The following is a 140,525-nucleotide window of genomic DNA, read 5'->3' as shown; positions in this document are numbered from 1 at the left end:
GATCATGACCTGAGCCGAAGGCAGAGGCTTTAACCCACTGAGCCACCCAGGGGCCCCCAGTCTTTGATTTTTTGAAAAATTTGTTTATTTGATAGAGAGAGAGAGACAGCGTGCACAGGAGCAGGGGGGAGGGGCAGAGAGAGGAAGAAGCAAACTCCCCGCTGATCTGAGGATGTGGGGATATGGGGCTCTATCCCAGGACCCTGGGATTATAACCAGATCTGAAGGCAGATGTTAACCCACAGAGCTGCCCCGGCACCCCCAGACTTTCATTTATATGCAAATTTGAATCAGAGTGCTGAGTACCAATGTAGCCGTTTCTAGGCCACCTATCAGCGGGGTGGGGTCCCCTCCTCCCCCCCCTGCCGCCAGCAGCCCTCACAGGGAGGAATCACAGGGCCCTTTGAGCCTCCATGATGCAAATTTCTTTAACCTCTTCTCACTCTCTTCACTTTCCATAATATGTCTTTAGTGTTGGGGTTTAGACCAGGGACTTTTAAACCTGTTTAGGCTGCAACCCACAGTAAGAAATATCTTTCATGTTTGAGACTTGAAGCAAACACACACTGAAACTATGAACGTGTCACAAAACAATACTTATTCTCACTATGGGTGTTGCCCTCTGGTATTTTCTGTTTTATTTCTTTGTCTTTTTTTAATGTGGGTTGCAATCCATGAATGGGCGGTGACCCAGGATTTGAAGAAAGGCTGAGTTGGTCGTCACTGCCATTTCCCCAGCATATCCCTCGGAGAAGGAAAGGGAAGGAACAGAGTATGCAAGGAGGGGTACCGATGGTGGGCATTAGTCAAGAAAGAGCTTCAAAGGAAGGACAAGACTCAGGGTTTCTCATGGAAAGGTGCTAACTTTTGGGTTTGGTTGGAGATGGGGGATGGAGCTCTAGGGATGCAGGTTTGGTGGGTCAGGAATGGAGAAGCCGAGAAGAGGCATAAAGATGGTCCGATTGGTGCAGGATCAGAAAGGTCCACACTCCGCCCCAGGCCAGGGAAAAGAATGGGGGTGGAGAAAGCAGCAAGAGATGGAAGCAGAGGTGGCTGCGGTGGGGGCAAGTGGAAGATGGGGGTCGGAGGTGGGAAGGAGCCTGGGGAGGACGAGCCCGGCTCAGGTAAGGGTGTTTGGATACTCCCAGAATGTTTGCACCCATGAAGCTAGGACAAGGAGTAGAATGTACATTAAGGATGTCCAGTGCCGGTGGGCAAGGCTCCCTAAAAAGACATTTCAGCTCTAGATGCACCCCAGCAACATACAAGTGGGATGTTGGGGGGCTACTGGCTGTGCCTTCTGCAATAGCCACTTTCTTCAGGTTGGAAGGAACAAGATATCTTCGGGTCGGGTTGGCCCCCTCCAAGGCCACTGAACTGCCCACTTAGTCATGAAGGCGGAAATCTCTTTCTTAGTGTCTGGACCCAAAGGACTTTGGTTCCTCGCAGGTACACTTTGCTGCAGAGACCAAAGGCTCTGGCTCCCACCTATGACAGGCCCCCCAGGTGCTTCCCAGTATCAGGACTTCCTGAGAGCAACCGGGTGCCTGGCTGTGCTCCCCAGGGTGGCTCCTGCCTCTGAGCCATTCGGCAGTTGGGGGACCAACCCCCAACTCCAGAGAGACAAAGCCTCACTCAGCCTTGCCTTTTTAGAACCACATAGAAAACTATTTCCTGACAAATAGCTCACAAGGAGATCAGGAAGACCCTGATCCAAGGTCACACAATCCTCTGGCTGAGGACATTCAAACAAACCAACCAACAAAAAAATAATCTTTACTCTCTTGGAAACTGCATTTTGAATAATGATAATAGCTTTGTTTTTCTTTGTTTCATTTTAAAGCCTTGAGTGAACAGTAAGGTCAAAAACAATGAAATGAATAAAAAATACATTCACTCAGTCAACAGAATTTATTTGTTTTGGAACACACTGTTTCTCAACGCTGCTGAGTGTTTTGAAAAATTAACTGTATTGTTTTCTCAACCCTGGATTGAACTTTTCCCTGAGCTTCCCCGGGTTCTTTGGGTTATATTGCTGGATTTCCAAGTGGGCATCTACAGGAGACACTCGTATTCCCTTTGCTTCTCTTGCCTGTGTTTGCAGACTCACAGGGAACTCGTTTTCTTCTGTCATGATAAAAGTCTCCAAGTGTTCTCAATCTTGCCTCAACCCGAGAAGTAGAGGGGTGGAGTGGAAAGTCATGGCCTGGCCACCAAGAGGCTTGGACCTGAGTCTCTGTCTCCCTCCAAAACTGGCTGTGCAACCTCAGATACCTCTGAGCCTCTCTGGGCCTCCGTCTGTGACATGAGAGAGCTGGACTAGAAGAGGTGTCACCGGCCACCTGGCCTGCTGATAACTGTGGTTTGGCCCACGCATGGTTGATCAAAGTCGTGGGTACTGGGGGTTAGGTGGAGAACACATTCTTCAGCCCACCCTTCTCTTGGCCATGACTTCCCACTGCCCTGCCTTGTGATTGGGGGGCTCTTGAAAGCCCTCTGATTCATTGTTTGGCCCATAGAGCAGCAGAAGGGTAACAGATTTCAGTCCCCAGTGTATCTCTCGCGCGCTCCCTCTCTCGCTCGCTCGCTCGCTCTCTCTCTGCGTGTGGGTGATAAGATCCTCCAACTTCATGAGTTTCAGTGGTAGGAAGGGTTTCCCGTATAGTCTTCCCTTGCATTGTGCATGGAACGGGGCCCAGCGGCAGCCAGCAGCCACTCAGACCACCTCCCAGCAGGGGCACCTCACCCCTGTCCCTTGGGAGCCACTGTCCAGTCAGCTCTCAATTTTCTCCGGGGCATTTCAGCCTCGAGATTTCACTTCCTCCTTTGGTTCCTGCCCAGGCTTGTGGCGGCTTTGAAGCAAGAACAGTATGGCCTGTTTTTCACCCAATAGGCTTGTTGAGTTCTACCTCCCAGGCAGAAAACTGTGGGCCTCGTGAGCACATGGAGCGTCCTCATTTGGACTGGATTCCCTTTTGTACACCAGCCTGGCCTCTCTCATGTGGTGAGGGAGAAGTGAGTTTACAGGGACGAGGCCAGCTGGAATGTTCCAGAAGAACCACCTGGCTGGGAGGCCCCAAGCACATGCAAAGCAGCCAGGTTTCGCTTGTAGCTATGTTTAGGTCAGGAAGTCACAAAAAAACCAAAATAAAACAACAAAAAAACCCTGCTAAATTCAAAAGCGTTCACAGAAGTGGGACCCAGGAAAGCCCAGTCACAGCTGTACTGGTAATTCCCCATTTGAAGTGAGGGATAATCTTGAGATTGAAAGCACAGGCATCATATAAGAGCCGCTTCTTGAAATGGAGCCAAAACAAATTCAGTTTCTAAAAATGCCATGTGGGTAGAGCCTTGCAAAGAACCACCTGGCTGAGAAGACAGACTGCAGAATGCCATACAGACGAAGGACAGAGTCAAGAGAGTGTTTTTCGTCCTAGCTTGTAAGAGAGTTACAGACAGAGGCTCCAAGGATGTGAAAAGGGGAGTAAATACATGAGATCTAGGGAACTAGGCTAGTCTCTCTAGAGAAAATGGCATTTAGAATAGGTGTGAATGATCGCTAGGATTCTACAGATAGAAAGGAGGGCTGGGGTTGGGTCCTCCCAGGAGGTAGGAGTAGTTTGAGCAAGGACCCAAACGAGGAGAGCCCTTGTTTGGACAACAAGCAATAAGCCAGTTTTCCTGGCATATGAGGGCTGTGGATGTGGGAAAATAAGATCAGGAAAGTCATAATGTGGAAGGCCCCCACTCTGAGGCTGAGGAGCTCATAACTGACCCAGAGGCACTAGGGAGCCACTGAAGGTGAAGGGCAGATCGGAGATTTAGGAAGTTTGGCTGGTCAAGAGATGGAGGAGCCTGGAAGAGGAAAGTCAGGGCACCCAGGGAGGAGGCTGTGCAGACTGCAAAGGCAAGTCATCAAGGCCCAGCACTCTAGGAGCGGCAGAGGGCACAGAAAAGAGAGAGGAGATGGAGGAGAGGATGAATAAATCGTACCTTCTAGAACTAGGAATTTCCCGGATGAATGTGTGGGTGGAAATAGGGCCCCAAAAGTTGAGCCTGGGCAGCTGCAAGATGGGGAAACCATGTACTGTGGAGGGCAAGGTAATAGAATTTCTGCTGGAGGAAGAAAGAGTAAGTGCATTTGGGGTACTTGATGGGTGAACACATCCCAGTGGGCAGAATTGTCCTAGAGCTCAGAGAGTTCAGGGTGTCCACTGATAGCTGAGTGCTCTTAGAGAACACAGACCATGCATAGATTCGGGTATCACACTCATGAACAAGAATATTGAATCCAAAGTTTGAGTGAGATCACCAAGAGTGAAAGTAGAGAGAGTGGAGAGGGTTGCAGGCTAGACCTTGGGATGGGCTATATTTAGGGGAGCAGGAAGAAGGAGGGGCAGCCAGCATAGCAGCCTACGGACCAGCATTGGTGGGGCAGGAGGAAAACCTGGATAACCACGCTCTCAGGAGACACCAGAGAAAGGGTTGAAGAAGCAGAGTGGACCCTCGGGACAGCTGTCCGCTAAGAATGCTATTGAATTTGGGGTACTGGCCATCACCGGGAGCTTTGCAGAGAATCATTTGGTAAAGTGGTGAGTCAGGGACCAGGGATTGAGGAATTTGTAGAGAGAAGAGGAAAGCAGCAAACAAGAATATAGACACCCTACACTGAGTAACGCAGCAATGGAGAGAAGATAAGGAAAATAAGGTGCAGAAAAATGAGTTGGAAACTTGAGGGAGAAGCAGATTCTGGGGAAGCTGTTTGGATTATTACTTTAGGGTGTATTATTACTTTAGGGTGCGTACCAGTCAGTACAATGCTAGGCTATGCTGCAGTAACAAATTATCCTCTAAATGTTCGTGGCTTGCATGGCAAAATCTGATTTCTCTCTTACAAATATCTCTGTGCTGGTTAGGCAACTCTTCGGGTCCCCTCTTCTCCATAGCAATGTCCAGCAATCAAAACTACTTTCATCTAGTGAGAACATCATCTCCGCCAGTAGCTTTCAATTCATCGAGGAAGGGAAAAGAGAGCTGGAACATCATGCACTGGCTTCCAAGGGCTTCAGTCCAGAAGTGACGTGTTACTTCCCCTTGAAATGTATTAGCCAGATCAGTCCATGGCTCCCAACTGCAAGAGTGCTGGAAAATTGGGGGGAATGTTTGAATAGTCATTGAGCAATAAATGTCTCCATTACAGGGTGGGGGTGAGTAATAGAGACCTGAGTGTATTTATACATCAGAGCAGAAAGATTTAGGATGCAAGGAAGAAATTAATTGACCAAGAGGTAGTAATGGGGGGCGCCTGGGTGGCTCAGTGGGTTAAAGCCTCTGCCTTTGGCTCAGGTCATGATCCCAGGGTCCTGGGATCGAGCCCCACATCGGGCTCTCTGCTCAGCAGGGAGCCTGCTTCCTCCTCTCTCTCTGCCTGCCTCTCTGCCAACTTGTGATCTTTGTCTGTCAAATAAATAAATAAAATCTTTAAAAAAAGAGGTGGTAATGGGGAATCGACAAAATGCAGGAAGATATTTTGCCCATTGGCAGGGAAGGCATCACTGACATCTGCCAGCCCAAGGGTGCAAAACTCTTGGGACACTTGCCTTTGTGAGTTTCCCTGGCAGGGCTCCTGAGCACCAGGGCAGAAAGCGAACCTGCAGAAGGCACGTGACACGTTCCCCAGCAATGGGGCTGGCCAAGCAAAGAATGGAAGAATGGAATGGAAAAAGAATGGAAGGCCAAGGCAGGAGAGAGTCAAAGAGAATGATGAAAGTACATGGAGATAGCTGACCATGAGCTCCCAGATGGTTAGAGAGGCCAGAAGCGAACTGCAAGCCCTGAGAAGACTTTGAGGGGCTGGTAGCATGAGGACAGAAAGAGTGCTCAGTGGGAGTGGGAGAGAAGGAGTCAGAGAAGAATACAGGGTAGTTTGTGTTCCGTATGTATGCCCTTCAAGGCATGAGATTCTGCAGGAGGTAATCATTTTGGAGCAAAATCTAGAGTGTCCACCATTTGACTATGAGATCTGTGAAGGTGATAACTGGGGTAGATATTTGGGTTATTGGATGGTAGTGAGATCTCGAAGGGAGGGGCTGGGGCCGCCGGGGAGGGGTGTACTCAGGGCAGTGGCTGTTAACTGACTGGCGTCAGTGTTTCAATATCTCAGCTTCTGAAGGAGCTGAATGAGCCAATGTCAACCATCATGGCCACCACGTCTGACTCATCTTGGCACCCCCGCACCTGGCACAGGGATTGGCATTAGAGTGTACCCTTCAGGGACATCTAGTGACTTCACATTGTGTGGCCGTCACCATCTAGCTCCAAAACATTTTCATCCTCTTGAAAAGGAAATCCGAGCCCCCTTAAACAATCCCTCCTCAGTAACCCTTGGCATTCACTAATCTGCTTTCTGTCTCTATGAACTTGACTCTTCTGGATATTCCGTATAAATAGAATCGTGTACTATGTGGCCTTCATGTCTGGCTTCTTTCACTTGGCACAATGTTTTCAAGGCTCATGCATATGGCAGGAGGTGTCAAGACTTCATGACTTTTTGTAGCAGAATAATATTCCATTCTGTTGATCCGTTCATCAGCTGATGGACATTTGCATTATTGCTGCCTTTTGGCTGCTGTGAGTAGTGCTGCTATGCAGTATTAATGGACAAGTTTTTGTTCAAACTCCTGTTTTCAGTTCTTTGGGATATACACTTAAGAGTGGGATTGCTGGGCCATATATGGTAATTCTGTTTAAGTTGTCCAGGAGATAAACCCTGGACACGCTTTTAAACCTCATAAGGGCCAAGTTTAGGATTGTACCCACCTTACACCCACCACCCAACTATCAGGCCCATTCTTGGCCCCAATTATCCAGCTTTACGGGTCATGCCTGGTGTCTCCTATTCAAGAGACATTTGGGGTTTTCAAAAACCAGCTCTGTTTTAATTTTCTTTAAATAAAAAGGTATTTAGGGGCATCTGGGTGGCTCAGTCATTCAGTGTCTGCCTTCGGCTCAGGTCATGATCCCAGGGACCTGGGATTGAGTCCCACATCAGGCTTTCTGCTCAGTGGGAAGCCTACTTCTCCCTCTCCCACTTCCTCTGCTGTGTTCCCTCTCTCGCTGTCTCTCTCTGTCAAATAAATAAATAAAATCTTTAAAAAAAATAAATAAATAGGGGCACCTGGGTGGCTCAGTGGGTTAAGCCTCTGCCTTCGGCTCAGGTCATGATCTCAGGGTCCTGGGATCGAGCCCCACATTGGGCTCTCTGCTTGGCAGGGAACTTGCTTCGCCCCCCACCCGCCTGCCTCTCTACCTATTTATGATCTCTCTCTCTCTCTGTCAAATAAATAAATAAATAAAATCTTTTTTTTTATGATCTCTCTCATCTCTGTCAAATAAATAAATAAAATCTTTTTTAAAATAATAAATAAATACATACATAAAAAGGTATGTAACAAGCACTTCTAAGAGATCAGCAGGATGGTCTGGAAATAACAGGAAGTGAGTATCACACTCCTCAAAGACTGCAAACCACAGTCTGAGAGAACTCTTTCCTTGATCTCGCAAAGACCCTTCCCTATCACTGGCCACATCATAAGGAAGGATTTGCCTCAAGGGCTACTTCTGGTGAAAAAAGAAAGCTGCTTCTGGCCAGGCTTAGCATGAGCACCAGAGCTGCTGTGGGGTGGATTTCATGAGAATGAAACAGGATGTCCATTTCCTGGGCCAAAGAAGATGACATGCATGTCTTCATGAAAGGCCTTCATGAAAGGCCATAAAAGGCAAGGTTTCTGGCTGGAGCTTAGGGGCATCTCTAAAATCCTAGTAAAATAAGAGTTCTTTTTTTTTTTTTTAAGATTTTTATTTATTTATTTGACAGACAGAGATCACAAATAGGCAGAGGAGATAAGAGATAGGAGAGAGAGGAGGAAGCAGGCTCCCTGCCGAGCAGAGAGGCCGATGCAGGGCTCAATCCCAGGACCCTGAGATCATGACCTGAGCCGAAGACAGAGGCTTTAACCCACTGAGCCACCCAGGCACCCCTAAAATAAGAGTTCTAAGAACAAAGTAGAGAGGTCCAGCAGGGCCTAAACACCAGATGGCCTAAAATAAACCATGTGCTCTGTCCGTGACCTTTTGCCTCTTCAGGATTTGCAAAGGCCCTTCCAGACCTTCACAACCCAACTGTCAAGAAAAACAGATCTTGACTCCTTCTTCCCTTTGCCCTTCTCAGAATTTAAAGATGAATTGGGTCTCCACAGAGATAGCACCACGAAACTGCTACAAGGATCCAGTTAAAAAAAATCTCCATAGTCCTTTCATTTCCAGATTTCCAGAAATCTCATTTAAGGATCTGAATGTCCCTTTAGCTCACTGTATTTCTTTTTCTGATCTGCTTGCACTTCTGTCTTTAAAAGACACAAAATCCGTATTGTATGAGTTCATTTCCATGGACTTTCCAGAACAGGCCTGGGACCAGGATTGTGGGGGAGGGTGAGTGGGTAGACTGGGAAGGGGCACTAGGGAACTTTATAGAGTGACAGGAACGTTCTAGATCTTGACAGGGGTGTGGGTTACACAAGAAAAGACACTTGCCAAAACTCTTTGAATGGGACACTTGAGACCTGTGTATTTTACTGTGTGTAAATTGTACCTCGGTACAGTTAATCACAAACTAATAATTGCAAAGAGTTACTAGCTCTGTGACCTTGAGCAAGTTCCTTAAACTCTTCATGCTTCAGTTTCTCCCGCTGTAAGATGGAAATATTGATAGCCTCCTGCTTCATAAGGTCGCTGTGAGGAGTAAATGGATGCCTCAGGGAAGGTTCTCGAAGCTGTGTGTGTGGCGTGTGGGAAGCACGTCATAGAGTTCACCGTTAGCTCCGCTCATGAACCTACCTTCGTTCCCCCCTGCTTTATTTCTGCGATGTCTTATTTTCCATTTTTCCCACATTTCCTTTTGGGGTCTATCCTAATGCTCATCTATGTTTCCCCTTGCATGAAGAGTTGGTCTTCTGGCCCCAGTGTCTCCCCCTCAGATGCAGCCTCTGTGATGACACGGACCCACAATGATGGTGATGTCCCACGCTGATGTCTCTTCTACTGCTCCAACACCTCCCACTGCCCACAAAAAAGGCTCCATCTCTCAAGGGTGACCGTATATAGTCTTTCTGGAGGTGGTCCCAAGAGTTCTTTGCAGCCTTACCTGTCACTGAGGTTATCATTGCTATTATTTTATTATTTTATTTTTAAAGATAGTATTTATTTATTTGACAGAGAGAGAGGGAGCGCACACAAGCAGGGGGGAGCAGCAGAGGGAAAGGGATAAGCAGACTCCCCACTGAGCTGCGAGCCTGATTTGGGGCTTGATCCCAAGACCCCTGAAATCATGACCTGACCTGAGCAGACAACCACACGAGCCACCCAGGCTCCCCTCATCACTGTTCTTTTTGTGTTTTTTGTTTTTGTTTTGTTTTGTTTTTTAATAAACCCTATAATTACTGTCAAACTTGACCAGTGGTTTCCAAACCTGGCCTTTGGACCAGTACCAGCTTGGCATCAGACCCCATTTAGTAGAACTAAAATGGGCCCCAGACAGCCATCCTGTATTTTTGTTTGTTTCTTCATTTCCATGTTTAGTTGAAGCATGAGGTGCACGCAGGGAAAGGCATAAATCCCAAATGAACAGCTTGATCTGTTTTGACAAATGTCTGTACCTGCATAACCCACACCCTATCAAGCTAGAACATTTCAACAGTCCAGAAGCTTTCTTCTTGTCCAGTGGTGTGTTGGTAAAAGTTTAACAACCGATTCCCTGGGGTAAAAAACGCTCTGCTTTGTAGTGTTTGCTGATCTCTGTGGTATAAACATTCCCAGCATGGCCAATTTCAAGCCATCGATATGACGCCACTGTAAGAGTTGTCACTGAAGAGGCTCACAGTTGGGCCTTGTGTCACCCTACCAGCTGACTCGGGCACACCACTGCTGTGTCCCTTCCAAGTCAGTCTCTGCCGGCCCCACCCCCAGGCCACCATGAGTCCACGTCCATATGAATGGACTCTTACAATTCGTACTCTTTTTGCCTGTTTCTTTCACTTGGCATGGATTTGACATTCATTCATGCTGCTGTATGTATCAGGAGTTGGTTCTTTTTTTAAATTACTGAGTAATATGCCATTGTAAGGGTGTTCTCTAGCTTTCTCATCCAGTCTCCTGGTGATGGACAACTGGCCATTCCCAGTGTTTGGTGCTATTATGAATAAAGCTGCCATGAACATTCTTGTGCAAGCCCTTCATTTCTTTGGGGTAAATCCCTGTGATAGTAATGGCTAGATTGTAGACAGGTGTGTGTTTAACTCTATGAGAAACTGCCAGACCGATCTCCAAAAAGGATGTACCATTTTTATACTCCTATCAGCCACGTAGGAGAGTTCCGGTTGCTCCATATCTTTGCCACTACTCGGTGTTGGTGTTGCAGGGATCTTTGCCTTTTTTTTTTTTTTCTTTTTTTAAGAGAGGGAGGAAGGGTGAGAGGAAGAGAGAGAGAATCTCAAACAGGTTCCATGCCCAGCACAGAGCCCAACATGGGGCTCAGTCTCACAACCCTGAGATCATGACCTGAGCCAAAATCAAGAGTCAGATGCTTAACCAACTGTGCCACCTGGGTACCCAAGGACCTTTACTTTAAAAAAGAGTGCCTTGGGTGACTTTGTTTCATAGTTAGGTTCAGGAACCACTGGACTGGACTGGTTTCAGTTTGCTAAATACTAATGGTTAACATTTATCAAGCACATGGCTAACATTTATGGAGCACATCCTATCTGGATCTGTCCCAAGACCTTCAGCAATGTTCTATCGTGTAACCCTCAGAACAACCCTATGAAATGTATACTGTTATTCTTCCTATTTTTCAGAAGAGGAAAATTAGGTACAGAGAAGTTAAGTAACTTGCTTAGGGTCACATAGCACTCAAGGGGCAAAAGCTAGGTTTGAAAATAGGCAGTCGGGCTCTGGGACCATGAGTTTAATCACTGACTTATACTTGTCCATACAAATTCTGTACACAGCCATCCTGTTGGACCTAATCAGTAATTGCTGACATTATTATTATTGTTATTTCAATCCCACACATCCTTCAAAGTTCAGCTCAGATTCCACCGTTTCCACCAACTTTTTTCTGACTACCCCCTCTTCTCCTGCTACTATGGAATCCCTCAGTGTAATCACAAGTCCTTCAGAAATGTGGGAGACTTCTGGGTTGTTCTTTATTTCTGTATTTTTGTATTGTCTTATCACCCCCCATTATCTTTGTGAGGTTACTGAGAATAGGGTCACTCCATGTTTACCTTTCTATTCCTGGCATGTTTGTGGACTTGAATTTAATGTTTTTTTCTAAATATGCTATAGGCAGAATCACCAGAGTCCTTTAAAAGGAGCTCTTACTGGGAGATAAAACGGACTCACAGAAATTAGATTGCCTCTTCCCTAAGGAAAAAAACACAACCCCTTTACTTTCTTACTGTTGGAAGTGGATGTGCTATCTTAAAGGGTCTTGATGCTTGTCACCATGAGCTAGAGGAAACCATGCCATGGGGCATACTTAATTTCCCAATAAAGCCATTATCTCCTGCCTGGCTGCCTCCTTTAAGGCTTCTGCTTGTTTTAAAAGGCATGGCCCCACTGGCCAGCTTCTAGCTAGTTCCAAGACTACCAGATCATAATCAGTCATTTTCTTCCATCTTATGTATGAAAGCAGGACCAGCTACCTAATTTGTGAGGACCAATGAAAACGCAAACCTTCTTTTTTAAAATTTATTAAGAATTACAGGTGGTAACAGCAGAGCATTAAACCAAGAGTGGAGTTCCATGTGACTGCACAGGTCCCACACCTGTGGAACCAGCCCCGATGAAAAGCAACAGAGGCCCCCTCAGCAGACAAAAACCAATCACTGAAAGCTGAGCATGGGGACAATTTCTGTCTAAAGCCCTCCACCCCACTTCTTAACATAAAGACTGCTGAAAAAGAAACCACCCTAGTTCTGTGTTACATTAAGGCTGTTATGGATTGAATGTGTAAAAAGATGTTGAAACCCTGACCCCCAGTACCTGTGAATGGGACTGTATTTGGAAATGTGGTCTTTGCACATGATCAGACTAAGATGAAGTCAGTAGGGTAGACCCTAACCCAGCATGACTTGGTGTCCTTATAAAAAGGGTGGGGTGGGGGTGCCCTGGTGGCTCAGTCAGTGGAGCATACCACTCTTGATTTTGGCTCAGATCATGATCTCAGGGACATGGGATTGAGCCCCCTACCCTGCTTAGGCTCTATACTGGGCAGGTGGAGTCGGCTTGAGATTCTCTCTCTCCCTCCCCTCGTGTGCCCCACCTTCTGCTTGTGCACTGTCTCTCCTAAATAAATAAAAATCCTTTTTTTTTTTTTAAGGTTTTGGGTGGGGGGGATTGGCACACAGAGATGGACATGCATGGAGGGAAAATGATGTGAAGGCACGCACACATCGTGATTGTGATGGTGAAGGCAGAGATGGGATGATGCAGCTATGCACCCCAGAACTCCAAAGATCAAAGCCAAGTACCAGAAGCTGAGAGAGTGGTATTGAACAGGTCTCTCTCAAAGCCCCCGGAAGGAACAAACCCTGCCCAACACTTTGATGTCAGACTTCTAGCCTCCAGAACTGAGATCATCCATTTCTGTCCTTCAAGCCACCCAGTTTGCAGTACTACACCCACTAACCAGAGCAGGCTCCTCCTGTTAGCCTCCTGCCCTTGCCCTTGCCAAGCTCCTGACACCTGGATAAACAAATGTCCCAGCAGGATTGGACCAAGGATGGGGCCTGCACAATGTCAGTTTTGTTTTTCATGATTTTTTTTTTTCTTTCCTACAGAGGGGAGGGAATAAGATTCTCTACATCAGAGACACCTTTTAGAGAACTGAGAATCTTCCCCTCCTGGTCTCAGCCCCAATTGAAAGGAAGTACGTGTTAGCATCCTATAAAGCAAGGCCCTTTGCGAGGGTCTCCCACCCCTAGCTGGACTGCGTGGTCCGTTTGCCAGTCATAAAGGTGATGCCCCACACTTGAGGGTGCAACGTTCACATCTGAGGCCACAAATGAAGGCAACAGCTGGTGGGAAGCCTCTGTCTTTGGCCCCAGGAGGAACCCGCCCCATTTCTAACTCGACCTGCTAAGGCCGACCTTCCGGGCGAATTCGCAAACGGAGTCCACCGAGCTGTTCTTTGGGCTGGGGTCGGTGCAGGCATGGGAGGCCACCACCCTAGGGCCGGCTGTGGGGCCTGACGTCCTGGGCCGCCCACCGGGAAGGGAAAGAAGTGGTGCAACCTGGCGCGTGGTGTCAAAAGGGGCGGGGAGAGCTGCTTTGTGAGGGCACAATTTGCAGAAGCCGCCAGGCCGGGGGTCTTCCGGCCTGACCCTCCTCGAGGTGCCTGGAGCAACCGGGCGCACCCCAGCTCTGTCAGGGCCTCAGCGACCCAACGGGCCGCAGCTCAACCAAACATGGCCGCGGAACCCGGGTTCCGGGGCCGCAGCCGGGACTCCGGGTGACGCAAGGGCGACGGGTTGCATCAGCCCGCGACCACGTGCTCGGCCCGCCCTCCGCCCACGGATCCGGGCGCCAATTGGGCCACGTTAGGGCCGTGACCTCCGCCTCAGCCAATGGGCGGCGGCCACAGAGTGTTCTCGCCGCAGAGCCCCGGCGCGAGGTGCCTATAAAAGGAGCCTGAGGCGGGGGCGCGCGCCCCAGAAACGCGAACTGTCGTTGCGGAGTTTGTGGGCGGCAGCGACGCCGCCTGCCTGGCATCTCGGAGCTCCTCGGAACCCACAGCGCAGCCGACATGGAGGTCGACCCCGAACCCGAGCCTGAGCCCGTCACGCTCCTGGTGAAGAGCCCCAACCAGCGCCACCGCGACTTGGAGCTGAGCGGCGACCGCAGCTGGAGCGTCGGCCGCCTGAAGGCCCACCTGAGCCGCGTCTACCCCGAGCGCCCGGTGAGAGGGGCCCCCGACTCCCGCGGCCACCGCCTCCCGCCCCGGCTGTCATCCCCTCGGCCCGCCTCGCGTCCGCCACCCCTTCCCTTACAGCTTCTCCCTTCGCCGTCCCTCCCCAGACGGGCTGGTCCTCACCAGGTCACTTCCCCAGGGCTGGGGTCTTGCCCTGCCCTGCCGGGGTAGGCGCCGCGCCGCCGGGCCCAGTGGCCGTCACCTCCACGTCCTAGGCCGCCATGGCTCCGCCTTCCCGACGGGCCGCCTTCCCCTGTCACCTCTCCGAGTCTCGTGGTCCCGGCCCTAAGACTGTCCCCCTCCAGCCCACCTCCCAGACCACTGCCCCGACCCCTGGGTCTGGCTTCCGGCCTTAGCCAAGCCGCTGAGACAGCAGTTTGACCTTGGGTGAGTCATTGCACCCACCCAGCCTCAGTTTCCCCGAAAGGACAGTGCGACTAGGCGTTCCGCATTAGGATTCCATCCACTGGATGAAGTGGATTTTCTGAATGCCGCGTCTCAGTGTGGAGCGGAGGAGGCAGGGGCCGGCCCCGGGCGGGTGGTTAGGGAAACAGGGTGAGGGCCCAGGGAGTGTGTGCTTAAGGTCCCACACCCAGGAGCGAGACGTGGCTTTTCCCCTCCCAGGCCACCTTCCGCCCTGGGCCCCTCCCTGCCGCGCCGGACTGCGTAGCCTTTGCTGAGTCCCGGGGAGGAGCCCGGCGCGCTTTCTGGTTAGAGTGTTCTGGAAGGGGAAGCAGGCAGAAAAGAACCTCCCTGAGCCTGGGTTTTAGGACTTTGGCCCCTCAATTACAGACTTCCTCGCTTTGTTTTGGTGGACACATCTGTCAACATCACCCTTAGCACCGCCCTCCGTCCCCACCACGTGATGGAGGCGGCTGCATCCTTCCTGTATTTACTTTCTACCCTGATATTATGTAAGTGTCAGCAGTGTGCCTTACTGCCCACAAGTGTAATTCTCCCTCAGGCAGGAGGAGACATTGGGCCGAAAAAGACTGTGGAATTGTTACTCCTTATCTGAAAAGTTGCTGTGTGTGGTAGCTTCGGGGTTAGGTTCTTTGTGTTCCTTCTCCTTCAGTACCAAAGGTAGAAGTATTTTCCTTCTGAGTTGTTCTTTTGAATTTTGCTTATTTACCTAATAAGCTTTCATTCCTTTAGCATACCACTTGGGACTGTTGGTAGTTTCACCGCAGCTGCTTCCGAGAAACTAGGTGGCCGTGTTGCTGTGAGAAGGGCTCTTAGGTACGTAGGTGTAGTCGCTAGTTGCATCATTTGGTAAAGGCAGTGTTCTAGAGGAGAGCGTCCCTTAAGGGCCCTCTTGGGTGACAAACATCACTCCTATTAGTAAGTCTGAAGACCCAAATAAAAGATCTCTCTGGTGTGTAAATTTGTGCTTAAAAATTATGGCAGGAGAGCACTCATCATTTGGTTTCTAAGCTGAGAAATCTTACTTTTATATAGTAGTTTGTATACTTTTATATATAGTTGTTATATACTTTTATATAGTTGTATACCATATTTAATTTTTTTCAAATCAGCCTTCTGGGTGAAGACATAGAATATCATTTCACGCCTTTAGAAGGAAAACCACAAGGGCGCCTGGGTGGCTCAGTGGGTTAAGCCTCTGCCTTCAGTTCATGTCATGATTTCAGGGTCCTGGAACGAGCCCCACATTAGGCTCTCTGCTCGGCAGGGAGCCTGCTTCCCCTCCCTCTGCCTGCCTCTCTGCCTACTTGTGATCTCTGTCAAATAAATAAACATTTAACAAAAATAAATTAATTAAAAAACCACAGGCAGCTATGGTTTTCAAACCTTTACTAGTGTGGAACTCTTTACTGTAATGGAGGACCCTGCCTCTGCGGTAACATTTTACAAAATTACGTGTGTAGCATTACCTGTAAAGTCAGAAGAGTGGTGAACACAATATCCAGTTAGGTTCTGTAGTTTGAGGTGCATAGTGTCAAAAAGTCCTGATTTTATACAGATAAGTAGATGCAGTTATTGTTTCAATTGCTTTAAGCAGTTTACTTTATAATCTCCAGCTACTTGGCAGGAGCAGCTTTATTCCAAATTTTGCATAGTTGTTTGTTCTGGCATTGGTTGATGATCTCCAGGGTACTGGCTTTGGTATATATCATTTGAGGCTGTTAGTTTTAAGTATGACTTTTAAAGGAATTAAAAATAGATTTTAAAAGTGAGATTTGTATGAAAAGTGTGGAGAGTCCCTGTGGTTTTGAAATCCCTGGGAAGGAGAAGAGGGGTTGGAATCTTGACTCTTCAGCAGTAGATGACCTTTGACAAGTCAGTTTCAGACTTTTCCTCCCTTCAAACAGGGCTACTAAATCTCACAGGGTTGTATGAAGTATTACCTACACACCATCTCCTCTGTACCTGCATTTGCAGGTAAAAGTCTCTTTGAGAACTTAGTTTAGAATTGCTTTATGTTATCTTAGGACAATACTAGGTGATTTTGGTGAAGGCTGACCTTGCTTGGGAGTACTTTGAGTTTTCTCTACAATTTGTGTTTTGTCTATAATCTGTGTTTTTAGTGGCAGAAAGGAATTTCCTTGGGAATTTATAAGTCAGATAGGTCACCATAGGTTTTGTGGACTGGAGATAATTTGTCATCCTAAATTTATTTGCAGGTTACAAATTCAAAGTTCACCACTTTCTAAAGAAGAGCTTTGTCTTTGAGACCTTTGAAAAAATGCTTTCCTGTGATTCTAGGGGAAAAAAGACCCATATTCAAGTTATTTGTATAAAAGTTTCTTCTGTGTTTGGGAACTTGTGGGAGCTAAATGCTGATCTGTGCTACTCTTTCTTTCCGTGACTAGCGTCCAGAGGACCAGAGGTTGATTTATTCTGGGAAGCTGTTGTTGGATCACCAGTGTCTCAAGGACTTGCTTCCAAAGGTACATCATTTACACCTTAACTTTTGAATGTTTTTTAAGTGCTTACCAGGCCGAATTCAAGTCCTAAAGTACCTCCTTATTATTTTTAGCAGGAAAAACGGCATGTTTTGCATTTGGTGTGCAGTGTGAAGGGTCCTTCAAAAATGTCAGAAACCAGTGCAAAGGTATGTCTGCTTTTTCAAGATTATGACAGTCTCTGTCAATTCAGGCCCTCATGGTAGAAATAAAGGGAGTTGGAGAAAACTTGAGATTTTATTGCCTGTTTATCAAGTAATAGTTTTTTCCTCCCCAGTAAGAATCAGGAATTAGAAACTTACCAGTACAAGTGCATGTTTGTTACTACAGTAGTAGACTATACCATTAGTGTTACAGTGGAAAGTAGACTTCTACGTTACACTATCTTCTGGGATATGATTTGACCTTCAGTAGCAGTGTATCCAACAAGGCACTCTAAAATGGGTTTTTACTGACTTTAGCACATAATAAGCTTCTTCTAAGGAATCACTAATTCCTAATGTCAAGTGATATCTAAAGACTTACTTACATTTGATGGCCAAAATCACTTATTTTTTATTTCACAGTGTTGATTGAATATATAGTAATGATATTCTAATGTAATGACACATTCTAAATTAGGATTATGACTCTATTTCCTGAAACATCTGAACATAGTATAGGAAATTTCTTTCCTTTAGGTTGCTGGCTAGGTTGTACTTACAAATCTTGTTGGTCAGGTTTTATTTCTTGATTTAGTAAATTTAGCACCGTAAGATTTGTAGAACATTATCAGAATTCTTTCTGACCAATGATAACTTTGTTGGAAGATTATAATGAAATTACAGCATAGTTACTCTAGGAAAAAATAAGGACTTTTAAAATATAGATTGAAATTGGATTGACACATTTCAGAATTTTTTTACGTAACACTGCATCTGTTTAATTTTGTTAAGTTAAGAGGTGGGGTGAGGGACAGAAGCCATTCACAGCAAAAGAATCCTTTTAGTTTGGTTGCAGACAGTTGCATCAGATCCTTTGTTCTAATATTGATCTTGCACTTCCTTAGGTCACTGAATCCACAGAGCAGCCTGCTGGTGTCCATCAGGGACAGTATCCTGGGGATTCCTCAGGTGATAGCTTAAGGCAAAGGGAGGTTCTTCGGAACCTTTCTCCCTCTGGATGGGAGAGTATGTCAAGGTGAGTGTTAGAATAGAGAACCAGGTTTATACGATATGGATGGGCATCATTTGCATCAATTTTAAGAATAAAGTATGCTTATAGTTAGAGTCAAGAACTTGAAAATGTACAAAATTTTGTTTTTTAAGGGCTTCGCTTTCATGTATAACTTTTCTTAATATATAGAGCCTTTTAAGAACATGTAAGTATATGGGGATCCACATGTTGAAATGTAGGTATTTCGCCTCCCACATGGGTGTGCTTTGCATTGTGCTGACCTCATGACTGGGACTTAGTGCTGCTTCAGAGAGAACAGCTGGTGTAAGCATCTCACAGCTGCTTTGCTGAGTGGCTCTGTGCTTTGTCATAACAACGAGTAACAAAAGATGAAAAGATTGTTTGAGAAATGCTGTGCCAAGGACTGAGTTGGCAGTACTGGAGGAAAAAGGTCTTTTCTTTAGACTTTTTTTTTTTCTTTTTGTTTTTAAGATTTTATTTATTTGTCAGAGTATAAGCAGGGGGAGCAGCAGGCGGAGGGAGAGGCAGGCTCTCTGCTGAGCAAGGAGCCGGATGTGGGACTTGATCCCAGGACCCTGGGATCATGACCTGAGCCGAAGGCAGCCACTTAACCAACTGAGCCACCCAGGCATCCCAAAAAGGTCTTTTCTTTAGAGCAAAAGTCAGGAGTGACTAAATGCTCTGATGTTTGGATTTCATAACTCTTGGGACCTCCTTTTACAAAAGTTCTTAGGAGGAAAAAAATTAATTACAAGTTATAATTGTATAGCCCCTCAATTCCCCTGGTTTCCTTTTCCTGGTAGTTTTTAATATTTCATTTTGACAGAGTCAGGTATTTGAGGAATGATGAGTTTTGTTTTGTTTTGTTTTTTTCCCTCCGTAAGGAAAATTTCAAATACAAAAGCAGAGGGAACGGTGTAGTGAGTCTTCACACAGCCATCACCTGAGCCCAGTAATAATGATCACAGTTTTGTAATGCTTGTTTTATCTATTCCTCCTTTGCTTTTTCCTTTCTGAAGTGTGTAAAAGTAATTCCTAGACATCATGTCAGTTCACCCCTACATACTTGCGTAAAACCTTAGTTATCTTGCCTATCTACAATGCATGTCCTCATCAGAGTTACAAAAGCACTTTGTTATCCTCTCATTTCCTTGAGCTGTAATATTTTTAAATGATCAAAAACGATATCATACCAAGACTTACTTGATTGGAATACCATTTTAAAAACACTCTGGGTAGGGAATTTGATTAAAAGATTGTCAGCATAAGGGCACGTAGGTGGGTCAGTCAGTTGAGCGTCTTAACTCTTGGTCTCAGCTCAGGTCTTGATCTCAGGGTCATGAGATCAAGCCCAAGTATTGGGCTCCACACTGGGCATGGAGCTGACTTAAAAAAAGACTGTCCACATATAGATTGGATAAGTGGATAGAAACACTTAAAATTGCTTCCCTTATTCAAGCTATACAACTTGAAATTTGTGGCCCATATGTATATGAATTTTACCTTGATAAAACTTGTCGATTTTAGGGATGCCTGGGGGGCTCAGTTGATCAGCCATCTGCCTTCGGCTCAGGTCATGATCCCAGGGTCCCGGGATGAGGTTCCACATTGGGCTCCCTGCTCAGGAGCGCCTGCTCCTCCTCCTGCCTGCTGCTCCCCCTTTTTGTGCTGTCTCTCTCTTTTGCTCTGTGACGAATAAATCTTAGAACAAAACGAGAAACAGCGATTTTATTCAACATATAACTTATTGAACAGCCAATACACATAACTTTAAGGTTGGAGGTAACCAGCAGAGCTGATCACATAACCAGTTCCCAATCTTTCCACAGTACTTTTGGTTTCAATTTTGTGAACTGCTGCCAAAGGAGTTCACTGTGTAAGGGACACAAAGCCAAAGATGACACCCATATGCTCTGCCCTAGGCTGTTTAAGAAACAGGATTTTGGTGTCAAACAGGTCTCAAACCCAGCCCTGCTATTTAGCTCAGTGACTTCGTGCAAATCCCTTGTCTTCCCTGAGCTGTATTTGAGCTCCCTTCTGTGAAATGGAGGGGAACGCTCCCTCCCCACAAGGTTGTTGGGGATCTGGTGAGCTAACAGCCCAGCCTGTACAGGGCACAGTGTCGGCAAGCACATGTGAGTGAGGCCACATATGTACAAAACTCTGACCCCCGTGTAGCTCAGATTTAGGGGTGGGGAGAAATGGGTGGCAGGAGAGGGGGGTAGTTTTCTTTAGGAAAGGCTTTGAGAGAGATGTGGCTTTTTAGAGCTGCTCTTTGAAGGATAAGCTGTGGGTTGAGAGCTGCAGTGACACTCAGCAAATGGAGACTGGGGGTGAGGATCCACCTAGCCTGAACGGGTCCAGCTGGTTTCTACGTCCTAGTAATGACGCAGTGTCCTTTGTGCCCCTGTGGGACCTGGGCCATGGTGGTAGGGCTCTGTCAGCACTTCTATGCTGGTATTACACAGGGCATCACAAAGTAATCTGCCCGCAACTATCATAAAGCCTCTCTCTTTGAAGTCCTAATTGTAATTTAGACCTTTCATTTATTCATACTAAACCAAGTCAAAATGAGTGTTTTAAAAAAAATCTTTCATAGACCTGAAGCTGCCCAGCCAGCGTTCCAAGGCCTGGGGCCTGGTATCTCGGGCTACACAACCTATGGTTGGCTGCAGCTCTCCTGGTTCCAGCAGATCTACGCCCGGCAGTACTACATGCAATAGTGAGTCCTTCCTGTCCTGCTGGGGGCGGCCACGCTGGGGATGGAGGGGGAGGGTATCCTCAGTGTCCGCAGAACCCTGCTCTGTCTGGTCCGGTGGGTGGAGAAGAGTATATACATCATAACTGCTACCTAATTTGTATATTAATTCGGGGGGGCTTGTGTCTGTGTGTAGTTTGATGACTTCACTTAGAATCAGTTACTTCCTTTTTAATACAAGGTATCTTTGGTTTTGTGAAAAGTTGAATTTGCTACTGTACCATACTTCTATGGTTTATACTTTTAACTCCAGATGAAATTTGCCATGTGGCTCTCTCAGGAGCAGACGAGGCATTTATAGATTGAACTGTTAGTAGAGAAATTCTTCACTAAGTTAAACGCAAGTTTTTCATGTACCTACTTCCCATTCTTAACAGTAAAAGACCCTTTGTAACTAAGACTATGAGAAGCACAGTCTTCACAGTGCTTTGCTCTCAACAGTATCTGCCTCTGTTGATTTTATTTTAGTTTAGCGGCCACTGCTGCATCAGGGGCTTTTGTCCCCTCACCAAGTGCACAAGAGATACCTGTAGTCTCTGCACCTGCTCCAGCCCCTATTCACAACCAGTTTCCAGCAGAGAACCAGCCAGCCAATCAGAACGCTGCTCCTCCAGTGGTGGTTAATCCTGGGGCCAATCCAAATTTGCGGATGAATGCACAAGGTGGCCCCATTGTGGAAGAAGATGATGAAATAAATCGAGATTGGTTGGATTGGACCTATTCAGCAGCCACATTTTCCGTTTTTCTCAGTATCCTCTACTTCTACTCCTCCCTGAGCAGGTTCCTCATGGTCATGGGGGCCACCATCGTTATGTACCTGTAAGCAGATGATTTCGCTTTCTTTTTTCCCCTTTATTACAAATTAACGCGGCATGGTGGCTCAAACCAAGTACAGATTTTTCTTTTTTAAGCAGTCGTAGTCATTATTTATGGGAGTGTTGTTTTAAGATTTTATTTAGTTACTAGAGAGTGAGAGCAGGAGGGACAGAGAGAGAGTCTTAAGCAGGCTCCATGCCTAGTGCAGAGCCCGATGCAGGGCTCAATCTCATAACCCTGAGATCATGACCCGAGACGAAATCAAGAGTTGAACGCTTAACCGACTGAGCCACCCAGGCGTCCCTGTGGAAGTGTATTTTAATAGCATATTATTCTGGCACCTTCAGTGCAAAGAACTGACAGCCTCATTGGGCACTGCTGAGAACACATTAATTGTATGTTAACGCAAGAAGAACGTTCTGTTTTCTTCTGGGTAAGGTCCCTGCCAGGCTCATGAACCGCAATAATATGGTCATTTTAAGACATGAAAGGGAAAATTGTATTTGTTTTGAAAGTTTATCAATCTGTAGTTGCTGCCTCCCAGGAATAAAGGTCAGGCACTGACAGCAGCACAGCTCTCAAGGGCCACGCAAAGCTCTGAACCTTTACAGACCCGACATTAGCTTTATCCTTGACTCAGAGTAGTGCTTCTCAATCAGGATGATTTTGTACTCCTAGGGTGTGACACTTTGGACTGTCAAAGCTGGAGGGGCAGTCCTGCTGGCATCTAGTAGGTAGAGGCCAGACCTGCTGCTAGACATCCTAGAAAGCACAGGACAGCCCCACAGTAAATACCCGGCCCCATAGATCAGTAGTGCCAAAGCCGAGAAACCCTCTCCTGGAGTCATATGTCTTCTTTGTGGTCACAACTGACAAATTTTTCCTATAGAGTGAAAATGGATTTTTATTTTAGTTTTAAAAATCTTAAGAGAATATTTGAATAATACAATAATTACTCTTATATCCAGAATTAATCATTGTTAATATTTTGTTACATTTGCTATAAGACTTACAGTTAATTGGATTTTCCAAATAAAATTTTAGCAACACTTTAAGTTTTTTAGTCTCTAGAATCATATTTGTGACCAAATTTAGGTCTTATTTTTATATAGGTTATTAGATATTACAATCCCAGCTCTGTGTGCATGTGTGTGTGTATCCCTCCCTCACCTCCTGCTCAGGGTTGCACGTGTAAAGTTTAGTTCGGGATCAGCAAGAGCACTTACTGTATTCAGGGTGCTGTTAATGTTGGGGGGCACGCAGTGCTAATAAAACAGTCCTCATAGTGACCCTGAAGAAGCTGATAGGCCGCTGAGGAAGTCTAGGAGATGGTGAGGTAGGAAGTTTCTGCAGATGGGCCTGTGAGCTTTTAATGAGAGCACTGCTGTGATTAGAGGAGGAGAGCAAGGGGGACCTTATCTAATCAAGAAGACCCTTAAATTCTTGTACAAATTTCACTGTGATTAGCTAAGATGAACTTTTATGTGCTTCCTTTGAAGGCATCACGTTGGGTGGTTTCCATTTAGACAGAGGCCAGTTCAGAACTTCCCAAATGATGGTCCTCATGAAGCTGTGAATCAGGACCCCAACAACAACTTACAGGTAAGGAGCTCCCGGGGGGCCCAGCAAGCTTCGTGTGAAATGCCAGACTCTCAAATCCTTAACGTTTATTTAGCCTCATGGTTTACCATTTCCTTAGGTTGAGGTTTCAAGATTTTTTCAAATTTGTTCTTAGAGCACTAGGTTTTTGGTTTTTGTTTTTTGTTTTTAATAGGATTTATTTATTTTGAGAGAGAACAAGAGCATGCATGCGTACAAGCAGGTAGGGGCGGGGAGAGAGAGAAGGGTAGAAAGAATCTCAAGCAGACTGCCTGCGCCGAGATCAGAGCCCAGCACGGGGCTCAGTCCCAGAACCCTGAGATCATGACCTGAGCAGAAACCACGAGTCAAACATTTAGCTGACTGAGCCACCCAGGCACCTCGAGCAGTAGCTATTTTTATAAAAAACATTGAGTATGCCATAAAATCCATCAGGTATTTTAGTCTTCTGGCAATTTGCATTTTGGTTAATGTAAAGAATGTTTTTTAAACTCACTATTTTGAGCATTCAGAGGCCTATAATGATGTGTTATACCATGGAAACTGCTAATGGATACTTAGGGGAATTAAACCTTAGGAAGATAAGCATGTCTCATAGAACAGATTTCCTGGAGGATTTCCCTAGATTTGTAGAATAGTTTAATCCATAATCCTAAAGGATATTCTTTTGTAATATAAATTGTCACCGTTGCATCTGTTTCCAGAACATTTTTAGTTTCTTAACTCAAAATACTGCCAAAATCGGAATACCCATATTTAATGAAGTGGTTAACTTAATTCATGAGTTTAATAATGAAGATGTAGTTACTTCATTTGTTCTAATACTTAACTGCCGGGGGTTTTCAAAACTGTGAGAAGGTCACCAGCAGTTGTGCTGTGAGGCCTGAGAACTCCATCCAGCCTTGGACACCATTCCCTCAGGTCCTGTCTGCCTGATTGCTTTGAGTATGAGACCAAGGATTAACTCTGCCCTTTCCTAACATTATTACGTTATTTGGCATTTGTCATGGTCCTAATGGCTTTATCACTGTGTTTCATTATAATGCTGTAGGAAGGCTCTGATGCTGAAATCGAAGACCCCAGCCACCTCCCTCCAGACAGAGACGTACTAGACGACGAGCGGACCAGCCCTTCATTTATGAGCACAGCCTGGCTTGTCTTCAAGACTTTTTTTGCTTCTCTTCTTCCAGAAGGCCCTCCAGCCATAGCAAACTGATGGTGCTTGCTTTCTGGCTGCTGGAGGCTTCGACAGGCATGGACTGGATCATCTGACTCCAGCTGGATTTCTTCACTTGGACATGGCAATGGCACAGAATTTAAGAATCAGCAAGGAGGAGGATATGCTTTTGTGATAAAGCAAAAGCAGAAACTAAGACGTGAAGCCAAGATACAAATTGATGAACAAAAAATGTCCAAGGCTTCTCATGTCTTTTTTCTCTGAAGAGCTTTAATATATACTGTATGTAGTTTCATAGGCATTGTAAGTAGAAGGCATTAGTGTTGCATGTTTATGCCTGAGGAACTTTTCAGATGTGTGTGTCTGCATGTGTGTTTGTACATAGATATCATAGATGCAGAAATGGTTCTGCTGGTACGATTTGATTCCTGTTGGAATGTTTAAATTACACTAAGTGTACTACTTTATATAATCAATGAAATTGCTAGACATGTTTTAGCAGGACTTTTCTAGGAAAGACTTATGTATAATTGCTTTTTAAAATGCAGTGCTTTACTTTAAACCAAGGGGAACTTTGCAGAGGTGAAAACCTTTGCTGAATTTTCTGCTCAATAAAGTTTTACTATGAATGACCCTGGCAGAGACTCCTGTCATTTTAGCAGTTTGCTCCATGTCCATGTCACGGGATGGTCGACAGTTGAGTTGCTAACTTGTAAGTCCCCTGCATGTTCTGCTGCTTTTTATAAAAGAACTTTGTACTAATAAAGAATGATAAAGTAAGGCCATGAAAGCTCTAATTTCCTAAGAATATACTTGTGTTTGTCCCCATTCCGTGATTCCCACAGTACTGGCTTAATGTGGTAACCCATCAAAGTTGAATTCCCCAGGTTTAAAGTTAGTGGCATTGAGGCACCCGGCTGGCTCAGTCGGTAGAGCGTGGGACTATCTCAGGGTCATGAGTTCAAGCCCCCCATTGGGTGTGGAGCCTACTTTGAAAAAGAAAAAAAGTCAAGTCACTAACTACCTTCCATTTGGCAATTCTGTGATAATTACACCTGCTCATCTAGCACTGGCTTTTTTGTAAGCTGAGCTTGCTTTAGTGATTTTAATCTTTTAAGTATTAATTTTGAGACTAATCTTAAAAACACAGTTGTGTGTATTTTTTCACCCACGAATAATGCTATAGGCAGAATGCTGAAAGCCTGGGCAGGGTGTTTTTGGCGCAGTAAATCACTTCTAGTATCATGGTTGTGATCATTTAAATTAATCATGACTGAAAACCTCTTTTACATCAAATAAACATTCATTGAACAGCTCATACTAAGGCCGTTTTCAAGTGTTGGGTAGAAAAGCCTATTTTTCAGGGGAGGGGGCATCACCATCTGACAAAGTGCCTAGAGCCCCAGACAGATGGCGGTGTCCGTCTCATGTTTCTGAAGGACTGGGGCCACTCGCTGTGAGGTCAGCCTGTGATGGTGAAACTCCAGATTCCATGGCCCAAAATAGTTCCAGGAAGATGCTCCTGAGGACAGCTGACAAGGGTTCACATTGGCCCAAGCTACACCAGGACAAAGGGGGTGATCTTCAAACAACAGAGAAGGCTTTAAGACAGCTGATGGGTGGGGGATGTGGCAGAAATGTCAATGCTTCCACAACAGTTATTAAATGTGGTATAATAATGTACTACCTACCACCATTCATACTAGAAAATGACTGGTTTGGATCTTCATGACAAAGTAGCAGTTAAATATCTAAAACCAAAATTTCCTTATTTCAGCTTAAACCATAGCAGCTTTTTAAGTTTGCATTTTCCCAGGTATGTTTTCTTAAATCCTGGTTGCACAGGAGAAACATTGCAAAAAATGAGCTCATGGTCAAGTAAATTTGAAAACTGCAGTTTGATCCTACTGTGGACTTCTGGGATCTTCAGAAATGCTAATGGGCCTAAAGGGAGGGCATGTGGTCTGCAGCCTCTTCCTTCTAGGAAGGTGCCTAGGACCAAACCAGGTGGTACATTTAGGTGGCGATACTCCACAGGGCTGGGCCAGGTTTCTCCAGAAGGCTATATATGCTCTAATCAATGTTGCCTTATGGTGCTATTTCTCCCAGAGCCACGATTCACAGGTCCAGAGAGCAGGGGGCAGAAATGGGAGTGGTACCACTCACTATGACCCTACTGATCCATTAGAATAAAACTTTCTCTTTTCCACAATCTTCTGCTCTGCTCTAGAGGTCTTATTTCCTAAGGGAGTGTATTCATTTCTTAGAACTACCTTAAGAAAATCTACAAACTGGCTTAAAACAATAGAAATTTCTCTCAATTCCAGTAGCTAGAAGTCTGAAATCAAGGTATTGGCAGATGACTTCCCCCTTCCGTGGTCCCTGGAGGAAAATCTGTTCCATGCCTTTCTCCTGGTTTCTTGTGGTTGCCAGCAGTTTCCTGATGCTCCTTGACTTATAGCTGTGTCCGTTTCTGTCTTCACCTTCATATGGCTTTCTTCCCTCTGTGTCTCTTCTGTCTTTATATGACCTTCTTATAAGGACACCAGTCATCGTATTTACATCTGCAGAGACCTCCTTTCACATTCCAAGGTTCTGAATGGACATGACCTTGGGGGGACACAGTTCAACCCCCAAGAGGAAGTAATGCTTCCACTAGGAAACAGAATCCATTAAACTGGAAACTAAGACCGCCCGTGGCCACTCTGGGGTCCTCCTACTTTTGAATCAACTGGCAAAGAAGGGAGTTGTTCTGCTGGCTGGGTGGATCCAACCTGATTATCAAGAGGAAATTGGGCGGCACTATACAATGAAGATAAGATTTCTGGAATACGGGAGATCCACTGGGGTGTCTCTTTGTATCATGCGCTATGATTAAAGTCAATAGAAAGTTACCACCCAATTTAGGTAGGACTCCTAATGGCTGTGACTCTTCAGGAATGAAGTTTTGGGTCACCCCACCATGTAGAGAACTATAACCATCTGCAGGGCTTACTGAAGACATGGAATGGGTAGTGGAAGGTGGGAGTTACAAATACCCAATTACAGCCATGTGACCAGTTGTAGAAATGAGGACTGTCATTGTCACGAATATTCCTCATTTTGTTGTGCCTATGTTTGTATATTCACATGCACACTTGCATTACATGTTTTCTTCCCTTGTCTCCTTATTGTCTAACATAAGATGATGTAATCATACCTAACATTACATCACAGGCTTTTAATTACAGGCTATCAAGGGGAAGAATGACCATCACCCAGGGACTTGGCATCCTCTCCTGGGGAAAGGGTCAGCACGTTTTTCGTGAAAACTGCAAGATAGTGGCATCACAATAAGTGGAAGCATGACTTTGTTACTGTCTTTATCTGGAGATGAAGTGTGGTTTCAGAACACGAGTGCGAGCACAGAACTGACAAAGGGTGACCTTGACTACGGTTACTTTGATGTATCAGCGGTGGCGAGGCCCAGCTATGCGATCAGTCATTAACTAGTGCTGACCCAGAGGTTATTTTGCAGATGTGATCAGTATCTACAATCAGTAGATTCTAAGTAAAGGCAATTATCCCCTCTAATCAGAGTGGACCTCTTCCAATTCACAAAAGGGTCTGAAGATCAAAACGGAGGTTTCCCTGAGGAAGAAGCAGTCCAGCCCATAGCCCACAAAGATGTTTTTGCAGTCTGCAGCCTGTCGGCCTGCCCTACAACTTGACACTTGCCTGGCCAGCCTCTTCAATCATGTTAAGTCCACCCCATGGAGTAAACAAACAATGAGCTCATCTTCTACAGGTTCTGTTTCTCTGGTAGAACCCTGACAGATACGGGGTCCTTGCCTGAAGATGACGGGTCCAGAGCCTCATCCTGGGGTGCCTTGGCCAATGGGAACCTGCTTCTGGGACGGCTGTGTCACTCACTCAGAAGAGGGTGCCCCTCTGGCTGTGCTTCAGATCAAATGCCTTTGGGAGAGGCTCCAGGGAAGGCTTTGCTCTGTGTCTTATAAAGGACTCCCGTTCCGGAGAGGGGGCCAGGTAGGCTTGCAGGAAGGAAGCTGGGAGGCTGGTAAGTGGCCGGATATCACTGGCTTGAAGACCTGGGGAGTGGGTCAGGGGAGGCTGTCTCTGATTCGGTGACATCCAAGAGTAGGTTTGCTCATTGCAGTCCCAATGGCCTAGGCACGGGGGCAAATTCTCTGATGCACATTGAATGTGTCCATGCCTGAGTGTGAATGAAGGACAAGGGTAAAGGAGGAGCTCCACTGAAAGTCGGCTGAGAAATGGCAAATCCAGAGTCAGAGCAAGAGGGTGGAGCAAAGCTGGCGGGGGGGATGGTGGAGATTGCTGATGACAGGGCAGGATTAGGGGAAGACAGAAGATAGGGTTTCTGACTGTAGTTCTTGAATGATCAAGGTTCAGGAAACACTCAACACCAAACATTTTGCGAACGTAGGGCCCATGGAAATGTTTTTTCAAAAAGACACAAGGAGCGGCGCATTTCTTTGCATTCTGGGGGCTCCCGTGGGGGGTGCGTGGACAAGTGTGGGCAGGTGGGTCTTAGAGGTAGATGCAGCTGGGGTTGCCACGTAGGCGGCTCGTGTGTGCACGCGGGTGGGCGTGTCTGCACGTGCGTTGCTTTATCAGGTGCGTGGGTATGGGGGCCTCAGGTGTGCGTTGTGAAGTGACACGCCCCCCTCCTCAGCCCTCCGCTCTACCCAGTGGGACTGGTTGGGCGGGAAGCCTGCGGCTGGGTCGACACCAGCCACCAGGGGGCAGCAGAGGGCCGGGCAGGGGCCTTCTCTGGCTTCCTCCCCAACTCACAGCCTCTGGATCCTCGCGGCCTCTTAGCTGCAGGCTGCGTCCACTCTGAGCCTGGCCCTGGAGGCCATTTGAAGCCTCTCTCTGCCCCTCTCCACCTCCCCCCGACCTCCCCCAGGCCTCTGCCCGTTGCCCTGGCTGAGGGTTTCCGGAAGGCCTAGGACTCAGTAAGTGGAATGCTGGTTGCAGGGTGGGTTGGAACTTGCCGGCAAACTTGGATGGTTTCATGGGGACCTGGGAGAAGGGACCCAACTGGCCCGGAGCCCTGGGGTTCTGGCATCTGGCCCTCTGGTTCTTCCGCAGCTTGGGCTCTGTCTCTCTGTCTCTGGGTCTCTCTCAGGGGTGCTCAGTAGGTGTCCGTCTCCCCTCTTCTCAGTACTAAGTCTGGTCAGAATACTGCTGAACCCCTTGGCCCCTCTGAGGCTCCGAGGTGGGCCTCAGAGGGGCAGCCAGAGCCCATGGCCTTCCCATTCAGATGTCCCCATGTCCAGGGCTACCACCTGCACTACCCCCAAACCAGCCTGGAGACAGCAGCACTATTGAACAAGAAACCCTTCCTTTTCTTCAGAGACCCCCAGACACGGCAGCCTGCTCTCTGCCTGATGTGTGCTCTACGTGTGACCGAACACGAGGAGCCAGGCAGTCCCCTGCATCGTGGGGGGTGATATTACTTCCCCATTCTTGCCCAGGCCCCAACCTGGTTACAAATATCCCGTCCAGACCATGCTCTGGGGCCGTGGTCCTTACCTGCTTCGTGGAAGAGGGAGCCTATGATAGGCTTCTCTCTCCCAGTGACACTGGTCAGCCGGGTGATGCCCGCACACCCCCCAGATAGGCCTGTCCTGATCCCTCGAACCTGTGAATGTGATTGTATAAGGCAAAAACTTTTTTTCTTTTTTTGCAGATGTGATTAAGCTCATGACTTGAGACGAGGAGATTATCCTGGATTAGCCAGTGGCTCCTACATGTCATCTGGGAGAAGCAGAGGGAGGTTTGGCACACGGACAGGAGAGGAGACAGCCATGTGGACAGGGAGGCAGAGATCGGAGAGGCGTGGCCACAAGCCAGGGAGTTCTGGCAGCCACCAGAAGCTGGAAGAGGCGAGGAGCAGGATGACCCTGCAACCTGGGTAGGGAGAGCAGCCCCACGCACACCGGGCTGCTGATTTCGGACCGCTGACCTCCAGACGGTGAGCAGATACATTCTTGTTGTTTTAAGCCATCAAGTTAGTGCTAATTTGTTATTTAGGAAGCTAATCCAGACCCCAGATGTTAGCAAACCATCACCATAATCACCATCATAAGGATCATAAGAAGATCATTTTTGAGCAGCAGGATACAGAGTAGAGTGTAATAGGAACCTGTTTTGGTAAAAAGAAATGTGTGTGTGTGTGTGTGTGTGTGTGTGTGTATCCATGCAGCCACAGAAAAATAGTGAGGGGGAATGAGAAGACAGATGTGATCATTACCCAGCAAGATTTCCTTCCAGCAATTTAAACCCAGGACAGAACATAATTCAGGCCGTACGTGAAGATTAGCTGACACAATACAGTCCAGTGTGTAATTAATCATACTACAGCTGCTAAGTAGAGCACTACTTACTACAAAAAAAAAAATCTTTTTTTTTTTTTTTTTTTGAGACAGAGAGAAATAGAGGGTGCATGCTTGAGCAAGGGATGGGGAGCAGAAGGAGAAAGAGAATCTCAGGCAGATTCCCTGATGAGCATGGAGGCCGACTCGGGGCTCAGACCCATGACCCTGAGATTATAACCTGAGCAGAAATCAAGAGTCAGAAGCTCAACCCACTGAGCCTCCCAGGTGCCCTGAACACTGTGCAAATTTTTAAACAAAGATCTTGTATAATTGTACTTATTTTTATAGAGACTTTTAAAAAAGATTTTATTTATTTATTTGACATAGATCACAAGCAGGCAGAGAGGCAGGCAGAGAGAGAGGAAGGGAAGCAGGCTCCCTGCTGAGCAGAGAGCCTGATGCGGGGCTCGATTCCAGGACCCCGGGATCATGACCTGAGCCGAAGGCAGAGGCTTTAACCCACTGAGCCCCCCAGGCGCCCTATTTTTATAGAGATCAAAAAGAGGCTGTAAGTAAGATGGCAAGTAAAAAAGGCAGTTATAAAAGAAGTTATATAATATGATCTCATTTAAAAATAAATAATAATCACCTAGATATAAGGTAAAGTGTTTGAAGGGACACAGACCGAGGTGTAAACAGCAGTTGTCACTGGAGAGGTAGATGGGATCATGGATACTGTCGAGTTTTCCTTTACTTGTCTGAATTATTTCCTGTAATGAGCATGACTTATAATAAAGAAAACGATATAAGCAAAGAAAAAAGTTTGTAGGGAGGGGAAAAAGAGCCAGGCTGAAATACTATGTGAGGACAGAAGAGGTGGGAAAGAATTTAGGGAGTTCAGGCTAAGAAATCAGGGGAGGCTTCCTGGAAGAGGTGTCACTGGACCTGGGAAGGGAGGCATGATAGAAGTGGATGAAGCCATGGGCTCGGTGGTAGAGCCAGTTGACTAGATTTCAGGTTCCTAGTCAGTGGTGGGTTGGCAGAAGCCAAAGAATCAGTTTTGCGGGGGGGTTGCAGAACAGAAAGCCTGGTATGTAGCCTTTGCCGGTTTCTGTGGTATAAGTACTCCCACCACTGACAATTTCAAGGTCCCACCATGATGTCACCGAATGCCAAGTTGGCAAGAGAGGCACAGTAGCCCAGTGTTATGTAGTGATTTCAGCTCTACACATACTGGATGTCAGTAACCCCAAGGACATCCTCAGTAGTAAAAGAATTTGGAAGTGATATTTTGAATTAAATTTGTTTTTAATATCATTTATAGCATTTAATTTCTAATAGTTGCTGTGTTTAATAACTGGCTTGCAAAATTCCTAAAAATTTAACAGTTGACTCCCACGAGTTGATCGGGGTCCCTGTCCACTCCGTGAAGCTGCCTCTGGGAGCGTGAGGTGCTCCGAGCCTGAGACCCCCCCCCTGGAGTTGAGTTGTGACAGTGGCCAGGGCTGTGTCCTCAAGCATGCATTGACCGGCAGCAAGAATGCCAGCCCCTCCCTTGGTCCTTGGTTGCTAATCGGAGGCCACGGGCTCCTCATGTCCTTCTAGTGAAGGGGAAGGTCCCTCCTTGCAGCCGAGGTAAGGCCTTCCTGCCCCAGCTCGCTGACCCTTTTGAACCTAGAGACCACCAGCTCTCTCCCTGGGAGGGGCCATTCCAACCATCCCCTATCTCCCAGGCTGGGACTCTTTGCATGAGAGTGAAGGGGCTGGGCCACAGCTGCTTCCAATCCATGCTGGGGTACAGGTCCTGCCACCCCAAATCCTCAGTCACAGAGTCCCCCACACTGGGGCAAATGATGAAGTCAGTCCTTGCTCTTGCCTCAGCACCACCAGCTTAATGCCTACATACGCCTTCCCCTCTTCATGGTCAACACTGACTCTTGAAGGGAATTTGTTTGCAAGTTCTTATTATCATGTAGTTGACTAATAGGCAAAGTCAGTGGGAAAGCCCTATAAGAATGGGAAGTTAGTGTTTCATGGGGACAGAGTTTCAGTTCCAGTTAGTTATACTGGAATTTAAAAAATGATTTAATATTTTTAAAACCTACCGTGTGGATGGCAGTGTGTCAGAGGGACACAGATGCCAACTGAAAGAGATCCCCGTGGCCAAAGACGGAGCCATTTTAGCAACAACAACCAAAAATAAACTAGTGTTGGATTACAACCCAAAGTATGAAATAAGTACCCATGAGTCCACACAGATGTAAATAAATGATTGACTAAATTAGTGAATGAGGGAGAAGAGCGAACTCTTCCCATGTGGAAGAATTCCAAATAAATTAAGCAGATGCTCTGCCCTAAAGGAGGGGAGCTGCTTTAGTGACTTTCTTCACCTTGTACAGTATAGAAAGTATGAGAGTCACTTTATGGTAGAGAAATGCACTTTTCACGTGTACTAGAAAGCGCCTTGGCCAGGTGGTCATGGTCAAGGTCAGCAGCCACGGGCACAAGTCCTGTCCATCATACACACCCCTCAAAGTGATGAAAGAACGCCCTACCTGGTGATGTCTTGACAACCCCTTCCTCATGAGGAGACCAGCAGAGAGGTCCCAGCAGACGGGCATCCTGCCATATACCTGGCCAGTGTTCCCCCACACTGTCACGATCTTCAAAAGGAGTGTCCGAGGAACTGTAACTGTCCACAGGTGCCTAACAAGATATGACAGGCAAATGCCATGTGATATTCGGGATGGGACCCTGGAACAGGAAAAGGACACGAGCTGAAAGCTAAGGACACCTGGACAGCTATGGCTTTAGTTCATAATTCATTGTATCATTAATTGTAACAAAGTTATCTTACTAATAACGCAAGGTGATAATATGAGGGGCAAGCAGGTGCCATAGGGGAACACTCTATACTGTTGCTTAATTTTGCATAAATCTAAAACTGTTCTGTAACAGTAAAGTCTAGGGGTGCCTGGGGGTCCTTAGTTGGTTGAGCATCTGCCTTTGGCTCAGGTCATGATCCCGGGGTCCTGGGATCAAGTCCCACTCGGGTTCCCTGCTCAGCAGAGAGTCTGCTTGTCCCTCTGGCTCTCCCCCTGGCTTGGGTTCTTTCTTGCTCACTCACTCTCTCTCAAATAAATAAATAAAATCTTTATAAAAAATTAAAAAGTAAAGTCTGTTAAAAAAAAAATCAACACAGGCTTTGCATTCCCCTCCATGGGGAGACCTGGTTCTGCAGGTTAGCATGACAAAGTGGAAAGGACAGGCCAGGTGACCCCGGGCCCCTCCCCACCCTGGGGTGCCCCTTCCCCAGGAGCCACACCAGGGTGAGGGGCACGGGAGCTGCCATCCTCCGAGTGTCCTTGGCCTCTGCATGTTTCTCAGATTCTGGGCATCAAGGAACAAAGGGACAGCGTGGCTCACTGGCTGGCCTACCAGCCCCAGAGCCCAACTCTGAGTTCGAATCCTGACTTTATATCCCCATGTGCCCTGGAGCACGTTAACTTCTCTCTGCTTCATTTTGTAACCGGTGAAGCAGGAGTGATTGAGGACCTTGGTGGGGTGGGTTTGCAGAGCGAACGAGATAGGAAATGAGCCAAGAGTCCATGAAGGATGAGAGCCAAACACAACATGGTCTAGCCGTACGGTGGGGTGCCGTCCCACCACATAATGGAAGCAGGCCCAGGATGCCTGCTATGACAGGGACCAAGAAAGCATCATGCGACCTGGGAAAAGCTAGGCACAAAAGTCATTGTATTATAGGATTCCATTTATACAGAATGTCCAGAGTAGACAAATCCATAGAAAGAGAAAGCAGATCTGTGGTTGCAGGGTCGGTGGGGGTGGGAGGGCGGAAGGAGGTTTGCCTCATGGGTATGATGCAAATGTTCTGGAATGTGAGGATTGTCCCACGTTGCCAATGAATGTTGCTGAATAGAACACTTTAAAATAATAAATCTTATGGTATGGGTATTTTACCGCAACCAAAAAAAGGAAGAAAAAGGGTCAAATGAGATCATGCAAAAAGCCTATGGCCCAAAAATATAGCTGACGTGATGATGTTGGTTATGGTGGTGACAATGACATTTTAAAAGTCTAAGATGCAGGGAGAGGCATTTCTGGGTTTCGTTTGGTTTTATTTGTTTGGTTTTGCTTTTTAATCTCGACCCCATGACCTCTCCCGCTCCTGGGCCAGGCCCCCGGCACCCGCTCCATGGGCGGAGGGACAGAGCTCCCTCTCCTTGGCAGGCACAGCCACTGACCACCAGTACCGCGGCCAGGGGCACCCGCAGTCACTGCCCTGCGAGGCCTCAGGAACAGAAACTGCAGCCACAAGGACCACAGCCTGCCCAGGAGCCCTCACCCCTGCCCTCACCAATTCTTGGGAAATGGAGCCCATTAATAAGGCTCCCCCAGCCAGATGGGGATATCGAGAGGTGTGGCAAAACCAGTGCCCTCCAACCCCTGCCCCAGCGAGGCGAGTGGGCACACACCAGGTCAGCTGAGGGGAGCCTCGGCAATGGCTGGGTATGAACCCCGGAGGACTGCGTGCTTGGGGCGGGGTGGGGAGGGAATGGGCCAAGTGGACTGTGCCTTGGGAATCAATGAGGTCCACCCCGCTCTGTGAACAGGAGCACGGCATGGGACCTCCCCAAGAGGTTCTGCCTCTGGGGTCAGCATCGTGCCACCTCTTTACAGCCCTGGCTTCCTGCGCAGGAGCTCTGAGGAAGAGGAACCGACCATTTGGTCTTTGGCCAAGAGGAATTCTTGACTCCAGCTGTGGGTAAAATTATGTTGTAATGTTTTCTTTTTTTACAGATTTTATTTATTTATTTATTTGACAGAGATCACAAGTAGACAGGCAGGCAGAGAGAGAAGGAGAAGCAGGCCCCCCCGCTGAGCAGAGAGCCTGATGCGGGGCTTGATCCCCGGACCCTGGGTTCATGACCCGAGGCGAAGTCAGAGGCTTTAACCCAATGGGCCACCCAGGCACCCCTGTATATTGTAATGTTTTTAAAAATAACACATTCATGTGACTCAAGTTCAAAAGCCACAGGAGTCACCTATCCTTTCTCCCAAACGACTGACTCCGCCCAGAGGCAGCCCATCCAGCCAGCAACTCAGGTACTGCCCCAGAGGTACTGAGAGCAAATCAAGCAAAAGCCTGTGTCTAGGACTCTATGGGGTCCACCCCCTTAATCTCCTTGAATGCAAAGGACAGCAATCGACACTTTCCCATTTTACAGATGAGAGAACTGAGACTCAGAGAGAGCCAGTGACCAATCTGTGGTGACACAGTGAGCAAGTTAGGGGCCGGCTAGGTCCCCTCCCTGACTCCCAGTGCTTGCTCTCTCTGTCCCAGACATGGGTCTGGGCCTTGTGTGTAAGTCCTGGCTTTAAAGGCCATCAGCTGTGTCATCTAGAAAAGCTCACTACACCTCTCTGAGCTCAGAGTCCTTCCTGGGGGTTGGAGACAACAGATGGTGACTGCTTACAGAGTGACTGTGAGGACAGAACAAGGCATGTGAAGAGCTCGGCAGAGCACCTGCTGTTTCCTGCTCCATTCAGTGAGCATTTGTGGGCCTACTGTGTGCCACACACATACTGTGTGTGGACGGGCTGGCTGATCCTGGCTCAAGGAGCTCACTGTCTAGCAGGCCCATAAGAGAGCTAGGGAACAGCAGCTACTATTACTCCGCAAATAGTCACATGGCCTTCTGGCTCTGGCCATGGTGACGAGACCATACCAGCAGAAGCCTGAGATAGCACCTGCATCTCCCACTAGAACACAGGACCGTGAGAGGAAGAGCCAGCAGCTGTCTTGTTCTCCCACCTCTGCGTCCCTGCCCTTGACCGTTTATTGTGTAGATGCTCAGTAAATACTCGTTGAGTAAATGGGGGTATGTGTCTGGTGACAGGCACAGTGAGGATCCGTCGGGGAGGGAAGGGCAAGGACAGGTGTTCAAGGAAGGAGTCCTATAGCAGGCAGAGCGGCAACCAGCCATAAAGGCCAAGACCTTGGCACAGGGAGCCAAGGTCATCGGCCTGATTCCCTTTACTAGCTTGGGATGTGAGGCATGTCTGCCCTCCACTCTCTCTGTGTCCCCCAGGCCTCCTGTCCCCTGGACTCAGGCTCCCCAGACCTCCCAACACACACCAGTGAGGTGAAGGTGGGTGCTGGCTTCTCCTGTCCTGTGTTCACTGGTCTGTAGGGCTCCTGGGGGCCACTGTGATGGTCTGCATACAGCATACAGCATGGGCATGGCAGGCACTCCCTCAGACTTGCTCCCCTGCCATCTGGAAGCCAAGGACAGAGGAGCCCAGGTGTAGGAGTGGTCCAGACACCCAGAAAATTCTGATTTTGGGTAGCTGTCACAGGAAGGAAAACTTGAAGGGTGCCAGCCAGGGGACCTGAAGTTGTGTTCCCGGAGAGCACCTTGTTTTATCCTGCCTCCTGAAACAGGCTGCTGGTGCATGGACAGGGTTTGGGAACCTCCAAGGAGGGCAGAAGTGCTGGGGAGAGGGAGGGTCAATGTCCCAAGACCTGAACGGCCAGGTTGGGGGTGACAGGCAAGCCTGGCTGGGGAGGCCCTTTCAGCCAGCCATTCTTCCCTCTCTAGGCCTCAGCCTCTTGCTCAATATGATAAGGGCATAGGGGGCTAAATGCAATGACCTCTGATTGAGGATACCAGGGGTCAAGATCCAGGACTGTAGATTCTGTTCATATTTTGGGGGGAGGAGGTATCCCAGGAGGGGCTGGTGAGGCTGGGCTTAGCATGACCTGGTTCCATTTGACGGGGTCACGGGACTCCTGTAGGTCAGGATCAAGAAGCTAGCTTCGGACCGGGATCTCTGGCCAGGGTCAGGGATCACTCTCTCTGTGTCCCCCGCACATAGCCATCTGACTTACACCAGCGTGCAGCCCAGTCCCACCTCTCAACTTGAAGAAGCTGAGCTATGGTCCAAGGTGGGGATGGCTGTAGGGGCCTAGGCCTGAACCTGTAGCCCCTCACTGCTGCCCTCCATCCTAGTGAACCAGGAGACCATCCAGGTGGCCCATACAGCCCTCCAGTGAGCTGGCTATGCAGATATCAAGGGTGAGAGGCCGTGATGATCTTGACCAAGTCAAATGTGGTCTGTTCAAGTAAGTCGGGCCTGGGGTGTGAACAGGCTGGACACTGGGGTCGTGGGGAGTAGCCTGATACTTGCCCCAGCCCAAAGAGAGAACGCAGGCCTTCCCTCTTGACTTGGTTCCTGGGGCCAGAAGCCTGATACCCCTTTACAGATCATGTCTCAGTTTATCTCTGTCACATCCCACTACTTGCCCTGCTCACCAAAAAAGGAGGAAGCAACTCAAAGAAGTCAGGTAGTTTGGAGGTCACTCGGACACAGACAGCAGCTGGCTCAGGCTGGGTCCATGTCTGCGTGTTTGTCTGAGACACTGTTCAGAAACATTATCTCTGTCCTAAAACTGACCTCCTCGTTTTCCTCCACCTCCCTGCAGTTAAGCTCACCCCAAGAGGATCCTGCTTTACCCAGATAATCTGATGTTGGAGTCGGTGTAAACGTCTTGCAGCCAGTAGGGGGTGCTGGTGATGCTGGAATGCAGCTTTACCTTTCTCAAGAAAGGCACCAGCCCGGTGGGGCTTGGAGTGAGGGTATCTTAAATCCAGCCCCTCATTCCCTGTGGGACCTTGGTCGTCAGTTTCCCCTTCTGTAAAATGAGGATAAAGCCATCCTAGACCTGTGTCACAAGAGGTCACAGGTGGCAAATGTACCTATAGAAGTTCAAAGAAATATTATCCTTAATGAATCATCAACTCAATAAAGCCAGGTTGCCATAGAATAAATTTCATTAATATATAACTTATCCAAAACAGACATGGGTAGAGTAGAGTTAATATATGTTTGGCTGTGATTGACATTAGGTGGGGCTGGATAATGGGGACAATGAGAATTCTTTGTATCACTCTCTCAAGAAGGAACAGAAAAGAAGACAGGGAAGACAGCAAGTATGTCTGGACCCGGGCTTCTGGGCACAGCGTAGCGCAGTGGCTTAAAATGCAGGATTTAGGGGTCGCCTGCGTGGCTCAGTTGGTCAAGTGTCTGCCTTTGGCTCTGGTCATGATCCTGGGATCCTGGGATTGAGTCCCACATCGGGCTCCCTGCTCAGTAGGGAGTCTGCTTCTCCCCCTCCCTCTGCCTGTCACTCCCCCTGCTTTTGCTCTCTCTGTGTGTCAAATAATAAATAAAATCTTAAAAAAAAAATTACAGGATGGGGGCGCCTGTGTGGCTCAGTGGGTTAAGCCTCTGTCTTCGGCTCAGGTCATGATCTCAGGGTCCTGGGATCGAGCCCCACATCGGGCTCTCTGCTCGGCAAGGAACCTGCTCCCCTCTCTCTCTCTCTGCCTGCCTCTCTGCCTACGTGTGATCTCTCTGTCAAATAAATAAATAAAATATTAAAAAAAAATACAGGATGGGGCTGGGACAGACTCAGGATCAAATCCCAGTTCTAAGGAGGCCACATAAGCTCTTTGAGCCATTTCCATCTGTGTTTCAGTGGGTACAACAGTAATAGGCAGGCACCTCGTGGGGTGGTGAAGATCAGAGAGGGAAATGCATCCAGATCCGCAGCCCAGTGCCTGGAACCCAGCAGATGCCTGGTGCTCGAGAGCTAATTCCTTGTGTTGTGTTCTATGGGCTGAAGTCAGGCCAGTGTTGCAGGCCCGGGGGCGTCAAGAAGTGCAGGAGTCTGAATGTGTCCTGGTGGCCTCCTGCCTCCCTGCCTCCAGTCTCTGCCATCTGGTCTTTGCTTCCCAGGGGACCTCTCTGAGACTCCATCAGGCTCCTCGTGCCCACCCCGGAGACCCAGGGCCTGACCCCTCAGCTGCATGGGTTTTATCTCCTGCACTCCCAATCCTGCTCTTTTCTCAGAAGCCCCCATAGCCAACAGCAGTGACAACCGTTATAACAGCTACCACTGAGTCCTTCTGGGTGGGAGGCCCTGAGCTGGATACTATATGCGTTGCTCCATTCAGTGCTCCTAACAATCCTATGGACAAAACATTTTTATGTTTATCATTTACAGGCCCGGAAACTGTTAGTAAGTTCCAGAGCTGGGTCTGAGCCCAGCCATGATATCCCCAAAGACAGTGCCCCATGTCTGGATGGGCATTACCTGGGCCATAAGGCCTGGGGGAAGAGAGGGGCTGAAACTCCCCCCAGGCTTAGAGGGCCCCCAGCAAGAGGATGTGACTTTCAGTTACTCCTAGTTCCAAAGTTGACCTTTGGTCAACTCCCTGAAGGTCATAGGCTCTTTGGAGGTCATGAGCCCTGCCTGCTCTGCCAGGGCCAGTGGTGTCCATACTCCACTTCCCAATGTGAGATTCCACTAAGAATTCATGAACCCCCACTTTCAACAGAACTTTGCCCTTTCTGCATAAGCCCTGCCTCCCTCAGCTTTCTGGTCAACCTACTTCCCTACCTACAACAATGACGTCTTTGGTCCTTCTCTACCATCCTGAAAGTTCCAGCTGCCCCCTCCTGTCTATCTCCCAGCTCTTTCCCCACAGACAGCCTTGCCCCTTCTTCCCAGATTGCTGGGCAGTGTGGCCAACAGACTCTCTCCCTCATCTTCCTGTTCCCATACCACTGGCTCACCCATTTCCTGCTGTTCTTCTATTCTAACAGAGGATGGTTCTTCCCTTCTGAACCGTAGACTGCCCCCTTCCAGCCTGTGAATTCAGCTTGGGCACGTCTCTCTTCTTCCAGGTGTGCAGCTCAGAATCCTAGGCTTGCCCTTGACCTGCTCTTCTCCCTCAGGCCCATCACTGAGTCCTGTCCCTCTGTCTCCATCTCCACCCTAGGCCAGGCTTCCATGCTCTTTTATGGAGACTGGATCTACAGCTTCCTGCACCCTGAAATCCCCTGCAATCTCTCACCCACAAGAGTAGAGCAGCCTCAAGAAGCAAAACTGACCACTCATTTGCCTGCCAAAAACTCATCAAGGATAAAGAGAGTCTCAGGACACAGGAAAAATCATCTGACATGGGCTCCAGGTTCCTGCGTTATCTGACCTCAGTCTACCTCTCAACCTAGTTGTTTTGGACCTAGCATAATTGTTCAGTTCTGGATTGTGTTCCATTCACTCTGGAAAATTCTCAGTCACTGTCTTTCCCATTACTGCCACTCCCCTGTCTTATCCACTCTTTTTTTTTTTTTTTTAGATTTTATGTATTTATTTGACAGAGAGAGATCACAAGTAGGCAGGCAGGGGTGGGGAGCAGGCTCCCCGCTGAGCAGAGAGCCCGATGTGGGGCTCGATCCTAGGACCCTGAGATCGTGACCTGAGCCGAAGGCAGAGGCTCAACCCACTGAGCCACCCAGGTGCCCCTGTCTTATCCCTTCTTAACTTCCTTAATTTCCATTAGACTTATGTTGGACCCTTTCACTCCACCCTACATGTCTTAACTGCTCGGCATATGTTAGTTGCTTTCCATAGTGTTATGAGCTCTATACTAAGTTCTGGATCATTTCCGTAGGTACCTCTTTCTTTCTTTCTTTCTTTTTTTTTTTTTTTTAAGATTTTATTTATTTATTTGACAGAGATCACAGGTAGGCAGAGAAGCAGGCGAGTTGGGGGGGGTGGGAAGCAGGCTCCCCACTGAGCAGAGAGCCCAGATGCGGGGTTTTATCCCAGGACCTTGGGACCATGACCCGAGCTGAAGGCAGAGGTTTTAACCCAGTGAGCCACCCAGGCGCCCCATGTAGCTACCTCTTTCAATGCTCCCATTCTTTTTATACCTATGTCTAATTCATTTACTTATTCATGGAGCTTTTCATTTTAATATCAATAATTTTTTATTTCTAGAAATTCTATTGAGTTCATTTTCCAAGCTAACTCTTCTTCTCTCTCTCTCTCTCTCTTTTTTTTTAAACCCCTGGAGTCCTGTGGTTTCATTATGGCTCTATTTCCCTAATCAGTGAAAAATTAGTTCCTTTGTGCTTTCTTCCAGGTGGTTCTATCCCGTCAGATCCTTGGGGGAGCTCATCCTCTAATTGGGTGTGTTTTGCCAGCTCTCTCTTGTGGTAGATGGTTTCCTTGTATGGCTTTTGAGTTTCAGTTTCAGTTTCAGTTTCCTTACAAGCTCAACTTTCCTGGAATTTGGTTGTCCCGTGGACAGACTGCTTTCTGAATTGCCTACATTTCCTTAGAGGAGGGTTTTGTGCTGACTCCCGCCAGGAACCCCGGAGTTTACATTATTCATTAGTCTGGATGTTTTTCTGGGCTCCTTCCTCAGCTCAGGAAGTCCCCCAGCATGCTGGCTATATAAATACATTCTTTATCACTTCATGTACATGAGCTAGAGTTTTCCATTTATATCCACACCCAGCCCCACCCCAATGTTCCCCATGGCTGCCTCATTCACTTTCCTTTTCACAGATAGGAGACGTCTTCATCCCACCTTCTCATCTTCTGTCTTTCCCTCTGAAGGTGTTAAAACCCCAGGCCGGTGTGGTTTGAACCCACATCCTCATCCTTATCTCTCTGGGATACTTTATGTATGGTTTTAGCTCTCAGTTCTCTGCATCTCCAGTCCCTGGGACTATCCCTTTCTTTCTTCTGAGCTCAGCTATGTATTAAATAAAACCTTTTGTTGTAAGGTAGCCATTGGTTCGATTGATTTTTGAGGAGCGGTGTCCTGGAGCCCAGCCCAGCAGTCCAAAAACTGCAGGTCCTGGGGCCCTGCCCAGGCCACCTCAGGTCTCACTCCCAGCCCCATCGCCCGCATTAGCCATGCTCCCTCCACAGGGCCTTTGCACTTGCTGTTGCCTCTGCCCTGAATGCTTTCTATCTCCCTTCCCCCCATCTGATCCCTCCTCATCCTCAGGGAACGCCCCTACCACAGACACACAGTAGGTCAGATCCCCTCTTGAGGGTCCTCAAACCACAGCCTGTTGCATTTCTCCAATAAAATACTGCTCAGTTGCCATTTTCTATTTAGTTCTGGGGTTATCTGATGAATGTTGGGCTTCCTGAAGGTAGAGACCATGTCCATTTGGCTCTCTGCTGCAGCCCACCTTCTCACCCAGGGCTGAAGCTGAGTCCATGTTTCAGGAATATTCTTGACTAAAAGCAACAGACTCTCTTGGAAGGTCCCCAGGCAGCAGGTCCTGTTCTGAGCTCTATATGTGGATTATCTCATTTTCCCTCGCAACAACCCTGTGAGTTAGCTACTATTATTATCCGTATTTTCCAGAAGATGAGGCACGGAAGGCTAAGCAAAGGCATCCTTCTCACACCCTGAGAGGCAGGCAGGGAAAAGGATTGCTTCACTACCACCAACGGGAAAGCCAAGGGCCAAAGAGGGCAAAGGTCATCACTGGCAAATTAGTGACGGAGTGGGGCCTCGATTCAAGCCATGGGGCCCTAGCTCCCGCCTTAGGGAGGAGCACAAGTGACCAGAGCTGTCAGTTTCATTCTTCCCATCTCCAGGGGAAGTACCACAGCTAGTCTCACGGGGCCCTGTCCTGGCCATGGAACCTTTTATGTCTCCCACAGCTTTTCCTTGGTTTCCCCACCAACCAGCCCCAAGTCACTGTCCACTCCTGCTGTAGGACGCCCAAGGTTGCTTGTCAGGACTAGGTATGGGAGTTCTTCCGTGATGGTATAATTCCTCCCCCCACACCCAAGCAGGTGACTCTTGGTGTCTTACTTTTGAAGAGGTGAGGTGGGTATGGGGGGAGGTGGGGAAATAGGGGCCCCGGCCCACAGAGGCGTCTCTGAAACTTCCAAACTCTTTTCCCCAATTCTTCTCACCACCCCTGCTGTGATTGGCTGTTTCTCCAACATCTTCCTAATAATCGAAATCACGAGTTATAAAGGGGTACATAGGGAGGTGTGGACAATTTTTAGTAATATTTCATTCTTAGGCTCAGTGGTAGGACAGGGGATTTGGTACACAGAGCCACACCCCTGTCCCTATCCATGAGGGCCATGTGAATTTCCACATTCAGAATTTTGCAGATTTTGGAAAGGTGGGACAGCACGCGCGTGCACTGGGGATATTGCTGGATGCCCCTGTGGGATGGGGGGGTAGCACCCCAATAGTCAAGCACTCTGATAGTTCTCCACATGTGAATATTCGCAGGAAGCGAGGTAAATACCGTAAATGGCCTCCTGTCCAAATGGCTGTGTTGACTGACGAGCTTAAGGAGAATAGTTTTCAGAGGTTGTTTGCTTCTGTTGTTGTGGATAAGGAATCGTGGGTAAGGAGTATGTGTGTTCTCAGTATTTCTTAAAGCACGAAAGCTAAAGACAAAGGGAACGCAGGCCCATCGTGGAAAATAAAGTATTTTTCAAAAGACCCCACAGTCATTCCTAGCCATTGTCACTTTGTCATAATGGAAAGATTAATGCTGGTACATTGCTAGGAACCAGACTCCAGACTTTTCCCACTGATACTGCCTTTCTGTCCCAGGATCTGATCCTGGCTAGCACACTGCAAGTTGCCTTTCAAAAATCTTTTAAAATTTTGTATTATTTTATTCATCTCTTTGGTTGTTTGGGAATCCGAAAAGTTCAGAGTCCTCAAACACCTGTCAACTCTCTGTCCCAGCACGTCCTGCTTAAACCATAGGCCACCAATTTTTCTAGGTGTCCTCTCCTGTTTCTGGCTCCCAAAGACTTCCCTTCCTGCTTTTGAGTCTGACTGTGACATAAAAGCTTTTTAGCAATCTGTGAACCAAGACTTTTACAGGCGGGAATGCTTCCAGAAGGCAGATTTAACAGGATCTCGAGGGGCAGGGAGAGAGCTGTTGGAAACTGTCCTGGCTGGGGGTGGGGGTGGGGAGAGACAGATGGGACAACAGTGATGGTACCTGAGGGGGCAGGGAAGGGAGCGGGACTCCCACTGTGGCTGAGGGGAGAGGTCATTTTGGGGTGTAAAGGGGTTGAGACTCAGGTGAGGAGGTAGATTGAGATCATCCCTTAGAGTCTTAAAAGGCCAAGAGGAAGCAGCAGAAATCACAAAGGCTTGGGGTTGGTGGGGAGGAGATGACATGAGGGAGCTGGTATGGGATGTCTGGCCTAAGGAGGCATGACACCAAGTCCCTGCTAAAATGCCAGAGAGCAGGAGCAGCCCTCCAGGATCAGCCGGGCTCACCCCTTCACTGTACAGAAGGAGCTCCAGAGGCTGGAACCGGAAGGACACTAGTTCAAGGTCATATGTCACATTCATCCCAGAGTCAAGAGTTTCTGCATCCCCAGTACTTGTATGTATGTATGTATGTACGTCTGTATGTATTTTCTTTTTTTTTGTTAAGAATTCATTTATTTATTTGACAGATGCAGGGGGAGTAGGAGAGGGAGAAGTAGGCCTCCCACTGAGCAGGGAGCTGGATGCAGGTCTCCACCCTAGGACCCTGGGATCATGACCTGAGCCAAAGGCAGATGCTTAATGACTGAGCCAGCGAGGGGAACCCTGTATGTATTTTCAACAATATCTATTGAATTCTCACTCTGGGCCAGGCCCATAGGAAGTTCCTGACTTTATGAAACTTACAGTCTAATAGGTAGAGATGCCAATAACTAACCAGCCAAACAAAAGACTGTCTAACCACCAACTGTGCCCCAAGTTATGAAGGAAATAAACGGTAGTTGGGGAAGGTGCTAATAGAACTCATGACTCCCACTCAGGAGGTTATTTGAAAGTTATCTGTGGGTCACACATGGGTATATATCAAAATCACCTGCAGGGGTGGCCAAAACAGATTCTTGGTCCTTCTACCCCCAAACTTCAGATTCAGTGGGGAGGGGCCTGGGAATCTGCATTTCTAACAAGTTCCCTCTCTGCTCTGATGCTGCCAGCTAAGGGTCTACACTTGGAGTAGCGCCCAGCTAGTGGTCTCCAGAGAGTAAAAATGCAGGTAAATCCCCCCACCAGCAGACGAAGGCTCACCTTGCTTTGATGCTGGTTTCATCTGGGAGGCATGAGCCCATTGTCATGGGGCAAGGTCCTGGGGCACATTGTTTTCTGACCACCAGGAAGAAGCTGCTAGGAGGGAGGAAAAGTGAGAATCTGGGACGGGAAGGGCCCATGTGACCTCAAAAGCACAGAAGCTGGGAAACCACTAACTTGATCTTTCAGCAGAGTGAGGTCTGACCCCACGATTCCCGGGGTCCGCTGTTGCCCACACTCTCCAGCCACTCAATACAGAGAGTCCAGGGTCCCGAGAGGACCCCCGTGAATTGGCTCACTTCCCCCCAGGATGCCATCACTACCAGCCAGGCCCTCTATTCCAAAAGGAAGCTCTTTCTAAGCCTCTGGGATTCCCAGTATGTGCTGCTGAGAGAGGAGTGGGTGGTGGACCCCTCAGATCTCTCCCTGGTCCCTCTGGTGTCAGACACCAACATTGGTGGGGAAATAGTGTTCCTTCCTTCCAGGACTTATGGCCTGATTGCTGGGGAGACAAGACCCTTACCTAGACTTTTTTTTTTTTTTTTTTTTTTTTAAGTAAGCTCTACAGCCAACGTGGGACTTGCACTCAGGGCCCTGAGTCACATGCTCTACAGACTAAGCCAGCCAGGCAACCCGTCCTATAGAGACACTTCTAAATAGGAGGAAGAATCAGCATGAAGGGCACCGGGAGGGCGTGGCAGGAGGAAGGGACTGTCTGAGCAAGGGCAGCTGGGATGGTAGATGTCCAGAGAGGGGTCAAGAGGGCTCTTTTGAAGGGTCATAAATATTAGACAGAGGCACTTAGAATTATGCCTAGAGTTTATTTTCTCGGGGAGAAGGGCAACAGAGGGCCACATTCTCCTTTCTTTTTGATTTCGCAATTAAACTGAAGACTATTTCTAACTTTTTTTTTTTAAGATTTTATTTATTTGACAGAGAGATCACAAGTAGGCAGAGAGGTAGGCAGAGAGAGGGGAAGCAGGCTCCCTGCTGAGCAGAGAGCCCGATGCGGGGCTCGATCTCAGGACTCTGAGATCATGACCTGGGCTGAAGACAGAGGCTTAACCCACTGAGTCACCCAGGCACCCTATTTCTAACCTGAGGTAGGAAATGGTCTTGGGTGGATGGGGAGAGACAAGCTCTCTAGTTCCTTCTGCCTTACAGAGCAGACAGGAGGCCCTCCAGGAAATCAGGCAACAGGACAGAAGGCAGTAAGACTGAACAGCCCTTCCCTCATCTCTTCCTGTGACCCATCCCTCTCCCTGTGTGTCTGCCGGGAGGCCCTTAGGTTGCAGGTGGTATGGATGAAGGGGGTTGAGAGATGCAAGAAAGCAATGGATGACTGGCCCCTCCCCAGGCCTTGATTTCTCTTCTGTGGAATGGGATGAGAGTCGGAGCCCACTCCAGGGCCTAGGAGGGACCACTTGGGAGAGGTTCCCCCTGATGTGGGGAGCAGGACAAGAGGTGCAGGATGGGATGTACTTTATCATGGGCATAGAGATGAGTGCTGGCCGGACTGTAGGGCCCTCTGCCCCGTGGGTCACTTGTGTGCCCAGGGAGCACTCTGCTGGGCACAGCAGCTCCGAGTCCATCCAGAGCTTCCTGTGGCCAGTGATCACCACAGGGGTCATCCCTGAGGTCAGGTGTGGGCCGGAGGAGTGTTGGGGGACATGAGGCTGCAGGGGAGGCACTCATTCAGCTTTTAGCTCTCCTCAGGCAGAGCTACAAAGGCCTCTGACCCTCCAGCCATGGAGAATCCTGGGTCCCCTTCCTTCGAGGCCGCTGTCCCTACTAGTGGCATTGCACGCCGGTACCACGGTCAGCGCGTGGATCCCTGTTTCCGGGTTGACCCAGAGAATACCATGTCTGCCACCACACAGGATGGCTCAACCCACTTTAAGGGCACAGGTCCCCTGCTGGCAACCTGATGTGGCAGAAAGGGCCGAGAGCTGGAAGGCTGGGACCCGGTGTAAGCCCAGCCCCGAGCCTCAGTTCCCCTTCCTATAAAATGAGAGTGTTGGATTGGATGATCTCCGAATTCTCTGTTGACCCCAGCACTGTAGGATTTTCATCTATATGCGGTGAAACTAATGGGGGAATCTTAGACAGCCTTACTGGTGTGTGCAGGAGGTACTTTGGAAGGCCCCGTCCAGAGCTTTCTGCTTTCTTCCTCACAGGGTACAAGTTGGCCTTGCCTTTCTTTTGCATATCTGCTTGCCTGTGTGGCTTTGGGAGAGGAAATGATAGAAGCAGAAATGGCCTGGCTGGGTTTCCTTGTTTTCCCCTTGGTCAACAGAGAGTGTCTCTCAGACCCTCTCTCCCTTCCCCCACAGCATTGGCTCCTTTCAGCCCCTTTGCCCACCCCAACCTGGGCATCATAGGGGCCATCTCCTCTTCTGACCAGCTTCCTGCATGAGTTGTCACTTATCCTCTGTTACATGTGCTTCCAGTGTAGGACAGGAAATATGGGGGCACCAGGGAGCTTCAGATCCCGAGGATAGCGGGGATAGCAAGGGGCCCTCACAGAGGTCTGCTTTCTGGTAGAAGAGGAGGAGGGAGCCCCTAAAAGGCCAATCGGGCTTTAACATGGAAGAGACATTTCTCATAAGCAGATTTTTGGCCAAACCGCCTGCTCAGAGCAGGTCTTCTTCCTACCCTCAGGCCATAATACAAAAGATTTCTATCTCCCAGCCTTGGGAGACACCAGGCTCCACAAAGGATGTGTGGAGAAAACCCCTATTACCACACTGGCCGAATGGGATGGGGAAAGAGGAAGACCCAAACATGTGCAAAGTCCCTGGGGCAGAAGGACACAATCATGACAGATTCAAGAAACAATGGAGGGAGACACCTGGGTGGCTCAGTCAGTGGAGCATCTGACTCTTTATTTCGGCTTGGGTCATGGGATCGAGCCCTGTGTTGCACTCCACACTGGGGGTGAGGCCTGCTTGTTCTCTTTCTCCCTCATTTCTTTCTCTGCCCTTCCCCTCCCAAAAAAGAAAAGAAGAAAAAGGAACTGAATGGAGGCTGCTGTAGCACCGAGAACAAAGAGGAGGGGGAGAGAGAAAAGATCAGGGCCCATATCAGGAATGTGCCCAAAGGGCCTAGCCTGGATTTTGCTGGTTCGGAGGCAAGAGAGCTGCCCCCTCACCTTTGGGACCATTTCATGGGAAACCACCAATTTCTGAGCCCTGCTCTAGCCCCTCCAAGTGCTCTCTTGGGCTTGTTTTTTGTTTTTTAAAAGATTTTGTTTATTTATTTATTTTGATGGAAAAGTGCGGCAGAAGGAGAAGCAGAACCTCTCTGAGCAGGGAGCCCGTTGGCAGGGGTTGGGGGGGCTTCAATCCCCGGATCCTGGGTTCATGACCTGAGCCAAAGGTGGATGCTTAACTGACTGAGCCACCCAGGTGCCCCTCTCTAGGGCTTGTTTCTCTTTATCTCTTGGGACCCAAAGCAAGGGTGGGACACTCACTAAGCTGACCAGGACCTCCTCTGGGAACTGGCAGGCAGGGCCTCTAGCAGGGTCAAGGTGGCCCGAGTAAAGGCGGTGGGCCAGTAGCTGGAGAGCAGGACTTCAGTCCAGGGCTGTCTGACACTGATGTGACCTCTATCCTGCAGTACCTTCGTACTCACATGGGATGGAAGTGAGCGGAGAGTGCAAACCAGCCCAGGGAGGTGAGTGGAGGACCTTCCTAACAGGCTGACTTGTCCCCAGGATGGATGTGTCCCCAGCAGAAGGAGGGGAGCTCCCTGTCCCAGGAGGGGTGCAGAAAAGCCAGAAGCTTATAGTGGAGCTTTGGGAGGGTAGTTGGACCAGTCCTTGCTCAGGAGGGCTGCAGAGCCCCTCCCCGGGGAGCCTCATCTTCCTTCTGACCCACCAGCACTCTTGGTTCCTCTCTTCCTCATCTCTGCCTGTGCGACTGGGGCAAATTCGTTCGCCTGGCTAAGCCTCAGTTTGCTCATCTGTAAAGTGGAGTCATGCTTGCGTCTGCATTTTAGGGTTATTCTGAGGATTAGATACTTTCCTAGATAGTGTCCAGCACCGGGTCAGAGAACCAAAGGCTTCCTGTTAGTTAGCAACCAATTATTGCTGTTACCCCCTTCACCCCTCCTTTCAGTCTGGAGAGCACCGCGGGACAGGAGCCGGGCCCCTGGGTTCTGTCTCCTTCTGCACAGCGACCATCTCTTCTTTCTCACCCTGTCCCCGCCTCCTTAGTGTCCCCACAGGCCGGGAGAGGGGAGCTCAGCCCGGGGTCCTCCTGGGGCACCCTGATCTCCTCCACGCGCGCTCTCCTGCCTCCGTGTCGCCTCCGGGGGCAGTGCCTGGGTTGGGGCGAACCGCGCTCAGAGCGCGGGAACCGCGGTGCGGCACCGCCCGGCCCGCGCCCCCGCCGGCGGCGGCACTTGGAATCCACGTGATTTCTCGGCAGCGGCCGCCGGCTCCCAGCACCAGCCCGGGTGCTCTCCGCCCGCTTTCAGTTTCGTACGCAGCGCGGCGGGGCAGGAGCGTGGCGGAGCCGGAGCGCGCCGGGTGAGTGGAGAGCGAGCCCCGGAACTGCGGGCCAGCGGCGTGGGGAGCACCGGGCCGGGGGTGCCCGAGGGCGCTGGGCCGGGGGGCTCCGCCGGCCGCCGGCTGGCTGACCCGGTGGCAGGGTGCAGGGACTGACCGACCGGTGGACAGATTGGGCGCCCGCTGCCCGGCGGAGTTTGGGGGTGGAGGTGCGAGCCGCAGAGGGAGGCAAGTCGGGGTTACCCGAGCTGAGGGGCGGGGTACCCGGCTGCGCTTCCCTTTCTCCCCAGCCTCCCAAAGCTCCTGGAACTTTAACTTTTAATTGCTTTTTAAAGAATTATAGCAGCGGGAGGCGGGGGGACGGGTAGGGGCGAGATAGGTAAAAGGGACCAAGAGGTACAAACTTTGTGGGCTACATAGGTCATTCCTAGAGATCTGTACAGCATCGAGCCTAGAGTTAACATGCACAAATAATAGAGGGTGGGAGAAACTTTTGGAGGTGATGGACGGGCTTATGGCATAGATCGTGGTGCTGATTTCACAGGTGCATGCTCACCGCCAATCTCAAAAGGTTGTATACATTAAACACGCACGGCTTTTTGCATGTCCATCATGTGCTTTACAGAAAAGAGGTGCAGACTTTCAGTTATGAAATAAATAAGTCAGAGAGATGAATGTACAGTAGAAGGAATCTAGGCAAGGGTATTATAGTAGAGGATAGCTGCACGTGTGTGGAGTTGTGGCCTTGCTGTTTTACACCTGAAACTAATATAACATTGTAGGCAACTCTACCTCGATAATAATTAAAAAAAATAAAAGGCATTTTGAAAGTCTCGCGACTCATTCTGCACAATTCACGCTTTTAAGCGTAAGCATGCTTTATTATTATTACTATTATTATCATTATTATTATTATTATTATTGACAATGAGGATAAAAGGAATGGAGTTAGTGAGGTTGAGCCTGCCAGCTTGCTGGTTTGGATGTAAGGAAGCGCCATGTAACCATCACTCAACCCCTGCATTTCGTTCCTCAGCCCACTTTCATATCTGCCACACCTCATTTTGAAACAAATGGCAAACAGACATCATAGCATTTAACTGAAATATCTCCGAATGTACTAAAAGATAAGGAATCTTTAAAGAAACAAAACAAAACAAAAATAAAACACGGCACCATCTGAAGACTGGAAGCATTTGAACAGTAATTTCTTCATGTCAAGTCCCCCCAGACTATATCCGATGAATGTTTTAACCTCATAATCGGGTGAAAACATGGGCGTCATTTTGTTACTTGCTTTTGGCATTTTATCCATTTTATCTTGAGCCACCCAGGCACATGCTTTTGGCATTTTATGTGGTTTTCAGCCATTTTTCTCACTTGGGGGTTCAGGACCTGGGGTTTGCTGAACCAGCCATTTAGGGACGTCTGAGCGAGGTCCTTTGCCTTCAGCCTGGTTTGCATCCGTTTTATAAGTTGGGGGTTCTTCCGTTTCCTTTTTAAAAGGTTGGGGGTTTGCAGACTTTAAAAACAGTTGGAAAACCAGAACTTCCTAGCTTCCCAGACCTGGGAGTGTCCGGAGGTGGGCTGTACTCACAGGCCAGTGCCTAGAGCCTCCTCCCTCCAAATTGCTTTTCCTTCTAAGAAGCATTAAGTCCAGAAAAGCATTCGGCTTGGTCTCCCACTGCCAAGGTGCTGATCGTGCCCACCTGCCTTATCCCCGAAGCCCGGCACATGGCTTGCCTGGTGCCTGCTGTGGGAAGCAGAGGGATCATGGCCCTCAGCACCTGGTGTTTGCTGGGTGACCATGTCGATTTCCTCAGAAGGTCAGTTTCTCATCTGTGAGCTGGGGGTGATTATATGTCCTTCAGAGCGTGCCTCAGGGTTGGACGAGATACGCCCCAGTGCCTGGTCCACCTCAGTGCGTGGAGAGCAGTGGGTCCTCCGTGAGTGCAGACCAGCAGAAGGGAAAGTGCTCTGGAAGAGTTTTCGCTAGCTTTGCGCCTCCGACTGGACTTTTGCAGGGCTGGAGGAAAATTCCGCAAAACTTCTTGGGGTGTCTTTTCCCAGCTGTGAGGAATTGAGTTGTGTCCTGGAGAAAGATATGTTGAAGTCCTTACCCTCCGTATCTCTGAGTTGTGACTTTATTTGGAAATAGGGTAGTAGCAGATGTCATTAGTTAAGCTGAAGTCATATCAGAGTTAACTGGGTCCTTAATTCAGTGTGACTGGTGTCCTTATAAGAGAGGAAGTCAGTTTATGAAGATGCACACACGCCGTGAAATGACAGCCAGGTGACAACAGAGACAGAGACCAGAATTGATGCGTCTATAAGGCAGGACACCCCAAGAATTGCCAGCAACCAGCAGAAATCAGAAAAGCCAAGGAAGGCTCCTCCCCCCCCCCCAGGGTGCTTTGTTACAACTGTAACCAAGCTAGGAAGCTAATTCACCAGCCCAGAACCTAGCTTCTGCTTTCCAGAGCTGCATTAAGGCTCAAGCAAATTAACACAAGTGCCAATACTTTGTAAAAACTTTTTGTTGGTGTTCTGAGGACATAAACTACTGGGGTCCTTTGCCAAATCTATTTTTTGAGCATTGGCTAGTAGCCCCAAGTCTACCTTGGCTGAAACCCATTCTGCAAGGAAAACACCTAGAGGATTTGCAAAGAAAAAAAAAAAAAAAGAAAAATGATCAGTCTGGCTGTTGGTGTAGGCTGTGCAGAGAAGGGAAAGTTTTTGATCCCTCTGGCCACCCTGGAGAACATGTGTCTCCCACACACTCTACTTAAAACCAGAAGGGATGGGGCAGGCAAGCACTCGGTCATATGTGGGACTTGTTGCCTGTAAACTGGGCATGATTATATTACCCATATGCTATCTGAAGGCTCTTGGGTCCTTGAGGACTGAGTAAAGTTGGCATGAACCCCTATTCTGTTCCTTTGGGAAGCCCCATGTGTCCTTCAGCCCTCTGTGAATCTGGAGGGTAGAGGTGGGGGTGAGCTTGGTTCCTCTGGCCATCTCTGATCCCAGACTCTTCTTCTGTTCTGTGGTCATCCTTTCTCCCTGATTGAGCAGGGCATGAAAACAGTCATTTTCCTGGGATGGAGAGATGAGAGTCATGGGGAAACGTGAGTTCACTCATTTATCTTGCTTGTTTCAAGCCTGACTCTCTGTGATGGGACTCCTGCTCCAACCTGTGTGTCACTCCAAAGTCTTCCGATAAATTCTCTAGACACAGGAGTCTTCCCCAGAAAGGTTTTTAGCAGACCTTCTACCTGAGTTGCCTCTGAGAACTCTTAAGAACATATAGCAAAGGAGAACTTCAGAGAGCCTGAGGGAACATTGACTTGACCTTGGATGACCTCTGCTTCTACTTTGGTTTATTTCCAGTCTTTTTTCTATGTGTGTATATTCATATTTTTCTGTGGACTCATACATAAAAACCAAAATGGAATTATACTTTTTAAACTGAATAAAATGGAATTACATATTAGAGGGAAAGTACATCCTATATCATTTTTTAAAATTATTTCATTTTTAATAGCTAATATATTCATATAGTAAAATGATATAAAATATACAAAGAGGTTATGATGCAGAGTAAGTGTCCGCCTTCCCCTGTCTCCCAGCCACCTGATTACCCTCCCTGAAGGCACCAGTGTTACCAGGTTCTCATGTGTCCTTACAAAGATCATTCAGGTGGGCCTTTACAAACATGGATATGGATAGATGGATAGATAGATACAGATATAAATATGGGTATAGATATCCCCCTTCTTACAAATGGTGATATACTCTATAGTTTTTTTTATCTTTTTTCAAAATGTAATACAATTTGGAAATCTTTCCACATCAAAACCAAAAACAATCTGCCTTTTTCTTTTTTTTTTTTCTCTCTTTTTAAAGATTTTATCTATTTGACAGAGAGAGACACAGGAAAGAGGGAACACAAGTAGGGGGAGTGGGAGAGGGAGAAGCAGGCTTCCCACCAAGCAGGAAGCCTGATGCGGGGCTAGATCCCAGGACCCTGAGATCATGACCTGAGCCGAAGGCAGATGCTTTAACCCAGTGAGCCACCCAGGCACCCCTGCTTTTTCCTTTTTAACAGCTACAGAGTATTTCATTATATGGTTGTGTCATCATTAATTTAACTACTGTTAAATTGGGCATTTAAGTTGTTCCCTGAATGTTTCTCTTGCTATCCCAAACAGTGTTGTAATGAATATCTTTGTTTAAGTATCATGTTTGCATCTGTGAGAGTAAGCCTTTAAGAAAAACATTCAGGAGGACAGAGAAAAACTGGAGAAAAACATTTAGTTAAGCACCTGCCTTCGGCTCAGGTCCTGATCTCAGGGTGCTGGGATCGAGCCCCTCATAGGGCTTCCTCCTCGACGGGGAGTCTGCTTCTCCCTCTGCCCCTCCCCGCGCCTTGCACACCTGCACGCGCGCTCTCTCACTCTCTCTCATAAATAAATAAAAGCTAGAAAGAAAGAACGAACAAACGAACAGATCCAGGAGTGGATTTGCCAGGTCAAAAAGAAATACGCAGTTTGAACTTTGATAAATATGGCAAATTACCGTCCTTATGTGTTGGACTAAATCGCACTCCCAGCAGCTACCTGTGAGGGGGCCTGCTTCCCACACCCGCCCCAGCACATTATTAGACTTTTCCCTATTTGCAGATCTGGGAGATGAATGATGATATCTACCCCCCCATTTCTCTTATCTTTTCAAATATTTAAGGGTCATTTGTAGTTCATTTTCCATAGACTGTCTATTCATATCCTTTTCCCACTTTTCTGTTGGGTTGTTAGTCTTTCTCCTATTTAGTTGTAAAAACACTGTGCATATTAAGGAAATTCACTCTTTATAACATGAGTATATTGGCATTTTAAGTGGCTGCATAGTTGTCCATAGAATGGTGGACCCATATTTGCCTTTTTAAGCATTTATATTGGGTCTTGTTTTCTTCTACTATGCATGGACTGTTTCCTCTGTTTTATTTATAGATAGATAGATAGATACAGATATATATAAAATGTGGGAAGAATTTTAAAACATATATGTATTAGTGTGTATATATATATATATATACATATATATATATGAAGGTGACATTTATTTCTTTCCACATTTCCCACCAGATTGCTCTCAAGAAGGGAAGTACTTTTGGGAAAGTACCTTGATTAGGATCGGGGTTGGTGGGGGCCATATGCAAAGTGGTCAGCAGGGACCAGGACAGGGTGGAAGCAGGGCAGGCTCTGTGTGGAGCCTGTGAGTGGGTTGGGGTGCTGGGGGTCGGTGCTGTATTTGCTCCCAAGAGAAGGGAGGAGAGAGAGAAGGTGGAGAGTGGCTAGGCCACGCAGGGAGGAGACACTCCTCCCCCCCCACCCACACACAGAGAAACTTCTTGGAGGTAGGATGCCCAGTACTGACTACACGGATTCCCGCCTGGCTCCGCCCAGCAATCATTAACCCTCTCCGCAAAGAGTTTCCAGAACATGTCAGGTCCTGCGCTGGGCACTGGGTTAGAGCTGAGAACATGACAGGTCTCGCTGATGTGCCAACAGAAACACAACAAACAAGTACACGACGTGTGACTGCAGTGAAGAAAGACAAGTTAGGCGAGGGGGTAAGTGCACGGCGGGTGCAAGGATGGTTGTGTTCGGGGAGGCACAGAACTTCCCACAAGGGGCACTGGGACAGTTGAGGGGGGCCAGGCAGGGGGCCATGGACCATGATGATGTCTGGAGGAAGAGGGAACCAGGCAGAGACAATGGCAAGAAAAAGGAGGAGGAGGAAACTTTGTTTCCGGTCTTCTGTGCTCAAAATGCTTATTGCAAGTTCATTTTTTTTTTTTTTTCCATGTAATTGAGCAAAAGGCTGGGCTTGCCGCAGGAGCCCTCCACCGGAGGAGACCTCTCTCTACAGCCTCCCCTCCGGTCCCCTGGGCGGAGGGTGGGGGCCGGGGGATGCTAACCTTCCCGAGGCCCTGGTACTTTCGGGTGGCTTGGTGCCTGAGCCAGTTTATCTGTGTCAGGAAAGATCGGGCACGGACATCCTGCTAGCTAGAGCTTTGCTCACATTCTGGAATGTTTCCTTAGGCTAGGTTCTCTTCTCAACGTGGACTTCTAAAGGAATATATAGACTCTATTTGTTCGAAGTTAAAAAGGCACATAGTACAAAACTTACTATCTTAACCATTTTAACCACTTAAAATATTCAGGAGTGATAGGCACCTTCACACTGCTGTGCAGCTGTCACCACTATCCACCCCCGGGACTCTTCTCATTCTGTACAACCGAACCTCTATGCCCACTGTCCAGTAACACCCATGCCCCAGCCCCTGGCCACCACCATTCTACCTTCTGTCTCTGTGGATAGGATACTCTGTGTGCCTCATGTAAGTGCAAGCATGTCACCTTTGTCTTTTTGGGACTGGCTCATTTCTTCTAGTGTAACACCCTCAAGGGTTAGCCATGTTGTATGTTGTAAGATTTCCTTCCTGCTTAAGGCTAAATAATATTCCATTGCAAGAATATACCACATCCCGCTTCTCTGTTTCTCCACTGAGGGGTACTCGGGTTATCTCCGTGTTTTAGCGATTGCAAATAAGGGTGCTGTGAACCTGGGAGACTGCTTTCTGTTCTTTTGAGTAGATGCTCAGAAGTGGAACTGCTGGGTCGTATGATAATTCCATTTTTAATTGTTTTGTGGAATCACCATCCTGTTTTCCACAGCAGCTGTACCATTTTTCCATGCCCACCAGTGGCACACAGGGGTTCTGATTTCTCCACATCTTCGCCAGTATTTATTGTTTTCTGTTTTGTTTTGTTTTGTTTTGGTAGTAGCCATCCTAATGGGAGTGAGGTGGTATCAGTCTCATTCTAGTCGGTTTTTTAAAAAGATTTTATTTATTTATTTGAGAGAGAGAGAGCACATGTGTGCAGAGTAAAGGAAGGGGCAGAGGGAGAGGGAGAAACAGACACTCTGCTGACCTGGGAGCCTGATGTGGGGCTTGATCCCAGGACCCTGGGATCATGACCTGAGCTGAAGTCAGCTGCTTAACAGACTGAGCCACCCAGGGGCCCCTCACTGTGGTCTTGATTGCATTTCCCTAAGGATTGGTGATGCTTTGCGTCTTTCATGTGCTGATTGGCCATTGTTACATCTTCTTTGGAGAAATGTCTCTTCAAGTCCTTTGCCCACTTTTGAATTGAGTTGTTGGTCTCGTTGTTGTTCAGATCCACACATTTAGTTTTGTTACTGAATTCTAGGCATTCTCTATGTATTCCGATGATAAATTCCTTGTCAAATACATGTTTTGCAAATAACTTCTCCCATTCTGTGGGTTGCCTTTTTACTCTGTGGATAGTGTCTTTTGATGCTCAGAGTTTTAAAGATTTTCATGAAGTCCAATTTGTATGTGTGTATGTGTATATATACGTGATTACCTGTGCCTTTGGGTAGGAGGCAATCATTGCCAAATCATTGTGGTTCAGCTTTTGTCCTGTGTTTTCTCCTCAGAGTCTTATTGTTTTGGGTCTTATATTTAGGCGCTTGATCCTTTTTTTTTTTTTAAGATTTTATTTATTTGACAGAGCGAGACACAGTGAGAGAGAGGACACAAGCAAGGGAAGTGGGAGAGGGAGAAGCAGGCATCCGGCCGAGCGGGGAGCCCAGTGAGGGGCTCTATCCCAGGACCCTGGGATCATGACCTGAGCTGAAGGCAGATGCTTAATGACTGAGCCACCCAGGCGCCATCCCTCTTGATCCATTTTGAATGGATTTTAAATGGAGTGTAAAGTAAGGGTCTGAATTCATTCTTTTGCATGTAGATATCCCGTTTGCCCAGCATCATTTATTAGAAGGCTGTAAAAAACTGTCCTTTCCCCCACGGAATGGTCCTGGTACCTTTGTCAAAAATCATTTGGTCATCTATGCAAGAGTTTATTTCTGGGCTTTCTATTCTATTGGTCTATACCATATACCATTGACCCTGGAACAATGTGGGGGTTAGGAGTGCTGACCCCTAGTCAAAATCTATGTATAACTTTTGACTCTTCAAATACATACTTACTGAGAGCAGACAGTTGACCAGAAGCCCTACCAATAATAGAAACCGTCATTTAACTCATGCTTTCTATGTTATATGTATTATATGCTATAGTCTTACAATAAAGGAAGCTTGGGAAAAATGTTATTAAGAAAATCATAAGGAGGGGCACCTGGGTAGCTCAGTGGGTTAAAGCCTCTGCCTTCGGCTCAAGTCATGATCTCAGGGTCCTGGGATAGAGCCCCACATCGGGCTCTCCACTCAGCAGGGAGCCTGCTTCCTCCTCTCTCTCTGCCTACTTGTGATCTCTCTCTGTCAAATAAATAAAATCTTAAAAAAAATCATAAGAGAAAATACACTAATACATTTATAGTACTGTATTTCTTGGAAAAATTCATGTATAAATGGGCTCACGCAGTTCAAACCCATCTTGTTCAAGAGTCGTCTCTACGTCTGTTTTTATGCCCATTCTACACTGTTTTGGTTTAGTTGGTAGTAAGTTTCAAAATCGGGAATTACAGGTTTTACAGTTTTGTTCTCCTTTTTCAGGATTCTTTTGGCTAATTGGGGATCTCTGGAGGTTCCATATGAATTTTAGGATGGGTTTTTCTGTTTCTGCAAAAAAAATCGTGGGGATTTTGGTAGGGATTAGGTTTAATCTGTAGATGGCTAATATTGACATTTTAACAGTATTAAATCTTCCAATCCATGAACCTGTAATGTGTTTCCGTTTATTTATGCCTTTAATTTCTTTTGACAATGTTTTATAGTTTTCAGTGTACATGTTTTTCACCTCCTTGGTTAATTTCTAAGTATTTTATCCTTTTTTTAAAAAAAAGATTTTATTTATTTCACAGAGAGAGAGATCACAAGTAGGCAGAGAGGCAGACAGAGAGAGAGGGGGAAGCAGGCTCCCCGCTGAGAGCCCAATACGGGGCTCAATTCCAGGACCCTGAGATCATGACCTGAGCTGAAGGCAGAGGCTTTAACCCACTGAGCCAGCCGGGTGCCCCTATTTTATCCTTTTTGATGCTATAGTGTGTGGAATTATTTCTGTAATTGCCCTTCCAGATTCGGCATCCTTTGTGTAGAGAAACACAACTGATTTTTGTGTGTGGGCTTTGGACACTGCAACTTTGCCAGATTCTTGTATTAGTTTTAGCAGTTTTTCTACATATAAGAATATTGTAGGGGCACCTGGGTGGCTGGTCCTGGGATGGAGCCCCGGGCATCAGGCTCTCTGCTCAGCAGGGAACCTGCTTCCTCCTCTCTCTCTGCCTGCCTCTCTGCCTACTTGTGATCTCTGTCTGTCAAAAAATAAATAAAATCTTTAAAAAAATATATTGTAGGGCGCCTGGGTGGCTCAGTGGGTTAAGCTGCTGCCTTTGGCTCAGGTCATGATCTCAGGGTCCTGGGATCGAGCCCCACATCGGACTCTGTGCTCAGCAGGGAGCCTGCTTCCCTCTCTCTCTCTGCCTGCCTCTCTGTCTACTTGTGATCTCTCTGTCAAATAAATAAATAAAATCTTTAAAAATATATATATATATTGTATATCATCTGCAAACAGATAATTTTACTTCTTCCTTCCTGATTTAGATGCATTTTATTTCTTTTTCTTACCTAATTGCTCTAGCTAAAAATTTCACTACTGTATTGAATTGGGGAAAGCAGACCCCTGGCGTTGTTCCTTATTTTGGAGAAAAAGCTTTTGGTCTTCCACCATTGGGTATATTATTTGCTGTGAGTCTACATACTTGGCTTTCTAAATGGAGATCGTTTCCTTGTATTCCTATTTGGTTGAGGGTTTTTTTGTTGTTGTTTTTTAAGATATGAAAGGATGTTGAATTTTGCCAAATGTGTTTTCTGCATCAATCAAGATGATCACGTGTGTTTTCTCTTCCTTTTTTTGGTGTGGTGTGTTCCACTGATCAAGTTACATGCAGTAAACCATCCTTACATTCCAGGAATGAGTCCCGCTTGGTTATGGTGTATAATCCTCTTTTTTTAAAAAAATTATTTACATATGTATGTATTTATTTATTTGAGAGAGAGAATGCACACAGGTATAAGCATCGAGGAGGGACAGAGGGAGAAGGAGAGCAACTCTCAAACAGACTCCCTGCTGACAGCAGAGCCCAGTGCGGGGCTTGATCTCACGACCCACGAGATCATGACCTGAGCCATAATCAAGAGTCAGACGCTTAACTGACTAAGCCACCCAGGCACCCCAGTGTATGATCCTTTTAATAGGCTTTGTATTCAATTTACTAGAATTTTGAGGATTTTCACATTAATGTTCATAAGGGATATTAGTCTGTGGTTTTCTTAAAGTGTCTTTGTCTGGCTTTGGTATCAGGGTTATGTTGGCCTAATAGAGTAAGTTAGGAAGTGTTTCCTCCTCTCTCATTTTTGGGAAAGTTTGGGAAGAACTGGTATTTAAATGTGTGATCGAGGGTCGCCTGGGTGGCTCAGTGGGTTAAGCCTCTGCCTTCAGCTCAGGTCATGATCTCAGAGTCCTGGGATTGAGCCCCGCATCGGACTCTCTGCTCAGTGGGGAGCCTGCTTCCCTTGCTCTCTCTCTGCCTGCCTCTCTGCCTACTTGTGATCTCTGTCTGTCAAATAAATAAATAAAATCTTTTTAAAAAAATAAATGTGTGATCGAATTCACCAGTGAAGCCATCAGGTCCAGGGAATTTCTTCATTGGGAGAGTTTGGATTACTGATCTAATCTCCTTATTAGCTACAGCTCTGTTTCAATTTTCTATTATTTTTTAGTTAGTCTTGGTAGGTTGTGTGTTTCTAGAAATTTCTCCATTTTATCTAGTTTGTTGGCATACAGTTGTTCATTGTACTCTCATAATCCTTATTATTTCTATAGAACTGGTACACTTTCAGTTTTGATTTTACTAAGTTCTCTTTTTTTGTTAGTCTGTCTAACTAAAAGTTTGTTGATTTTGTTGATCGTTTTTAGAACCAATTTTGGTTTCATTGATTTTTCTCTATTGTTTTTCTGTTCTCTGTTTATTTCTGCTCTAATACTTATCATTTCCTTTTTTTCCCGATGGTCTTGGTTTTAGTTTGTTCCACCTTTTCTAGTTCCTAAAATTGTAAGGTTAACCTGTTGGTTTGAGACCTTCCTTGTTTTTTAATATAAGCATTTGCAACAATAAATTTTCCCCTTATAATCGCTTTTGCTGTGCCCCATAAGTTTTGGTGTGTTTTTTTTGGTGTTATTTCATTTATCTCTGAATATTTTCTAACTCCCTTGTGATTTCTTTTTTGCTCTGTTGGTTGTTTAAAAGTCCGTGGTTTGGGACGCCTGGGTGGCTCAGGGGGTTGAGCCTCTGCCTTGGGCTCAGGTAGTGATCTCAGGGTCCTGGGGTCGAGCCCTGCATCAGGCTCTCTGCTCAGTGAGGAGCCTGCTTCCCCCCCCCCCTCTGCCTGCCTCTCTCCTTACTTGTGATCTCTGTCTGTCAAATACATAAATAAAATCTTAAAATAAAATAAAATAAAAGTATGTGGTTTATGGGATGCTTGGGTGGCTTAGTCGGTTAAGTGTCTGCCTTCTGTTCAGGTTGGGGTCTAGCCCTGCAGCCAGCTCCCTGCTGAGCCAGGATCCTGCTACCACCTTTCCCTCTGCCCCTCCCCCACCCTGCTCATGCTCTCTGGCTCTGCTCTTGTTCTTTCTCAAATAAATAAAATATTTTTAAAAAAATAAATTCAGGGCGCCTGGGTGGCTCAGTGGGTTAAGCCTCTGCCTTCGGCTCAGGTCATGATCTTAGGGTCCTGGGATCAAGGCCAGCATCGGGCTCTCTGCTCAGCAAGGAGCCTGCTTCCCTTCCTCTCTCTCTCTCTGCCTGCCTCTCTGCCTACTTGTGGTATGTCTGTCAAATAAATAAAATCTTTAAAAAAATAATAAATTCAATTTAGTTAACATGTAATGTATTATTAGTTTCAGGGGTAGAATTTAGTGATTCATCGGTTGCATAGAACACCCAGTGCTCATTCCATCACCTAATGCCCAATGCCCAGTTACCCCATCACACCCCCAACCCCCTTCCAGCAACCCTCCTTGAGTTTTGTTTGTTTCCTAGAGTTAAAAGTCTCTTATGGTTTGCCTTCCTCTCTGTTTTGCTTTTTTTTTCAATCTTTCTCTTTTTGTTTGTCTGCATCAGTAACGTCCATTGTCCTATCTTGAAGTTCACGGATTCTTCTGCCTACCCGCATCTGCTTTTGAATCCCTGTGGTGAATTTTCCATCTCAGTGATTGTACTCATCAGCTTCAGAATTTCTTTGTGATTTCTCTTTAAGTTTTCTCTCTATTAATATTTTTATTTTGTTCACACACCGTGTTCTTGACTTTCTCTTTCTTTAGTTCTTGGAGCATTTAAAACAGTTATTTTTTAATTTTTTAAATATTTTTTTAAATTTTTTTTTTATTTGACAGATCACAAGTAGGCAGAGAGGCGGGCAGAGAGAGAGAGAGGAGGAAGCAGGCTCCCTGCTGAGCAGAGAGCCCGATGTGGGGCTCCATCCCAGGACCCTGGGATCACGACCCGAGCCGAAGGCAGAGGCTTTAATCCACTGAGCCACCCAGGCACCCCTAAAACAGTTTTTTAAAAAGAGATTTTATTTTTGGGCGCCTGGGTGGCTTGGTCATTAAGTATCTGCCTTCGGCTCAGGTTATGATCCCAGGGTCCTGAGATAGAGCCCCATATCAGGCTCCCTCAGGCTCCCTGCTCAGCAGGAAGCCCGCTTCTCCCTCTCCCACCCCCTCTCCCACTTGTGTTCCCTCTCTCGCTATCTCTCTCTCTCTCTCTCTGTGTCAAATAAATAAATAAAATCTTAAAAAGAAAAAAAAGATTTTATTTTTAAGCAGTCTCCACACCCATTGTGAGCCTCAAACCCACAGCCCTGAGATCAAGAGTTTCGTGCTTGGCTAAGTGACCCAGGCGGGTGCCTCTTTGAGACCGTTGTTTTAAAATCATTATCTGCCATTAAGTCTCTCTCAGGGACAGATTCTGTTGATTTTTTTTTTCTTCGAATGAGTCATACTTTCCTGTCTCTTCATATGCTTTGTGATTTTGTTGTTGTTGTTGTTGAATCCTGGATATTTGAGTATAATAATGTGATAATTCTGGAAATCAGAATCTCTCTTTTCCCCACAGTTTGCTGGGGTTTTATTATTGTTTCTGTTTCTTGTGTTGGTTTTTGCATTGCTGTGGGATGTCTCTGTGCCAAGGATCATCAGTCTGAGGGTAAGCCTAACATCTTCTGGTATCTTTTCTGAGTTTTCCTTGGGCATATGTGGTCATTTTCTAATTTTCTCCTTATATTGTAGTCATTTTTGAATGTCCCAGTCTTTAGTATCTAGCTCCAGAAAGGGGAAAAAGGAAGAATCATGATGGGAACAAAGGGATGTGGCCCTCTCAGTCTCCAGAGAGTTTAACCGGAGGGAGAGGGTCTTGCAGCAATGAGGGGAGACACGACAACAATGACTGCTTGCCTTTTCTTTCTCCACTTCGGTGATGAGAAGCAATAACCAGCAAGCAGAGCACAAATCTCCAGTATTTGGAGGACAGGGTCCTTTTCACTCACCCTGATTCTTATACGCTGTGTGCAGGCTGCCCCAGGAACATGGGCGCATCTGTCCACCATGTGGCTGGGTCTGGGGTATGGAAAGCTGCTCCGGCTTAGAGCTGGAATTGACCGAAATTAACCCCAGTTTACCGCCCACGAGTTTCCCTGGAAGTGGCAAGCATTCAAAGTCTCCAGAGTTTCCGAATAGTTCTATCAGATAGATCGTTGTGCCCATGCCAGTTCTGGTCTCGGTAGGGAGACAGAGTCCTGGTGCTTCCTGCCATCTTTCCAGCACCATCTCCCCGACCTTTATTTCTCAAGTATCTGAGACCACATTTCTACATTTCTCTCCCAAAATACTGTGCAGAGGTAGAAGCGGCAGGCCCCTGGGAAGTTGCATTATGCCCCCAGCACCCATCTCCTTGGTGGAGGGGTGGCATCCGTACAGTCACCAGACCCTCAGACCCACCCCCCCAGCCTCGTGCCTTGATGGGTCTTTCTGCCCCTCATGGGAAAGGGAGGGAGCATTCAAGCCCTGGGCAGCTGTGACTCTGAGACACTCAGATCTTGTCGTGGCGTCTGGTTGTAGAGAGAAGTCGTCAGAAACAGCTTGCTGACTTATGTGTCTTTGTGACAGCCTTTTTTTCTGCAGTCTGGAAGGTGTCCTGTGCATCTCTGGGCCTCGGTACCCAGTTCTTGAAATGGATGGGTCCGGACAGAGACTTATCCAGTAGGAGTCAATGGGATGATTTTAGGAGGCGTGCAGTCAAGGCATTCATGTAAATTGAGTCATAAAGGGAGAATGTTATCTTCTTTTCAGTTCTCTTATATCCTTCCAGATAAGTCAAGGAGAAAGTCTCAGCTGAGGCTGACCTCATGCTTCTCATATCCCTGGTCTCCTTTTCAGCAGCGGGAGGCCAGGTCCCAGGCCAGAGCTGTGCCCAGACAGTGACTCTGGTTCCGTTTCAACAGTGTCATTTGGTTTTGTTTTACTTTGTTTGTTTGTCTTTCTCTTTTTTGAGGGTTATCTTCTGTTCGTGGTGAACACCAGTTTAGGAAACGAAGCTCAATGCGAGATGCTTCTTAGAAAAATTTTAAGGAAATGGTTTTCTGAGTCTCAGATCAGGCAGACGTGGCCTCAGATGTGCATAGAACGACTTAGAAATTGGGTACCTCTCCCTAAAGGGTGAGATCGTGAGCTATAAACTTCAAGTTATATATTTCTGCGATGTTCAGAACTTTTCAAATGACTGATTCTATTTTATGAGCAAAAAATCATCAAGAGCTGTGGAAATGGTAACTTTGGAAAGAATTATTTATGAAGGTGGTATGGTGCTTCAGTTAAGAAAAAACCTCTGGGGTCAGCATAGGTCTTATTTTATATATTTATTTAAAAATTGTTTCATTTGGGGGATGCCTGGGTGGCTCAGGCAGTTAAGCGTCCAATTCTTGATTTCGGCTCAGGTCACGATCTCAGGGTCATGAGATGGAGCATTGGGCTTGGCGCTGGGCATGGAGTCTGCCTGAGATTCTTTCTCCTTCTGCCCCACCACTCTCTCAAAAAAAAATTTTTTTTTTCATTTTTCCCTGCGGTGTAATTCACACATGACGTCGTATCAGTTTCAGGTGTGTAACATCATGATTTGATATTTACACACATCGCAAAATGATCTCTGCAAGAGGTGTAATGAACATCTGTCGCCACACAGTTACAAAAAACTTTTTTTTCTGGTGTTGAAGACTCTTAAGAAGTATCTCTTAACAACTTCCAAAAACGCAAGAGAGTATTGTTTTTTACCTTTTTTAAGATTTTTTTTTTTAATTTTTAAGTAATCACTACACCTAGCGCAGGGCTCATAACTCGGAGATCGAGAGTCACATGCTCTATGGACTGAGCCCGCCAGGTGCCCCTGCAATAGAGTATTACTGACTCTCGTCACTCAGCTATGTATTACATCCCCATGATATATTTACTTTATAATTGGAAGTTTGTACCTTTGGGACCCCTCGCCCATTTTGCCCACCCTACTACACCCAGCACTCCTTGGCGATTCTCTGTGTCCTTTTTTTTTTAGGTTGGTTGGTTTGGTTTGGTTTTTAGACTCCACATGTAAGTGAGATTATATGGTATTTGCCCTTCTCTGTCTGACTCTGGGCCCCAGAACTCCAAAACCATATTTCTCTGGGATCTTCAGCAATGGCATGGTTGGAGATAAAGAGGGGATTTCCAGACCTCAGCTTTGTTTCCATTTGGGTGTAGCTGTGCTGAGGCAGGGCCTGTGTGACAGCCATTGGCAGAGTCACAGCGCTGGAGCGCAAGGTGCCAAGGAACAGGGCAGAGGCGGAAGTGTTAGTCATTGGGAGACACCCACAGGGTTTCATCTAAATAAGGCCATCTTGGTGGCTTTCCTGTCCCCAGCCTTTCAGAGGGCAAGAAGCCCTTGGCTCTGGTTTGCTGGAGAGGCAGGGCGCCAAATGCAAGGGAACACAAAACCATTCTCCCCCGATTGGGAATGGAGAGCCGGGTGTCCTCGAACCCAGCCTGGAACATTCATTCCCAAGCTTGTCAGCACGTGAGAGAGTTCAGAAAGATGCCTGTGTTCCACCTGGAGAGATGATGCTATGACTGGTCCAGGGTGAGGCCCGTTGGAATTTCTGGAAGCCCCCCCAGGATGATTCTAAAGTGCAGATGAGTTTGGCAGCCCCAGACCTGGGCCTGGAAGATCCTGGGAACATGTTGGGTGAAAGTCTTCTCATGGGAGGCTCACTAGCCACTTTGTGTGGGTGCCCGGCCCAAACTGCCGGGGCTAAGCAGGAGAGGCAAGGCCACTACTTGGTCACCTGCTGGCTCTAGGGCATGCTGGTCCCAGAGGAGGGTGCATCTGGAAACCCTCGGGGGTCCTCTGGTGGAAGGACCAAGCCTTTTGTGCAGGAAGGCAGCGGGGGTGACAGAGGTGACTTAAACCAGTGGTATGGGCCGAGACCCAGATTCCCCAGTCTGCAGTGATGAGAAGAGAGAGACCTCCTTGGATGCGGGACAGGGACAGCCTGGGCCCAAGGCCCAGAGTGCGGATGCGGGCTGCTCCGCCCTCTCCGGGTCCCTCCCCGCCCCCTTCCCCACACCCCAGCTGCTCACTCCATCCCCCCAGAGGGCTCCAGGGCCTGGAGATGTTTGGTCAACTGCCGGTTCTCTGGCTCTCTAGCCGTGACCTGGCCAGTCTCCTCGCCGCTGGGAACCTCAGCATCAATCAAGCAATGTGACCGAGCATGAGTCCTGGGGACCCTAACGTTGTGAGGACAATGAAGATGATGGTTTTCAAAGGCACAGTCAGCCCACATCCTCCCGCTGTGGAAATGTGCTGCATCCAGGCCCCTGTTGCCTGTCCCACCAGCTTTTGTGGGTGAGGGCGGAAATGGCTGCTGACATCTCTGCAGCTGTGTGCTCTGGGGCACCCCCCCCATGAGACGGGGGCCACTCCTGGGGTGGGGCTGCATCAGCCTCCTGGAAAGAGCCCACCTGGTCATCCGGTCAGGCCAGCTGTGCCTGTGCTGCCTAGTAGCCGTGAGGACCACTCATTCTCCCTGTCTGTAAAATGGGCCGGGCACGGACTCACAGCCAGGCCTCTTCCAGCTCCGTTTCCCTTTGCCCCGAGGCTCAGGCATCCTCTGAAGCCTTGGATTGTAGCCAGCCACCCCTGGGGGAGGGCGGGGGCCCGGCCGCTGCCATCACCCCTGGCAGGGGTTGGCATGGGGCATTCTGGGAGGACGTGAGGGCCCCTGTGGGTCTGATTCACCCCAGGGTGGCCAAGCCTTTCATAGGGCCCCACCGAGCATGGCCTTTCTGGTGCTGACATTGGACATGAGCCCTTATTACCTCTGTCCCTCTCTCCCCATTGGCCATCCTCAGCTGCCCCTTCTGTCCTCGCTTCTCCCACCCTGGCCCTGGAGCCAGGGGCAGAACCAGGCCTGCCAGTGCTGTGAGGACGGGGCTTCTGTCGACTTGACCCTTCCCACCGGCCCTTAGGCACAGGAAAGGCAGGTGGGGTCCCCCCGGGAGAGACGAGGAGATGGGTCCCAACAAGCCACTTGACAAGTAGACAGGTTGGCCCAGCCTCCTGGGGGCTCCCCGATAATCCAAGCCTGGGGAGTCAGGATGAGCAAAGAAACCAAAGGAACAGCAATCAGAAGTCTGTGACCCGAGCCGTGTCCTCTCTGCCATCCCTCCCTTCCTTCCTTGTACCCTGGTCTGGGCTTACAGCGGAAATAACAGCAGTGCCATTTGTAATGAGAGTCAGCATGTCTGAGCCTTTCTCGAGCGGGCCAGATGCCTGCTTCATCTCCCATTGACCTTGCCTGGTAGATGATCGTACGTCCACAGCAGACTCTGATGGTGATCTCTCTTACTCACCTGCTCCCCGCTCAGTCAGCCAGCGTTCCCATCCCCCATCCACTGTGGGCCTAAGCCGCCAGCATCAGCACCCTTATGGAAGGCTTACTGTTGGCTAATAGCAATGATCTCCTAAAGTGCCTCCCTCCCCATCCGTTGGGCATGACCCGCAGGCAACAACTGACCGATATGGGAGTGTAACAGCCCCGCCCTCCCTGCCCCTTGACAGGATAGGACAGACTCTGTGGCGTTGTTCACACTCCAGAGCTACCCCCGTCCCAGCCCCCACTGTGTATCAGGCTGAGACAAGACTTCCCTTACCCTCTCAATAAATAACGTTTGCAGGGATCCCTGTCTCAGGCTCCGCTTCTAAAAGCCTGATCTAGAAAAATCCCCATTCTACAGATGGGAAAACTGAGGTGCTAAGAGACAGTAATCCGACTAATGCCACACAGCTGGCAACTAGCAGAGTTTCAAATCTAGGACCCTGGTGCAAGGCATTTGCTCTGATCCAGAATCGGGCCCTGCCCTGGCCCCCAAGCTATTGCTGGCGTGCAGAGGGGAGCCGGTGGGCCGAGAGGAAATGGCAATGCGGGGCGGGATGACCTGCATGGAGGAGAAAGAACAGAACACTAAGGAGTGAAGGGCAGCGGTGGCAGGGTGTGGCGTGGCTTGGTCTGGGAAGGCAGCCTAGAGGACTTCCTGGAGTTGAGCTGGGTGCAGAGGAGTAGTTTGCCCGGTCAGGGGAAAGGGGGAGGGCATTGGAGGCAGAGGGTGCACCAAGCGGGTGGGATGGGGAGGTGGAGCCTTGTGTCCTATCCCATGGGCAGGGCAGCAGGTACGTGAGAGGGCTGGGAGGTGGCCAGCAACCCCATGGCAAAAGACCATTTGTCTATTCATCCTTTGAACCTTTCTTGGCCCCCTCATGTGGAGGTGGCACCTTCTTTGTGGCGGATGTATTAACGTGGTTTTTTTTTTATCTAAGAGGTGGTGGGAAGCTGATAGGCAGTTCCAACAGAAACGAGACCAGGACAGACAGCGGCTGAGCGTTAGAAATAACTGTGGCCCGAGGACTATGCCCGCGTGTTACAAATGCCATTCCGTGTCATCCCACATCGCTCAGCCTTGTCCTTTTTGATGCCTGCATGGAATTCCACCATTCAGGGACATTTAGAGGTTTTGCAGTCTTTCACTGCTATAAGCAAGCCAACGCTAAGTGTTCCTGAACATCTGTTATTTTGCACGTGACAAATAGATGCATCAGCGTGGAATTGCTGGTTGTGGTTCCGTGGCATTTGCGATCTTCGTAGATCAAGTTGTGTCGGTGTACACTCCCATTAGCAAGGCGTCCAAACGCTTGCTAATTCGCAACCTTGCCAGCTATACAATTCCCTTGACAATCTAAGACCTGGGAAACTGTATGTCTCTTTTAGTTTTTCACATGTGTTTCTTTCACTTCCTGTGAAGTTGAACATCTTTTCGTATACGTTTCAGAACATTCATGTTTCCTTTTCTGTAAACAGTTCAGGTTCTTTGCCAACGGTCCTATCAGGTTATTGGTCTTTTTCTTATTGATTTGTACTCACTCTTGATATATTAAAAGCAGTCATATCTTTGTGATGCAGCGTGTAGACTTCTTCCCGCTTTGCCATTTGTCTTCTTGCTTTATTTGCTGTGTTCTTTGACAATACGGAAGTTTCAATTTCATTCCCTTTTTTTCTTTTATGATTTCTGAGTTTTGTGTAATGCCCAGCTATACCCTGTCTATTTTGAAATTATTTTTTTAAAACTTTTCCCCATGTTTTTTTTCTAGCACTTAAAAAAAAATTTTAACGGCTTTGTGGTGAAATTGTAATGTAGAAAAAAATCAGAAAATTCAACGTACAGCTTCATGAGTTGTTGTAAATTGAAGAGCTGTAATCTAGTACTTTTATCATTTAACTTTTCACATTTAAATATTAGCCCCATCCAGACTTTATTTCGGCATAACTTGGGGGCTCAAAATGCGTATTTATTGAAGAAGAGTAACTTTACAAATGTCATGGAATATTTTAAAATTTGTCATATGCCAAGCAAAAAAGGAAAATCTCAACATACTTCCCTGAAGCAGAAATTGCATAGGAGTCATTCCTTGTACAGCCTAATAAAACAAAAGATTAATGGCAAGGGTTTAAAGAATAACTTAGCCTCCATTAAATGACTCACCTCAAAATTATAATTACTGGGGTGCCTGGGTGGCTCAGTCATTAAGCGTCTGTCTTGGGCTCAGGTCGTGATCCCAGGGTCCTGGTATCAAGCCCTGCATCGGGAGGGAGCCTGCTTCTCCCTCTCCCACTCCCCCTGCTTGTGTTACCTCTCACTGTCTCTGTCAAATAAATAAAATCTTTTAAAAAATTATAATTATAATTTACTTATAATGTAAATTTGATATAAACTTGACAGAAATTCATGGAAATTGGCCAAAAGTGGTTTCTCTTATTATTTTTTAAAATGGAAAGACTAGAAATTATTTAAGCGAGAAACTCACTCATAAACTTAATGAATAACAGTCTCAGTAAATCAGGGAAGAGAAGTCAGGAGATAAAAAAAATTATAAAACTAAAAAAGAGAAATTTCCGCAGAACTGATAAATGGAAATGAAAGTTTTGTTTTGTCTCTTTAAACATGAGAGACGGCAGCTGCTGGCCAATCTAATAAGGAGAAAAAAAAGCCAAAGCAAAATAAACTAAATTAAATGTGAAGAGACGAGATTTCTAAGTCCAGGAAAAGATCATATGCAACTGTGTGCTCTACTGTTGGAACTTTTTTTTTTTTTTTTGAGAGCGAGAGGAAAGAGAGAGAGTGGGTGCGCATGCATGCTGGGGGAGGGGCCGAGAGAGAAAATCTCAGCAGATCCCCTGACACCGAGATCATGACCTGAGCCAAAACCAAGAGAAGGACACTCAACCGACTGAGCCACCCAGGCGCCCCTCACGTTTGAGCATTCTTGACAAAATGAACAGTTTTCTCTACTGTGAACGTAAAGCACCAAACATAAGATGCCAAAAGTTAATTTTTTTTAAAAAAGGCAACAAATAAAGTCTTTATAAAAAAGGGGGAGGCGCCTGGGTGGCTCAGTGGGTTAAAGCCTCTGCCTTCGGCTCAGGTCATGATCTCAGGGTCCTGGGATCAAGCCCCGCATCGGGCTCTCTGGTCGGCAGGGAGCCTGCCTCCCCCCTCTCTCTCTGCCTGCCTCTCTGCCTACCTGTGATCTCTCTCTCTCTGTCAAATAAATAAATAAAATCTTAAAAAAAAAAAAAAAACAAATGAAATTTTAAAGTTGTCATGTTTGGGAGCGCCTGGGTGGCTCAGTCCATTAAACATCCGCCTTCCGCTCAGGTCGTGATCCCAGGGTGCTGGGATGGAGCCTTGTGTTGGGCTCCCTGCTCAGTGGGAAGCCTGCTTCTCCCTCTCCTCCCCACTTGTGCTTTCTGTCGCTATCTCTGTCTCTGTCTATGTCTCTCTCAAATAAATAAACTCTTAATAAAAAATAAAGTTTTCATGTTTGTTGTTTTAAAAAACTGTTCAAACAATCAGGTAACGTTGGAAAGGACTCTGGCTCTCACTTAGGGTGGGGGAGGGTCCTCTGCGTGATGGAGGCACCTGCCGTGGGCCACAGCCTGACCGGGACACTCTGAGCCTCCATGGAGGATGTTGGGGCCGGCAGAAGGGGTACCAGGTCTCCTGGTCCAAAGGACCCAGTGAGAAATGGTGGCACCGCGTTCAGGCAGCAGCTGCGGAGGAAGTGAGAGTCTGCAGTACATATGGAAAAAGTTAGCCCTCCTTGGCCGGAGCTCCAGGAAGCAGGAGGCCAACCTTCAGGGACGTGGGAAGGGTGGTGGTGGAAGCAGGCAGTTCATTTGGGAAGAGGAAGGTCGGGGTTGCCGTTTGGGACTTTGACACTTTAAAGTGCATACGGGGATGGGGCACCTGGGTGGCTCAGTGGGTTAAAGCCTCTGCCTTTGGCTCAGGTCATGATCTCAGGGTCCAGGGATCGAGCCTCACATCGGACTCTCTGCTTAGTGGGGAACCTGCTTCCCCTCTCTCTCTGCCTGCCTCTCTGCCTACTTGTGATCTCTCTCTGTCAAATAAATAAAATCTTTAAAAATAAATAAATAAATAAAATAAAATAAAATAAAATAAGATGCTCACGGGGCATCCGAGAGTTAGAGTTGTGAGAGCTGAAGTCGTGGAGGCCAAGAGGCCCTGGCCCGGCATCTAGCCCGTATTCTTTATGCTTGTCTGTTCACCTCCTTCGGCTCCTTTTCCAGTGCAAATGTCATTCTGTCCCCATAACAAACACACCAACGTCCAACTGAAACGTAGAATAAAATATGTCCTTAATAGGTATGAATTACTTCTTGATTTGAATTTTTAGGCTCTCTCTGTCATACTTGACATATGTGTTTATTCTTATTGATTGCCTTCTAGTTCTATTTTAGTTTTTTTTTTTTTTTTAAGATTTTATTTATTTATTTGACAGACAGAGATCACAAGTAGGCAGAGAGGCAGGCAGCGAGAGAGGAAGGGAAGCAGGCTCCCTGCTGAGCAGAGAGCCCGATGCGGGGCCCGATCCCAGGACCCTGGGACCATGACCTGAGCCGAAGGCAGAGGCTTTAACCCACTGAGCCACCCAGGTGCCCCTCTATTTTAGTTTTATTATGTAACCTAACGGAGGAACTTCCATTTCTGTGAGCCGTCACTGATCATTTCTTGGGGTTACTTATCACGACAGATTTATCTTCTTTACACAATGAGGCAACATTTACTCAGTTTTTTTAAAGATTTTATTTATTTATTTTAGAGAAAGAAAGCAAGAGGGGGGAGGGGCAGAAGGAGAGGAAGAGAGAGAGAGAATATCCCAGGCAGACTCTACGCTGAGCACAGAGCCTGACACGGGGCTCGATGCCACAAACCTGAGATCGTGATCTGAGCTGAAATCAAGAGTCCTGTGCTTAACCGACTGAGCCACCCAGGAGCCCCTTCTGGTTTTAATGTGAATGTCTTTATATTTGTTTGTTTGTTTTTTAAAGATTTATTTATTTGACAGACAGAGGTCACAAGTAGGCAGAGAGGCAGGCAGAGAGAGAGGGAGGAGGAAGCAGGCTCCCTGCCGAGCAGAGAACCCGATGCAGGGCTCGATCCCAGAACCCTGGGACCATGACCTGAGCTGAAGGCAGAGGCTTAACCCACTGAGCCACCCAGGCGCCCCTATTTTTTTTTGTTTTTTTGTCTTTTTTTAAGATTTTATTTATTTCCTTGACAGACAGATAGGCAGAGAGGCAGGCAGAGAGAGAGAGAGGAAGGGAAGCAGGCTCCCCGCTGAGCAGAGCCCGATGCGGAGCTTGATCCCAGGATGCTGGGATCATGACCTGAGCTGAAGGCAGAGGCTTTAACCCACTGAGCCACCCAGGCGCCCCTGTTTTTTGTTTTTTTTTTAATAAAAATTTGCCTATTAAAATGTTTGCATGTAAAACGGGTCCGAAAGAGTACAGCGTAGAGGATTCTCCTTTGTCTGGGTACCCCAACCCCCCCTCCCCGGGCAAAGTCCTATCCCTGGTCTGTGTGTAGCCCTAGAGTTGGTCTCTGTGTATGCAAACACAGACACACACAGACACACACACACACACACACACACACACACACAAACATTTATTCAGTGATATACTTGGGAGCTTTTTTGCTTGGCCTAACATTCTTATGGTTCGTCCTTGCTCTAGTATCTGTACTTTGCTCCTTTTTATGGCTGAATAATATCCCACCGTAGAGATAGACTGGACTTTACTTCTCCATCCGTGAGCTTCTGGACATTTGCATTGCTTTCACTGTTGGGCTGTTGTGAATAATGACCATTCGTGTACAGATTTTTGCACGAATGTCCGTTTTTGTTACTCTTGGAGAGAAATCTGAGGGTAGAATGGCTGGGTTCTGCAGTTGCTCTGTGGATAGCATTTTAAGGACCTCCACACTGTTTTCCGAGGAGGCTGCTTTGTTTTCTGTCCCCCGCCCCCAGCAGGATATGAAGTTCCCATTTCTCCTCATCTGCACCAATGCTTGTATTGTCTTTTTCTTCATTATGGCCCTTCAGTGGGAGTGGGAGATGCCTCCTGCTTCCCAGACAGAACATTTTCATTCCATTCCTTAATTAAACAGTAATTCCTTAAATTTAAAACACTTGTATTACCATGTCTGTTAATACGATGTGTTTTTCCATATGTCTTGTCTTAATACCGTTGATTAATGGGTGTGTTTTAGGTGCGTGTGAAGCTACTTTGATTCCGTTCCTTTGGCCATTTTTTTTTTCAATTTTTAATAGTTTTACTGACATGTGTTTTAATAAGATGCCCTGTGATGTTTGAAAGCCTCTCCACTACCTCCTGCCTCTCCCAACAAATAGTGCTGGCTAGAATTGTCTTCCCTTTTCTCATTCAAACTTAAACTGTTTGTTATGAAATATTTGAGGTATATAAACACTTGTCATATCTGCCCTTTTCTGTCTAAATGACTATTGTTATAATTGCATCACGTCCTCCCAAGTATCCTGCTCTAGTGTGAGCGGCATTGCCTTAAATCCACATGTTAACTCAGAGAGGGTTTTCTTCTTCTACTTTCTGTGGTCACAGGGAAGTTCATCTTAGTCATTTCGGGCTGCCGTAACAGAACCACTCCAGGCTGAGTGGCTTACACGACACACATTTGCTCCTTGCAGTTCTGGAGGCTGGGAAGCCCCAAGCTCAGGGAGCCCACAGATCTGGTGTCCAGCAAGGTCTTTCTTCCTTGGTAGATGGCCACCCTCTCCATATATGGTGGCGAGGCGGGGGCCAGAGAGGAAGCAGGCTGTCCCCTGCCTCTATCTTGTAAGCTCCCTGAGCCCTCCCGAGGGCTCCATCCTCCTGGCCCCGGGGGCCAAAGACCCCACCTCCAAATACAGTCACACTGGTGATGCAGGCTTCAGCACACAAATGGGGGGGGGGCACAAACCCGTCTTGTCTTTTTTCTAACAACAGTGGTTAAGGGGCACCTGGGTGGTTCATTGGGTTAAAACCTCTGCCTTCGGCTCAGGTCATGATCTCAGGGTCCTGGGATCGAGCCCCACATCGGGCTCTCTGCTCAACAGGGATCCTGCTTCCCCCTCTCTCTCTGCCTGCCTCTCTGCCTACTTGTGATCTGTCAAATAAATAAAATCTTTAAAACAAACCCAAAAACAACAGTGGTTAACCTCTCTCTTGTTTAGAAGGCTCGGTATTTATGTGGATTTATCTAAAGCGCCAGAACTTCGTGGTTCCCTCCTTCCCTTTGTAGATACCAAGGCCGTGCACACCTGCTCTTCTGCCTGCCTGCCTTCCCTCTACTTTCCAGCCACCGTTCTTCTCGTCCATTCTGTATTGTTAGACAACATCTCTCTCGGGCCTGTGAGCCAGGGTGTCATTTCATTGTGCTCTTGGTGAGGCAGTGATCAGTGCCTCTGGGTTTTCTTGTAAAGAAGAATGTTTATTCTTGGGGCGCCTGGGGGGGCTCAATTGGTTGAGCATCTGCCTTCTGCTCAGGTCACGATCTTGGGGATCAAGTCCCGCATGGGCTCCCTGCTCAGCGGGGAGCCTGCTTCTCCCTCTCCCTCTGCCCTCCCCCATCCCCCCCCCCGCTCATGCTCACTCTCTCTCACACTCTCTGTCTCTCTCTCAAATAAATAAAATCTTTAAAAAAAAAAAAAAGAATGTTTATTCTCAACTGCCTCAAAAATTCTTCAGTTATAGTAAGAAACAAGATTGCAAATCTTACCCTGTGGGGAGTTTACTGGGAAAGGAAGTTGGCATTGGTGGTGAGGATTACTCCGTTTTCATCCAGATGAATTAGCTGTCGAAAGTCTGCTAGATTTCAAGGGCCTACTCTGATGCCACAAGTCACTGGAAGGCAAATGTCCGAGTTGGAGGAGGAAGAAGGCCCCCTTGGGACCACATGTGGCAGGAGGTGACACCAGCGAGGGTTGGGCTGTGCACAGTCCAGGGACAAAAGGAGATGTGGCTGGGGAAGGATTAGATCTGTGCTCGAGGGTAGAGGTCTCTTATGGGTCGAATGCCTCTGAGGTGTCTCCAGAGGATTTGGGATTTGGAATACTGAGGAAAGTGCCCTGTCTCCTCTCTTTAGGACCCTACCCAAAGAAGCAACGTGCAAATCCAGCTCAGAGCATAGGACTTGGCTCAGGAACTCATGAGACCGTCTCTGCGGACACCCTAGAACATCTATGATGAACCAGGAGGCCAAGTAGGTGACCTTGACCCTTTACCTCCTCTCTTTGCCTCCCATCCACTCCCTCACTCCCTTCCTAGTCCCTACCAAGACTGCTCCCTACCCAGATTTAGCTCCGTGGGCTGCTCCTCATACAACAAACCTCCCCTTAGCCACCATTCAGCTTGAGAGTGAAGGTCATCAGACACAGAAGATCAGGGAGGGCCTTGAGACAGAATCCAATCTACCCATTTTATAGGTGTGACTGAAGCCCAGCTCTAGAATAGACTTGCTCAAGGCCAGGCCATAAGTGAATCAGCTAGGATAGGCTAGTTTATGGTCCCATAACACCCAATGTCCTAGTAGCTTGGGACAATAAGAGCTTATTTCTGCTCCTGCTTCTTGACACTTGTCAACCAACTAGGACCTCTCTTCCACATTATCCCCTTGCCCAGGCAAAAGGAGTAGCCAAGATCTGGAATAGTGCTGGTCCCCAGGGTAGAGGAAAAGAAAGAACTTCGCAAATTGCATGTTGGAAAACTTCTGCGCAGACATGACACGAGTCATTCTTTAGTATATTTCATTGACCAAAGCAAGTTTCGTGGCCATGGCTGACTTCAAGGGGGCAGGGGGGTGCCATCCAACCACTGGTCTAGGAGGAGGAGAAGGAGAATATATGTGACCAGTCCTAATACCTACCACAGAGAATTACAGGTACAGAGCTGGGTCAGAACACTAGTCTTCCTACTCTGGGGCTGAGGATCTTTCTACCGTAGTCCTCTGTCTCCAAGGTTCTTTTCCATAGAAGCCTCAATGACCGATAATAATGTAATAGGCTTTTTCTCTCATGGGTAGTTTTCCTGAAAGGGCGTGATGCCTTACCCCAAGGGGACCGAGGCTTAATGGCAGAAGCAAAGGCATTGTGTCATACTGGCAGGGTGGACACATTTGGGGGTTAAGGATTCCCCCAGAATTATACCACCTAGACACTCTTCACTTCCACCTGACACCTGGCTGTCCTGGCTCATTTCTTTATGGGCATTGTGGACTTGGAACACCACAGCCCAAAAAAGAAGCTGTGTCCTCAGCCATAACCACACCCTCTGACAAAGATCACACCAAGTCCAAGGACTTAGTCCTTGTCTGCTGCCATCTAGGGCTCCAAGGCCTCCGAAATTTACTGACCCGACAGACAGCAAATCTCAGTTCTGAGCCTGGCTCTGCCATGGACCTGCATGATGACCTTGGGCACATCCTTGGCCTTCGTCTTTCCATCTGTTCAGTGGGGATGGTGATCCCTGCCTACCGCATGGATGTGAGCATGTTTCATGAATTCTAAAGCTCTGTGGCTGAGCAAGGAGCTATTAATAGCTACCAGTCCAGGTGCCAAGGGATGGCCAGAGGGGGCTGGGGACACATGCCCTTGCTGGGAGTCAAGGGGAACAGATGCAGTCTGAACCCTGGGACATAGAGTCCTGCACCCCAGCCCCTGAGAGTTGGTAAGGCTGCTCCTCCTGGGTGAGCCTCCCACTCTTTTCAGATTTGGAAGTGGGGTCTCTGCAGTCATGAGGATTATATGAGATACATAAAGCACTTAGAACTGTGCCTCGCCCATAGTCTGTGCTTTCTAAGTGTTCGCTACTGTTCTTAAGGAAATAGTACCAGAAAGTAGATTTGGAGATGTGACAGCATTTTCCACCATATGAGGGACCACCAGTTAGTTAAATCCCCAGGTTTTGGACATTTAAGTTGTTTCCAGTTTTTATCTATTACAAATAGCCTTGCAGTGAAACAGCTTTGTAATTAAAATTTTTATGTACACTCATAATTATTTCCTAAGGCTAGAGTGCTAGAAACAGAATTGCCACATCATTTTTTAAGAATTTTTTAAAGCTTTGCTATGTAAGTGCCCCTTGCCTTTTATTAGTACTCCTACCAACAGCTTGTTTGAGTGACAGTTTAGAAGGGGAAAATCTGCTGAGAGAGAAGGAGATGGTTTGTATTAGCTAGCACTCAGTTTCACTGTAAGTAGCAAAATCCCTAAACAATAGTGCTTTAAACAAAAATGTATCTCCTTGTCATGTCAGAGAAGTTCAGCCTTACCCTCTGCCTTACCCTCCACCGCCTGCGGAACTGGATTCCACCTCATGGTCCTCTGTGGCTGCCCAAGGTGCAGCCATCACTTTGACATCCCAACTAACAGGAGGAAGCAAAGAAGGATATACAACACTTCTACCTTTATCCCAGTGGCCAAAACTTAATAAGATGGCCTATTCTAACTGCAAGGGAGGCTGGGAAATAGAGCGTATTCCAGATGAGCGGGAAATATTCAGGAGTTCTAATACTAATGAAGCAGGGGAGAACAGATTGGGCATGTGGGGACAATGAGTTGTCTCTGCCATGAGCCGAGCTCAGAGAGCAGCACAAATAGGTCCATGGAAACGGGGAAAAATAAAGCCTCCTCCGGGAACCATCCACAGGGGATGAACTGGACCCTTCCAGAGCCAGGACACAGCACAGATAGGCGGTGGGTAAGGAGTACGAAAGAAGCCGGCTGTTCTCTGGGACCGATCCCTGGGCACAGGCAAGGAGACTCCACCAAGAAGCCATTTATCTGCCTGCCCACGGCCCCCCAGATGCGGACGTGGTTCTTGACTACGCCTTTGGCTTCCTACCAGCTGACTTGTCCCCCTGTTCGCCTGCCCTCCAGCTCACCTCCCTCCCCTGTCCCTGCAGGGCTGGCTCCTCATGGACCCGGATAGCCTCCAGCTGGGCACCGAGCACCTGTGGAACTGGCTTGTGAGGCTGCTCAGCAAAGACTCAGGATGGCTGAATGCCAAGGTGAAGTTCTTCCTCCCCAAGATGGACGTGTGCTCCGGGGACAAGGCCCAGGATGCCACACAGGGGGTCATTCTTCAGCTGAGAAGACTGCATGCTCAAGGCCGGGCCACGTGGCAGGCATTCATCCACTGCGTGTGCATGGAGCTGGATGTGCCACTGGACCTCGAGGTGCCGCTGCTCAGTACCTGGGGCCACGGAGTCGGTAAGGGCAGGCGGGAGGGGCGCCAAGCAGCCAGCTGGCCCCTGTCACAGGGAGCCTGGGAGGCCCAGGGAGGGCCAGGATCCGCCTGAGTCACACGGGGGTGACGTGGTCAAGACAGGAGCAAAATTCTGTGTTTCTGAGCACTTCTCGAGTAAACTCCTGAGTTTCACCAAATCGGCTGGAGACCCAGAAGGCCCCTTCTTCCACCTTGCCTCACCCCAGGTGCCCAGAAAGGCTGGATACAAGGACAGAAAGGGCCAGTGTCCCATTCCAGCCAAGAAATTCCAGATGGCCCATCATTCTTTTTTTTAAGATTTTTTATTTTTTTATTTGACAGACAAAGATCACAAGTAGGCAGAGAGGCAGGCAGAGAGAGGGAAGCAGGCTCCCTGCTGAGCAGAGAGCCCGATTCGGGGCTCAATCCCAGGACCCTGGGATCATGACCTGAGCCGAAGGCAGAGGCTTAACCCACTGAGCCACCCAGGTGCCCCTGGCCCATCATTCTTAACGTGGTCAGGAGCAGCCATGGGCAGAGCCCTCTGCCCCCTGCTGACGGGCACCCTTGTTCGGTTCTGGGCATGTTTCTTGGCAACTTCTACTTACACAGCATCGTGGGGAAACAGCACTGAGGGGCAGTGGTGTTCCTGGCGAGGAAGTGAGAACCCACTTCGGGGCTCTAGCACGAGGCAGAGTGTAGGGAATGCAGGGGGGTTCACAGTGCATGCATGTGTGTATAATCACACACGTGTGCACCAGCACACACGTGTATATGCCTAAACACATGTATATGCCCAAACACATGTGCACATGTAGACATGCACACATGTACCTGTCCGTGTACAGACCTGCATGTACGTGCACATTTCTGCCCACAGCTGCCTTCCCTGGTCGGGCTGAGTGTCGACCTCACTTCTCTCCTGCTGGGGACCCGCCCTGACAGATGAGCCCTGAGCCAGACACCAGGCCACAGCCGGTCCTGGAGCTGGTCCCAGAGCATCCCCCCACATCCCCACAGTGTCTTCCATTTCCCCCTCTCTTTCAGCGTGTCCCAGCCAGCTGGAGGCCGGTGAAGAAAGCCAGCCTGCCTCTCAGCTCCAGCACGGTGAGGCCCCCGGGGTGCAGAGTAAGAGGGGGGCAGTGAGGACGCTGAGGCCCTACCTCACGCCCTGAGGAGGCAGACGGTGGCTGGGGACAGACATTTCCCTTAAACCAGCCTCCTCATTCCTCAGCGCATCTGCACGTATCCCCTCCCTGCCAACATGGATCCTGGGCACCCGCGCCTCCCCCCCGCCCATCTCTCCCTCTGCAGCCCTGAAGTCTTTGGCCTGTCCTGGTACCTGTTCCCAGAGGTCTAAGCTGGAGTGTCCTGAGCGAGCAGGAAGGTGTCAGCCCTTGGGCAGTGCCGAGATCCCAGCCACTCTCACTAGGGGAGGCATGTTCTCACCTTGTCCCCTAGCCTCGGGCTTCATCCTCCAAACCCACAGACTCAGGCCCCGCATCACTGAGATGCCCTGGGGCCTGATACTTACCCACAGACCACTGTCCACACCTTGGCAACCTCGGACTGATTTTCGGGTAGAACACAGGTCAGCGATCAAATGGTGACCACCTCAGGATTCATGGGCCAACTTCTTTTTTTTTTTTTTTATAGTGGCAAAATATACATATCCATTTTTAAAGATTTTATGTATTTGAAACAGAGAGCGAGCTCAAGCAGTGGGGAGGGGCAGAGGGAGAGGAAGAAGCAAATTCCCCACTGAGCAGGGAGCCTGACCTGGGGCTCGATCCCAGGACGCTGAGATCATGACCTGAGCCGAAGGCAGACGCTTAACTGACTGAGCTACCCAGGCGCCCCTATCTTAACCATTCTTAAGTGCACAGTTCAGTGGTATTAAATTCACTCTTGTGTGACCATCACCACCATCTATTTCCAGAACCCTTTTCATCTTGGAAAACTGAAACTCTGTCCCCACTGAACCATAGCTCTCCAGTCTCCTCTCCCCCAGCCCTGGGGAACCACCGTTTTACTTTCTGTCTTTATGATTTGACCACTCTCAGTAGCTTTTATAAGTGGAACCATCTTGTGACCGGCTCATTTCACTCAACATCTTGTACCTTGTCCATGTTGTAGCCGGTGTCAGGATTTCCTTCCTTTGTGAGGCTGATGAGCGTTCTGTGGTCTGTGTACACCACCCTTGGCTTATCCATCCATCCACTGCTAAACTCTTGGATTGCTTCCACAGTTTAGCTCTTGTGAATAATGCTGCTGTGAACATGGGTGAACAAATGTTTCTTCAAAATACTGCTTTCAGTTCTTTTTGAGTATATCTCCAAAATCCAGGGTCATATGGCAATTCTATTTTTAAATTTTTTGAGGCACTTCCGTACTGTTTTCTCATCCTCAGCGCCATTTTGCCTTCCCACCAGCAGCACACACGGGTTGTGAATACATCCTCGCCAGCCCTTGTTTTCTGATTTTTAAAAATATAGTAGCTATCGTGATGGGTGTGAGGTGGTATTGATCTCATTGTAATTTTGATTTGTATTTCCCTAATGATTGGTGGTGCTGAGTGTCTTTCATGTGCTTATTGCCCATTCTTATGTCTTCTTGGGAGCTGTGTCTCTTCAAGTTCTCTGTCCATTTTTTTTAACCACTTTGTTTGTTTTGCTGTTGTTGAGGTTAGGGGTTCTTTATATATTCTGGATACTAATCCCTTTTCAGATCTATGTTTTGCAGACCTCTCTCATTCTATAGGTTCTTTTTTTATATCGTGGATAGTGTCTTCTGATGCACAAAATGTTTTTCACTTTCATCAAGCCCGTTTTTTTTTTTTCTTGTGTTCCCTGGGCCTTGATGCCATATCCAAGAAATCATTACCAAATCCAATGTTGTGAAGCTTTTGCCCCATGTTTTCTTCTAAGAGTTTTATTGCTAGGGGTCTTATATCTAGGTTCTTGATCCATTTTGAGTTAATTTTTGTATATGATGTTAAGAAAGGGTCCATCTTCATTCTTTTGGGTGTGGACACCCACTTTTCTCAGCACCATTTTTTGAAAAGATTGTCCATTCCACATTAAAAGGATTTGACACCCTTGTCAAAAATTATTTGATCATATATGTGGAGATTTCTTTTGGGGCTCTCTATTCTATTCCATTGGTCTATATATCTGTCTTTATGCCAGTTGCCACCCTATTTTGCTTACTGTAGCTCTGTAGTAAGCTTTGAAATCAGGAAGTATGAGTCTTCTAACTTTGCTCTTCTTTTTTCAAGAGTCTGTGGCTGTTTGGGGTCCCTTGGGATTCCAGATGAATTTTAGGATCCATCTTCCTATATCTGCAGAAAAGGTCATTGGAATTTGACAGAAATTGTGTTGAATCTGTAGACTGTTTGGGGTAAGATTATTTTTTTTTTTAAGATTTTATTTATTTATTTGACAGAGAAAGAGAGATCAGAGGTAGGTAGAGAGACAGGCTTAGCAGGGAGCCTGATGTGGGGCTTGATTCCAGGATCCTGAGATCATGACCTGAGCCGAAGGCAGAGGCTTAACCCACTGAGCCACGCAGGCGTCCCAGTGTTTTGTAGTTTTCATCATGCACGTTTTCCACTTTCTTGGTTAATGTTTAAACATTTTATTCTTTTGATGCTTTCGTATAGGGAATTATTTTTGTAATTTCCCTTTTAGGTTGTTCATCTGTGCAGAAATGCAGCTCATTTTTATATGTCAACTTTGTATCCTGCTACTTTGCTGAATTCATTTATTAGTTCCGAAAGATCCTTTTGTGGAGTTTTTAAGGTTCTCTACATATTTGACCCTATCCTCTGCAAACAGGTTTTACTTCTTCTTTTCCAATTTAGATGTCTTTTATGACTTTTTCTTGCCTAATTACTCTGGTTAGGACTTCCAGTACTATGTTGAATAGAGGTGGTGAAAGCCGTTACCCTTGCCTTGTTCCCAATCTTAAAGGGAAAGCTTTCCATCTTGCACCATTGTGTCTCAGGATGGCTGTGCACTCAGAACCTTTATTTCTATGGAAGAATGGGCTTTTTACCATAGCTGTGCATGGCAGTAACATCAACAGGCTTTAATAGAAAACATCCACCCCATAATCCCAGCTCCCCAGCAGATCAAAACCATTCAGTCCTGGTCCCTTCTGGCCTGTACCATTGAGCTGGTGTAATTATCACATAGTTGTGGCCAGACCTAAATGATGCTTAGCCAGTGGGTCCTTTATTAAGAGAGGACTTGGGGAATATTAAAATACCCTCAAACTGGTTCCAGTCCCTCTCAGGGGTCCCCAAATCTCCCTGCAGCCCAGCACTTTAACAGCCAACACCTGTCAGGGCGAGGGTCCTGCCCGGGGGCTGCTCTGACTGGTCACTGATGCCCAGCTGGGGGAATATCCCACTTTACTTCTTCACATTTTTCCCTAAATCCTCTTTCCTCTCTTCTTCCCCTCTGTTCTCTCTCCTCTTCCTTCTTATTTTCCTTCTTCCTCTTCTCCTTTCCCAGCCTCTTCGGAAAGGCATTAAAGTATCTCTTATGAATCCACAAAACATAAGAATCTGAGAAACCAGTAAGGGAAGTGAGGAAACATGAGAGATGTGAAGTAAGGGTGATGAAACACACTGACCCCAGGGGGAGGGCACAGACCTGGCCTAGCCCATTGAAAACCCCACTTTTCTAACCAGCAGTGGCCTCGACAGACCTCCATCTTTCCCAAGCCATTCAATGGCTAAGGCTGAGTGTTTCTGAGGCTGCTGGCTGTGGGCCCAGCTCCCCGTATCCTGGACTGGGAGACCCACCATTCCAGAGCCTCCGAGTCTGTCACCCAGGCCTGGGACCCCCTTCTGCCAACAGAAGCTGGTGTTGATGATTCAACCTCTGCCTGCGGCCTGCCTTTGCCTTTGCCCAGGCCTGCCTTTGCCACTGCCTTTGCAGTGACACTTGTCTGTTTGTGACCTGGAGCTCACCAAGGGTGCTTGGTGACCCCTCAGCCCAGGCCCCCAGACTTCACCCCTTTTTCTTCTCTCATTCTTTCCAGGCCTCAAGCGGCCTCATCAGAGCTGTGGGTCCTCACCCCGCCCGAAGCAGTGCAAGAAGCAGCATCTAGGTGGGTACCAAGGTGGGGAAGGACCCAGACATCAGGACCTGCTCTGGGGCCAGGACACAGATCCTGGACTCTGTGCCCCGCTGATAAGCTCCCAGGAGCCCAACAACTCTGGTCTTCCTTCTAACAGAGATAGACTGGACGTCCTGGGTGGGCAGGGGAGAGGTGACCAGTATGACCTCAGACTTGGGGCCTTATTGGCCAGTTTAGAGATGGGTAGAATACCAGGTAGATCTCGCCCCACCACAAGGCATGGGGGCTGCTGAGGACCAGCCAGGCCAGAGGGAGTAGAGTAGACAGAACTTCTCTCACTCTCCACCCATTGTCCAGAAGAATCCTTGTTCTCAACCAGCTGTCCCCAGCATCCCCTGACAGTGGCCCTAGTTCTTCCCCTGGACCACCCATGCTTTCCCAGGAATCCAACAATTAAAAAGTCAATGCCCGGCATAGTAAGGACCCAGCTTCCAGTGCCTAGGCCTATAGGTGGCTAGCCCTCACCCCTGGGGAATCGCAAAACTGAAATATTGGGTGGGGAAGAGGCTACTCAGATACAGAAGATGTTGCAATGGGAGCCCCCCTCTTCCCTTCCCCCATCTCACCAACAACTTTACACCATCTATATTGTTACAAAACAAACAGAGCCATGATCTGCGCTCCCCCAGCTGGACTCCTCCATTTGAATGGCCCCCAGAATCAAAGCTTCTGTGGAACTAGGAACCAGGAACTGGGGATCCAGTTCCTTCTAGGAATTGTGTGCTCTTGCCAATCCCCTTGCCCTTGCACACACAGCTGAGGCTACGGGCTCCCAACAGCCAGTGCTGGGGTGAGGGGATCTGGGGGTCGGAGGCCCCCTGCACTCATGCCTTGCCCTGCCCCCTGCAGAGTTGGCCCAGAGGTACCTGCAGCTACTGAAGACTTCCACCCAGCAACGCTATGGCAGTAAGATCCCCGGGCCAGGCCAACCCCTAGCCTTCCACCAGGCCTACATCCCCCCGATCCTGCAGTGGAGCTGGACCCCGGCACCCTTCCGCACCCAGGAGGGGATGGTGCCGGGGGACCCCAAGGCAGAAGATGGCACGGACGTGAGCATCCGGGACCTCTTCAGCACCAGGGCCAACAAGGGCCCGAGGGTGACCGTGCTCCTGGGGAAGGCAGGCATGGGCAAGACCACCCTGGCCCACCGGCTCTGCCAGAGGTGGGCTGACGGCAAGCTGGACCGCTTCCAGGCCCTGTTTCTTTTTGAGTTCCGCCAGCTCAACCTGATCACATGTCTCCTGACGCTGCCCCAGCTCCTTTTCGACCTGTACCTGAGCCCCGAGGCGGGCTCCGACTTGGTCTTCCAGTACCTGGAGGAGAATGCTAATGGAGTCCTGCTCATCTTTGATGGGCTGGACCAGGCCCTGCATCCCCGCTCCAGCAGAGGGCAGGCAGGTCCTGAGGACCCAAGTCCGGCCCTTGCCCTCTTCTCCCGCCTCTGCCGGGGGACCCTGCTGCCCGGCTGCTGGGTATTGGCCACCTCCCGCCCAGGGAAGCTGCCCGACTGCCTGCCTGCAGAGGCAGCCACAGTCCACATGTGGGGCTTTGACAGGCCGCGGGTGGAGGAGTACGTGGGCCGCTTCTTCCCGGACCAGCCGGGGCAGGAGGCAGCCCTGGCAGAGCTGCGGGGCAGCAGACACCTCCAGAGCTTGTGCACCGTGCCCGCGCTCTGCCAGGTCACCTGCCTCTGCCTCCTCCGTCTGCTCCCGGGCAGCCCGCCAGGCCAGTCTGCGGCCCTCCTGCCCACCGTGACTCAGAACTATGTGCAGATGCTGTCCACCCTCGGCCCCCGTGGGTACCTGCCTCCTGAGGCCCTCCTGGAGCTCAGTGAGGTGGCCCTGGGCGGCCTGCAGACCGGGAAGGTCATCTTCTCTGTAGGAGACATCCGCCCGCCCACAATGGCCTTTGCGGCTGCCCTCAGTTTGCTGACCTCCTTCTGCATCTGCACGGGCCCGGGGCACCGGGACACAGGCTACGCCTTCACCCACCTCAGCCTACAGGAGTTTTTTGCTGCCTTGTACCTGATGGCCAGCCCCAAGGTGGACAGAAATGCACTTGCCAGCCACGTCACCCTCAGTTCTCGCTGGGTGCTGCGGACCAAAGCTAGGCTGAGCCTCCTAGACCACCTCCCCACCTTCCTGGCGGGGCTAGCGTCCCGCGCCTGCCGACCCTTCCTCAGCCTCGTGGCCCAGCGGGACGAGATGTGGGTGAGTGCCAGGCAAGCCGTGGTGATGCAAGTCTTGAGGAAGTTGGCCGCCCGCAGGCTCACGGGGCCGAAGATTGTGGCGCTCTGTCACTGCGTGGGTGAGACCCAGGAGCCTGAGCTGGCCAGTCTCGTGGCCCAGAGTCTCCCCTGTCACCTGTCCTTCCACAATTTCCCACTGACCTACGCTGACCTGGCTGCCCTGACCAGCATCTTGGGGCACAGGAATGCCCCCATCCACCTGGATTTTGAGGGCTGCCCTCTGGAGCCCCACTGCCCTGAGGCCCTGGTGGACTGTGAGCAGGTCGAAAATCTCAGGTGAGAGTAGGATCAGGGGAGGACAGGGGAAGCCCTGGGAGGGACCTGGGCTTCGGGAAGGTGGAGTCGGTCAGACCCTTGCCAAGGGAGGTTGGGTACAGATCTCGAACGTGAGGACAGAGTCCAAACTGCCCCTCGACCTGAGAGCCGGTGCAGAAGCTCCCTTCCTCCTGAGACCTTAGGGTCCAGGTGTCCTTGCGGTTGCTGGGAATCTGCCAACTCTCCCTGTCCCTCTCAGCCGTGGACTGGAGCCTCTGACTCCAGAGGTGGCCTGACTTTGGGCAGGTTACTTAACCTCGAAGCCTGAGTTTCTTTGTCCCTAAAATGAATCAGTAATAATACCAACTCCATGAGGTTATTGTGAGAGCCTGGTAAGAGGATGCCGGGAAAACCCTCCTTAGCAGGTGCCTAGTGCACAGTAAAGGCTCAGTATGTGTAGCAGGAGTGAGAGAAAAGGTGAAGCTCAGAGAACCCATCCCCCACTCCCCAGTACAGTGAGTGAAGTAATGTTGAATTTTGTTTGCATGTCATGGAATGCTCAGAGGTAAGCGGTCCAGGTCTCTGAGCTGGCTGAGCTCCATGTGGTCATGCAGAGACCCAGGCCCCTCCCCCTGATGCTCCATCATCCCCTTGGGCATCTGGATCTGAATGGTCAAACCCGGATCATGGGCATCTCTGCTCCGGCTTTGGGGAAGGGAAGGGAGAGTGCATTAGATGAACCCAGTGTGTTAAAGCCCGCATACTTGGAGATGGGACACATCCTTTCGTCTCACCTGACAGTGGCAAAAACATATCTGCATAGCCACTCTGAGCTGCACGGGAGGCTGGAAATGTGAGTGGGAAACTGTTCCCAGTTAGAGCTGCATCCCTGAAGAATGGGTTTCTGTGGGCAGTTAGCAGTCTTTGCCATACTACGTGTTTCTTATTTCTACAAACAACAGCTCCTGCTACTACTATTAACGTCACCATTCAGTTCCATCTGGCAGAGGAAGGGGTGTGATGGCTTCTAAGCCCTGCCCAGCACTGAGGCTCTGCCATCTTGCCTCTTCCTGTGGCAGCTTTAAGAGCAGGAAGTGTGGGGATGCTTTTGCCGAAGCCCTCTCCAGGAGCCTGCCGACAATGGGGAGCCTGAAGAAGCTGGGGTGAGCCAAGGCTTGGGTCTTAGAGGGATCCTCATCTGGAAATGCCTGGAACTCTCCCCTCTCCCTTTGACCCTGCACAAGGCAGATTCCTGGCCTACCCCCTTTCCCACCCCCATTCTTGCCCACCACGTTTGCTTACCCTGTAGGTTAGTAGGAAGTACGATCACTGCCCGAGGCATCAGCCACCTGGTGCAGGCTCTGCGCCTCTGTCCACAGCTGGAAGAGGTCAGGTGAGTGATCTCCAGGTAGACCAGCTGGCTAGGGGGACAAGTTATTTCCCAGGTCCCTGGGCTCCCCACCCCCACCCCAGAGCCTGTAATGAGTCCTGCATTTTCCATCAGGAGTTGGCCTGTTTTTCAGTGAGACCCAGAGAGGGGAGGCTTTGGTCCAAAAAGGGGGTGGGGCTAGATCCAGACACAAGGCTCCCCAAAACCCTGGAGCACTTCTTCCTTCATCTAATAGTTGGGGCTGTCTCAAAGGACCTTGAGTTTTAAGGCCCTCCTTCTCTTTCTGTGACCTTGAGAGAAGGGATGGCTGTGTGTAGGCAGGTGTCAGGCACAATGGGTCCACACAAGTGCATGAAACACACACATACCTTCACACTTGTGCACATATGTGTTCACACATGCACTCACCTGCTCACTTAAATACATTCCCCTCACATGCACATTCATAGCTGTGTGCACACTTGTGCATACTTAGAGCCACATACCCATTTAGTTGCAACTTACATGCTAACTGATCACATCTGTGCAGATATAGACCTGCCCTGTGTTTGTGATGAGTAGCCCAGGAGGGGTAGGGCTGGGGAGCATTCTCAAGAGCTCATGGGCAGAACCACCACGAGCTTGTATGGCACCTTTAGGAGATTTAGAAGGGCACCCTTTTATCCAGACCCATGCAACCTGGCACTAAGTCATCCCACTTACTGAGTGGAGTGTTAGCCGGACTACAGCTCCTGTCCCCTCAGCTGGGTGCCTTTCTGTGGGATCATCGGCTTGCAGGAGAAAAGACAAAGTTCACTGTTAATAATCAGGAGGTAAAAAAGTGTCAACAGGTTCACATTCCTAAACCTTTGCACTAACCGGAGCAATCATGCACAAAAGGACCCTCGCACTTCAGTCCCTTTGGCTAGGAACTCAGGCAAGGCTGGATTGGAGACTCCATTTGACAGATGGGGAATGTGAGGTCAGAAAGAAAGTGCTTGGCCTAAGGTTCTGGGTGAGTCACAGCCAGAGCTGGGGCTGGAAGCAGAATCTCCTGTATCCCAGTCTTGACTCCACTTATCACCCAAGAGCCCGAAGGCCCTGATAAACTCTGGCCTCAGGCACATCCCAGACGTAGCCCTAAGAGCAGTGTTCTGGGTGTCCTCATCCCACCTCATGAGGCCTTCACAGCCCGTTATCCAGATCTCTTGGGCCATTAGGCAGGAAGTCCCCCTTGGGGCTGAATAGGGACAGACGTGAGGACAGCAGAGGGCCTCTCCTAGCTGGGCCTACTGGGTACTGTGGAGCAGGTCACCAACATATTGTGGGCCTATGATGGGGCAGCCATGTCACCTGCCAACTGGGGCCCCCAAGTCCCCCAGCTCCATGGCTGAGGGGCTGGGGCTCTCAGCTTTCAGGACAACCAGCTCAAGGACTGGGCTGTGCTGAACATCGTGGAGGTACTTCCTTGTTTGCCGCAGCTTCGAAAGCTTGAGTAAGCAATCTTTCCAAGCCCTGCCTGAGCCCCTCACCCCCGGCCTGGGAAAGCAAAGAAAGTCTGGGGCCCCTTGGATATAGGATCCACTCCTGATACCCTCGCCACAATCTTGCAGCCTGAGCCGCAACAATGTCTCCATGTCAACACTACTCTGCTTGACAAAGGTAGCAGTCGAATGCCCTACTGTCAGGACCCTGCAGGTCAGGTGAGCAAAAGAGGTGGAATCTGGGCCTTCAGAGGCTTGAGAAAAGGGGAGGGGAATGTAGGGAGTGGGAAATGCAGCACCATGTCTGCAATACATACGCATGTGGACTTGAATCTCTTTTATTCACTTCAGTATCTCCAGAGCCCAGCTCAGGACTGGCACCTGGTACTCAGTATATAGTGGCTGAGCGGAACAATGCATGGATAGATGGGCAAACGGTTGAAAGAGTGGGTCAGAACATCTAGGAAGCGTAGTTTTAGCTGGAGAATCCTGAGCCCCATGTGTCGCTCTCCATGGTGCTGAACTGGGGGGTTTCCCCTTTCAGATTACGGCGTGGGTCAAGTGCCATTGCTCTTTACCCTAAAATACGGTAACTCCCACAAAAGCTCTTTGCATTCCTAATTTCAAAAGTCCTCTCTGTAAATATTGTTTTCCTGACCTTTAAAAATACTCTCTCGGGTTCATCAAGCAATGACAGTCACAAATTTTACTTGTCTGATTTGGGGAATTTCTGCCAGTTGTTTCTCTGTTGGTTATAATAAATTAGACTTTCCCTGGATGTCTGGGGCTGCAAGGGGAGTGCAGGTAGTGGGTGATGTGCTGCTTTCCAGTCCACCGGTTTCATGGCTCAGTGTCTGACTCTTGCAGGGAGGCAGACCTCATCTTCCTTCTTTCCCCGCCCACAAAGACTGCTGCAGAGCTTCAAGGGTAAGAACCTAGAGAGGCGGTGGGTCTGGGCTCATTCCAAGGAGCAGTCTGGGCTCAACCATTGGCAGGGTAAGATGGCCAAGAGAGCCTATGAAGAGCTGGAATGTGGGGCTGCTCTGAGAAATACCTTTCTTCTCAAAGTTGACAAAGGACTTTACCTTCCTCTAGCATATCTGGACCACATCTGGTCCCTGTGCTGGAGGGAGCATCCCCAGAAATCTCAGAGCAAGTCAGGCCCTTAGGGAAGGCATGACTATAGATTGGTGTTAGTATGTGGGAAAAGCTCTGGAAAACTCTTCCATCTAAAAAAAAGTGGGGGGGGGGTGGAGAAATGGTGATACCCACATCTCCGAGTACTCTGAGGATGAAATGAATTAATATACCGAAAGTGCTTTAAAACACCGCTGACATCCCGGTGGCACTCAGATGCTGGCTCATCCAGCTGTGAATGGATTCCAGTTTGGCTGGTCCTGCATGGGCAAAGAAAGGGAAGCAGCCTTTCTGTGAGAGAACATTCCAACTGGGCTTTCTCTCACTCCTCCTCGGCTGACCAAGACTCACAGACAGATGATGCTGTATGTCCCTGGGCAAGTCCTTTCCCTGCTCCGAGCTTCCATTTCCTCACCCATACAATGATCTAGTCGGACCAGTATCTTTTTCCCCTCTGGCTGTATGGAGCTGAGATACCCAGTATGTGGCTATTTAAGTATATATTTAAGTATTTATTAATTAAATTAATATATACTATTTAAGTATATATTAATCAAAATTAAGTAAAATGAACATTTTAAGTTTATCAGCCACATTAGCTGCATTCCAGGGACTCAATGGCCATGGGAGACTAGTGTCTCCCACAGTGGATGGCGCAGATATAAAACATTCTCTTCATTGTGGAAAGTTTTGTTAGATGGTGCCAATCTAGAGGTCTGCGAAAACCTGGCCAGTAACATGCCAGCTTGTCTGCAGCCCCCACTCATCCCCTGGCCCAGTGGGAGAGAGCCTGGAGGTGGCACAGCCTGGACCCACACACAGTCCGTGCTCCCAGCCGTTAGAACCACAGGCGGCACGTGTACAAACAGAGAGCTTCACAACATAGAAATAGCAACTTCTTTTTGCTGAGCTTCAATTCTGTGCCTGTTCTGGGTGCTTGGCCGAACATTGTCTCATTTTTAGTCTTTCAGTCATTGTGTGTTAGAGATTGTCATCCCATCTTGGAAAAGAGACCACAGAAGCTCCGATAGGGGAAGTGACTTGCCCAAGGCCACACAGCTCTGGCAGAGCCAGAATTTGAATAAAGTCTATTTGCCCTCAAACATTTTGCTCTGGCTGCTTTGCTGAATAGCACCTTTAGCTCCTCCAAACAACCATCTTTGTTACTCATTCCTTGTGGGTGGTGCCCTGGGCTCTTCAGGCCTGGAACGCAAGATAAGAGGTTTGGCCCTTCAGGCCCTGGACTCTAAGACGAGGCCACTGTTGGATTTGTTCTTGCCAGAGCACCAGAGCTGCAGGGAAATGCTGGCCAGAGGGAAGAGGCTCAGAGTAGAAGCCTGACACTCAGGTACCTCTGTGGGCTCCATTGCCTTAAGGGGAGGGGTCTGGTAGGGGGGTGGGGGAGGGTGCCTTCCTAGGAGAGTCATAGCAGCGGCGAGGAGGCTAAAAGGAAAAACAGGCATGGGGCAGAGAAAGGACCTGAATAACCCATCCTGGCCTGAATAAGGAACTTCTGTCATAACGGCAATAATTACAACTAATTTAATGGGCCCTTGCTACACACTGGGCACTGTAGTATTTGATATCCTTTTCTCACTGTAATTCTTTTGAAAACCCTGCCAAGTATACTTTATTATTCCTATTTGATAGAAAAGGAAAGTGAGGTTAAGGGCCTTGTCCAAGGTTGTCCAGTTACTAAGAAGCAGGACCAGGATGAGACCCTGGTCTGACTGCCTCCTGAATCCCCCGGCTCCCACTCCCGGCAGTGGCCCTTGGGGCTGGAGGAGGTGTGGTGTAGCTTCTTGCCCTGAGCGCCCCCGCATCTGCCCTCACTCCAGGCTCCAGCAGTGTCAGCTCAGGGTCCATGATGCACAGGAGCTCATAGCCCAGCTCCAGGAAAGCCCCCGCCTGGACAAAGTGGAGTGAGTATTACAGAAAGTGCTGGGGTGGGAGATGGGTGGGGGCCAGGGCACTGTCTGAAGGGCCTCCACTTTGGGCGCGTGATGTAAGGAAGGGCATGCTGCCTCATTAAGAATCTGGGGAGGGGCACCTGGGTGGCTCAGTGGGTTAAGCCTCTGCCTTCGGCTCAGGTCAGGTCATGATCTCAGGGTGCTGGGATCGAGCCCTGCATCAAACTCTCTGCTTGGTGGGGAGCCTGCTTCCCCCTCTCTCTCTGCCTGCCTGTCTTCCTACTTGTGATCTCTCTGTCTGTGTCAAATAAATAAAATCTTAAAAAAAAAAAAAAAGAACCTGGGGAACTCAGACCACCATAGCAGCTACCACTGTTCAGCACTTGCCCTCGACCAGGCTTTTTTGCATACATCCTCTCATTTGATTTTACCGTCTCTGAGATGTGTAAGTATTACTACTATGCACACTTCATGGAGGAGAAAATTCAACCACACAGAGGCTAAGTTTGCTCAAGGTCACACAGCTAGGAAGAGTCCAGGCCAGGGTTCAAGCTCAGACAGTCTGACTCCCACCAGCCTCGTCCTTGTCACTGGTGTCATTGAGAGCTGAAAAGTAGAGACCTCATCACATGTGTCTTCCAAACCACAGCCCTCAGCGTCCCCTTCCCCGTCGTCCTCCCAGAGTACAGTGAGACCGCCTTCCCTTTTGGGGCTGGAGAAGTTCCGTTAATGCCCAGCTCCTTTGAGAGTAGGGCTTGGGGATTGGTAGAGGCCTTGTCATGTCCCCAGGACCGGGGACCCTTGCTAGGACTATCCCAGAAATCAAATGGGCATGAGGGTGGACTGATGGAATGCTGTAAGGTGGTGTGAGGAGAGCAGCCCCAACCTAGGGAAGGATGAATGGGTGAGGACCTTGGTAACTAGAGCTTGAACCTTGACCTTGTCCCACTGAGAGAAGCAAGACAGGATTAGAAGTTTTTGCAAAACACAGGACATCACCAAGCCTGAGCCTCCCCCGCACCTGCCCTGGTGCTCTCACCTGCAGTATGGCCCCATCACCCACCTGGCTACCCAGACCAGGCATCTCTCAGCTCCTGCACCCTCCCCCAGAGTCAGCCCATCCCACATCCACCCATCACTTACATAGCTCTCAACACCACCCTCTTTTCATCCACTTCCCCCGTCCAAACCACTCTCACTCCTCACCTGGATGACCCATCAGCCTCCTCAATGGGTTCCCTGCTTCGACACTGGCCACTTCCATGTAGCAAAGAGTGACCTGCATTTCACTGCTGCCTGCCCCCCCTTTACACCTTCCCACTGCTCGTGGTGAAGCCCAAATCCTAAAATCCTGTGTGATCCAAAATGCTGCCTCCAGCCCACCAAGCTCCATCTGACCCTGTCCTGTCACTGAGATCTTCAGTCCTACACAGTGTCTTCCTTTCAGCTCCTCCAGTGGGCTATGCCCCAGGACCTTTGAATGAGCTGTTCCCAATACCAGGAACATCTTTCCCCCATCTCTGTCCCACCCCTTACCTACTGAGCTCCTGGTGTTTCAAGCAAGTAGTTCCAACATCAGGGAAACCTTCCCTGATGCCCATGGTAGATCTGATGCCCTAAAATCATGGAGTTTATCATAAGAATCAATTACGCAGGTTGGAGCATAAAAAAGCAGCTGGGGTGGGGCCTTGAAATTAGGCTGCCTGGGTTCAAACCCCAGGTCCACCTTTCAGGAGGTGCTTTAACCTCTGTCTACCTCGATTTGCTCATCAGTAAGATGAGGATAGTAACAGGGCCTGCCCCACAGGGTCCTTATGAGGATGAAATGTCCAGCAATGGTAGAAGCAACCGGTCCGGGCGCCTGGGTGGCTCAGTGGGTTAAAGCCTCTGCCTTCGGCTCAGGTCATGATCTCAGGGTCCTGGGATTGAGTCCCGCATCGGGCTCTCTGCTCAGCAGGGAGCCTGCTTCCCTCTCTCTCTCTGCCTGCCTCTCTGTCTACTTGTGATCTCTCTCTGTCAAATAAATAAATAAAATCTTTAAAAAAAAAAAAAAAAAAAAAAAGAAGCAACCGGACCAGTAGGGAGTCTTCATACACAGCCTTGCAGTATCTATCATTATTAGGACTCATTTACCAGAGTGCTGCTTTGCCTAAAGTCAAGGAGGGACTGTGCAAGTGCTAAGGCCGAAGTGGGGGGGACCCCGCCCCAACGGCACAAGGCATGGGGACCCCTCTGTCTCAGCCTTTCAGGAAACCAGCTGGACGATGAGGGCTGTCGACTGATGGCAGAGGCCGCCTCTCAGCTGCACATCGCCAGGAGTCTGGAGTGAGTCACCGGCGTCACTGCTGCGTGGCGGGGGGTGGGGGGGAGCCCCGGAGAGAGCCCCAGCTAGACCCTGGCACCCCGGTCTGCACACCTGCAGTGGCCAAAGATAGTGCTGCTCCATTGACCTGCTCTCCCACAACAGCAGCAAAGCTGGAGCGGAGTCTGCTCGTGACTTGCCTTTGCCTCTGGCAGGAGCCCCTGTCTGGGTTCCAACAACTAAAACCCCCGGTGTGCGTAGAGCGGGTTCCTTGTACTTCAATGGCTAGTGCTCCAGTTCATCCTTGCAACAGCCCTGGGGCGGGGTGGATGTTGTACTGTGTGTTGCATTAGGGTTCGGGGTGGGTGGGTTTTAGGGTGTTGGAATGCGAAGAGGCGTGTTAGGGTGGGGCTACTGTGCCAAATTAAGGGGTGGGTTGTTGTGGTGCTGGGATGGAAAGAAAGGGTCGTTGGCGGCTGGATGTGCTGTGGTGTCCCACGGTATCGGGTGGGGTGGGGTTTGGGTGGGGTGTGTTGACGTCTTAGCATCCAGCGTGGGTCGGGTAGGGGAATGATGAGGTTGAGTAACAGTGGTTTGGGGCCTTGCCTTAGGAATTCAGTCCTGACTCTGTCCCTTAGTAGCCTCAACATCATTTAATGTCTCTGGGCCTCAGTTTCTCCATTTGTAAAATGGGATGAAAATGGTGGTGATTTTTCAGACCAGGAGGCAGACCCAGAGAGGTGAAAACAGTGAGTCAGTTCTTCCCACTCAAGCTGTGGAACCTTGTTCTCTGAGTGGGGCAGCGAGGTCCTGAAGCTCTTGGCTCATTCGCATGGGCCAGGATCCTTCAAGACACCCTGATTAAGGACCCAGGACATCCTAAGAGTGACTAGCCAGCAAGCTACTGCACCAGGAGGAGGGGACTGGAGCCATCTAGGCCTGGGGACTTGAGCTGCCTGCTGACTGCCACCTCCCCCTCCTCTCCACAGCCTCAGCGACAACGGGCTCTCTGTGGATGGGGTACACTGTGTGCTGAGTGCGGCGAGCACGTGCCGGACCCTGGCAGAGCTACACATCAGGTAGGACCTCCCAGTGGACCCCAGTCACCCACTCCTCCCTCCAGCCTGGAGCTCTGGGGCTCTCCCACCATCCTCTTTAAGACCTTAGCATTCTTTCCGGGCCCAGGCCTTTGGGACCTGGAGGAGATGCTGCTGGTGCCCCGCCACACCCTCTTTTCCCAGCTGCTATGAATTGGCTGCTTACAGCTTAGACCTTCTCCAGGAAACTACCTCGGGCTAATAGGAGCCACAGATGACACCTGGCCGGTTGTCCTCCCAGTTCCCCCAACCAAGAGTGGCCAATGACAAAGCCAAGGACATCACTCTCTAGCCCCCTTGCCGCAGGTGGGACAAACCTTTGGTGCCCTTTACGCTCCAGAGCTCCCTGTGGGATCAGGCTGAGGACCTGCTCTGTTCTGCTTCCCTTGGTCCCTTACCAGCATCTCCTGAGAGCAGGCCCCCAGAACATCACAGACAGAAATGATCAGGTGAGGCTTGGCCCTCTACCCCATTCGGAGGCTCAGGCTCTGCTTCTAGGAAACCTGACCCAAGGCAGTGCCCAGCCTTACCTTATTTCTGTAAGTCTCTGGATTCAGTCTGGGGAGCTGAGGCCAGGTGCTATTACTGTCAATGCAATCCTCACCCCGAGGGGCTCCTAACCAAGTAGGGTGGTCCCTGCTTTAAACGCCCCTTGAAGGAGGAGAGAGACACCGATTAACCCAAAAGAGAGATGAGGGGACCTTGATTCACTGTATGTAATGATCCAATAAATGATCCTCACCTTGTTCCAAATGGTGCTCCGTTCATTTCTAGGGATTTACACTAAAGAAATCAACTGGTGCAAACACATTTAGATACAGGAATGTTCACCTCACTGTTGGTTATAATAGGAGACAATGAACATGCCTTAAATATGTAGCCATTAGGTAGGAGGTAAGTAAACTGAGTTACCTTCATAGAGAAAAACTCAATGAAAATGATGATATAGCTACAGTCTTAGTCTAGAGGGATGACTGTGGTATAACTTTAATTCACCATTTCTATAGTAAAGCTTCTGAAACATACTCACAAGAATGGCCAACACTCCAGCTTGCACCAATAATTATCAACGTTTTGTCACCCTTGTTTCACCTATCCCTTGAAAAACTACTTTTTAAATAAGAATCTGTCCTTTAATCCTATTGATTAAGAAGAAGAAAAAAAGGAAGAGCATTCATTGCATTTTAAAAACAAAAGACTTTAAGATCCCATTCCCAAATGTTATCAGCGGAAGAGGTGGTGGGTGATTTTTCTTGATTTTCTTCTTCCTTTACTTTAATTTGAAAGTTCTCCACATGGAAGAAGTATGAGCTCTGCAAGGAGCAATGTGTATTCAGGGGTGCCTGGGTGGCTCAGTCGATTAAGCCTCTGCCTTCAGCTTAGGTCATGATCCCAGGGTTCTGGGATCGAGCCCTGCATCAGGGTCCCTGCTCAGCAGGGAGTCTGCTTCTTCTTCTTCCTCTGCCCCTCCCCCTTCTTGTGTTCTCTCTCACTGTCTTGCAAATAAACATAAACACATAAAATCTTTAAAAAGGAAGGGAGGAAGGAAGGAAGGAAAGAAAAGAAAGAAATGTGTATTTAACAGTCCGTTTACACAGTCGAGGTTCGAGATGCTCCTGCTGTACGTTACAGCCCTGTGTGCACTGTCAGCACCTGTCCTGGAGCTGGCAGTGACCTCTGGCAGTGACCTCCCTGTGCTGGGTTGAGTGCCCTCACCTGAGGGTTCACACAGCAGAGGGAGGAGGGTTTCAGCCTGAGGCAGAAAAAAGGCAGAACTGAAGTTTTCTTTCAAGGGCTTTCCAGGAAACGAGGGCTGGTTAAGTTTGCAAAATCTCTGCGTAGAAAGATTCCAGGTGCCCAGAAGCTCAGGAAGTCACCGCAGAGTCATGGGAGATGGCCTCAGCTAGAGGCAGGTGATGGCGCCTTTGAGGTCCCTCCGGGCCGGGTTAGAAAATGGCCCCAGGAGCCCCCTCAGCCTCTTGTCTCCTTCCTGTCTTCTCTCTTGGCAGCCTGCTGCACAAAACTGTGGTCTTCACGTTTGCCCCAGAGCAGGAGGAGCAGAAGGGGAGCTGGGACAGGTAGGGCCACACATCATCTGGGCCCTGTCCTGATCCAGGCCCAGACCCTCCCCGACCTCCACAGCTGGACAGCATCACTCAGCTCACAGGGGACCGAGACAGACTCACAAAGGAGCAGGAAGCCAGCAGGCTTGGCAAGGGATGCAGCCCAGAGGAGGGGAGAGTCAGAGCACCGACTGCCCCCCCCATTTCCCTGTGACGCGGAATGGCCTCCTGGGGTGGGGGTGGGGTAGCCAGGGAGCCTTTCGCCAGACACCGAGGCCCTCGGGCATAAACCCCAAGGATCTGCAGATCACTTGGCCCGTAGTTCTGATTTTGGTCAGGACCTTCTGGCTCCCTCTGGCCCATGCCATGTTAAAGCCATGTCCATACCTTGTCCCAGCGAGAGGCTGCGAGATTTATCCCGGGTCACACAGCCGGGACGCCAAGAAGCCCGGGGGGAAGCAGGGTCTCCAGGCCTCGGGTGAAGAATGAATGGTGGGTGGTAAGGCTGAGGCCAGAGACTGGCTGGGAGTGTGCTCAGCCCGGCCGTGGTATGTGTCCCTCCAGGACTGCGCTGCCGGTCAGCCTGACGCACCAGATGCCATCTGAGCCGCCCCCGCGCCCCGCAGCAATCAGGTACAGAGATGGCCTTCCTCTGCTCAAAGCCTGTCACAGGCCTCCAGCCCCAGGGGCTCCCTGGAGGAGACAACCTGCCTGTCCAGGAGTTGTGGTCTGGCTTCCCTGCCTCCCACCTTCCCCCCTTGGGGACCCCCCACTTGTCTTAGCTCTCCTGGCCTCCAGCAGCTGATGGGTGGGGACTCTGGATGGAGAGAATGGGGACATGTGTCACCTGCTTTCCTCATCCTGGGGCTGAGCTCAGCCCCTACAGGGCTCCTGTCGATGCTCTGGCTTCTCACTTACTCTGTGTCCATCTGAATCTGTCTCTGCTGTTCCTTATTTCTCTTGTATTTTCTGTTTCTCTGTCTTTGCTTGCTGCCCCTTCTGTCATGTCTGTCTGTCCTCCCCTGGTGCTGTGTGTGCAGGTGTGTGTGCATGTGTGTAGGTGTGCACATGTGTAGGTGCCCTTGTGTACATGTGTGTAGGTATGTGTGCATGTGTGTGTAGGTGTATGTTTGCGGATGCATGTGTAGGTGCGTGTGTGTAGGTGCACGTGTGTAGGTACCTGTGTGTAGGTACGTGTGTGTGCGTGTAGGTGCACATCCCTATGTATGCCTGCATGCATAAGCACACGAGCGTGCGTGCATGTCCGTGTGTCTGCATCTGTCTCTGCTGTCTCTCATCTCGGTGTCTCTCCATCTTGGTCTCCCTGTGTCTCTGACTGGCCCTCGGCTGCCTGTGCAATCTTGGGTGTGTGCTGGTGCGTCTCTGTCTCTCTGGATGCCAGACACGTCCCTGCCCCTCTTCTTCAAGCCTCTCTGCCTGCATGCCTGGGGGCGGTGGCCGCTGTTGCCTCTGTTCTGAGGGGCCGCCCTTCCTCCTCTGCAGGCTGACACACTGCGGCTTGCAGGCCAAGCACCTAGAGCAGCTCTGCAGGGCGCTGAGAGGAAGCTGCCACCTCAGTCAGCTGGAGTGAGTGGCGGCTGCTGGGGGGTGGGGGTGGGGCTCACAGGCGGCAGGTGTTTGTCTGTGTGGTTTTGTTTTGACTTTTTTAAAGATTGTGATCAGCGGTGTTTCCCTGCTGCAATCAGGAACCCCTAAGGGAGTCCAGGCAGGGTTGTAGCCCTTCCGCCTAAAACATAGGTCCCCACATATGACCCCCTCTGAAGCCCCTCCCTGACCCCCCAAGGGTCACGAGCCTCAGGATGGAAGTTGGGTAGGAGGGAAACTCCAGCAGACCCGTGAGAGATCTGCTGAGACCTGGCCTGGTCGCCCAGGGCCCTGTACCAGTTTCATGAGAAGCAGAGTGACTGAGCCACAGAGGTGGAGACACAGAGCTCCTATAGCCGGGTGTGCCCACCCTCTGCTAACCTGCTTTCCCTGTTGCCCCTCCCAGCTTCTCAGGCAACGCTTTGGGAGATGAAGGCGTGGCCCAGCTGGCTCAGCTCCTCCCAGGGCTGGGAGCTCTGCAGTCCTTAGAGTAAGTAGCCAACTAGACGAAGCCTCTAGGCTTGTCCTCATCGGGAGGAGGGTGCGTGTGTGTGTGTGTGTGTGTGTGTGTGTGTGTCCTTCTGTGTCCAGTCTCATTCCTTCCTGGGGGTTTTGTAAAGATTGAATCAGAAAATACACCTCAATCACCCAGTCCCGTCCCTGGCACATGGGAAGTGCTCACAGAGGGTAGTTCGCTGTGGTGAGTCTCAGGAAGAGAGACTGGCCTCTGGGACTCAGTGATCCAGCTGCCGATCTAAGGTTTTACTTCCTGAACCTGACTTTGTGGCTCTGCACAGGCTCTCTGGGAGGCCCAGGCCACTTGGGACTATGCGAGCTTGGGTGGGAAGCATTAGCTAACTGTTAGTTAGCTACCCTAATGACTGGCAGCCCTTCTGGGCCTGGGTTGCTGGGAGGGGCTGTTGCTAGGCTACAGGCTGGCTGGGGAGGATGTGTACCAGACAGGACGCCCCGGCAGGATGCTCAGGGCAGCTGGAGAGCAGAGAAGGGGGAGATGTTCAGTGCAGGCGGGAAGCCCCGGGAGGTGACCAGGAGCCTCCAGACTTTGCCTGCAACAGACCAGAGTTTCCGGATGCTAGAAGGCCCCTGTGTTTTGGGCTCCCACATATCCTTCTCCTCCTCCCAAGTTCTTCGGGGCTAAAGTCAGAGGAGAGAGCTCGTACCTATTAGGTTCTCTGTGTGACCTTAGGCAAGTTCCATGAACTCTCTGGGCTCCAGGTTCTCAGGGAACACCTAAAGTGTGTGTGTGTGTGTGTGTGTGTGTGTGTGTGCGAGCACATGCGCAAATGTGGTAGGGGGCTTTGGTTTTGGCTACAACTTTAGAATGAGTTCTAGCCTGAGGGCCCCTTCCTGCTCAGTCTTTCTGGGGGATCTGGGGAGATGGGGTTGCCTCTGTTCCTGTTCCGGGCCCCGTTTGTGGGCGTTGCAGGCAAATTATATGTAGATTGGTGCCTTGGGGCAAATCCCTATGTGGCTTTCTCAGTACTGAGGAATCATCTGAGCCCCGGCCTGAGAGATCTGCGCCCCCCTACCAATGCCCGTGCCAGAGGAGGGCGGCATTAAATGGCAAATAGAAAACACCCTGATAGCTTGACAGACCCGAAAAAAGGAAAAGCTTTGTCCCTGCCTTTTGAACAGGGGCCTTGCATTTTCATTTTGCACTGGGCCCCACCTTCAGGTGGGGAAACTGAGGCACAGTGCTGGCCTGAAAGCACTCCCCAGTTTCATGCAGACCCAGAGAACCAGAGTTCTAATCCCAGCTCTGTTGCCAACATGTCTCATAACCTTGAGCAAGACCTTGCCACTTTCTGGGCCTCAATTTTCCCATCTGTACAATGGGGAGTCAGAAGAGGTACCCTCTGGCCATCTGGGGGTCATCAGGACTCGGGGACAGCCCTCCCCTGCCCTGGGCTCTGACCACAAAGAGGGTGTCTGTGAGTCTCAGGTGAGCTCCATCAACGTCTCCCCTGTGATTCTCCAGCCTCAGTGAGAACGGTTTGTCCCTGGATGCGGTGTTCATGTTGACCCCGTGCTTCTCCACTCTGCCTTGGTTCTTTCACTTGGACATCAGGTCAGTATGGTTCTGGGCCCCCTCCTTGCCCCCTACCCCACGGGCCATGGCCTCCCACCGCGCTTCCTTGTCTGTCCCATTCACAGTGTTGCCTCTTGGGGTCCTGCGTGGCACTAGGCCCCATGAGCATGTGGTAGGTGTCTGCTGAATGAATGAATGGACGATGAATGAAAGTATCCTCAGGACACTGCTGTCTCTCCAAGTTTGCCATGGAGATCCAGCGACTCTCCCTTACTCACGCTCTGGATCCTCCTGGGAGACGTTTATGGAAACCTGCGGCTCCCTGATGGAGGTTGGGTGCCCGAGGACTGGTCTCAGTCATGGGGTTTCTGGAGCTGATAAGAACATAGAAGGGAGGCCTCCTGGCCAGGCAGCCTGGGGCCAAGCCATGCATATGAGCCATGGTTTCAGTGGGGTCTGCCCCTTCCCCCAACTTTTTCCTTCCAAGAGCAGAAGGTGTGGGCACAGATAGATCAAGTTCAAATCCAGGCTCACCACTTAACCTGCTGTGCAGCTTTGAGCAGTCACTGGGCCTCTCTGTGCCCATTTTTCTCATCTGTCAAAGGGGAGTAAGACTATACCCTTTATCTGACAGCCTTATCGTGAGCGTGAAAGGAGGCCCCGGTGGTGGTGTGCTTTGTATGTGCCTCAGTCCGTGTCATTATGCTTAGTATGTCGTACGTTGTTGTATTTGCTGAGAGTGTGGGCCACCGTCCAGGCCCTCCGTGGCCAGGCCATCTGGTCTCTCTCAGACGGCTGCCTCCTCTCTGCAGCTCTGACAGCCAGCGTGTCGTCCTGAGAGGTGACAGAAGAGGCAGGTGAGAAGGGAAAGCTCCGAGGAGGGGAGGATGGGCTCCCCCTCCCCCTGGCCTCCATTTCCTACAGGTGCCCCCTACCCCAGCCCCACGCTGACCACTGTTGGCCCTAGAGTAACCCACTCAGGTCTGGCACCCCTTCTGCAGATGAGCCCCTGTGTCCATCAGTTCACAGTAAACGGCCACTTAGCTCTGTTCGGAAAGGAGGCAGGGCAACTGGGGAGGGAGACACGATGGCGGGGGTGTGGCAGAACAGGTGCTCGCTCAGGGCTGCTGAGTGGGAGGGAGGGTGGCCAGCCTCTGCCCCTCGGGACCTCTGCAGACTTCATATGAGTCACCGCCCTTCACACTCTGGGTATGGCGTTCGAGAAGCCAAGAACGGTTGGTGCTCTTAAAAAGTTTCCACACCTTTGCAGTAAACAAGGCATCATTTCTGCACAGATGTTCCCAGCTGCCCCCTAGTGGGGCCGGGCCCCCTGGTCTCTCATGGGAGGTTGGCAGGCCCAGGGGCAGCCTAACGTGCAGCTGGGGAGCTTGGCAGCTGGGCAGATGGCCTTCCCAGCTAAGGTGTCAGTAGAGGCATTGTCAGACCAGCCGGGCTGCCTGAAGCTGGAGTGGCCCAAGGCCAGGGTGGTCTTGCGTCCTGGGCCAGGGTCTCGATTTCTGGGCACTCTCTGGGTTCTCAAAGCCTAGAGAGTGGAAGGCTGGGGATGATCAGAGGGAGGAGGGGTTCTGTCCTGGCCCCCCTGACCTAACCAGGTGCTGCCACCCAGACAGGTGTAAGCTCCCAGCTTTTCTCACTCTGGCATCTGTATAGGGAGGGACTTGATGGTCCCTAGGCCCCTGCAGCCCTGACCTCTGAGTCTTGTCTTCCCATGTGTGTGTTGCGAACTTTCCTCTCAAAAATGGTCTCCCCACTTCAAGGGATCGATTGACTGGTGGGTCCTTGCCAGAGTTCCCAGCTGGAGCCCAGTTCTCGGCCTTTCATCAGCGCTGCGTCCCCAGGAGCCTCTGGTACTGTCTTAACCCACTTCTTTTTGGGGGGTAACCATGATACAGTGAAGAGTTGGGGAGTGAGGAGAGCCTGGGGCCTGGGGCTGGGGGAAGAGAGTTTGAGAGAAGGAAAAGAAAGGGGGCCAGTATGAGGGCTGCTGAGGGGGCTGCTGGGCCCAGTGTTCTCCCCAGAGAAAAGATCCCACGCTGTTTTTCAGAAGACATCCCAGCTCTGCCATGGCTGTGTGACCGTGGCTGGGCCCCTCCGCTCTCTGGGCCTTGATTTCCTCACCTAGGAAGAGAGATGCCTCATCCGGGGCCCTAACAGGATTATCCAGAAGAGAAGTGGGAGGAATGTCTTAGGCGGGTGGGTCAGCCTGGGCATAGGAAGGCCCTGAGGAGGGAAAGTTTAGCTCTGGAGAGGCACCTCAGTGTGGCTGGCATACACAGGGCCCGTGGAGGCAAGAGAAGCCATGGAAAAGGCCCTTCGCTTTTAGCCTGAGAGTAATAGGGAGCCACAGGGGGCTTAAGTGCCTGAGAAGCATGGTCAGATTTGCACAGTTAAAAAATAAGCCGCTGGTAAGTGGAAAAGTATTGCAGGGAGGCAAGAGCAGAATTGGAGGGTGTTAAAGTGGTCCAGGCAAGTGACAATGGTGGCCCGGACTCCGGCAAGGGCAGTGGGGAGGCACTGGAATGGAGTGAGGGCAGCTAGGCACTAGGAGGCCTTTACCGTCACTTAGTGGTGGGGATCGGGCTGTAGGGGGGACTTGGGGTGCAGAGCGTGCCCTGTGAGGGGACGATCCTACAGCCTGGAGATTGAGAAGGAGGGGTGGAGAGAGAAGGGGAGAGCCCCTGGGGCTGTACACCCTGGGCCCTTTCTGACCCCCTGCCCCTGCCCGCTGCCCCCTTTTAGCCTCAGGCAGTGTCAGCTGGAACCCCTGAGCCTCGCCCACCTCTGTGAGACTCTGAAGAAGTGTCCAGGGCCTCTGGAAGTCAAGTAAGTAAGGGGGGCACAGTCCTAGAGGGCACAATGGGGGCATCTGCCCAGTGACTTGGGTGGGAGCGTTCTGGTTAGAGGCCAGGTGAGTTCTTCCTGGTCCCCAGCCCTTGGAGCCTTACCCTGCCCCTCACCTACCTATAGCAGGCTCCTTGCGTCCCGATAGGGCATCCTACCCTTCTACCAGTAGAGGCTGTGCTAGGCCCAGGGCTCCCTCTTCAGCATTTGCTCAACTCGGGGCATCTGGGAGCCCCAGTCTACTCCCTCTACCCCTGGAGCCCCACCCAGCACCCCCCCATGCCTGCCTCCATAGCTGGAGCATGTCCCTTCTGAGGGCCCCCCCACGGCCTCCCTCTCCTGGTTACCCACTCACCCAGGCCAGAACCCCCAGGGTCTGTGACCAGAGACTCGACCTGGAGTCAGGAGTCCCAGCTTAGCCAGCTAATGGGCTGGGTGCCCTTGGGCACATGGCTCTAACGCGGTGTGCCTCCGTTTTGTCACCTGTAGAGATGGGCAGCCTTTCCTTTGTCCTCCTGGTTATCACTTTATCACAATTACCTTACAGTAAAGAAATCCAAGACAAGCCTCGCTCCCCTAAATCAGCCCTTCTCCACATCCAGTCCGTGTTGTCACTGGGCCCGTGACCAGTGTCCCCCACCCCCCACCCCGGTCTAGGCACATGATGGGTTTTTCCTGTTCAGAGCCACAGACCCCGCTGTGTTCCCTGGCTGCACTTGACGCAGTTTTCCCATGACAACGGTCATTGTTCTTGCTTTCCCGCTCACATCTCTGGTGCCCTCCTGGCCCTTGCGAGCAGCTCATCTATGGTCACCCAGGGTCCATCCTTCCGTGCCTCTCTCCATGTGCGTGCACATGGGGACCCGGAACAAGGAGGCTTTAACGTTATTATGAGACATGGGATTTTACTGTGTCAGATCTCCACAGCTGGCTCTTGTCTCAGGACAGTACATCATGACTTCCCTGGAATGTGGAGTCCAGGAACTTTTAAATAAGCGCTTATTTTCGAATAAGTTAAGGCTTAATTTACAGAAAAGTTGCAAAGTTAGTCCAGAGAGTTCCTCCGCCCCTAGCCCCCCGTGGTTAGTATCACCCGTCATGGTCCGTTTGTCGTGACTGGGAAGCCGGCCTTGCTTGCTACATTCACCACACTCCAGGCTTTCCTCAGATGTCCCCGGTTTTTCCTCCTAAGACCCTTTCTCTGACCCAGCATCCCGTCCAGGATCCCGCATGGCGTTTAGGCGTCATGTTCTCAGCCTCTCTGGTCTGTGACGGGTTGTCAGTCTCTGTTTTGCCTAACTTTGACAGCTTTGAGGCGTACTCAATAGATACTTTGCAAAATGGCCCTCAGTGTGGGTGTATCTGATGTTTTTCTGACGGATAAACTGGGGTTCTGGGTCTGGGGGAAGAAGACTGCAGAAGTGAAGTACGCTTCTCGCCCCATCTCAGAGGCGCATGCTGTTGACTTAGGACTGTTGATGTTGACCTTGACTGCCTGGCCGAGGAAGTGTTTGTCAGGTTTCCCCACTGTGAAGTTACTTTTTAATTAAAAAAAAAAAAACCAACCACACTTCTATTATGGATACTTTGGAGCATATATGAAAGCAGAGAGAGTAGTGGAATGGACCCTCACTTCCCGTCTACCTTCCTCAGTAATTACCATGCCGTGGTCCCAGCACACACCCGTACACACAGTATTTTGAAGTAAGTGCCCTTTTTTGAAAGGTTTTATTTACTTATTTGAGAGAGAGAGAGAGGGAAAAAGAACCTGAAGCAGACTCTGGGCTGAGCGCAGAGCCCGAAGTGGGGCTTGATCTCACGCCCTGAGATCATGATCTGAGCTGAAGCCAAGAGCTGGCCACTTAACTGGCTGAGCCACCCAGGCACCCCTGTTTATTTTTTTAGTATAACCACAAAACCATTATCAGACCTAAAATATTTGGGGGGGTCTTTTGTTTCTCTATCTATCTATCTATATATACTTTTTATTTAAATTCAAGTAATTAACATAATGTATTACTGGTTTCAGAGGCGGAGGTCAGTGATTCATCTGTCTTATGTAACTCCCAGGGCTTATTACATCATGTGCCCTCCTTCATGCCCGTTTATTTTTTCATATCTGTGCCTTTTAATATTAACCCTCCATAGTTTAGATGTGCCACAGGCTCCTCAGCCGCAGCCGTCTAGAGTCGAGATGGACGCCCAGGCCGCTTCCAGCAGTGCGGGAGCCAGTGCTGCAGAAAGTGCTTTTCTGTCGTGTAACTGCTAAGCACCTCCTATATACCAGGCACGGGCCAGGCCCTGGAGGGGGCACAAAGATACAGCTGGACGTCCCTGCCTGCTGTGGCTCCCCTTCTGCAGCTGGAGGCTTTGTGTCAGCTGCCCCTGGCAGCGCTGGGTGGTCTGAGCACAGATGGGGGTCTGAGGGCACCCCTCCCTCAGCTGTGGCTGGAGAAAGTAGGATAATAGCATGAAAGCACTTTGCCAACTTTAGAGTGCCAGGACTGCGTACCAGAATATTGTTATCAACGTGCTTAATGCTGAACTCCAGTAACCGGATGCTGGGGAAGGGGATGGGAATCCAGCCCCCTCCCTGAATTCTACCACTGCAGGTCTGCTCTGCCTGGGCACTGCCGGCATTCCATGTGAGATGTTGTAATGATAAGTTGCTATTATTGCCTTAAAAAAAAAAGTGTCAAGCCCACACTGACCCAACCAGAGGTCATGACACTGTGTACTGGGGGACTGGTGGGACAGGAACAGGGACAGCAAAGGGCAGAAGGGGAGAAGGCACAAGGAAGACACAGCTCAAAAGCCTCTGGGAGTGGGGAGGTTGCTCCAGACCCCTGCAGAAGCTCTATATGTCGCAGGGTGCTTAGACACTCTACTGGTCCCGGGTCTGCAGCCCAAGCAGACCCCAAAGGGTGGATGTCGGCAGTTTCTCCCAAGTGGGCTGGGTTCTGACAGATTATCCTGACAAGCGATCAGCTGGTTGGTCTGGTTTTGACGGACAACCCGAGACCCCAGCTAACCTGCACCTCGGCCCCTTTGCTGACCGGCTATGGGCCGAGTGGCCGCCATTGATCTCACCGTGGGTCAAGGTGTCATGCTCTTCCTAACAAGTGTCTTCTGCACAGCGCCCATCTCCAGGGCCCTCGAGATAATGCTCCCGTGAGTCTGTGACATTCGGGGAAAAGTATTAAGAGTTCCCTGGGAAAGTCACAATGCCCAGCAGCGTACTCAAACTCTGAGACGTCCTGCCGCAAAGGAAAACAATTTCGTTTGGCTTAACCAGCACTTTCCAGACTTGTGTGACCTTCGTTTTCCTCCAGCCTTAATGATAACGCAAGGGCCCGGCGTTTGAAGGGAGCGTGTTGGACAGCTCCAGTCCAGAGGGCTCTGGCTGCGAGGGTGCACTCCTAGCTTTCCCCAAGGCTCCCCTGCCTCATTCGGATGCTTTCTTTCACAGATTGTCCTGTGAGGTCCTGAGTGACCAGAGCCTGGAGACCCTGCTGCACCACCTAGCCCGGCTCCCCCAGCTCAGCCTGCTGCAGTAAGACCATTTCCCCCATCTCCCTATGCTAGGCTGAAGGTCTTAGCTTGCAAAGCCGTCCTCTCCTTCCCCGCCACTCATTTTTCTTGGGCTTTTATTTTATCTGGGAGCTCTTCCCTAATACCTCTCTCACCTTGGGGTGTGTGTGGGGGTGGGTGCTATGTGATCAGTTTCCTCATCTGTGAAATGGGACTCCTGTTCCCCAACCCCTCCCCCAGGGCTGGGGCTCCAACAAGACAGGTGTTCTCTGGGCACGTCGAGGAACAGAGGGGCTATGGCAAATGGGCTGTCGTACTTCTCACCCATGGAAAGGTCACCAGCTCCTCGAAAGGGACTTGACAGATGTAGGTGGTGTCTGTGTCACACGCCAGTTTTTAAAGGTCACCGTCTAACTCCGCCAAAGGGGAACTGAAGCAGCATCCTCCAAAGTATTTAAAACTCCACTTTCTAATTTCAGTGCAGACTGGTTAGAATTTAAAAAGGATTTACTTTAAATACTCTTCCAGCAGGGGGTAAGCAGCTGCAGCTGGGATGGAAAAATACAACGGGAAATTAAATCATACCGTTAATAACAGCAACATAAGTACTAAGGCTAAGGCTCTCCGGGACGCCCGAGGCAGCTCACTTCGCAGCCGGGATCTTGCTTGTCCCCGAGTCCTACTGGGAAGGGACGGAGGAGCCGTGTGACATTCCAGAGGTGGGCAGATGTGGCAGAGCTCGCGTCCATGCACGGCCCCCCCAACGGGAGTGGCTCCTTTGAACATACAAAGTGGCAGGCTAAAATGACCAGGTGGGAAGCCCCGGACCAGTGAAGGACTTCTCCGTGCCCACGTCACACAGCCCCTAAATCTCTTCTGTCTTTGGAATGAGGTGGCCAGCCTGCCCCTCACTCGGGCTCATGCTTTGTACTACTCAATCCATACACTGTTTGGGGGGCTGGAGACACAGCCAGGCATGAGGAGAAAAGAGTAAGTCCTCGTCATCTTGGAGCTCACCTTGTAATAGAGGTAGCTGGACGATAAGCAAGTAAGACGAATTCAGACAGTGATAAGGTATTTGTCTAGGTGATGTGGAAAAGAGTGCCTGCAAAGGTGAGGGCATCAGGGAATGCCTCTGAGGAGGGATGCTAAGGTTCGACCTGGAGGACGAAAAGGATCCAGGCTTGTGAAGAGCAGGGAACAGCATTCCAAACAGAGGGAAGAGCATGTAGGAGGCCCTGAGGCAAGATTGAACTTGGTAGGGTCGAGGAACAGCCAGAAGGGCACTATGGCAGGAGGGGAGGTGGAGAGAGGGACCTGGGCCGGGTCACACATGGCCTGGGAGCCATGGGGAGGAGTTTGGGATTTTTGTCCAGGGGGACTTGAAAGACAAGAGGTGTGATGTGTGTTTTCTTTTTCTTTTTTCTTTTTTTAAAAGATTTTTTTATTTGACAGAGAGAGAGCGCGCGCATGCATGAGCAGGGGGAGCAGCAGGCAGAGGGAGAGGAAGAAGCAGGCTTGATCCCAGAACCCCGGGATTATGATCTGAGCAGAAGGCAAACACTTAATGGACTAAGCCACCCAGGCACCCCTGTGATGTGTGTTTTCAAAAGCTCAGTTTGGGGGGCACCTGGGTGGCTCAATTGGTTAAGGATCTGCCTTCAGCTCGGGTTGTGATCCCAAGGTCCTGGGATCAAGCCTCATGTCTGGCTCTCTGCTCTGCGGGGAGCCTGCTTCTCCCTTTCCCTCTGCCTGCTGCTCCCCCTGCTCTTTCTCTCTGTGTCAAATAAATAAATAAAATCTTAAAAAAAAAGAAAGAAAAGCTCAGTCAGGGTGCTGAGTAGAGAACGGGTTGGGGGAAAAGCGTGGAAATGAGAGCAGGGAAGAGGCTGTGTAGGGCCGGAGATGGTGGGTCCGGGCTTGGTGGGGCTGGGGCAGAAGCAGGTTGATTCAGGATGCGTCTTGAGAGTAGAATGGACAAGACAAGTGGAGGAGGGTTTATGGGGCGAGGGAAGTGGAGGGGCAAAGGACACCTCCAAGGGCAAGACAGAGCCATCTCACTTTCGCTAAGACAGTGGTTCCCAGCTGGGGGGCACTTTGTTCCCCAGTGATACATGGCCGTGGAGACCTTTTTAGTTGTTGCGGCAGTGTAAAGTGGACAGGGACAGGGAGAATTACGAATGAGTTTAATGCGTAGAGGTCTGCTATGTCGCTGAACACCCTACTGGACAGCCCCAATAACGAGTTATCTAGCCCCAAATCTGATAGATAACTAGCCCCGGATTTGGGGTTGAGAAACTGCTCCAAGGGCCTAAAACTTCCCGCTCCCTGTCAGGAGGAGCAAAGCTGTTAAGTCTGTGCTTGGGGCCAGAAACAATATAATCATAAAACGAGCATGGGTATCACGGGTATCACGCTAGGCAGTACACCAACTTGATGTATTTAAGTCCTCACCACACCCTAGAGGAAGGTATCCCACAGGTAGTCCTGTTTTCCAGGTAAGGAAGCTGAGTCTCAGAAAGGTTAAGTGACTCTTCCAAGGACACACAGCCAGTAAGCAGAACTGGAGCTCAAACCTAGGTCTGCTCGACTTGAAGTCTCTGTTTTTCCCCCTTGAGTCCCTGCCTGCCTTCTTACTGCCTTGCTGACCTCCCTTTCCTTCCCCTCCGCGGCCCATCCAGGCTACTTGCCCACTCTTGGCTTGGCTCCAACTTGCCTACATAAGGCCCCGCTCCTTTCCTTCTCAGGCTAAGCCAGACGAGGCTGTCCCCGAAGAGCCCCCTCCTGCTGGCCGACTTCTTCAGCCTGTGTCCACGGGTTCGGAAGGTGGATCTCAGGTGGGCATCACCCTAGGACAACCGGCTCTAGCCTTGGAGGGTTGTGCCCTGTCTGGTGGGTGGACAGGGGCCAGGTGGAGGCGGTAGGACCCAAGTCAGGGGCATGGCTTCTGCAGGAAGGGGTGCCTGCCCCCGGGGGCATCCTGAGGCTGTGGCCAAGGGCGGCTGACTCAGGTGCTGTCTGCTCCAGGTCCCTGTGTCACGTGACCCTGCACTTCAGGTCCAGCGAGGAGCGGGAAGGCGAGTGCTGTGGGTAAGTCCCTGAAACCGTGCCCAGGCAGCTGGTAGGTACTGGGGACAAGTAGACCCTCCTCTTGGATGCCTAGAGTAGAGTACAGCTCGCCTCCCGTGGGCCATTTCCTTGAAAGGACCCAGCAGGGAGCCTTGTTTCCTTCAACATGAAGAAGCAGAGGTCCAGAGAGGGCCGGGCTTTGGCAAAGGCACATAAGGAGGACCTGTTAGACTAGGCCAGAGCTCACGGGCCTGGTCCAAGGAAAATGACTTTTTAACAGGCCCACCGGGCTTTAATCCCAGCTCCATGGGGCCTGGCCCCTTGCACGAGTCCCTTAACCTCTGTGTTCCGCGGCTTCCGCAGCAGAAAAGGGAGCCAGCATATCGCAGGCTGTTTGCAAGGATTAACCGAGACGATGTGTAAAGCAGGTCGCACTCCCAGACACGGGTGTCCTTGCCCAGCTGGCTCCCGGACCCGTGCTCCGTGGCTGCCTGGTGACAGGGAGGAGGTGCTGCCCCAGAGGCAGGATAATGGGGTGGAGGGCAACCTTCGCCTGCAGAGATGACGTTTCTGGGGGCGGATGCCACTGGCTCGCCAAGAGGCCTCCGACCAGACCCTTCTCTCGTCGGCCTCAGCCTCCTCAGCTGTGAAGTCACAATAAATAGGAGAATCAAGATATGTTGAATATCTGCAGGACGCCATTCTAGAGCCTTCTGCACATTGTGTCCCATATGCCTCATGGCTGTGATCCCACAGCAGGAAGGGGGCCATCGGAACTCGAACCCAGGCCATTCCACTGTGCTCCTCAGCCCAGGGCAGACAGACTTTTCCCCGTAAAGGTTAGATTGGAAGGAGTTTGCGGTTTGCAGGCCACACGATCTCTCTGACAGCCACTCGACCCCGGCATTGTAGCTTGAAAGCAGTGCGGACAGTAGGTAAAGCAATGCCCCCATGCCCCCCCGCCGTGCTGGTAAGACACATTTATAGACGTGGAGACTGACATTTTGTGTGTCGTGCGTGTGTCAGAAAGTCGCCTTTTCATTTTTTTTCTCCACCATTGGAAAAATGGAAAAAATTATTCTTAGCTTGCAAAAACCAGGCGGCCCTGGGCCATAGTTTCCCACCTCCTGCCCGAGGCCAATGCTACCCCTGACTTCTAGAATGCCCGGATTGTTTCTAAGCCCACAGTTTCCAAAATGCAGGACAGAGACCAGGATGAGAGGATTTTTCAGGAGGTTGGGCACAAGTATGGTAGTACAACATCACCCGAGTCCCTTCGTGAGGTCATTATTCCCTTTTTGATTCTCAATCTGATTAAGGCCAAGAGGAAGTCTGGGTGGGGGGTTGGCCTGACTTCAGCGCAGTTCTAACACTTGCTGAGTCCCGTTCTTAATCAAGGGGGAGAGCCGTCAGCCAGGACATTCTGGCTCAAACTTAAGGATGATATTTGGCTTTCATTTCACACGTCCTTATCCCTGTGGTCTGTTTGTGGCATCCATGCCCCTTTTCCACCTGAGCGAATGATGAGGTTTCCTTTTGCAATAAATGCATCCAGTGAAAAGAATGAGCGGATTTAAAAATAGGAAGTAAATAATAGTATAATAAGGAATTTGGGAATGGGGGACAATCAGGAAGGAGAGGAACAACAATTAAAAATTTGAGATACTGGGACACCTGGGTGGCTCAGTGGGTTAAGCCACTGCCTTCAGCTCAGGTCATGATCCCAGGATCTTGGGATCGAGCCCCACATTGGGTTCTCTGCTCAGCAGAGAGCCTGCTTCCCCTTCTCTATCTCTGCCTGCCTCTCTGCCTGCTTGTGATCTCTCTCTCTGTCAAATAAATAAATCTTAAAAAAAAAATTCGAGATACTGATTTTTAGGTACTTTCTGATTTTAAGATTCTTCCTCTTTTTCCCTGTTTTTTGGGGGTTTCTTTTTGTTTTTGTTTTTTTTCAGTTGTTAGCTGGTGATTATAGGTCCTTCTTTTACCTTACTGTGTAGTCTTAATTTAGACCTTCCAAAGACAGATTTACTGTTAAATCTGTGTGTGGCTATTTATTCATTTTTATTAGAGTAGAGGTGGCCTGCAACATTATGTTAGTTGCAGATGTACAACCTAATGGTTGGACAGCTCTGTGCGTTAGGCATTGTTCGCCATGATGGGGACAGTCGCCGTCTGTCACCGTACAATGTTATTACAGTATCGTTGACTATATTCACGATGCTCTACTTTTCATCTTATGCTTTACATCATCCCCTTGACTTATTTTGTAACTGGAAGTTGGTATCTCTGAATCCCCTTCACCTCAATTCCAATGTCAAAGGCAAGAGCAGGCATCACACTTCTTCTCTCCCTCCCCACCCCGCATGTCTGTTCATTAACGTGACCCCCAGGGCTGGAGCTGTCCAACTTGAGCTTGAATCAACCACCAAGAGATCCTTGGCCCTATGGTTTCTGATTTAGTAGGTCTGGGCCCAGTTCTAGAATAGAATTTGCATCTGAAATAGTTCCCAAGTGATGTGGGTGCGGCTGGGATCCCTGTCTGAGAACCACGTCCCCAGAAGGAGCCCAGGGGGTGCCAGGTGGGATCTGCTGTGCCGGAGGGGAAAGTGGTGGATGACAGAGAGTTCCATAGAATCCAGCCTTGGCTGAGGTCCCATGGGAGCTGGAGGCCACACCCAGGACAAGCCAGGGTGGGCCGAGCAGGTTTGAGTGGCTCAGCAACCCCCCCACCCCCGGGCTTGCTGCCCCTCTTCCAGCAGGTTCACGGGCTGTGGCCTCAGTCAAGAGCACGTGGAGCCGCTGTGTTGGTTGCTGAGCAAATGTGAAGACCTCAACGAGCTGGAGTAAGTTGGGGTGTGGGAGGAGGGAGAGGAGCACAGGAGCACATGCCTGGGCAGCACCGGAGGGGGGTGGGTGTGTGTGCACGCGCGCGTGTGCGTGTGTGCAGGTCCTCAGCACCCGATGGGGGCAGTGCAGAGCTGTTGTGTCCCCAGGCGATTGTTCTGGGGTGCCGGCGCTGACGGTGCGGTGGGGGTGGGCATGGTGGTCTCCAGTCGCGGTGATGGGGACTGTGGAGAACGGTCTCTGGCTGGAGGGCACATCGAACTGCTGACGACCTCTTCTTCTTGCCTCTTGCAGCCTCTCAGCCAACATGCTGGGTGATGACGGGCTCAGGTGCCTTCTGGAATGTCTGCCTCAGTTGCCTGTCTCCGGTTCGCTTGAGTAAGTGAAGAGCAGCCTGGGGGACAGCCAGGAGGAAGAGCCCCCGCCCCCACGCTAGGCAGAGCTCCCACCAGACATCCAGGAGAGGCTGTGACTACAGCATGGTGACCCAGGCTGACTTTGGGACGGGGAAATGACAGTGGCTAACCCGCTGACCCAGGGTCTCAGCTGTCCTGGCTTCTAGTCCCTCCTGTCCCTGAAGCCCCTCTGACTAAATCTGCAGGACACAGATTTAGAGATGTCCCCACAGCAGGGAGGGTCCCTGGGAAGTCACCCATATTCTCAGCCGATCTCCCAGGTGATCTGGGAGACTAGCGACCAGAGCCCAGATACAGCGGCTTGCTAGGCAACTGAGCTTTGGACTCTGGATGTCCCTGAGCCCCTGAGCTGTTAGCCTGGCCCCGCCAAGCCTGTGTCAGCCGCAGTGGGTGCAGCTCCTGAGGACACAGGGCCGGGTGCCCGTACTGCCCATCTGGGGAGAGTGCCCTCTGGCCTTGCTCTGGACCTCAATGTGTGCTCCGGGAGAGTGGACGCTTGGACATTGAGGACTGTCCTCCCAGAGATGACAACCAGAGGAGAGGAGACAAGGGGGACTGGGCAGGGCTGCCCTGAGGTGCTGCCTCTACCCACCACTCATCCTGAACCTCATTTCTCTTCCAGCCTGAGTCACAACAGCATCTCCCTAGAAAGTGTCCTGGGCCTGGTGAAGATTCTCCCCTCCTGCCCACGCGTCCAGGAGGCCTCTGTGAAGTAAGACATCAGTGCCACTGCTCACGGCGGGGAGAAGCAAGACTGCCGTGCTTAGCAGTCCTCTGTCTGTGTGACTTGGGGCAACTGTGTGACTTGGCCCTCTCTGAGTCTCAGGGTTCCCTGAATGGAGGACCATGGTTTTCATCCTCTGAGGCCTGGGTAACATGGGGACCGGGGAGGTCACCGAGTGGAAAAGGCCAGGATTCAGTGTCCTCACAGAATGGGTTGGGGGGGGTCTCCTGTGGTCTCGCCTTCTGCACCCACCCTTGTCTCTGTGGGCCCAGCCCCCTTCCCTCCTGCACCCCCTGGTGTCTAGGGCTCTGGAAGCTGGGCTTCCGGCTTCCCCACACCCTTCTCTCCGCAGCCTGGGCTCTGAGCAGAGCTTCTGGATCCACTTCTCCAGACAGGAGGAGGCCGGGAAGACCCTCAGGTAAGTCCTGGTCTGGGGTGTGGGGTCAAGGGGTGGGAGTGGGGAAGAGGAGACTGACCCTAGGGCAGCTTCCATGCCTCCTTTTTCTCTCGGCCCTTTCCTCCTTTGGACACCCTGCTTCACGTTCACTGCCTGGGTTTGCCGCCCGCAGATCTGCTCCCGACACGCCCACACCCCCAATCCTTAGGCCAGCCTTCACGTTCAGGGGTACCTCTTAGCCTTGGCTAAACTCTAAGCCTGGAGGCTTCTGAGTATCATGGTTAAGAGCTCAGAATCAAGCCACTTGGGGGTAAATCCGAGCTCTACCATTTGCCAGGTGTGTGACCTTGAACAAGTGACTTAACTTCTCTGTGTTTCACTTCTTCATCTGTAAAAGGGTAATAATAGTTAAGACCTGGCTCTTAGTGTTATTACGAGGCTTAAAGGAGTCGATATGTACAAAGGATCTGGCAAGGGCCTGGTTCACTTGAGCCCTGTGTCAGTTGCTGGGAGCCTGGGGTGTTCTCTATCTCAGCCTAACCACCACCACCTCGGGTCACTTCCTCTGTATGTCTTTCTTCCTCTGTGGTCATGGCCTCTGAACTAGGCCCCTGCCTCTGGCCAGCCCTCCTCCAATCCCTTCACTTCATGGCACCCAGAGGGATCTTCCCAGCACACTTGGGACGGTGTCACTCCAGCGTGCTAAGCCCTCCCGTGGCTCCCCATTGCCCCTAAGGATCAGTTTCAGATTCCTTCGCTTGGTCTAGCTTGGTCTCCTCCCTCAGTCTGATCTGGGTGCCACTTCCTATCATGGTCCTCCTCAGCCCCCCCAAAATCGTACACAGATACACCACACCCCACCCCACCACACACATAACGCACACACTCCACATGCATGTATACAACTCACACACACCCACACACCGTACACACACCACCCATACACACCCACACATCCACGGAACACACACATACACACCCACAACACACCCATAACACACATGCACACACACATTCAGCCCAAGGGACCTTCACTCCTTACTCACTGAACACGCACTGCCCGATGAAACTTCCCTCCTGCCCGGCACTCAGCCCGACGCTCTCTTCCCTGTAGTTGCCAAGATAAACGTCTCCCAATCCTTCCTACCCAGCTGAAATGTCAGCCTCGTGGAAGTCCCCTAGCGCCCTGTCCCATGACAATGACCGGCTCTGTGAGGCCCGTCTGCAGGCCACCCAGGGCCACAGTGCCAGGAGTGTGGGGCCCCAGCGGGAATTCCAGGCCTCGTCCCTCCCAGGGAGCCTGCAGTAAAGGGGTACGGGGGAGGAGGGCCGCAGCAGAGGTTTGGGCCTGGGGTCAGGCCGACTTGGACTGAAACCGGATTCCGCCCGTAAATGACATGGTTGGAATTGCATGAGATGCTGTGTATAAGGCAAGCTCCTCCAGTTACCCAGACGCTGGCCCAGGGCCTGGTAGCATGGAGTCCGGGCTCAATAACGGACACACCTGCCCTTTCTTGCCAGTGGGCGGTGTGATCTCTCTCAAGAGATAGAAGCTCCCAGAGCCAGAGCTGCATCGTGGGCCTGTTCTCAGGCCCTGATTCCAAACTTTGCCCTCAGTGTGGGGCGCCCTGCCGGCCCTAGGGGAGATGGGAGGAGGCAGGACAGCAGCCCCAGGAGCTCCAGCAGGCCTCACCTGGGCTCTGCCCCTTCCCCCATGCCCGCAGGCTGAGCCAGTGCAACTTCGGGCCAGAGCATGTGTCCAGACTGGCCACTGGCCTGAACCAGGCCCTAAAGCTCACGGCTCTCACGTGAGTCGCCGGGCCCACCCACGGGAGCGGGGGAGGGGCGGGGACTCCCAGTGAGAGCCACCCCGGTAACGGACCTCTGTCCCCAGGCTGACCCGGTGCTGCCTGGGCCTGGAGCAGCTGACACGACTGCTGAGTCTGCTGAGGTGGCCGGTGGGGCTGTTCAGTCTCAGGTACTGTCTCGCTCAGGGCCCTGGAGAATGGGTCTCCCCCAGGATCGTGCCCCCAGCCACATCCCGTACCCAATCCTGCCACTTGGACCCTGCCTTTAGCCCCAGAAACCCCTTCAGGCCCACGGAGAGGCTGCCCTCCTTGAGGTGGGGCGTCTCCTTGGGCACTGAAGAAAAACAAGAACCCGCAGAGGACACCCCGCTGAGGTCAGCAATAACATAGCAGATGCCAGGTGTGCCTGCTCACGGGGATCATTTTAAAACTTCCAGAAAAGCGTTGCTGAAGGGGAGGGGGAAGGAAGAACGGGGACACTAGGTGACAGGCATTAAGGAGAGCATGGGATGGAATGAGCACTGGGTGTTCTAGGCCCCTGAAGAATCACTAAACTCTGTGTCTGAAACAGTAATACACTGTAAGTCAACTATCGTGAATTTAAATCACAAAGCAAATAAATAAATAGAAAATAAATTTTTCAGAAAAGCAGAGAAGTTACCAGCAGTAGAGAGACTCCTGTCCTGAGCCCCTGGGCTTCATGGTTGTTCAGGGTTCTTCATGCTTGCTTCATCTTTTCATTTTTTTCTTTTTTTTTTTTTTTTTGGCTAAATTGTCCTCAAGTTATAGATCTCGTAAAACACGCCTCCTAGACATTTCACCACGAATTTTAAAAAAACAAGGACCTTTTGCCCACAATCACGGTTGAATGAGGATTCCCAGGAGAATCAGATCCAGTCCGATCTAAAAGGTCCCACTGTCCCCAAATGGGGCAGCTGGTACGTCGGACTCAGGAGCCAGTCAAGCAGCACACTGGCGTGGAGTAGTGATGGCTTTTAGGACTCTAAGTCTACTCTATCTGGTAGCTTCCTCCTGACGTCACTGCGTTCGTTCCTCTAAACCCCTAACTTTCCCGGAATGGAACTTAGACCCGAAGGCTCCATGAGACTCAGTTACATATCTGGGTCCCAAACCCTGAGTTCATGGCCGGGGCTCAGCCCGTCTCAGCACAGCCAGTGAGGAGGCCGGTGAGGTCTCGTGGCTGTCCCAGATGCTGTTCTCCTTCAGTTGTGGTACAACCGACCTAACAAAATCTATCCTCCTAACCATCTTCAAGGCTACAGTTCAGGAGTGTTAAATGCAGCCTCATCATTCTGCATCTACAGCTCTTTTCTTGGAAAACTGAAACTTCACTCCCATGACACACAACCTCGCTTCCCCCTCCCCCAGCTCCCGGCAGCCACCATTCTCCTTCTGAATCCACAGTTGGGGCTGCTCTAGGGACCCCATCTCAGTGGGATCGGGCAGGATTTGTCCTGTGACTGGCTTGTGTCACTCTGCATCACGGCCTCAGGGTTCATCCCCATTGAAGCAGACATCAGAATTTCCTTCCTTTTCCAGGCTGACTGATGTTGCTTTGTACATAGACACCATGTTCCATTGATCCATCCGTCCGTCCATCCGTGGACCCTTGGGTGGTTCCACCTTTTGTCTGTGGTTCTTTATGCTACTGCGACCGTGGTGTCCAGATACCTCTTTGTGTCTCTGCCTTCAGTTCTTGTGGGTATCTACCCAGCATTGCTGGCTTACCCAAAATAACGCTTTAAAATAAAACTTTTCATACTCTAAAAATAATCCGTCCTCGTCGTAGAGATTTGTGGAAAATCCAGATGAACATAAGAAAATAGTACTTTGAAAAAGAAAAAAAACTCAACATAACTTCAAAAGCAGAAATATCTTAAACAACTCTCTTTTTTCCTGCTTCTAAATTAATGCACGCACATTGTAGAAAGTCCGGAAAAATATTGGAAACTAAGGAAGAAGGGGAGAAACCACTCGTGAGAATTCTACCATCTAAACAACTGTCGTTAACTTTTAATAGATTTTTCTTGAATCTCTGTCTTCCTATTTCTTTTTTTTCAAAATATTTTGTTTATTGATTTGAGAGTGAGTAAGCAAGAGAGAGAGCACAAGTGAGGTACAAGGACAGAGAAGGAGAGAGAGAGAGAGAAAGAGAAGCAGACTCCCCACCGAGCGGAGAACCCAACGTGGGGCTTTATCTCAGGACCCTGGGATCATGACCTGAGCTGAAGGCAAACACTTAACTGAATGAGCCACCCAGGCGCCCCTGTTTCCCTGTTTCTATCCATCTTTTCTTCTCTTTCCATACATATTTTTTCCTTTTTTAAATACAAAATGGGGATGTTCTATATAGGATTGTTTTTCCTTGTCTTTGCCATGCAACACTATATGGACCTTTCCTTAAGCCTAAAACTGCTGTTTAAAAAAAAAAGAATATTTTCCATTGGGATTGTTGCAGTAACTGTCAGAGCAAGGGTGTTGTTAATTTCCTGTTTTATGCTTGTGCCTAGTTGTGTAATTTTATAGTTTTTAAATAAGCAAAGCCAAAAAGCATCTGAGCCCCGCCCTTGCCCCCCACCCCAGCTCACCCCAGGGGAGCTTCATCTCCTTCTGTTTGTACAACAGGGTGGAGGAGCCGTGGGTCGGCACAGCTGGGGTGCTCGCCCTGCTAGAAGTCTGCACCCAGGCCTCAGGAAACATCACTGAAATAAGGTGAGTGGAGGGAGAAGGCCCCTCAGAATTCTTCATCTTTTCATGACCACTGGGACTGTCCCTCACCTAGACGTCAGTGTCTGGCCTTGTGGGGTAGTAGCTGTGTCACTAGCAAATTCTCTGGATCTCCAAGATGGCAGGGGCTACACATATTTGTTGGGACTTGTGCAGTAATCAAGCCACAGGGCCAGAGAGAGGAAGGCAGTCACAGAATTAAGACAAAGAGCTGCTGGATCCCAGGTAGACACAGCTGGGCGTCCACACTGATTGTCTGAAGTGGCCCCTGGATTACAATCAGCACGCACTGTGGCTCTAGGACTAGAGGTGACAGAATGACGTGGAGTAGTAAGGGCAAAGGCTGTGGAGTCCCACTGACCTAGGTCCAGATGGCTCCTGGGTCTGGGAGCTCAGAGTCAGTAGACTGGCAGCCCCGGGTGGAGCTCAGCCTCCACGGGAAAGCTGCTGTGCACCTCGCGCTGGCTACCGGTTCTCTTCTCAGCATTTCGGAGACCCAGCAGCAGTTCTCTCTCCAGTTGGAGTTTCCACGTCAGGAGAACCCAGAGGCTGTGGCCCTCAGGTAGGACCTAGTACCTGGGCCCCCAGGGGGTAGCTGGTGATGAGCCAGGGGTGGGGATAACTGTTGCTTTGATCAATGGGTCTCATGCCTTGCTTAGAGTCCTTTGATATCCAGAGTGTCTACATGGCCAAAGAAGTCTGGCCCAGCCTGCCCAACCCCACCCCAAACCTCAGTCTCAGCTCTAGTCATCCGTATACCACCTTTCAGTTCCCCCAACACCACCTTGCTCCCTTTGACCTCGGGACCTTTCATAGGCTGTGACTGGACCAGAATGTTCTCTCCTCTCCTTCCTTCTTCCTCCTTTACCTGGTTAGCTCTCCCTTATCCTTCAAGTCTCAGCGGAAATACCACCACCTCAGGAAAGTCCCTCTGAACCCCCACACATAGTCAAGTTCTCCCATGATCCACCGTTACAGATGCCTGGATTCACAGCATCCTAATCCATACAGCTCATTTTGGAAATTAAAATGTCACCCCTTTTGAATGAATGCAGCCCTGCCTGTGTACATTCTGAGGATCAGACCATAGCTGGATATCAGCCCCAACTCACCTCCTTAGGTGGGTCCCCTTGTGCAGTGAACAACCTGCACAGCCATACCAGCTGCCTCATCTGGACTTCTCCTTCATAGCACTTGCCATAATTGAATAGAAAATTGTGGGACTTTATTTCATTCATGTTTATTTACCCCTCAAAGGTAAGCTCCTTCTAGGCAGTGACTGAGTCCCCAGCAGTGACCCAGGTGTTCAGAAACCTCTGCCTCCCTATCTCCCTCCAGGTTGGCTCACTGTGACCTTGGGACCCACCACAACCTTCTTGTCTGGCAGCTGATGGAGACATGTGCCAGGCTGCAGCAGCTCAGGTCAGAACCCTGAAATACCAGCTAGGGCCCTGAGTTCTCTGGTCACCCCCCAGTGCCCCAACCAGGCCACATGGGAAAAGCTAACCAATCCAGGATATGGTCAGTATGGGAATGAGCAGAGCCTGGGGTAACATTACTTTCTCTGGCCTTCTTGCTTCCCCAAGCAGGAGAGAATCACACTTGGCCAGTTGGGGGAGAACCCCAGGGTGGCCTAGGTGCCCCCACTGCAAGCTCTTGGGTGGTTCTTTCCCCTCTCTTGGGCTCCCCGCCTGTGTATGCTGGATGATCCCTGAGGAGCATCCAACCTGAAATCCTCTGGAATGTGCTCTGGCCTTTGCAGCTTGTCCCAGGTGAACCTCTGTGACACCAGCTCTCTGCTGCTGCAAAGCCTCCTTTGGTCCCTGTCTGAGCTGAAGACATTCAGGTATGCAGACGAGACGTTCACTCGGAGGCTGTGCTGTGCCCGCACACTTCCTGCCCTCCCCACCCCAGGGCCTGGGACTCCTTGAGGCCAGGAAATGATGGCAGGGTGTGTGGTCATCCACATTGCCACATGGCAAGAGTGATTTCCTCTTTTTCCTTTTTTTCCTTTATTATTTGCAAATAACTGCAAATGAACAGAAGACCTAGAAGCAGTTCCATATATCATTTTCCCAAATTCACCCCTTGTCAATATATTTTCTCCCTTCTTCCCTCCTTCCTGACCCCTCCCTTCTGCTCTCCTCCCTCCCTCTTTTTCTGAGCCATTTGAAAGTAGTTGCATAAACGTGCCCCTTCACCCTTTGCTATTTCAATGAATTGCCTAAGAACAAGAACATTCCCTCCTGTAATCCAGTAAACATATAAAATGCAGGAAAGTTAACATCCGTGCACTATCGTTATCAAAACTACCGTTCATATTCCAATTTCGCCAAATGTCCCAGTCATGTTGTTTGTCACATTTTTTTCCCCCAGTCCTGGATTCTACGTAGGATCATGTGCTACACTTAATTGTCATTTGCCTTTTGTCTCCAATTTGGAATGGTCCTCAGGCCCTCTTTGTCTTGCACGATATTGTCATGACATTTACATCTCAGTGATTTTGTCGGTGATTTTCCCTCTGTTTGGCTTCAGTGTTCCCTCAAGTTGAGGTTTAGGTCCTGCCTCTGGGGCAGAAACTCACAGAGGTGATGTTGTGTTCTCCTCGGGGAGGCACACTTTGTCTCTCCCCCCCGGCCCGCCCCCACCCCAGACTGGCAGTAATAACTGTGATTCCCCGCTGAAGGTGGGAGTGTCTGCCGGCTCTCTTCCCCTGCAAAGCTACTGTTTTCCCCTTTCTAATTAACCCGTATCTTGGAGGGAGACACTTTAAGACGCTGTAGAAAATCCTGTCCTTTCTCGCATTGTCGTCTGCCGATTTCCACCCTCGCCGAGAAGGCTTGCCTCAATCCAACGTCAGTACGATGGTTGCAAAATGAAGCTTTTCTCACTTTTAATTCTCCTTTAAATCAAGTGATTGCATCCGGGAGCAAGTGTCCTTTTGTGGCCAATGTATCTTGAACACCTCTCTAATACTTGCTACTCAGCTTTGTGGTTTAAATAAAGATGCAGAGCTCGTGGTAAAAGCCCATTGCTAGCTAGACTTACAGTGAGGCCCGACTATGGCATAGGCGGTAAAGTTGCTATCTGAGTACGGTTTAGGGAAATACTCCACTGGTCCAGGCTGTATCTAAGCTTAATGATTCCAAGGTGGGGGAGATTTATGAAGGGAAGGAGGGTACCTTCCCCCCTGCCCCACCCCTCCTCCTTGGCCTCTGCTAGCAACACTTAGAGCTCTCAAGGCTTTGAGTCCCTGCCTGACCTTCTGCCTTTGACCCCCCCAGGCTGACCTCCAGCTGTGTGAGCTCTGAGGGCCTGGCCCACCTGACGTCTGGTCTGAGCCACTGCCACCACCTGGAGGAATTGGAGTGAGTCGCAGAGGTTGCGGAGGGGTGGGGGGTGGTTGGATCTGGGAAGGGATGGCCCAGCCAAGGGCAGGGGTGGAGCGGAGAGCTGGGCCTTTGGTAAGGTGGGTGGTGAGACTTCGGCCTGTCTCTTGGCCCCCTGATGAAGCCCAGCAATCCTGGGTATGGCCTGGGAAGGCTGAGCACTGCCTTCCTGGTCCCAGCTTACCACTGGCTCCGAGTGATCCAGGATGAGTAACCATGCCTGTCTGTCTTTACATTTCACGTGAAATGTAAAATGGGGGTCATCGCCCTTCTCTGCCAGGGGGTCTATGGGGTCGAAGGGATCACTGCACGTGTGTGTCCGTGTGTTCCCTGGCCCTGGCTTCCTCTCTCGCAGCCCTCACCCGGGGTGTCCTTTCTCAGCTGGATCCTCTGAGACAGCCAAAGGCCAACGGCCATGTCCCCTCCTCAGGGACTCCAAAGCCCAGCCCTTGAGCCAGGAGTGCCCCGGCGGGGCCTGGACAAAGAGGGTGGTCCGAGATCTGCAGACCCCAAGTTGCCCCCACTGAGGGCACTAAGAGATGCAGGTGGCTAGTGAGATAGCTGAGCTCCAGGAGCCGGGAAGGCTTGGCTGACACTCACCTCGTACTTGGCCCCTCCAGCTTATCCAACAACCCATTTGTTGAGAAGGACACCGAAGTGTTGATGGCGGTCCTTGAGGGGATGTGCTGGCTGAAGAGGCTCGAGTAAGTGGTGGTGGTAGTGGTGGTGATGGGGAGGGAGGAAGGTGGGGAGGAGCTGGGAGCCCAGGAACCTTTTCCTCTCTTGTGAACACAAGCTGTGACATCCCTGGATGGATACAGGTGAGCCAAATTACCCTCTTTTACTCCCTTACCTGGCTGAGTGCTGTCAAAATGCTTGATCCCTGGAAATAAAATCCTCGCTCACGCTGAACCAAGCCAGACACTGACTGGCTCATGCCACAGGAAATTAGAAGGCAGCTAACTTCAGGCATGGCTGTATCCAGGGGTTCTGTATTTGTTCTCTCTCTCTGCCCTGTCCCCACCCCTATCTTGACTTCATTCTCAGGCAGGTGGTCTCTGTGGGTGGCAGGCTTCCTCTCTACCAGCTTCACAGAAAGGGAGCACCTTCCTCTCTGTAGTTATAGGCTCTAGATGATTCTCACTGGACCAGCTCAGGTCACATGCCCACCCCTAAGCCAAGCACTGGGGATCTAAGCATACAATCTTCCGAGTGGCCAGATCTGGGTCACATGCCCACCCAACGGTCTGGACTTGGGAGGCCTGTGGTGTTTCTGGATGCTATTGTCAGAAATGGGGGAAACAGACTGTGGGCAGGTAAGACGCACAGCTGTCCACTGCTCTTTGTTTACAATCATTTCCTTGGGAACTGGCAGTGTTTTTTACTCTCACCTATACTTTGGAAGTCACCGGGTTCCAACAAGAGCAGAGATAGTCTCAGTGTGAAGGACAGCCCCCCCCACCCACACTGTGCCCAGACATATCAGTATCTAGACAGAACCTTTTACACAGTGTCTTCTACTGTTAATCTCTAAGTTTCTCTGATGACCAAAAATATACCCCGGTTATAGAAAGTTCCGTAATTACAGAAATATGTAACAAAGGACACGAAATCCTCTGGCAGTGACACCCCCTGGGGAAACTGCTCTGAAGGAGCAGTGTGTGAATTTGCTTCCAGATTTTTTTCAACTTATGTGTTGGATATGGTTTAAAAGTAGCCTTCTGACTTTTTGCCTGGTAACAGTAGAATTCTCCCACTTTGTCCCTTTCTGCTTCTCCTGGGGACCGGGGCATGGATGGTATCGGAGAGACATTTGACCAGAGGACCCACGTGTCTTTCTCCCAAGCTGTTTCTTTGTCCTCCCCCCATGTGCCTTCACCTCTGCTCAGCCTTCCTTCCTTCTGGAAGCTTTTGTTGGATGGGGACAGGGAGAGGGAGTGTTGCAGGCCCAATGAGATCGTTGATTGGCTCATGCATGCATTTAACAGGTGTTTACCAGGACCCGGGGCTGGAGGTACCACAGAGAACAGGACAGTTGTGTGACCTGTCCCTGGTTTCCCAGGCAACTAGTGCCACTCTCTTTACCTCTCACCTGCTCGGCCACCCCAGCTCTAAGGGGGGCATAATGAAGAGAGGGGCAGACGCTTCTGCCCTTTTCAGATCTGAGTGTCATTTCTGAGTGTTTCCTCCCTGCCACCAGCTGACCTCTTCTACCTGCCCCATCTGTGGCCAAATAGTCAGGGGTATGGCCCCTGGTTAGGAGCCATGCCACCTGGGTTCAACCCTTGGTAGGGTGACTGCTGTCCCAGTTTCCCTGGGGCTGAGAGTTGCCCATCCTGGAGCCCCCCTCAATTCTAGGCAGACCAGGATGCCTCTGAATGTGTGAGCTTGGGCAACTTACTTCTCTGTGCTTTTCTCCCCGTCTTAACTTTGGCAATAATAGCTGTACCTACCTCCTAAGGGTGTGGCAAGGATTAAATGAGATAATACATATCAAGTCCTTAGAACAGAGCCTGGCACAGAGTTCACACTCTGCAAGTACTGGCTCCTATTATTATTATTATTATTATTATTATTATTATTATTCCCCTCTCCTGCCCCGGGTAGGGGCCTGAATGAGTGTGATCCCAGGGGTGACACATGCGTGGGGTTCAGGAACGGGAGTCCTATGGCCTTGGGTTCTGTTCCGTTGCTTCTACTTTCTGTGTGGCCTTTAATAAGCTCCCTAATCATGCTCTGAGCCTCAGTGTGCCTCATCTGCAAAATGGGGATGAGAGAGTTCTACTTCTCAGGATGGCCCCAAGCCCAGTGCTCAGCCTCAAGTGTATGCCCGCTCTGGGGCTGCTAGGATGCCTGGTCAGCAGTCTGGGTCCCGTGTGCTTCGGAACATAGACCTGCTGCCTGGGTGGCCTTCACTCATGCAGAGAAATGGCCTTTGGATGCCCCACGCGGTTTTGTTTTATACAATATGTCTACTCCGTGTGGATGTAAATGGCTATCTTGGAGGTCCTTGGGGATTGCTGAGCACCAAGGCCTGCAGACTGGATGGGGCCTTGGTCTCTACCGGGGACCCAACCCTAGTGATGTCCTCCTCTGGCCTCCTCTCCTCCAGCCTCAGCCATCTGCCGCTGGGCAGCTCCGCCCTGGCCCTGCTCACCCAAGGACTAAGCCACATGAGAGTCCTGCGGAGCCTCCGGTGAGTGGCCCAGTGACCCCATGGGAATGAGTGGGAGGACACACCCGGGGTCTGTGGGGACTGCCCGGCCAGGGAAGCACTAGAGGCATTTCCCTGAGGACCCTCCGTGACTCCCGTCCTGAGCACCTTGCTGCCCCCCCAGGTCAGTGCCCACCGCTCTTGCCTTCCGCTGCCACCAGCTCCCTCCTGCTATAGGAGTGACCGCCAGGGGTTGGGCCCGAATCCTGGAACAGCCCTAAATGTGCACTGTTCTCCCGGTGTGCTCGTTCACATTTCTGATTCCATGAGCTTGCGCTGCCTAGATTCTGCATTTCTAACAAGCTCCCAAGTAATACCAATCCTGGGGGTCAGTAATGACGGTATGGTCTCTGATCTGGTGACCTTGACATTCTCCCTGTGGGCCCCTGGCCACCTTGATTAACAGATATAACACATTCTTTTCTTGGGATTTTGCAAAATATAAAATGCGGTGACTACAGATAAACCCAAGAGACTTTGTGTCTCCCCGAGCCCCCTCCCCCACGTGGCTGCCTAGAGTGCATGACAGACGAGGTCAGAGAGTTCGGAGAAGTGTATCAGATGGGACTAGGTCATTTCATCCAAAATTAATTCTCAGAAAGGCACTTCCCTAAAGTTTAATTTGTGAAAAGAAGGAAAACAAAACAACCTTCAGATCCTTGACACAGGGCCAAGACAATTTGCCTCCTGTGGTTTGTTGGGTTTGGGTTTTCGCCACTCATGGGGGCAGGGCAAGGTCAGGGTGCAGAAAAGGTCAATAAACCGGTTTTATGGAAAAGCCCAGTGTTTGCATCGCTTAGAACACCTGTGCCAGGGAGAAATGATTTGCCTGGATTACGGAGCCCCATGAGACCGGCCATGAGCCAGGGTGGCCCGGACGTTCCATGACATGGAGGCTGAGGCAGAGACTGGCCAGACGAAACAGTGTGGCCGCGGCTCCTGGGCCGGGGGGAGCAGGGAGCTCTGGGCTTGCGTTTCCGCTTTGCCTGGGAGTCACCAGCAGTGCGTGGCCAGTCATGGTTCCTCCCTGGGCTCAGTTTTCTCATCTGGACTCCGGGTATAGTCATCCCCACCTTACCTGTCCCCCTCCCCAACCCCTGAAGTTCAACAAATGGGTTCCTGGTGTGTAAAGCTTTGCAAACCTAACCTAGCACCGCCAAAGGCCTGGGCCTCTGCTCCTGACCAAGGCCTCTGCTTCTCCAGGTTGAGCAGGAACGGTATTTGTGACGTCGGCTGCCTCCAGCTTTTGGAGGCTCTCAGAGCTGCCAGCAGCTTGAAGGAGCTAGGGTGAGTTGCCTTTCTGTCCCCCAACCCAAGACAACTTGGGCAGGGCGAGATGGGAAAAGCAAGGGGATCCTTGATAGAGTATGCTCTGCCCAGCCTCGTCCCCATGCCTTCACCCGCTTCCCCCTTCACGACCCCAGGCCTAGACCGCCAGGAAACCCCAAGATGGGATGTGAGACTGTGGGTTGCAGCAAGAGGGATCCAGGTCAGACACCAGGGAGAACATCCTGTAAACAGAAGACAAGGGTCCGAAGTCCTCATCTCAGACGGGCTGAGGGGCCTGGCTCAGTGTGAGCTGGGGCCTCTCTCTAGACATCACTGCCTCTTCTGTGCTGAGAGGGGAGGCTGTGGACAAAATGACATGGGGGGCAGGCGGATGGTTCCAGTCCTCCTGTTGTTCTCTCCCCAAGCTTGAGCCACAACCAGATTGGAGACTTTGGTGCCCAGCACCTAGCTGCCATCCTCCCCGGGCTGCCCGAGCTCAGGAAGATAGAGTGAGTAGTCAGGCCTCCTGACAGGGGCCCTCAGTAGCCATACCGCGGACGGGGGGAGACGCTGGCCCCGGCTCAGGCTGACCTTCCTGTGCCATCCTCAGTGTCCACGCGGTGGGGCTGGGTTGCGTGTGGGCTCTGCCAGCCGTGGGATCTTCAGCCAGCCCAGGCCCAGTCTGGTCCTTCCTGCCGCCTCGGGTGGAGAAGGTCTGTGGCGGGGGTGTGGTCTCTCGGGGCCCTAGCAGGTACGCTCAGGTGGGGGGACCTGGGTGTCCAAGGGTCTGATGTCCACCCACCCTCAGCCTCTCAGGGAATGGCATTGGCCCAGCTGGGGGAGTGCTGTTGGTGGAGTCTCTTGCCCTCTGCGAGCACTTGGAGGAGCTAATGTAAGTGTGGGTCCCGCTGGCTGCCCTCTGCCCTTCGTATCCCCTAAGCCCTCCTGGCCTTTGTGTTCCCCAGGGGGCCCAGGGCAGCACGGGGTCTGGAGCCAGCCGGCCCGGTACTCACCCTCATCCCTGTCCTCTTCCAGGCTGGGCTACAATGTCCTGGGAGATGTCACAGCTCTGAGGCTGGCACAGAGGCTGCCCCACCACCTGAGAGTCCTACAGTGAGTGTCCCCTCCGCCAGGGTCTTCTGCAGGGCTGGCCGGGAGGGGTTCGCAGGCAGCACTGGGGAATCAAGGCCTCCACTAACGGAACTGCCAGCCCTAGGTCAGGTTGTGGTACATGCTGGGACTGCCTGCCCCCGCCCTGCCCACTCCTCCCCTGTTTCTGGAGCCTGGGGCAGGGTGGTCAGGAGACCCAGCCTTGTCCTGGGTTGTGACCAGCCCCTTCTGGGCCGTGGGCCAAGCCGCTACCCGTTCTGAGTCTCGGTTTCCTTATGTGCAAAAGAAGTACCATGGTCTGCCCTCCGTGTGTCCCTGAGCCGGTCTCTGAGGGCAGGTGAGGCAGTGTCAGCAAAGGGCTGGTTTCTGAAAAGCACCGGTTTCTGCCCCCGGCCTCGCCAAAGCCTCCCAGCAGCCCCAAGGCCGGATTGCTAGCTGCTTCGTTTTCCAGGCAAGGGAAGCTAAGCCAAGAGACGCATGGAGAGCTTGCTTTACTGACACATGAAAGAGCCCTGCCTTGAACTTAGGATCTCACGCCCAAAAGCTGGGGGGCCTTACCACCGCCCCCCCCCCCCGGAGTCCTGTGTGGATGGGGAGAGGGTTTGGGGTGACAGTGACCTGATGGTCTGATGGGGCAGCCTGAAACAATGCTGAGTGTGGGGGCTCTGGGAAGGCTCCTGAGCCCCAAACCTGCCTGCCCTCCACTCACCTTCTCCCCTTTCCCCAGCCTGCCCTCTAGCAGCCTGAGCCTAGAGGGGGCGCTGCTCCTGAGCCAGGCCCTGGATGGATGCCCATATGTGGAAGAGATTAGGTGAGTGCGGGCCATGGAGTGTGGGCAGAGGAACAGCCAGGGCGGGTCTCAGGGCTCCTCTCACAGGTGTCTCCCTCTCTCACAGCTTGGCAGTGAACAGTCTGGCGACAGGGGTCCCACATTTCCATCAGGGGCTCCCGCTGCTCAGGCAGATAGAGTGAGTAGTCTTTCCTGACCACCTGGGGAGCTGGGGTTGGTGGGGAGGGAGGGAGGCAGCGTCTGGCACCTGGGAAGGCCTTTGAAGTGACAGAGACCTCAAGTATAAGGAAGCCTGGGGCAAAAAGGGGCACCTTCCTAAGTCTCCCCCCACCCCAGGCCACTCCTTTGCCTCGGGCTCCGACTGCAAGGTGGGCAGAGACAGGCTGGCTGGAGATGCCCCCGACTCCGTCACCCTTCAGCCTGTCCTCTTGTTTGTCCCCAGCCTGGTTTCCTGTGAGATTGACAACCACGCTGCCAGGCCCCTTGCTGCCAGCCTGGTGCTCTGCCCCGCGCTGGAAGAAGTCCTGTGAGTGCTTGGAACAAGCCCAAGCGGGAAAGGGCGGGTGTCTGGGGGCTTGGCCTGGCTGCCCACCACCTTCCGGCCTAAAGCTGGTTGCCTTCCTCCCCGACCGGTCCCCTGTCTGTAAATGGGGAAGGTCTTTCTTCCTTAAGCCTCCTCTTGAGGAAGTTTGAACACTGTGGCCATGAGTGATGTTGGGCAAATCCATTCAGCCTCTCCTGCCTGTTTCCCCCACTGTGGGCTGGAGCAGGGCAGGTGGGGAGGTAGACTAGCGGGTCTCTGAAAGCTCTTTGCCCCTGACCTTCCCTTTGGGAGGTGGTTGGGTAGATCACCTCATCTGGTTTACGGAACCTCGATTATACACCTCTTGCTCGTGGTGAGGCGTGGCTGAACCAGCATGCTCCCCACCGGCCCGCTGGCCGTGCCCACCCCCCTCCTGGCAATCAGATGCGCTCTGGCCTTGGGCAGCCACAGGGGCGAACCATACTAAGGACTAGCCTGGGGCCCTGACCACACGATGGAAGAAAATGCTGTTTCCTAGGGTACAGGACACAGGGGATTCCAAGAGGATATTAGGTTTGCATCTTAAAGCGTTTTTTTTTTACATTTTTTATTTACATTTAATTAATTAACATATAATGAATTATTGGTGTCAAAGGTTCAGTTTTATACCCACTGCTCATCTCATCACGTGTCCTCCTTAAAGCCCATCACCCAGTTACCCCATCCCTCCACCTCCCTCCCCTCCAGAAACCCTCAGTTTGTTTCCTGTGATTAAGAGTCTCTTATGGTTTGTCCATCTTAAAGGTTTTAATCCTTCTCATTACATGACACCAAAGAGAAAGTCTCCAGATCCCTGCTAAGGCATCTTTAACACCTAACACTGGTGATTCTCCTGACTTATTTTTTACTTGATAAGCCAAGAAATAGTGCATATGACCATGGAGCAGATAATTATTTCATACCAAAGACAAATCAGAGATTAGCCAGTGCAACCTAATTGCTGCGGTCTTGAAATATTACCAGCCAGAGAGTGCTTGAATTTTTTTCTGCTTACGTTTTTCTTCGTGATTCTCCCTATGTAACCAGCAGGGGGCAGGCCACAGGCTCGGCATCTTTGGAAGGACGTAGGTTCCAGCTAGAAATTATTACTATTGTCTGTGCTGTATTTATCGTTGTAACTGCCTTCTGTTTAGGATTGTCAACGCAGGTTTCCCATTGATAGTAGTGATTAGTATTACCTAAGATTAATCTCTTAAAGTAAAAAAAAAAAAGCAGAGGGGAGGACCACTTTAAAGAAAATGGGGTGCATGGATAGGGCAAAAGTGATGATGAAGGCACGTGCATGGTAGAAGTTTGGATCAGGACGTTGTTGCTGCAGACCATGTGCTCCGAATTCTCTGGACAGCCAGCTCTCAAGCTGTCTGGGTTCTTGAAAGATGGCCAGCGCAACAACGGGGTAGGGGAGAGGAAGAAACTTACCTCCACCCTGAAAAGTCTTCTGGGTGGGCGCACAAGCATCCTATCAAGTGGCCTTTCTCACACCTGCGTGGCAACCTCCTTGGCCCCCAGCCCTCCGCACCTGCCACCTTGTCTCTACCCCTTGACCTCACTGTTTTCCTGCCACTGACCTTAGGACCCTTCCCCTGCAGGCTGTCCTGGAATCTGCTTGGGGACGAGGCGGCTGCAGAGCTGGCCCGGGTCCTGCCGAGAATGAGCAGGCTGAAGAAAATGGAGTATGAGGGGCACATCCTGGAAAACCAGAACTGGGGGAGCATGCCAAGGGGAACCCCCGTCCTTGGGAAAACCAAGAGGCCACTTCCTGCCACAGAGCAGGAACTCACTGAGTTGCACATTCTGGTCCAAGCCCCTCTCAACCTTAGCTCTCCCTGGGCCCCGGCCTTCAGCCTTCCTGCTGTACTGTGTTGGGTTCTGCAAGCATCTTGGCCTGGGGGGTGGGGCATATAGGGAAGCCCATCCCCCCCACTCAAGCCATTTCTCTTTCCTCTTTCTCTGCTATCTATTGGAAAGCTTGGAGAAGAACCAGATCACAGCTTGTGGAGCCTGGCTTCTGGTCGAAGGGTTGGCACAAGGGTCTGGCATCCAAGTCATCCGGTAAAAAGGGCTCACGGTGGGGGGATGATGGGTGGGAGGCCACACCAACCTCTATAATATAAGGGGACTCCCTGTACAAAGAGGCAAGACCTGGCTTGGGGATTATCAGAGGAGACTTGGTTCTCTCCACCAAGAATTTGGCCGCATACAGACCTGGATCAAATCCCAGCTCTGCCATTTGCCAATTATGGAACTTTGTGTCAGCAATTCAACCTCTCTTGACCTCAATTTCCTCATCTGTAAAATGGGCTCAATGATAGTATCTACCTCAGGAAGTTGCTGGGAGGACCAAACAGTTCTTTAAAGCACTGAGCACAATGCCTAGCACATAGTAAGCACTTAAAATGGTAGAATCAGAGCCACCACAGACGGCCATATAGGTTGTGCACTGCACAAGGGCATTGCCTCCACGGGACACCATTCATATATTGGCATGTTGGATTCTAGTAAATGGTAGTGAAGTGGCTTATTCAATAGAAATGAGTATTTCATGACAACTTCACATGATGGAAGTAAAGTGTCATGAAGAAGGAGAGTTTTCCCGTATTTGCACAAACATGTCCTATGAGTGTGATCCTGGCTGGGATCATGAGCTCCTAGGGATGAAGACTGAGTGGGAGAAGTCAGGAGGTGGGTGGGGAGGATATCCATCTCCCTAAGGTAGCCATGCTGGTCTAACTTGCCAAGTAGCTCTGGGCATGGCTCTTCCCTGTCTTGGGCCTGGGTCTCCCCCATCTGTAGGGGATGGAGACAAGAGGATGAGCAAGCATGCCACTCCTGGTGCTCAGTGCCTGTCTCTGTGTCCTTCAGCCTCTGGAACAACCCCATCTCCCCCGACATGGCCCAGCACCTGCAGAGCAAGGAGCCCAGGCTGGACTTTGCTTTCTTTGACAAGCAGCAGCAGCCGCCTCGGGGCAGTTGATGGCCCCCCTCAAGATCCTTTGAATTCAGTCAAGTGAAGCCAACTTCCACTCACCAGGACAGTGGGCTCAGGAGAAGAGCCTCAGCTGGGGGCCCCTGTATGCTGCCCCAGGAGGGAGGGGCACATTGGTCTTGCTACGGTCTTCAGGAAGGGACCGGGAGCCTCTTGTGGCCAAAAGACTACCCTGTGTTGCATGTGACATGCATGACCAGTCGGTGACATGTCACACAATGAAAGTGTCGTGATGTGATGTGAGACACAGAAGATTACATGTGGCAGAATTCTATGTGACGTTACATGGAACTCGCAGCGTGACCTTTGGGTCAGTGGGATAGGTCCTGGCACCACCACGTGGCAGCACACATGATCCGTGGTTCGCATATGACATGTGACAGATGTTCATATCATAGGACTTGTGGCTGGCCAGATACCCTCAGGCTGGTAGAAAATCTAATTTATTACTTTTTAAAACCAAGTATATATTTATATGTTGCACTTTCAGAACAGCTAAGCCGGGGAATGTTCTCCACCCAGAAGTGGGATGGGGAGAGTGTCCATGCACTGACTAGCCCAGTGGCCTGAGGGCCAAGCCCTAGACTCAGCTATGAGGCTTTGGGATGAGGCCCATCTTGCCTCAAGCCTCAGTTTTCCCATTTGTAAATGGGACGACTCCCTCCTCTTAAACCCCAGCTTCCAAAGACTTTGGGCCCAGATCTAGGGACGGTCCTCGGGAATGGGTGGACCCAGTCTGACCTATGTCCCGGAAAAAGCCTTGTCTAAGGATGTGGGGTAGGCACTATTGGGATAAACAGGCAAGGCCACTGGGTTCAGACACTACCTCAGCAGGATCCGGGTGAACTCCCAGGGGCTGCACGTGCTACCTAACATTATTTCCAGAAAGGCCCAAGGATGGCCATGCCACACTTGAAGCCAAATTTGACCAATAAATGTGGATGATGTCCCAGCCTCTACCCTGAGTCTGATGTGTGCTGCTAACTCACCAAGGTCCGGAGTGGTTCACCCCCTGCCCCAGGGCCTGGAGAGCAAGACAGACCACAGAGAGGTGGACTGAGAGCAACACTGGCCCAGGAGTCAGAAGACACGGGGTCAAGTCCAGACTCTGTCTCTGCTTGCTCACAGGCTCGTGGGCACGCAGTACCGTGAGAGTATTACAGAAGCTCAGAGTGTTAGAACGGTCCTTTGTTTGACTTGCATGCTATTTAAACTCTTCTGAATCAGGCGTCAATATTTAAAAGTGGGAACTTTTACATAAATCCAGATTTTCAGTTTTCAGTTAGGCGTTAGTCCCCCACATTCCCCACTCAAGGGAAATTGGTGGAGTCATTTGACCATGCCCTTTAGGTATGGCACACATCTCTGTTTGCCACAGTCCTCACCACTCCCCAGTGTGTCCCCTTCTCCCTTTTGCTGCTTGCTGGGTCCTACTGAAGGCCTGGACTCTCGGCCCTGGAGGGGGCCGCTGATGGGTGGTATGTAAAGAAACATGGCTTGGGAAGTCAGATGGGCATGGATGGAGTGGACTATGACTTGACTCCTTGCTGTTCTTTGAAAACAAACTATTTCTGGACATGAGTTAGTAATCCCCCCTGGTCCCCAGGACTTTTGGAGCCATCCAGGAAGCATGGTGTACAGTTTCTGGTAGGCAGCAAGTACCGGTTACATGCTAGTTTCCTTCCCCTTTTAGGGTTGAATATCATATGAGGTGAAGAGATGCTTGAAATGACAGGAGAACAGCACCCACTCCCTGTCACCGGCCTGTGGGCTGAACAGGTTGATGGCTGGAGAAGCTTTCCTCCAGAGCCGCACTCCGTTGTGAAAAGCACGCAGGCGGGGGTGCAGTTACCGCCTACCACCACTAGAGGGAAGGTTGGCCCACTAGTGATTTCCTGAGACCGCTTCCTTGGCCATTGGGCCCAGAATGAGGTTAAGAGTGATGCCAGCAGCGGTTCCCACCTGGCCTAGGAGCCTGGGATGTCCTGCCTGCTGGTGGCTTACCTGGGCAGCTCAGCCCTGACCTTTGCCGCCCTCCACGTTGTCTCTGGTCCCCCGGCAAGCGTGGGGAGAAAGTCCTCCGGCCAAGTGCCAAGCATCCACACCCCTCAGGAGGACACACTTATCGGGCCCGGGTCAGGGCACACCTGGCTCCGGATGGTGTCATCCGCCTGGTTGTGGGGGAGGGGAGGGTCAGGCAGAGGTTCCAGCAAGTGTGCCTGGAAAACTCGAGCCCCAGATTCTGTCTCGCCTCCCCCAGGAAAAGACCAAGGTGACCATGGGCCCTCGGGGTGCCCCTTCCTACCCAGGGGGCCCTGTGCTGTCTTCTCTCTTTCCCCAACACTGGAGTAGGAGTCCCTCCAAGCCTGAAGATGACTTGCCCAGGGACGTCATGGCTAAGCAAGGAACAGAGCACCAAGCCGAAGCTCTAGGCCAGGTGAAATGCACACGGGGAGGGCCTCGAGCTCGGGGACACTCTCCATTTGCTGTTCATTTGTTTTACTTGTCCCTCCTCTCCCCTTCCGCTCTGCCCAGGTTCTAAAACCCCAAGAAACTTTCAGCAGCTGCCCTGAGATTAACAGTCTCTTGCACACCAGACCCGGCTGGCCGAGCCCACTCACCTTGCCCATTTCATTCATTTTCGTCTTCTGCCACCTGCTTGCTGGGAGTCCCGGACTGCCTTTCTCCCTAGCACGGATGAGGTCCAGTCTCCCCACCTCCTTCCTCTGAAGAGTAAGCTGTTTAAATATCTACACAAAACCAACACAATTCAAAGAAAAGTAAGGCTGCGGCCAAGTGAGCAGTGAAATGAAAAGGGAGCCCCCAGGTTCCCAACGAAAACGTTCTCCCCTGGAATGTGATTGGGCCAGTAGGTGTCCATGTCTGTCTGGAAGGCTGGGAGAAGCACGTTCTGCGACTTTGTCACTTGGCCTCTGTCCTTTCTGATGGGGGTCACCGTCTCCCTTCTTGTCCCCACAGGCCTCAGATCCTCCCAAACTGCCCCTTCTGTCCTGTCCCCAAACACACCCATCTGAAATCCACAGCCCAGGCCAATACTTCTCGAATGATAAAGTCACAGTTATGGAAACTGTCACATGCGTGGAATCATCTGGGCATTTTGTTAACATGCGGATGCGGGTTCAGCAGGTGTCAGGCAGGGCCTAGGATTCTGCATTTCCAAGAAGACCCCCTCCCCAAGTGATGTCTGTCCTGTTGGACTACGTTTAGCTTCACGAGGTGTCGACCAGGGAGTGGGGCTCACCCTGACTACAGGTTAGAATCACCGGGGGAACTTTTTAAAATCCCTTTTTAAAAAGAGTATTGGGGCACCTGGGTGGCTCAGTCAGTTAAGTGTCTGCCTTTAGTTCAGGTCATAATCCCAGGGTCCCGGTATGGGACCCCACATCAGTCTCCCTGCTCAGCGGGGAGCCTACTTCTCCTGCCTGCTTCTCCTTCTCCCTCCACTTCCTGCTCCTCCTGCTTATACTCTCTCTCTCTGTGTCAAATAAATAAAATCTTTTAAAAAAGAGTATTTTGAAAGCCCCCCAGGCAATGCGAATGTGTAGCCACAGGTAAGTGGGGACTCAAGGGAAGGAGTAAATGGCTTCTGGGGCAAGCTCAGCAGGGCTCTGCTCCTATCCCCCTTCTTTTGTACTGAGGATTCTGGTGACCTTCTCTTTGCAGAGGAGGACACTGAGACCCAGAGATTTTTCCCGACTTGTCCAAAGGCACGTAGCTAGTAAGGGGTTGTGCCAGGAATCCAGCCTGGGTTTCGTGACTTTATTTTCGCTCATTTTTCCCTTGAGTTTCAGTGAGATACACATGACATACAGCACCGAGTGAAATGATGACCACAGTAACTTAATTAACATCCAGGATCTCCTAGAGAGTTACAAAAGGAAAAAAAAAAAGTGAGAAAGAAAAAAAATGACTTTTTTTTTTTTCCTTGAGAGGAAAGCTCTTAGGATCTACTCTCTTAACCACTTTGAAATTTTTTGCGACTCAGTCCCGCAGGGGAAGACCCAGTTTTCTCATCTGCGCAGTGACAAGGCACAAGGACCCACTTTTATCAGCACTGAGAAGGTGACCTTCTGGTTAATTCTCCCTCGGGGAGGGTTTTGAACCCTCTGTCACCTGGCTTGCCTGGTTATTGTTCTGTAGGGCTTCCACCATCTGTGACCTCCTCTAGACCCATAGCCATCATCTGGGTAACAATCTACGGCCGACTGACAAAGGAAAAAACAGAGGCCAAGGTCACAATAGCCAGCACTGAGCAGGAAGCTGAGGTGGTCCTGGCAGGGTATTTAACTGGTCTGCAGGTCCGTGTGTCCTTCAGGAAGCCCCCGCCAAGTCTGGAGGGCTGGGAATTCTACCCAGACCTGCTCTGCCCCCAACCCCCCTGCAGGGCCAAGGCCAGGCTGGAGGGCGCTGGCCCCACCCCAGCCAGAGCTGCACATGACCTCTGGACACATCCCGGAGCTTCCTGGAAAAGAACAGGGCTCTTTTGGCAAAGATCCTCCCAGGGCTGGTCTCAGGAACTTCTGGGGACAGCTGGTCTGCCTCCTGCTCCTGGCAGCCACCCTGGTGAGGCACCCCGCCCCCACCCCATGTGTCTCCAGGCCTCTAGCCTCCAGAATGGGTGTCCTCCCTGGCCCTGGGCCTGGGCAACTGTACCTTGTTGCTCATCCCACACAAACTCCAGCCTGGCCCAGCTGCCCAGAAAGTGACCTTTGCCCTGAGGAGGAGAGGACTGAAAAGGAGCTTTCCCTAGAGAACAAAGGCCAACTGGGGTCCCCAGGTTGAGTGCCTAGGACAGAAGCATCCAGTTTCCTGGGCTGTGCCTGTGGTCCGCACCCCCACACGAATATTTCAGCACAAGTTTGGGGCTGATGGAGGTGTCTGGGGCTGACTGGAAGGGCAGGGGGTGCCTGGGAGTCCTGACCCTAGAAGCGGGGCTCCCTGCATTACAGCGACCACAACTCTGGAACTTAAAGACAGTCCCAATGTCTAGGAGTGCTTGGTACCCTTCTAATCACACAAGGGTCTCTCTGAATTCCCACAAGCATCCCAAGAAGTGGATACCAAACCTATCCTCCCATTTTATTGAGCAGGAGACTGAGGCCCAGAGGAATGAGTGATCTCACCCAGGCAATAACGACAGCCACTGAGATTCAAACCAGAGCCATGGCTCCACGCCTAGAATCTGGCTCTGGAGTCAGCCATGTGATCCTACGGGGGATGTCTCCATCGCGGATATGTCTCTGTATCAGCTCCCTGTGTCAGACGGTGTTCTCCAAAGACGGCCACCACTGTATCTCCCATAACAGTGACAGTCCTCTCAGAGAGGAGGGTCTATGGAGAGAGTTGGTGACTACAGCAGAAGTGACATTGTATGACTTCCAAGGCTAAAGTTCTATAAAAGATAACAAGGCTTCCACCTAGTCCTCTTGGGATGCTCGCTGCTCACTCTCGGAAACCAGCTGCCATATCCCAGGGAAGCCCAGGCCGCACGAACGGTCACGGACCACTCCCGCTGAGGTCCAAGCCAACAGCCAGCGTCAACGGCCAAACATATGCCTTCTAGAGAACGCCAGCCCCTCTTGTGATCTGACTGCACCTGCTTGAGAAATCCTATGCAAGGACCACCCCAGCTGAGCCCAGGTGAACCCCCACCCTCAGAGCCTTGAGAGATAGACTATAAGGTTTGGGGGGGATTTGTGATGCAACATTAATAACTGGGAGCCCCGCCATCCTCTACCCCCTCCCACACGCCTGAGGCCAGCCAGGGCCTGGTATGCAGTACTCTTTTGTTTTTGGAGTGTCTTAAATTCACACTCAAGTGTATAGGCAACCCTGGTTGTTCTCATCTGTCTGTCCAGACAGCCTGGACTGTGGACATAAATACCCAGACAACAGGTGTTTCATACACACACACACACACACACACAGACCTATTTCAGGAAATCAAGGCCTTTTGCTTTTGCAGAGAGAACCCCAGCTAGGCGAGGAAAGACTCCCTTCAGCATTGTGCTGTGAAGGCCTTGCACTGTGTGTGCATCAAGTGTAGAATCAACACATGATGGTTACTTGGTCTTCATCGGTTGACCTCTGGCCTCTCCTGCTCCCTGGCTTTGTATTGGACATAACATTCACCCCTTTGAAGTCTACAAGTCAATGGTTTGAGTATACCTACAGCTGTGCAACTCCGTCATCTAAGTTCAGGACATTATTTTTTTTTTTTTAAGATTTTATTTATTTACCTGTCAGAGAGAGAGAGGGAGAGAGAGCGAGCACAGGCAGACAGAATGGCAGGCAGAGGCAGAGGGAGAATCAGGCTCCCTGACGAGCAAGGAGCCCGATGTGGGACTCGATCCCAGGACGCTGGGATCATGACCTGAGCCGAAGGCAGCTGCTTAACCAACTGAGCCACCCAGGCGTCCCAGTTCAGGACATTTTTAATCATCTCCCAAGAAATCCCTATTTTTTTTTTAAGAT

At 50.2% G+C, this 140,525-nt stretch overlaps 2 protein-coding genes across 11 annotated transcripts; both read left to right on the top strand.

Annotated features, from left to right (window-relative positions):
- The first annotated feature begins 13,753 nt into the window (after nt 1-13,753).
- Nucleotides 13,754-25,116, top strand: HERPUD1 (homocysteine inducible ER protein with ubiquitin like domain 1). Of its 2 annotated transcripts, none has more exons than XM_032854421.1 (8): nt 13,754-14,017; nt 16,861-16,938; nt 17,031-17,102; nt 18,002-18,132; nt 20,729-20,851; nt 21,356-21,706; nt 23,203-23,305; nt 24,354-25,116. In XM_032854421.1, the coding sequence occupies exons 1-8, from the start codon at nt 13,865-13,867 to the stop codon at nt 24,516-24,518; spliced, it is 1,176 nt and encodes a 391-aa protein (XP_032710312.1). In that variant the 5' UTR covers nt 13,754-13,864; the 3' UTR covers nt 24,519-25,116. The 2 variants fall into 2 exon arrangements, with proteins under 2 accessions (XP_032710312.1, XP_032710311.1); XM_032854420.1 differs by having other exon boundaries at nt 17,028-17,102.
- Nucleotides 25,117-53,368: 28,252 nt separating this feature from the next.
- NLRC5 (NLR family CARD domain containing 5) lies at nt 53,369-134,990 on the top strand. 9 transcript variants are annotated; one of them, XM_032854411.1, is made up of 49 exons: nt 53,369-53,421; nt 76,501-76,617; nt 79,318-79,624; nt 80,667-80,726; nt 84,669-84,737; nt 85,617-87,291; nt 88,350-88,433; nt 88,580-88,663; nt 90,051-90,134; nt 90,253-90,342; nt 90,991-91,050; nt 92,543-92,608; nt 93,099-93,182; nt 95,412-95,495; nt 96,462-96,551; nt 98,579-98,647; nt 99,197-99,265; nt 100,136-100,219; nt 100,644-100,727; nt 102,237-102,326; nt 103,100-103,144; nt 104,066-104,155; nt 105,048-105,131; nt 108,619-108,702; nt 111,428-111,517; nt 111,708-111,770; nt 114,512-114,595; nt 114,891-114,974; nt 115,635-115,724; nt 116,089-116,154; nt 117,858-117,941; nt 118,028-118,111; nt 120,588-120,674; nt 121,174-121,251; nt 122,028-122,111; nt 122,452-122,535; nt 123,974-124,057; nt 124,699-124,782; nt 127,191-127,274; nt 128,496-128,579; nt 128,987-129,070; nt 129,370-129,453; nt 129,597-129,674; nt 130,399-130,482; nt 130,568-130,639; nt 130,904-130,987; nt 132,634-132,717; nt 133,013-133,096; nt 133,907-134,990. In XM_032854411.1, the coding sequence occupies exons 3-49, from the start codon at nt 79,330-79,332 to the stop codon at nt 134,016-134,018; spliced, it is 5,604 nt and encodes a 1,867-aa protein (XP_032710302.1). In that variant the 5' UTR covers nt 53,369-53,421; nt 76,501-76,617; nt 79,318-79,329; the 3' UTR covers nt 134,019-134,990. The 9 variants fall into 9 exon arrangements, with proteins under 9 accessions (XP_032710302.1, XP_032710301.1, XP_032710303.1 ...); XM_032854410.1 differs by having other exon boundaries at nt 114,509-114,595; XM_032854412.1 differs by lacking the exon at nt 80,667-80,726 and having other exon boundaries at nt 114,509-114,595.
- The last annotated feature ends 5,535 nt before the right edge of the window (nt 134,991-140,525 follow it).

The sequence above is a fragment of the Lontra canadensis genome, unplaced genomic scaffold, assembly GCF_010015895.1.
Source record: "Lontra canadensis isolate GAN:19392208 unplaced genomic scaffold, GSC_riverotter_1.0 scaffold8, whole genome shotgun sequence".
Lineage (NCBI taxonomy): Eukaryota > Metazoa > Chordata > Mammalia > Carnivora > Mustelidae > Lontra > Lontra canadensis.
The sequence above is the reverse complement of the archived record's forward strand: the minus strand, read 5'-3'. Positions and strand labels throughout refer to the sequence as shown.

Bases quoted from the DNA above. Each gene is read 5' to 3' on its own strand.
- HERPUD1 (XM_032854420.1), top strand. From the start codon at position 13,865: ATGGAGGTCGACCCCGAACCCGAGCCTGAGCCCGTCACGCTCCTGGTG. The intron at 16,939-17,027 runs GTACATCATTTA...TATTATTTTTAG, and splicing joins TCAAGGACTTGCTTCCAAAG to CAGGAAAAACGGCATGTTTT. The intron at 20,852-21,355 runs GTGAGTCCTTCC...ATTTTATTTTAG, and splicing joins CGGCAGTACTACATGCAATA to TTTAGCGGCCACTGCTGCAT.
- NLRC5 (XM_032854410.1), top strand. From the start codon at position 79,330: ATGGACCCGGATAGCCTCCAGCTGGGCACCGAGCACCTGTGGAACTGG. The intron at 118,112-120,587 runs GTACTGTCTCGC...TTTGTACAACAG, and splicing joins GTGGGGCTGTTCAGTCTCAG to GGTGGAGGAGCCGTGGGTCG. The intron at 130,988-132,633 runs GTGAGTGCTTGG...CTTCCCCTGCAG, and splicing joins CCCGCGCTGGAAGAAGTCCT to GCTGTCCTGGAATCTGCTTG.